This window comes from Haliotis rufescens, unplaced genomic scaffold, assembly GCF_023055435.1.
Source record: "Haliotis rufescens isolate VD_foot unplaced genomic scaffold, xgHalRufe1.0.p SCAF_32, whole genome shotgun sequence".
In the NCBI taxonomy this organism is placed as follows: domain Eukaryota; kingdom Metazoa; phylum Mollusca; class Gastropoda; order Lepetellida; family Haliotidae; genus Haliotis; species Haliotis rufescens.
The window spans coordinates 1,663,844-1,808,022 of NW_025964024.1; the positions used below are offsets into that span (position 1 = coordinate 1,663,844).

The 144,179-nt window shown below is 42.1% G+C and overlaps 4 protein-coding genes across 7 annotated transcripts; 3 read left to right on the forward strand and 1 right to left on the reverse strand.

The window, feature by feature from the left end:
- Window positions 1–414: 414 nt before the first annotated feature.
- LOC124149140 (con-Ins Im2-like) lies at window positions 415–25,914 on the forward strand. The gene is made up of 3 exons (XM_046520514.2): window positions 415–747; window positions 20,486–20,741; window positions 21,210–25,914. The coding sequence occupies exons 2-3, from the start codon at window positions 20,519–20,521 to the stop codon at window positions 21,413–21,415; spliced, it is 429 nt and encodes a 142-aa protein (XP_046376470.1). The 5' UTR covers window positions 415–747; window positions 20,486–20,518; the 3' UTR covers window positions 21,416–25,914.
- Window positions 25,915–52,738: 26,824 nt separating this feature from the next.
- On the forward strand, window positions 52,739–65,623 carry LOC124149141. Of its 2 annotated transcripts, none has more exons than XM_046520517.2 (2): window positions 52,739–53,179; window positions 62,799–65,623. In XM_046520517.2, exon 2 carries the CDS (start codon window positions 62,873–62,875, stop codon window positions 64,799–64,801), a length of 1,929 nt encoding a protein of 642 aa, XP_046376473.2. In that variant the 5' UTR covers window positions 52,739–53,179; window positions 62,799–62,872; the 3' UTR covers window positions 64,802–65,623. The 2 variants fall into 2 exon arrangements, with proteins under 2 accessions (XP_046376473.2, XP_046376471.2); XM_046520515.2 differs by lacking the exon at window positions 52,739–53,179 and adding an exon at window positions 58,514–58,984.
- Window positions 65,624–73,394: 7,771 nt separating this feature from the next.
- Window positions 73,395–92,135, forward strand: LOC124149142. 3 transcript variants are annotated; one of them, XM_046520519.2, is made up of 2 exons: window positions 73,395–73,662; window positions 89,775–92,135. In XM_046520519.2, exon 2 carries the CDS (start codon window positions 89,863–89,865, stop codon window positions 91,813–91,815), a length of 1,953 nt encoding a protein of 650 aa, XP_046376475.2. In that variant the 5' UTR covers window positions 73,395–73,662; window positions 89,775–89,862; the 3' UTR covers window positions 91,816–92,135. The 3 variants fall into 3 exon arrangements, with proteins under 3 accessions (XP_046376475.2, XP_046376477.2, XP_046376476.2); XM_046520521.2 differs by lacking the exon at window positions 73,395–73,662 and adding an exon at window positions 80,554–80,639; XM_046520520.2 differs by lacking the exon at window positions 73,395–73,662 and adding an exon at window positions 80,743–80,871.
- A 2,714-nt stretch (window positions 92,136–94,849) lies between these two features.
- Window positions 94,850–112,047, reverse strand: LOC124149143 (deoxyribose-phosphate aldolase-like). Its single transcript, XM_046520522.2, has 7 exons — window positions 111,943–112,047; window positions 109,309–109,406; window positions 105,221–105,467; window positions 104,334–104,468; window positions 103,461–103,589; window positions 101,762–101,874; window positions 94,850–98,396 (listed from the first exon to the last, which is right to left on the reverse strand). Exons 1-7 carry the CDS (start codon window positions 111,971–111,973, stop codon window positions 98,190–98,192), a joined length of 960 nt encoding a protein of 319 aa, XP_046376478.1. The 5' UTR covers window positions 111,974–112,047; the 3' UTR covers window positions 94,850–98,189.
- Between the last annotated feature and the right edge of the window lie 32,132 nt (window positions 112,048–144,179).

The following is a 144,179-nucleotide window of genomic DNA, read 5'->3' on the forward strand; positions in this document are numbered from 1 at the left end:
TCATAAATGAATACAATAACCAAAACATGTATTTTCGCAAAAAACAATATTAGTGCGGAAGCCTCCCCTGTAAAGATAGTTTTTATGCTTGGGTACATTTTTCTTTGTCTGGTTTGGTTTGTGTGCTGTTTGGGTTTATTAATAATTTGAAAAAATAAAAGTAAATACTATTGTAATCGGGGTTAAACGAAGAACAGCTTACATTTTACATTTAGCTATCATATTCTCTGGAGCTATGTAATGTGTTACGTTAACACGGGGACACCTGTGGGTACAGTCACGATGACGTCACGTCAGCCTCGTAGGTGCCACGGGGTCGCTGAGACGTGGACAGTCTGAAGGACGGTGTGACGGCCTTCTATTGATTACTTCCCGTACGGGTGAAAGAGGAGGTAAGAGGGAGCGTTCCCCAAGATCATCTCAAACGAGGCTGCGTGGGGCCGTTGTGTCCTTTATCCCGGTGAGAAGGTAGCGGTGCGCTGACACTAACTCACCCCCTCAAGCCACCCTCCACCCTCCACCTGTTGTCCTCCGTCCCACCCATCTCCAACTGCAAGTGGCTACCGCCCGTTAGCGCGTCTTTCCCCCTGCATAACCCTCCATCTCCGTGCTTCCAACAGTCCGCCTGCCTGCTCCCCGCTATCAGCTGAGCCTCCCTAGTGACGGTCCACGAGCCGATAAAAGTCGGGAGCGCCCTCGCTACTGTCTCTTGAAGCGCCGTCACACCACGGTACACACATAGCCAAGGTAGGTGCAGTTTTCTATTGATTACATTTCAGAGCCGACATAGATGCCAATGTTTTCTTGAGGATAACAGGGAGTAGCCGTTCATTATACCAAGTATTCTTGCCTCTTCTTGCCATTCCACCCTTACAAGTACCCGCTAGTCTTTACGAGCCAATACTGGGACCATCGACTGTTATCGGCACCCTGCATTTATTATGAACTACGATTGTCTTATACCTTAAAATATGTTTAAAATTCATGTCATTCCACCAAGGATGTGGACGTGACTTTAATCATATACATGTGTGTTATTTAAGATGTTCACCTGATACAGAAAAACTGAAAACAGCACACATATTGACATCATAACAAGGCAATAGTGCCTCTTTCGAATTTAGCATTGCTTGCAATCGGAATTTGAAACTGGTTCAGCATATTTTAACATGTATACACTGGATGCTTACACAACCTTACTATATGTACAAAGTACTTTTATTACCATAAGAAGTTCCGTCGTACATTTTCAACCGGATTGAATCATATACAAATGATATGCAAATGTTGTATACAGTCGACAATTCACAAAGTGTTAGATGTACCTGATGGCGCTGTTTAAAGCGAGGTGTGAACGCAGATGTGTTGTCAACCTTGTTATGACCACACATATGTGATCCCTATCACAGCAGGTGTAAACTGTGACACCTATGTATAACACTTCTCTATGTGTGTTCCGCGGTTGTTGGGAAGTAGGGCGAATGTGACAATCATCAAAGCCCCATGCTACAAACTGTAAACTTCATCGTGTAATGCATTTAGAATGTCTCGCAGAGATGCCAGTTTGTTGACGACGAAGCCAATGCTTTTTCACACCAACTTGTTTTTAATAGTCTGTGGGGAGAGAATTTAGCTGTTCTTGTCCCCCGGTTTGTCTCGTAGCCTGACAGGCTAGTGTGTTGCTGATGCTGGACAAGTAAATGTATAGTTACAGATGAAGGTGATAGTTTGTTCATTGCATTGAGTTTGAGGAACAACGGATTTTTAATTGTTTGATTATGTGACTTGTGTTATCAAATAGACGCCAACTGATATATTTCCACTAGAGCCTGCTGGTTCAGTCTGGGGAATTAGTTAACACGTCAATATTAACAGATTGGCCTCTGTGATAGTTCTTTGTACTCTACCTGGAGGGGAACCGGGCTTCTTCATTGACTATCTCGTGTTATTGTAGTAGCATCGGATGTGTTCGTGGTGTTAAACTTGTGTTGCTGTTTTTGTTTCAAGTTTAACTGTATCCAGCTTGTTATCATAACTGTTGATAGTACTCGTTCATAGTGCCTGACCTATTCACAGTACCTGACCTATTCATAGTGCCTGACCTATTCATAGTACTAGACCTATTCATAGAACCTGACCTATTCATAATACCTGGCCTATTCATAGCACTCGACCTATTCATAGTACTTGACCTATTCATAGAACCTGACCTATTCATAGTACCTGACCTATTCATAGTACTCGACCTATTCATAGTACCTGACCTATTCATAGTACCTGACCTATTCATAGAACCTGACCTATTCATAGAACCTGACCTATTCATAATACCTGGCCTATTCATAGTACTCGACCTATTCATAGTACCTGACCTATTCATAGTACCTGACCTATTCATAGTACTCGACCTATTCATAGTACTCGACCTTTTCATAGTACCTGACCTATTCATAGTACTCGACCTATTCATAGTACCTGACCTATTCGCAGTACCTGACCTGTTCATTGTACCTGACCTATTCAGAGTACCTGACCTATTCATAGTACTCGACCTATTCGTAGTACCTGACCTATTCATAGTACTATACCTGTTTATAGTACCTGACCTATTCATAGTACCTGACCTATTCATAGTACTCGACCTATTCATAGTACCTGACCTATCCATAGTACTAGACCTGTTCATAGTACTCGACCTATTCATAGTACTAGACCTATTCGTAGTACCTGACCTATTCATAGTACTAGACCTATTCATAGTACCTGACCTATTCATAGTACTAGACCTGTTCATGGTACTCGACCTATTCATAGTACTAGACCTATTCATAGTACCTGACCTATTCATAGTACTAGACCTGTTCATAGCACTAGACCTATTCATAGTACTAGACCTATTCGTAGTACCTGACCTATTCATAGTACTAGACCTGTTCATAGCACTAGACCTATTCATAGTACCTGACCTATTCGTAGTACCTGACCTATTCATAGTACCTGACCTTTTCATAGTTCCAGACATATTCATAGTTCCAGACCGTTCGCAGGAACTGACCTTTTCATAGTATCTGACCTATTCATAGCACCCGATTTGTTCCTGGCCTGTTCATCATACCTGACCTGTTCATAGTACCTCACTTGTTCATCATAACTCCCTTGTTCATCATAACTCCCTTGTTCATAGTACCTGATAATGACCTGTTCACAAAACCAGACATACATACATGAGATCGTAAGCGAATACAAGCTGTTTCCATTCCTTTGTCCTCCTGTTTTTCTGTTACCTGCAAATGGAATCTGCAACCCAGACCGAACTATTTTCTACATAATTGATAAATGTCATGAGGTAATTATGTCGTGCCGATTTTCTACAAAAAAAAGTCGCAAGTAGTTTCTTTTATTGTCACATTTTATTTATTTAACAGGCGTTCAAATCAACATACGTTTCCTCCCAAAGTGCAGTGATACTTACGTACTGCTATGTGTTGTAGACCGCCTCCGTGGTCTTGTGGTAGAGCGTCCGCCCGGAGAGCGGAAGGTCCGGGGTTCGATCCCCGGCCGCGTCATACAAAAAGACGTTAAAAGATTGTACTTGTTGTAACCCTGTCTGGCGCTCGGCATTAAGGGGCTAAAACAAGGACTGGTCGCCTCGGAGTCAGTATACTGTGTCTGAGTGGGGTATTTATGTTAAACTGCGGCATGGTATCTCAGTGAGCTAGCACTATAAATCGGCATCAGTCCTGACTAGTACAAGCAGCCAAACAAACACACACACGTACATGCACGTCGCTATATAAGTGCAATAATCTTGGACGCGACGTTAAACCCAATTTCACCTCACCTCACTATGTGTTGTAGGGAAAAGCCGTGAAGGACATTTCAATCAGACATATAGCCTTTCCTTTCTCTTAAAGTATCAAATCAGTTGTACACTGCGTGTGTGTCCAAGATGTCTCGCTTATCAAAAATTGCACATACAGTTGCACGGCACCGGTGCACAACCTATTGCTAGGTCTTGGAAACGTTCTAGTTTTAAGCGTGCCCTAAAAGTCTAGATGCGGATAGTTCTGCTGTTCTTGATGGTAGTCTATTATTGTGTGTATAATAAATCATTTTAGTAGTAGTAGTAGTAGTAGTAGTAGTAGTAGTAGTAGTATTTGAGTGTAGTTGCGGATAATTCTGCTCGATGTCTATAGTAGTAGAAGTAAATGCGACTATTGTTTGCTTAAGAGTAAAACATATTGACGGTTTCAACGCCGAAGGGATATCATACAGTGCATTTTCATACAGACGAGTACCGTCGGCGATATGACCATGTGTAGATGACGATCAGACCCCTAATCGTTTTATGACAGTTTAAATGCCTACCTCCTTACGGCGTTAAAAGCCCGAAGCGTCAGTGCGTATCTTGTTACGGTAATACCATCAGTTAAGGCGCTTATCGTTATACGCAACGCGATTACAGGATTTTAATGCTTGAAAACCGAGAACATCATATCACAAGCAATGATATTTAGAGACGTATTGAGTATTCAGTTCATACAGTTCTCGGGAGAGAATATTCGATAAACCACAAAAAAAATGAAAACACATTTTGTTTTAGATTTTGTTCTTACATTTGTTGTTGTTTGTCCATACAGTAAACACAGGAAGTGCGAAAACTCTCTGTTGAGAGTGCCACCTTTCAGATGAAGAATGTTGCATTTGTCGAGCCCAAAGGATATGCACATATCATTAGAAAAGGACTCGACAATGCGAATCTATTTTTTTGTCTGGTTTCTGCATTGGCATTGAGTTCAAGGTCATCCATGTAAAGGGGGTAAGTTAGAGCTGTTGGGTATCTGTACTGTGGAGGTCCAGAATGATAACCTTCCTCTTTGCTAAGCAAAAAGCTCAACGGATTTCGCGACATACAAAAAAGCAAACGACTGAAAGAATCGCCCTAAAACATTCCTTTTCTAATAGAAATGGGTTCCGAAATCACCACCTGCCCCTGCGAATACACCTCAAGATGCGTTGACCAACAGTTCATTAAAGACTTGAGTAAAACAAGTACTCGCTCGGGGAGGTCAAACATTCCAGTGACTTCAAAATCGATTCGTGAGGTAAAGAATCATAAGCTTTTCTGTAGTCTATCCAGCACATTGAGAGGTTACGGTGGTGAGTTTCAGCTTTTTCAAGGATAATTGTTTGAACTAGCACTTGATCCTTACAACCCTTTCTGTCTTCTTTCTGCTCCATGTAAATAATGCCATTGGAAGCAAGATGACACAGGATCTGTAAGACACCCTGTAAATATTTTGCACTGTGTATTCAGAAAAGTCATGGGGCGGAAGTTTTGAGGGTCAGTCAAATCACCTTTCTTTGGGAAAAGCATTGTTCGACCTTTGCCCAACCAAGGTGGAACATCCATCCCCTGTATCCACGAGAAAATTTAAACATGACGTAATGGTGTTTGGACACATGAGAATAGTTTCCAAAACCGGTTTCCAATACCATCAGGCCTGGGCGCCGTATTACGTTTGGACTTTTTAATTACCCTATTCAGGCAATCGGGTGTAATGAAACACAACAATTGTGACCTTATTTTGTCATGTATATTATTATTGTAATCCTCTACCCATGGTTCCTTAAGGTTGCAGTTGCCGGGTATAGACCACAACTGTTTCCAGAACCTTTCACTGGAATCAATGGTGGGTCTTTTCTCATCACTGCCACGGGTTGCCTGTAAAACTGTTTTTCTTTCGATTTGAACAGTTTATTTTGATTTGTGAAATTATTTTTCTCGTCCCACTTTCTTTTATAATTCTGTCCAAACCTTCATTTTTGCCTTCAGAGAATCAAGAATCTATATTTAGAATTTTCTCTCTTGTTGTTGTGTATTTTGTTTTAAATTAGTTCCAAATTGATTCTTGGCGTTTTGACATTGATTGCCCTGAGGAACGTAATTTCAAGCAAGGTTATATCCAGAATATCTTTCCTTGTTTCATTTAGTTGTATTTGAAACCGTTTTTTTCTCTTGGTGATTTCTTTTAATCCCCATTTGTGTTTGATTGTCCTTGGAAATTGTATGGCGTTTCTACTGAGTTCGAGCAGCAGCATACACGCAAAAGTTAATGTCATGCAAAGAACAGTCCGCAATAAGAGTGACTGAAATAATGTCATTTAATTGATCAAGTTGATTCTGTGGAAATGATTGATTAAGTTGTTTTATTGGTCTCCATTTCTCAATCGGTAAATTGATAGAAGGGGGAGAAAACTCAAAAGCTTCGAGGTCACCATCAGGAATTTCACTTTGTTAGCCAATGTGTGGGTCATCAGTGACAACTGCATCAGGTAATCAAGGGAGAGTAATGCGAACGTTCATTAGCAATTTCGGGTCTGCTACTGTAGGAATTGAGGGTTCATGTAAAGGCGCCTGACGAGGCCCTTAGTAGTAATAGTAGTAGTAGTAGTAGTAGTAGTAGTAGTAGTAGTAGTAGTAGTAGTAGTAGTAGTTTAAGTTATAATTCTATTCACAAATTATTTCCCTCAAACGTTTCCTGTCGAAACCTAAGCAACTATCTATTCTATGTAATAAGAAGTTTTAGAGATTTATTATTGACACTGACATACGCTCTCTCCCATCATTACACCTACGTATTGTCTGTGTCAGACATTTATGTCACGTAGCAGATTTCCCCGAATTATGCCGACTGTCACTGCCGTGAGAGAAAAGCTTAGTGATAATCTTTTACCCAACCGGCAAACATATGCCAAGCAGCGCAAGCTGAATTCAGACTAGCGTGGGCTATCATCTTCCATCAGATGATCGTGGTTGGCACCAATGCACCTGGAATGTTTTAAACTACAGATGGTTTACCTATAGCTATTAGCCCAACTTAAAATATCTATATTTTCTGATTTAAAGAGGTTCAAAATTGATACTGATTTGATGCATCATGTGGGAGTGAGATGACGTGAACGTAGACGTATTTCTGCCTGAAGGACAAATACATGGTTTCAAAATGTAATCAATCTGTTGACTGACATTGGGAGGGTATACTACACTTCTGACAATCTGGCTAATGCAGAAGGCTGCATTGTTTGGGAGTCTGCACGCACATTCTTCGAAAAATTGTGGGTGGGTTCGTCTAGGCAGCGCTTCCTGGGAGAAGTCCCATTCGCTGTCTGGGCTGCGTGTGTAGAGGGGGCCCTAACCAGCCTGACTGTGCCAGGATCACCCAAACCCTCTTTGCTGCATTTTTTTATATTTTAATCTGTTAGTAATAATAATAATTATAATACCTCTAACCTAAAGCTTGCTCAAGCCGCTAGATTATTACCCCTGGATCAGTGTGCACTCGATTTTCACTCTCACCTCCCTGGGGAATATCCCACCAAACACCATATAAAAAACTTGATACCACATGAACGGCATCAAGATACTTGGTTGTTTCCTGTGACGTCCGCGCCTTATCTAACAGGCCCTCCAGATCTATCAGTGTTCATGATCAAACAGTTAAATACTACATGCGGTTTTTACACTCGGGTCAGAAATGTGGGACCTCTTCCTGTCACACTCCCTATCCTGAATGAAGAACCCCAACCCCCTCCCTACCACTCAATGCCTGTGTCGCAGATAAACGCCCACGTTCTCGCATAGGTTGTTTTCCTGACATTTCTGACCTATTTTTCGACAACCAGGTTACATCAGTTATATATCCTGGTGCCATTACTTATAAATTCTATAAGTCGATTAGTTTCACTCTTATAGTCTGACGTCGCTGTCTGTTTGTTTTTTTCTTTCACCAGCCTTGTAAGTATGGGTTAGCATAATTGTGTTATTCTGACACTTATTTAACCTCGTGGCAACCTTCTCTTGAATGAAGTTTGGTCCATAATGAATGGCTGTATCCTGTGTACCGTTACCCGAGGCTGTGTACGTTTCTTGAGAACATCCAATAGATCGTGTTTATTATATTCCTGTTAATTATCTGCTGCATGATAATCGATGGGATTATTATAAGCACAAAGACCATTACACCGGATGTCTCGACAGGAGAATGACGGGTAAGGATGTGTTTGATATCGACAGACAAGACCCATACGTGATCTTGTTATGTCAGCAACGCACGTTCTGAATGATGACGTCTCTCAGATCCCACCTCTTCCCATCACCCCCTCTCATAAGGTGTGCAGACTGTCAACATGCACCATAGATACCATTGATCTCATTAATTGGTAGCCTCTGTACAATCTACAATCACAGGTCCTCTTGATGTTATCCGGAAGTATGTATCGACTGACTTCCGGTATCGATAAGCTCAAGAAATAGAATTCAACCATCGCAAGACGCGGACGTCGTTCACCAAAACGCCAACATTCTCATATTCGCTTCATCAATGCCGCTTTGAAATCAAAACAATTTATTTTCCGAGACAGATTTTGCATGTTCTAGCTTGATGTATGTTGTACTATATGTGAAGACCCTAATAGTTAAATTGGACACTGAAATAGCGTGGGTAGCTGTGATCCGTGTTAGTCTGCTTTAATGAACCGGATAAGAGAAATGCATTGACATCAACAGAAAATCGAATACCACTTGAAAGTTCTGATAAATAGCTCAGATTCGTAATTCAGCCTTTCGCTCCGTTTCTTCTCCGGAGCCTGCGGGCAAAGAAGTCGGCAAACATCGCCGTGTCATTCCAACTGCCTTCGCAAGGGGGACTTACTGACCTCCTCAGTCCTTGGTGCCGATCACAAACGTGTTCATCTTGACTTGTTAAGTATTCAGGTCGGAGTTTGTTCTTTGCCGAGACTCATCACTTCCCCTAATGGTTATCTCTCGCAACTGTTGCGCCAGACCAGTTTAACCTTAAAGTGGTTATCGCAAGTATCGATCTTCCACCATCACGGGCCCCGCTCTCTACCCTATGATTACCATTGTGTAGCCTTACAGCTCTAACAGGATCACAGTCGCTGCGGTAGCTCACTTACACGTTCAGTCCAGCGCACCCTCAACCAAATATAATGTCAATATAAGTCTTCACCACTATCTACTCCACCGCCCCCATCATGGAGTGGATTGAGCTTTTGTGCGGAGAGGAATGTGGGTGGTTCGACCCCTTGGCCGCGTCATAGCAAAATACGTTCAGTTATTGTTGTTACCTGGAGCTTGGCTTGAATGAGCTGAAACAAGGACTGGTCGGCGCGGAGTCTACTGTGTCTGAGTGAGGTATTCATGTTAATCTGCGGCTAGTACTATAAAATCCGGACAGGTACAACCTTACTTCACCTCACCGCTATTAATAACAATGCTGGTTTTGGTATTAGTTTATACGGTGTTCGGTGTCAGGCAAGAAACACTTCCATTTTAATTCAATTCGTGTGAGTGTAGGGCAGACATGCTTACTCTTTTACCGAACACCTGGGACCGCCTCCGTGGTCTAGTGGTAGAGCGTCCGCCTTGAGAGCGGAAGGTCCGGGGTTCGATCCCCGGCCGCGTCATACCAAAAGACGTTAACAGATGGTACTTGTTGTTACCCTGTCTGGCGTTCGGCATTAAGGGGCTAAAACAAGGACTGGTCGGCTCGGAGTCAGTATACTGTGTCTAAGTGGGGTATTCATGTTAAACTTTGGCATGGTTTCTCAGTGGGCTAGCACTATAAATCGGTATCAGTCCGGACTAGTACAAGCAGCCACACACACACACACACACGTGCATGCACGTCGCTATATAAGTGCAATAATCTTGGACGCGACGTTAAACCCAATTTCACCTCACCTCACCTCACCTCACCTCACCTCACCTCACCTCACCTCACCTCACCTCACCGAACCGAACACCTGGTGTCATCATAGATTTTCAGTTACCCCTTCATATAATTTTCACAACTATTTTACCTTTTACGCCAAATAGAATTTTCGTCGGAAAATCAAGACTGGTTATTCTTTGGACTTGACGTTTCATATACAGTAAACTACGGTTATAACGAACTCAAAGGGACTACTAATTTTAGTTCGTTATAACCGTAGTTCGTTATAAGCATATATACAGCATAACTACAGCAAATAGTCGGGACCAAAAAGGTAAGTTCGTTATATCCGAAAGTTCGTCATACGCGTGTTCGTTATAACCGTAGTTTTCTGTATATATACTACTGTTGTGTGTCGCCTATGACAACAATGTAAGTAAACGTTTTCATTACACCTGAATAGCTGTTGAACGGCGAAAGATCTTGTGTGGATAAAGAAGCTTTGACAAGCTCGAATATCGGGATCTTTTTGTATAACAGATACTATTCACCTGATGAAATCACTTGTTTTATATATATGTGACCTTCATTTGCAATCTGATGTCATCTCGTCCCCTATATTAGAAGATCAGCATCAGCTTTAGTTTACTAGACGCAAAAAAGGAAACAATGAAAAACATCGCCTCGGGTAACACCGTGTGCAGCCGAAACTGACAATGGCCGCGACATGACAAGTCAGTCCAAATATGGTCAGACACCCAGTTCGCCCAGTAAGGACGATCAGATCACGTTTATCTGTCCTTGATCACATCACATCATGATGGCCACTTGATCAGTCTACCAAGCATGTATTAGATTAGTGCGGAAGGCGCCTTCTCCGAATAAATCACAACCTGATTGTCATGATGCCCCGGAAACCTACATACTGGAAACGTGCTATCACTATTTATAGATCTCACCTGTGCTTTCATGCGCATGTGCGGTGTTTGATGTAACCAACGACCGGTGTGATTACTAATTACTCAGGTTTATCGGTGTAATTAACGCGACTACGTGATCTACGTCCTCCATGCCCCCGGCTATGCAGCCACTACTTCCCCGCACTGCGGTCGATACTGTAACAGTGGGACGTTTATGAAAATAGAAGCGGCTTACTTTACAGTGAAAACGGGTAATTAATACATGATCAACAAATAATAGAAAGTCCAAATTCGACCGGTCGATAATGGTTTATCAATATGTCACAAGTTTGGCCTACATTGCACAGTAACAATACCCGAGCACTCGACGCCGGTGTGATAATGCATTATGGATGACACATCTATTCCTGGCTCTCGTTGTATAACGGAACAGCGCAACATCAACATCTTGTCGTTCCAAACACGTACAATTAGGTACATTTCTACAGTGTCAGTGTGAGATCTGAGATTGACCACTGATCTGACAAAGTGTGTGAGTTAGTTGGTTAACTGCCGCTTTGAAGAGTACAGTAAACTACGGTTATAACGAACTCAAAGGGACTACTAATTTTAGTTTGTTATAACCGTAGTTCGTTATAAGCATATATACAGCATAACTACCGCATATAGTCGGGACCAAAAAGTTCGTTATATCCGTCAGTTTGTTATAAGCGTGTTCGTTATAACCATAGTTTACTGTGCACGGGGTAACAGAGCATGTCAGGTTGATGACGTGGGAGGAAATCCCGAAGTAACACAGGTCTTGGTCGTTCACCCTGTTTTCCACTTTCACAATTGCCAGAATAGGATTCGATTCTGTACCACTCAAAAGAAGTTAAAGAACACCCAATACTTTTATATTACTAGTGACGTAGATTAACTACTGTAACAGGAAAGAATCGGGTGTTCTTTAACTTCTTTTGTATATTTCATATAAACGTATATCTCAAATGGACACAACATGCATATAACTCCCCTGTATCCCATACATTATGTATCATATTCGATCCCTTGCATCATTACTGCTATCATTTGCTTCAGCGCACAAATGAGTCAGATTGATCACGTCAGATTGATCACGTCAGATTGATCAAGCTGTTCATGAAAAGGCATATAGCTTGGATTACCATATCTGCGCACGCTTGGATGATATGCATATATCTGTCTATTTTGTTGATAAAGCACATTGTGCTCTTTTATTAGTCGTTTTTTATCGGCCACCATATCGCATGTTCTTCTGATTTAATATGTCTTTTAATGTACTTTATTTTACTGCATTGAACTGACAGTATCCAGGGTTCTATACTCCTCAGGAGTGAGTAAATGAGTGAGTCGGGTTTAACGCTGATTTTAACAGTATTCCAGTTATATCACGGCACGTCAGCTTAATGTGGGAGGAAAGCCCGAAGTGATGCAGGTCTCGGACATTTACCGCTTCTTTGAAAAACCGAGCCTGTGCCGATTTGATATGACTTGTGAAGGTTAAAATCTGAAATCGAAGATCTGTCGTTTAGTAATAGTTTACCTTGGTTGAAATTAGTCACGACGTGTCAGTCAAAGCAAATGAGTTGTGAAGGCGTTCGTTGAAGGTTTCAGACTCAAATGATCTGCTTGGCTGGACCTATTGTAATTCTTCACAAAGCAGCCGGAAGTACCGTGACGTCATTTTGTGAAGGACACGAACTGACATTACCTACGGTTCGACACTTCATGGATTGTTGCGTCAATCACAACCATGCGTTACCTCAATAGGACAATCGATTGATATGTTTTCGCTTAGGATCGGAATTAAAATAAACGTTCGAACTTCTGACAAGGCATTATTAGTACGTGGAATGGACTTAGCTGGTATGCCTGCTAACTTTTTTCTGTTTACAATCCACTCATGTGTCTATTGGCATTATAACCAGCATAGTGAGACAGTGACCGGTATTTGTGTGAGGAAAAGGGCCGTGAATGAACCAGTATTGTTTTGCGTATCTGACGACAATGGCCCAGGAAATACAGAAAGGAAACTAAGGCCGGTAACCCAACAAACAAAGCCATCAATTTCGTATCAGTCTCTGATTTTCAGCTGCTCTGCTGAGAAGACCTTATTAAAGACATTGCCGGGTAGTGGGACAGTGTTATTTGAATGATACTTCCTTTCCGTCACGGTCTTGTTGGTTTTGAACGGCATTATTTGTCGGACATTGGGTAAATTTGGATTAGATATTGCGAACTTTTGCAAAAAAAACGTACCACTGTTTTTGACAGTACGTCGTCCAAGCACCGTCGTGCATTTTCAAGAGAAATCTTATCGAGAAATAATGGGTGATTCTTGTTATATATTCTTAATTGTATTTGAATGTGGGTCTACTTTCAACTCTGAGACAGGTGGGAGGTCACAACTACCACAGCTTCAGATAAGCTACGCATTTGCGTACAATCACAATTACCCAACTATTGCACACAAACGTGTCTTACAGATTATTTACTGATAGTGAGTTGGGTTCAACGTCGCTTTTAACAATTTTCCAGTTATGTCATTGCTTGTCAGCTTAATGTGGGAGGAAAGCCCGAAGTTATGCAGGTCTCAGACATTTACCACTTCGGTGAAACCCACGAGCACGGGTATGGTGCTGACAAACCTGGAAACATAATCGGGGCGACCTGGGATTCGAACCCACAATCACAGGTCTCTGGCGTGCCCAAGGGACGCAATTCTGCACAGCGAATCGCAGCGCCTTAGACGACTGGGCCTAACGGTGCCCCCATTTACTGATAGACTGCAGGCATAACACATGCATGAAGTCTAGTCTACTGCTGTAAATAACGTAACATGTTGCACACTTGCAAATATTCCAGCTATATGACTCCGGTCAGTAAAAAACCGAGCCTGGACCAGACAATCCACTGATTGATATCATGAGCATCGATCTACGTAGTTTGGATGCATCAACCAAGTCAACCAATCCCGTTAGTCGCCTCTTACGACAAGAATAGTCGCCTTTTACGGCAAGCATGGGTTGCTGAAGACCTAGTCTAACCCGGATCTTCACGGGTCGTTGCACACTTGAGGCAGGACTATAAATTAGAAGCCACCTGAAACAGCATTTTATGCAGGATTTAATAACTCATTGATAATAAATACCCAATAGACTGGACTGATCATACTCAGTTGCTCAACTAATTCTCTATGGCCCTCAACCACTCCCTATTGGTACACGCATGCCAGCTTCAACACAATGACGGGAATCAAACTCTGGTCTTCAACGTGACGTGTCATCGCTTTAACCACTAGGCTCAACGACGTGCATTTTGGTATGATCCTGTAATCTGTCCCATCCTCTCTAAATGATTTGGCGCTTCGTGATGGTACCCCTGTGTGTTTCAGCACGAATCATATGTCACTTAATTCATTGCATTGTCTCCTCAATACAGCTATTCAAGACAATAATATTTGCCAATATACTCAATTAAGCGACAGAGCATCTCTATGTTATCGAAACAGGGCTTTAAAGTGAGTGAGGGAGTGAGTTGGGTTTAACGCCACTTTTAACAGTATTCCAGTAATATCGCGGCGTGTCAGCTTAATGTGGGAGGAAAGCCCGAAGTGATGAAGGTCTCAGACGTTTACCACTTCGGTGAAACCCACGAGCACGGGTATGGTGTTGACAAACCTTGAAACATAATCGGGGGGAACCGAGATTCGAACCCACAACAGGGCTTTGAAGAACATGTGAAACTCGCTAACGCTTTTCATGTCCATTTCTAGACTGATATTGTCTGGCGTTGACGTTTTACGTTGTAATATGCGATGACGCCTAAATATGATTTCCTCAGAAAAACAGATATCATGTCACACATTGCATCCTTGGTTTTTCTGTTTGTCTGGTCTTTATCTGCAAGTGTTTGGTTTTTGTGATAAATGAAACAGTTTAGAGTGCCCGAGGTATCATAATCAGTTTTGCCTGAAAAGCAGGGAATGATATGAAAAGAAGGTGAGGTGAAATGGGGTTTAACGTCGCGTCCAAGATTATTGCACTTATATAGCGACGTGCATGTACGTGTGTGTTTGCTTGTACTAGTCCGGACTGATGCCGATTTATAGTGCTAGCTCACTGAGATACCATGCCAGTTTAACATGAATACCCCACTCAGACACAGTATACTGACTCCGAGCCGACCAGTCCTTGTTTTAGCCACATTAATGTCGAACGCCAGACAGGGTAACAACAAGTACCATATTTTAACGTCATTTGGTATGACGCGGTCGGGGATCGAACCCCGGACCTTTCGCTCTCTGGGCGGACGCTCTACCACTAGACCACGGAGGCGGTCGATATCAAGAGAAAAACCGGTGTGTAAAGCTATGGCGGTGTAATCAATTAGTCATCATAAGTAAGTAGTGATATGAAGAGGAAGACGCATGTGTATGTCTTTGATGGTATAATCAATTTGGCATTGGAAACAATGTTCACTGAAAGATCATATCCACCACGTCCCGTCCTTATCTTTCTGATCAGATAACGATTTGCCTCAAGTGCTAATTATTCAAACGTTTATCTAGTCTTCCAGGTGATCGATGCACGTAGTTCTAGCGTGTAGGCCATTCACCCAGCATCTGGTAAATGTCCCTAAATGTGTTGTATACTATATAAATAAAGTAGAATGTCTTTCTTAGATTACATGTTTCTGTCATCTGACCTGACAAAAACAGAGTTAAAAACGAGTTGAAACGTTTTAAGGTAACTTAATGTCTTTATTCAGGGCATAGTAATACAAGATTGGTCTCTTCATCAGAACATATTCATTTTCTAATTCAAAGAATGGATAGTGTGTCTAGTGTATTAATGCCTGTTTTATAATGCTAGCCATCTTTTTACGTCTTTAAACCTACCTGTACCGTCCTCAAACATCATCTTGTAAATCTACCTGTACCTTCCTCTAACATCATCTTGTAAATCTACCCGTACCTTACTCTAACATCACCTTGTAAACCTACCTGTACATTCCTCTAACATCATCTTGTATACCTACCTGTACCTTTCTCTAACATCATCTTGTAAACCTACCTGTACATTCCTCTAACATCATCTTGTAAACCTACCTGTACATTCCTCTAACATCATCTTGTAAACCTACCTGTACCTTCCTCTAACATCATCTTGTAAACCTACCTGTACCTTCCTCTAACATCATCTTGTAAACCTACCTGTACATTCCTCTAACATCATCTGGTAAACTTACCTGTACATTCCTCTAACATCATCTTGTAAACCTACCTGTACATTCCTCTAACATCATCTTGTAAACCTACCTGTACCTTCCTCTAACATCATCTTGTAAACCTACCTGTACATTCCTCTAACATCATCTGGTAAACTTACCTGTACATTCCTCTAACATCATCTTGTAAACCCACCTGTACATTCCTCTAACATCATCTTGTAAACCTACCTGTACATTCCTCTAACATCATCTTGTAAACCTACCTGTACCTTCCTCTAACATCATCTTGTAAACCTACCTGTACATTCCTCTAACATCATCTAGTCAACCTACCTGTACCTTGCTCTAACATCATCTAGTAAACCTACCTGTACCTTCCTCTACTCTAACATAATCTTGTAAACCTACCTGTACCTTACTCTAACATCATCTAGTAAACCTACCTGTACATTCCTCTAACATCATCTAGTAAACGTACCTGTACCATCCTCTAACATCATCTAGTAAACCTACCTGTACCTTCCTTTAACATTATCTTGTAAATCTACCTGTACCTTACTCTAACATCATCTAGTAAACCTACCTATACATTCCTCTAATACATCTTGTAAACCTACCTGTACCATCCTCTAACATCATCTAGTAAACCTACCTGTACATTCCTCTAACATCATCTAGTAAACCTACCTGTACCTTCCTCTAACATCATCTTGTAAACCTACCTGTACATTCCTCTAACATCATCTAGTAAACCTACCTGTACCATCCTCTAACATCATCTAGTAAACCTACCTGTACATTCCTCCAACATCATCTAGTAAACCTACCTGTACCTTCCTCCAACATCATCTTGTAAACCTACCTGTACATTCCTCTAACATTGTATATGTTCTCCAACATGCACTCTTATATCAGTCATCCCGAAACATTCTAATCAGTGTCAACCAATACATATATACCCCCTTAAGTAATTCTGTAACATACCGACAATACCAACACAAAAGATATCTTCGTTTGTCATTTTGCAACATACTGTACAGAACCTGTTTGAACCCATTTCTGTTTGCTTGAAAAGTATACATCTTGTATAGTCAGTATAGTCTTCCAGGTGATCGATGCACGTAGTTCTAGCGTGTAGGCCATTCACCCAGCATCTGGTAAATGTCCCTAAATGTGTTGTATACTATATAAATAAAGTAGAATGTCTTTCTTAGATTACATGTTTCTGTCATCTGACCTGACAAAAACAGAGTTAAAAACGAGTTGAAACGTTTTAAGGAAACTTAATGTCTTTATTCAGGGCATAGTAATACAAGATTGGTCTCTTCATCAGAACATATTCATTTTCTAATTCAAAGAATGGATAGTGTGTCTAGTGTATTAATGCCTGTTTTATAATGCTAGCCATCTTTTTACGTCTTTAAACCTACCTGTACCGTCCTCAAACATCATCTTGTAAATCTACCTGTACCTTCCTCTAACATCATCTTGTAAATCTACCCGTACCTTACTCTAACATCACCTTGTAAACCTACCTGTACATTCCTCTAACATCATCTTGTATACCTACCTGTACCTTTCTCTAACATCATCTTGTAAACCTACCTGTACATTCCTCTAACATCATCTTGTAAACCTACCTGTACATTCCTCTAACATCATCTTGTAAACCTACCTGTACCTTCCTCTAACATCATCTTGTAAACCTACCTGTACCTTCCTCTAACATCATCTTGTAAACCTACCTGTACATTCCTCTAACATCATCTGGTAAACTTACCTGTACATTCCTCTAACATCATCTTGTAAACCTACCTGTACATTCCTCTAACATCATCTTGTAAACCTACCTGTACCTTCCTCTAACATCATCTTGTAAACCTACCTGTACATTCCTCTAACATCATCTGGTAAACTTACCTGTACATTCCTCTAACATCATCTTGTAAACCCACCTGTACATTCCTCTAACATCATCTTGTAAACCTACCTGTACATTCCTCTAACATCATCTTGTAAACCTACCTGTACCTTCCTCTAACATCATCTTGTAAACCTACATGTACATTCCTCTAACATCATCTAGTAAACCTACCTGTACCTTCCTCTACTCTAACATAATCTTGTAAACCTACCTGTACCTTACTCTAACATCATCTAGTAAACCTACCTGTACATTCCTCTAACATCATCTAGTAAACGTACCTGTACCATCCTCTAACATCATCTAGTAAACCTACCTGTACCTTCCTTTAACATTATCTTGTAAATCTACCTGTACCTTACTCTAACATCATCTAGTAAACCTACCTATACATTCCTCTAATACATCTTGTAAACCTACCTGTACCATCCTCTAACATCATCTAGTAAACCTACCTGTACATTCCTCTAACATCATCTAGTAAACCTACCTGTACCTTCCTCTAACATCATCTTGTAAACCTACCTGTACATTCCTCTAACATCATCTAGTAAACCTACCTGTACCATCCTCTAACATCATCTAGTAAACCTACCTGTACATTCCTCCAACATCATCTAGTAAACCTACCTGTACCTTCCTCCAACATCATCTTGTAAACCTACCTGTACATTCCTCTAACATTGTATATGTTCTCCAACATGCACTCTTATATCAGTCATCCCGAAACATTCTAATCAGTGTCAACCAATACATATATACCCCCTTAAGTAATTCTGTAACATACCGACAATACCAACACAAAAGATATCTTCGTTTGTCATTTTGCAACATACTGTACAGAACCTGTTTGAACCCATTTCTGTTTGCTTGAAAAGTATACATCTTGTATAGTCAGTATAGTCTTCCAGGTGATCGATGCACGTAGTTCTAGCGTGTAGGCCATTCACCCAGCATCTGGTAAATGTCCCTAAATGTGTTGTATACTATATAAATAAAGTAGAATGTCTTTCTTAGATTACATGTTTCTGTCATCTGACCTGACAAAAACAGAGTTAAAAACGAGTTGAAACGTTTTAAGGAAACTTAATGTCTTTATTCAGGGCATAGTAATACAAGATTGGTCTCTTCATCAGAACATATTCATTTTCTAATTCAAAGAATGGATAGTGTGTCTAGTGTATTAATGCCTGTTTTATAATGCTAGCCATCTTTTTACGTCTTTAAACCTACCTGTACCGTCCTCAAACATCATCTTGTAAATCTACCTGTACCTTCCTCTAACATCATCTTGTAAATCTACCCGTACCTTACTCTAACATCACCTTGTAAACCTACCTGTACATTCCTCTAACATCATCTTGTATACCTACCTGTACCTTTCTCTAACATCATCTTGTAAACCTACCTGTACATTCCTCTAACATCATCTTGTAAACCTACCTGTACATTCCTCTAACATCATCTTGTAAACCTACCTGTACCTTCCTCTAACATCATCTTGTAAACCTACCTGTACCTTCCTCTAACATCATCTTGTAAACCTACCTGTACATTCCTCTAACATCATCTGGTAAACTTACCTGTACATTCCTCTAACATCATCTTGTAAACCTACCTGTACATTCCTCTAACATCATCTTGTAAACCTACCTGTACCTTCCTCTAACATCATCTTGTAAACCTACCTGTACATTCCTCTAACATCATCTGGTAAACTTACCTGTACATTCCTCTAACATCATCTTGTAAACCCACCTGTACATTCCTCTAACATCATCTTGTAAACCTACCTGTACATTCCTCTAACATCATCTTGTAAACCTACCTGTACCTTCCTCTAACATCATCTTGTAAACCTACATGTACATTCCTCTAACATCATCTAGTAAACCTACCTGTACCTTCCTCTACTCTAACATAATCTTGTAAACCTACCTGTACCTTACTCTAACATCATCTAGTAAACCTACCTGTACATTCCTCTAACATCATCTAGTAAACGTACCTGTACCATCCTCTAACATCATCTAGTAAACCTACCTGTACCTTCCTTTAACATTATCTTGTAAATCTACCTGTACCTTACTCTAACATCATCTAGTAAACCTACCTATACATTCCTCTAATACATCTTGTAAACCTACCTGTACCATCCTCTAACATCATCTAGTAAACCTACCTGTACATTCCTCTAACATCATCTAGTAAACCTACCTGTACCTTCCTCTAACATCATCTTGTAAACCTACCTGTACATTCCTCTAACATCATCTAGTAAACCTACCTGTACCATCCTCTAACATCATCTAGTAAACCTACCTGTACATTCCTCCAACATCATCTAGTAAACCTACCTGTACCTTCCTCCAACATCATCTTGTAAACCTACCTGTACATTCCTCTAACATTGTATATGTTCTCCAACATGCACTCTTATATCAGTCATCCCGAAACATTCTAATCAGTGTCAACCAATACATATATACCCCCTTAAGTAATTCTGTAACATACCGACAATACCAACACAAAAGATATCTTCGTTTGTCATTTTGCAACATACTGTACAGAACCTGTTTGAACCCATTTCTGTTTGCTTGAAAAGTATACGCAAATGATCAATAAAGTTAATAATAAATTAATTGTTTCAGGTGCCTTTGTCCGCTTGCTCAGTACAAGGCGGAATGGAAGGGCTGAAGACAGGAAGATGCCCCCTCGTGCTCCTAGGTGTTCTATTTCTGCACGTCGGTTGGGTACTAGGAGACTGGGAACGCTCGTGTTCACTAGAGACAAAGAGGGAGGGACCGCGAGGTTTCTGTGGGTCGCGCCTCCCGGATATACTACAGCTCGTGTGTCGGGTCTACGGTGGTTACACAGAGAAGTGGTTCCGGAAGCGGAGTGACGAAGGTAGGGAGAGCCGAAGTGTATCGGAGACGGGGACTTAAATGAAACTTGTTTGTTTTCTTGTAAGATATTGTTTTAATGTGTAATACAAAGGAGCCCGGAGACAATCATAAAGTTAAGAAAACTAGATTTCGAAAATACTGTAGACTGGGAAATGTTCGGATATATTTGTTTCTGAATGTGTGTGATCATGACATACAACCTAAGATGTTGTTTTCTACAATGTTTATTCTCCATACACTACAAGGATGTAAATTCAGATTTAAATCGAATTCGATTCCATGCTTAAAAGAGAAACAAGAACAGCACAATGACTGATATGATCAGAGACAATAATTATTTTGAATCCAATGACTTTTAAAAGTTTACAGACACACACAAAATTCATTGAAAACAATTTTGATAACGCATTCTATAAGAAGAAGTATACTGCCAATAACATTTTGTCAGTTGTGTTTCTTTCCATTTCAGATAGCAAAAACAGAATAAAAGATATTATCTTAGGAAAAAGGGATGCCCTCTCCTATCTTAGTAAACGAAGCACTAGCTCATTCGGCGAGCAAGGAATCACCTGCGAGTGTTGCTACCACAGGTGTACTTTAAGAGAGCTGCGGCAGTACTGCAAATCGTCACAGTTAACTAGCGGTCGACAACCACTACACCTGGGCCGCAAATAGCTGGACTCCCACCCATTCCTTTATTCCTGCCTCCCCTCCCTGCTCACTGTCTAGCCTCTTCCGGCTGCACCTTCTGCTAAGCTCCGCTGTTCACATCCAAGACACAAGTCTCTCTGGACTCATTGACAGTCGATCTGTGTTAGACGTGGGATAACACACCACATTATACATTTTGTATCCACATATTCAAGCAGATGATGATTAACCAGATGATGTTTGACAACCCAGTGCTTCTGATTATTTTGCTAAAGGTGCTTGAAATTCCTGTGAACGATGGTAGCACCTGCGACTCGGTGATGTGGCAAAACGCCATTGTGTTTGTGTGTGGCTAATACTTGACCCAACTTCTTGAAGGCAAAATGAAGGCAATTTGTTGCGTATTATTAAGTAATGGATGTGTGCGGAGGTTGCTCAAGCGCACCACAGAAGATAAGACTTGGATTTATGGTGACTTTACGATTGGTTTGGACAGAGGAATATAGTCAGTGGCATTATACATTGGTGACAGTGACAATTGGTGAAGCAATGCTGTACATGTCAAACGTACAAGATCAGAATCGCGGTTGATTTTAATTCTAATTTGAAACCCATCCTTAAATTTAGTAAGACATTTAGATCTTTGCTTCTTACGGTGATCAGCATGTGATGATCATGCAAAAGAGGCCAAACATCATCCCTAGTGCACTTCTGATCTTGCCTCTTTGCGAAACACTAATACGTTGTGATGAATATCATGTCACGTGGTACGGAGCGCACAGGGACAGGATCCCGAAGGAAACATTTGTTTCATTACATGAGTTTGTTAATACTATAAGGGTAACGCTATTTTTCAGGGCATTATCATTTGCAGAAGCCCGAGGTCTTCCATTAACGGCCCGACGAAGGAGGGCAGTTGAAAAGACCGAGGGCTTCTGCAAATAATAATGCCCGGAAAAAAAGTGTTACCGTTATTATAGCTAAACTGGATGGAATTTGTTATCAAATAAAAAAGAAACAACAATATCGGTTTTGAAACATTTACTGCAATCAACACGAATGCCACTGACCCACTTTTACAAATATGGAAACGTCATAGAACAAATCAGATGACGTCACTATTCAACGTGACGTCACCTATCCCAATCCTATGTCGTCACCTAAGAACGGGCGTGATAATGGCCCGTCGTCAAGCGATATGAGGGCATTATCAAGTTACAGTGGCCCGCTGATTTCTGATAACATGCGGGCGGTTTAATGATAATTCTATCCATTTTAGCTATAATAACGTGTATCCTGTTAGGTTGAAACCATTAAGTGCCATCCGTGTGCATCAAACATTCGTTGCCCGTTGTCCAACAGCCTTTATCATTGCTAGAGAGTTTATGCAAACTATACGCTGTTTTAAATTTCTTTAATACTATTCTTTCGCTCATCGTAATTATTTTTTTTCTAAAAGTCTACTTTATTGTACGTGTAATCAGGTGGCATTACGCCGGGCAGAGATAAAAGACATAAGATCAAAGCATTGCTATCCTTAGTTTAATGCAGATATTGATTTCAAGACAGAAACGTGAATTAATAACTCAGCAAATTCTTTTTTAAGAATTTACACGGGAATACATTGAGGTTGCTTATAATTTTTGCAGGTATTTTTATCTGAATATCTACGGTAATATAAAAAAAATTAAGTACTCACGAGAAGTAATGTTATTCACGGTAAAGTATCCAGAAATGGCTTAAATGACACTGAAGAGGCTTAAGACTCGCTTCAAAGCATATGAAGTATCCAGTCGTCATCGGGGAAACGTGTCTTACTTACTTCAAAGCCAGTGGGGCGTTTTTCTTCGCCAACAGCATAAAGAACGTTGTCAAGAACGAGAAACGTGTCCCTGTTTCTTGTCATGCAATATATATGTACACAAGTTTGAATAGGTTGTCACTAATGTGCTCTGATTGTACACGACATGTAGCATGAAACCTGATAGCTCTGAAAAGAAGTTCGTGAAGCAAAAATGTTTGGTGTATTTTGTCAGTCAGAAAATAACACATTGTTTACGTTTCGACCTTTCTGTAACATTTGTCATTGTTTTGGTTAACATTGCAACAACGTGTCCATTAAAGAGACATGAATAGATTTACACAATATGAATGACATGTTTTATGAGACCATAGGAAAGATATTAAATATTTAGAAGTCATAAGTCATCTCGTGATGTGAATATTGTTATTACGGTAACCTCAGAGATGGTAGATCGGTTATTTTAATCTTTTATTGTACGTTTGTACATTTGTACATTTGTTTTCAATTGTGAGCAGGCACGGTCGTTGGTTTGCCACCTTTCTTTTATTTAGTCATTGTATTCAACAATTCACTCAGACATACTATTCCATGTATTTTTATGTTTGTACGGACCGTGCTGTCTCAATGTGCTGCTCATGCGATGTTAAAATGACGTGGTATCGGAACAGGGATGCAGGATGTCACATGGCGAGCACGAGGTGACGGGGTGTTACATGGCGAGCACGAGGTGACGGGGTGTTATATAGCGACCACCAGGTGGCGGGTTGTTACATGGCGACCACAGGTGACGGGGTGTTACATGGCGACCACAGGTGACGGGGTGTTACATAGCGACCACCTGGTGGCGGGGTGTTACATGCGACCACAGGTGACGGGGTGTTACATAGCGACCACAGGTGACGGGGTGTTACATGGCGACCACAGGTGACGGGGTGTTACATGGCGAGCACGAGGTGACGGGGTGTTACATAGCGACCACCAGGTGGCGGGGTGTTACATGGCGACCACAGGTGACGGGGTGTTACATGGCGACCACAGGTGACGGGTTGTTACATGGCGACCACAGGTGACGGGGTGTTACATGGCGACCACAGGTGACGAGGTGTTACATGCGACCACAGGTGACGGGGTGATGATGCGACCACAGGTGACGGGGTGTTACATGGCGACCACCATGTGGCGGGGTGTTACATGGCGACCACAGGTGACGGGATGTTACATGGCGACCACCATGTGGCGGGGTGTTACATGGCGACCACAGGTGACGGGGTGTTACATAGCGACCACCATGTGGCGGGGTGTTACATGGCGACAGCCAAGTGGCGGGGTGTGACATGCGACCACAGGTGACGGGGTGTGACATGCGACCACAGGTGACGAGGTGTTACATTGCAACCACCAGGGGGCGGGGTGTTACATTGCGACCACCAGGGGGCGGGATGTTACAAGGTGACCACCATGGGGAAGGGTGTTACATGGCGACCACAAGGGGGCAGGAAGTTCCATGGCGACCACCAGAGGGCAGGGTGTTAAGTGGCGACCACCATGGCACAGTATATTACGTGGAAATGTTACTTAACTACTACAACTTAGCCGTGCATTACATAACGACAACCAGGTGTCGGGTTGTTACATAACGACCGCCAGGTGGTGAAATGTTACTTTGTGTTATTTTATTATGGCGACATCGAAATTTTTATGGAGACCACCAGGTGGCGGGGTGTTACATGACGACCACCAGGTGGCGGGTTGTTACCTAACGATCACCCAGTAGGGGAATGTTATTTTGTGTTATATGAGTGTCACATGGAGACATCCATGAGGCCTAGATTTTAGATGGCGACCACCAGGTAGCGGAACGTTAGGGGCCAACGTATGGGTAACGGACCGTAACATGACGACCTTTAGGAGGGAGCACCGTAACATGCCAACTGCTTGGTGGTGAAACGTTACACATCGTCTTCAGGGTGGCGAGCCTTAACATGACAGTTGGATGACAGACCGCAACATGCTGACTTCTCTGTAACGAACCGTGACATGCCGACTTATGACGTGGTGCACCGTAACATGCTGTCCCCGGGGTGGGGCACACCTTACATGCTGTCCGCGGGGTGGGGCACCGTGACATGCTGTCCGCTTGTTGGAACGCACTGTAACATGATGTCTGCTGGGTGGGGGACACTGTAACATACCGACTTCTTGGTGGAAGGCCGTGACTGCCGACTTGGAATACGTCTTGAAACAAGGCCTTATTTACATGTCCACATGCAGTTTTCATGTCCGTATAAATGTCATATTTTAATTAGTAGATGCATCATTTCAATTCCTCTCAAACATTAATACCAGGAAAAGTACTGGGGCAGAAATAATTAGGCATTTGGGTGTTCAAGTTATTGCCAATCTGGCTGCAGTTTGGGTTACAGCGGGGAAAACGGACACACCTTCCGGAGATAATAGGAGCATACACTACGAGACTGCTATACCCCATCTGTCCCATGCACGCTCTTGTACCCCTCCCCAGACACCTTCACTTTAAATATCTTCTCCGACCACCTTCACACCACCCCTTCTTTCTCCCTCCCCTCCCTTCTTTCTCCCTCCCCTCCCCTCCCCTCCCCTCCCCAACCACCGCACGCCATGTTTCGCCTGCGTCCACCTCTGTCTGCTTGAACGGGAGGAGTTGGTTTTGGGTCGTGGTGGGAATAAACAGTAAACATCATTACTCTCTTCTTATTGTCTGTCTATCATCCGGAGCGAGAAACGGAAACGGTGAACAGAAAGAAGTTACGCATTTGTCAAGCTGTCAAAGGGAATGCAAGAATGATCGTTTTATGCCATATTGCACAGAGCCTAAGTCATATGTGGGAGGGAAGCCTGCCCTCTACCAAATGAAACACAAGAGCATGAGCATGGTGCTAACAAAGCCAGAATTATTATCAGGAGGAATTTTTTATTTGCACTCACGATCATTTCATTCTTGCACGCCTCAGAGACACCCATCTACACAGCCAACTGCGGTGCCTGAGACTAAGCTACCCGTGCACCATAACTTCATGCACTTGCCATCACACGTCAGTTCATAGTCTTTCAACCGGCCCTCCAAAGCAGTAACGAATTATGCCCCACGTTCAATCTCTTACCACCAAGAGTTTCTTTTCAAATATGAACTCAATCAGCTGGGGGTCATTTTGGACAGATCTTGTGGATGGGGTGGACCCTCGAATCCACATACCCGTAAAGCAGGCCTTGCAACATGGCTGGTTTGAACTCGAGCATAGTCCTGATGAAGGAGAACATTACTTCGAAGTTTGCCACGACACAGCTCTTTAATGGACTCTGTTTCAATAAAGTACCATATCTGGTAATAACAAACAGGCTATTGAAGATATTTGACAAAAAGTCTTCATGAAGGAATGATTCTATTGACCCATTCGAGAAGCCTGTGGTCTCCCCCATGGCATGGAGAATATGGTGCCTATTGAGCACCAGGTTGTGCGTGGCATTAATGTCTTCCTTTTGATGCTGGGAGTTGGTCGTCCAGAGCTGGGAAACTCTTCCAAACCAATTCAAACAATTCCTTCACCCAACGTTTTATTGTCGTGGCATATAATCAGCCCAGCCTCTCCTTAACATCAGACACACGTTCATCTATCGTCTTTGTTGATGACTGCTCTATACTTAGTATTTTCCATTTCAATAGAGTAGGACTCCTCAGTCGAGGTCAGTTATCAGCAAGTCGCTGGACCGAAGCACGGTCCGAATTATGAAAGATGACTCAATAAACATAGGTCAGTACTGTCAAATGTGACATGTTAGCATGACAACAACCTAGATATCCTAGGCCCAACATTTTCTGATATACCCTCGTATGATGACATTCTTTGGCAGGTACAATTAACCTTATTGTTGATCAATACATCCTCGATAAGTCACGGTACATGCTATTTCAGACCGGAGGGCACGGGTGGCCCAGTCGTCTAAGGCGCCGCGATTCGCTGTGCAGAGTTGCGCCCCATGGGCACGCCAGAAACCTATGCTTGTGGGTTCGAATCCCGGTTCGCCCCGATTATGTTTCTAGGTTTGTCAGCACCATATCCGTGCTCGTGGGTTTCACCGAAGTGGTAAATGTCTCAGACCTGCATCACTTCGGGCTTAATTCCCACATTAAACTGAGAAGCAGCGATATAACTGGAATACTGTTAAAAGCGGCGTTAAACCCAACTCACTCACTCCCTATTTCAGACCGCGCTGATTGTTGTTTCTTCGACATAAAGATGGCACTGTGCAACTGTCAAGGCAGCTAGAGATGTAGGTTTAATAACAACAGTATCATCTCAAAGTCAGGTTGGACACCATCTGAGTGAGTGAGTTGGGTTTAACGTCGTATTTCTGTTTTATCACGGCGAATCAGCTTATTGTGAGGAGAAATCATGAAATATCACCGACAGAAGACGTAGCTCTGAAACAAACGAACACAGGTTTGGTGTTAACGAAACGAAGATCCCAATCAGGGTGAATTTGTGCGTTCGAACCCACGAGGACAAGGCTAACATCTGCACAACCCAGCAGATTCCAACGCTTTAGACTCAACAAAAGGCGTAAATAGAGAACTACTGTTAAACAAGATTTTCAGATCACCTGCTCAAAGAAATCAGCTTTAATATTGATCAGGAATTTCAGTTCGACAAGGGGGCGAGTTCGACACAAACAATTTGAAAAAGACTTGAACGTCAAATGTAAACGTCGTGAGTCCAGATGTGCAGTCTTCTCTGTCTGTTGGGCTCACATCCGATGTTGAGTCCTGGTTCAAGTTGTATTTGAAGGAACATCAAGGTCTTTATTAATACCATGCATTTAAACATTCCACTTTTCTGCCGAGTGTAGAAAACGTTAAAATCTCAATAAATTATTAAATATTTTGAATATATAATGATTCAGGAAAAGGTCAGGAGACACTGTAAGTACATCATACTGTAGATATCAGTCTGAGCAGTAGGTCGCGAGATAGTTGATATATTTTATACTGTATGTAACAAACAGAGCAGTAGGTCACGAGGCAGTTGATATATTTTATACTGTATGTTACAATCAGAGCAGTAGGTCACGAGACAGTTGATATACTTTATACTTATGTAACAGTCAGAGCAGTAGGTCACAAGACATTTGATATACTTTATACGTATGTAACAGTCAGACTAGTAGGTCACGAGACAGTTGATATACTTTATGCTGTATGTAACAATCAGAGCAGTAGGTCACGAGACAGTTGATATACTTTATACTGAATGTAACAGTCAGAGCAGTAGGTCACAAGACAGTTGATATACTTTATACTGTATGTAACAATCAGAGCAGTAGGTCACGAGACAGTTGATATACTTTATACTGAATGTAACAGTCAGAGCAGTAGGTCACAAGACAGTTCCTATACTTTATACTGTATGTTACAATCAGAGCAGTAGGTCACGAGACAGTTGATATACTTTATACTGAATGTAACAATCAGAGCAGTAGGTCACGAGACAGTTGATATACTTTATACTTATGTAACAGTCAGAGCAGTAGGTCACAAGACATTTGATATACTTTATACGTATGTAACAGTCAGACTAGTAGGTCACGAGACAGTTGATATACTTTATGCTGTATGTAACAATCAGAGCAGTAGGTCACGAGACAGTTGATATACTTTATACTGAATGTAACAGTCAGAGCAGTAGGTCACAAGACAGTTGATATACTTTATACTGTATGTAACAATCAGAGCAGTAGGTCACGAGACAGTTGATATACTTTATACTGAATGTAACAGTCAGAGCAGTAGGTCACAAGACAGTTCCTATACTTTATACTGTATGTTACAATCAGAGCAGTAGGTCACGAGACAGTTGATATACTTTATACTGAATGTAACAATCAGAGCAGTAGGTCACGAGACAGTTGATATACTTTATACTTATGTAACAGTCAGAACAGTAGGTCACGAGACAGTTGATATACTTTATACTGTATGTTACAATCAGAGCAGTAGGTCACGAGACAGTTGATATACTTTATACTGAATGTAACAGTCAGAGCAGTAGGTCACAAGACAGTTCCTATACTTTATACTGTATGTTACAATCAGAGCAGTAGGTCACGAGACAGTTGATATACTTTATACTTATGTAACAGTCAGAACAGTAGGTCACGAGACAGTTGATATACTTTATACTTATGTAACAGTCAGAGCAGTAGGTCACGAGACAGTTGATATACTTTATACTGTATGTTACAATCAGAGCAATAGGTCACATACACATGAGATACTGTTTTCCGCATGTAACAGTCAGAGCAGTAGGTCACAAGACAGTTGATATACTTTATACTTATGTAACACTCAGAGGAGTAGGTCACAAGACAATTGATATACTTTATACTTATGTAACACTCAGAGCAGTAGGTCACAAGACAGTTGATATTTGGAATATTGTACACACCAATCAGAGCAATAGGTCACAAGACACTTGAGATACTGTTTTCCGCATGTAACAGTCAGAGCAGTAGGTCACGAGACAGTTGATATTTTGTATATTGTACAAATCAATCAGAGCAGTAGGTCATAAGATAGTTGATATACTGTATACTGTATACATAGGTCAGAGCAATGATCGTACAAGTGAATGATGATACGTGTCGGCGTACGAGGGGAGGCTGATACTATGATGAGTAATTGTTGCTAATTATTCTTGAATATACTCCCCTCCGAGGTCCACATAATTCTGACTGTAATCACTATTTCCGTAACGTTTGGGAAGAGGTGGAAATTTGACGGTGCCAAATCTCGTGAATACGGAGGTCAGGAGGTAGTCCACCAAGAGGATTCCAAGAAAACCGAAGCCATCACCTTGTCACCTTGCGCCCTTTCCACCTTGCCACTTGCCACTTGAGTTTGACGTCTTTTTCAAAGGAGACGTTGGATGTTTCCACTGCTTTGACTGTTGTTTAGTCTCTGGTGGTAAAACCGTGTTTCATCCATGGTTACAATTCTCTCACTAAAATCAGCTTTCAGTGATGATAAACCTTAATCAGGAGTCAGGAGTCAGAACCAAACGTGCTGCAACCTTTGTCTTGGCCAATTCATTCCTCCGCATCACCTCCACTCTCTCTCATGAGAAATGCCTGCTGCATGTGACCTGTGGTGAATCGTCGATCATGCATAATCATAACACACAATTTATCAACAGTTTACTTGGTAATGATAGATGATGGTCTACCTGATCGTGGATCATCTTCGAGGCTCTCTTTCCCTCTTGAACGTACCCCCGTATTGATGTCTGTTGAGGCCGTTCATTTGGCGATACGTTTGTAATGTTTTAAGCAACCGATGGGCTGTGCACATTTGATAATGAACGATGAAAGACATAGTAGCGTTGACCATGATTGTTTCTGTAATTCCTCGCTCCATGACCTGTGGAATAACTCATAAAATACATATCGCACAGTGATATACTCATGTGCTAACATGTGAATACTACATCCCTCTTCTCCTTGGATGAAAAGCAAAATGACTAACATTAAATTGGATATAAAATATATATATTGAAAATGTAAAATGGTTAACTGAAATGCCTCAAGTACTCCTTTTATGCGTTTATCACTTTTTGGTAATAACGTTTGTAACTTTCGACTTATGAAAATATAAAAGTCTTTGAATAATATGCTGAAAACATAAGGATATGAGAATAAACACAAGTCATCTCATGCAAAAATCTCTTTTGCATAAAGTCTTTAAACCTTGAAGGTACTTGCGTTGTCTTGGTGGATATCTCAAAGTCGATGACGAAGTTGAATCATGTTCTTGGACTTGGTCATTGGACTCCTGATAGTCTAGTACAGGCTCATTGTAAATCTCGGCAGTTCGGTCGGTATCCTGAATTTGAAATTCAATAGTCTACTTAAAGAAACTGTTGTTTCTCGTGATCTTTCTGTCTCCACATTTAGCACTTATCATGGATCCATTTGTAGATCAGTGTAAGGAACTAGTTCGTAGAATGTCTCAGAACTTCTGATTGAAATATCTTTCCGCAAAACTACATCACCTTCTTTGAGTGAGTGAGTTGGGTTTAACGCCGCTTTTAACAGTGTTCCAGTTATATCACGGCGTGTCAGCTTTATGTGGAAAAAAACCTGAAGTGATGCAGGTCTCAGACGTTTACCACTTCGATGAAGCCCACGAGCACGGGTATGGTGCTGACAAACCTAGAAACATAATCGGGGCGAACCGGGATTCGAACCCACAATCATAGGTTTCTGGCGCGCCAAAAGAACGCAACTCTGCACAGCGCCTTAGGCGACTGGGCCACCCGTGCCCCCTCACCTTCTTTGAACACATTTGATTTCACATATTCCTTATTATCAGCATATTTCTTCATTTTGCTTTTAGCCTGAGCATCGTCGATTGATAATCAATGAGCAAACTTGTCAAGACACAGCAACCTGTTTCCAATGCTTCTTTGGAACAAAGCTGTTGCTGGAGGAACACCTTCGTTGAGTGCAGTGTTGCTCTGTACGACAGTAAAGATTTGGACATAACCCGTTTCCACATTGAAGAATGTCCTTGTGTCAAAGCACCCTTAATGGTATTTTTGATGGTACACATGAATTGTTTGATAGGCATTATTCAGAAGTTGACGGTTGACAAAGTTGACACAATTTATGGATAACAACTTCTTTATTTACTGTGAAGGCGACATTTCTGTATAGATCTTTATACCGTGGTCAAGCAAGGCAACTTAGGTACACATGAAGCGTTACGTTTCGGATTTGGTACTGTACCACAGACTTGGAATCTAGACTTGGAATCACTCTTTTTGAAGTGATACTTGAAAGAAATCTCTACCACTACATACCTGAATTACTTATCTGGTGCTACATATAGGTAGTCACCTGTTTCTATCTGGCACTGAGTTCACGGCAAGGACCATCTGGTAGTTTTGACATCTTTATCGGTTCTCGTGATGGGGTTTCTGTTGTTTGTTTGTGTGTTTGTTTGTTTGTTTGTTGTTAAACGCCGCACTTGGTAATTTTCCACCTATATGACGGCGGTCTGTGAATAATCGAGTCTGGATCAGACAATCCAGTGATTGACATCATGAGCATCGATCCACGTCATTTGGATCGATGACATGAATCAACCAAGCGAGCCTGACCACCCGATCCCGTTAGTCGCCTCTTACAACAAGCATAGTCGCCTGTTACGGCAAGCATGGGCTGCTGAAGACCTATTCTACTCCGGATCTTCACGGGACGGTTTCTGTTGTAATCTAGAATGTAAGACAATTCTTCACAAGGTTTTCAACTTGGCTATACATACCACAAAAACACACCTTCTCAAGAAGCATGGATAATGTCTTCACTATGCCTTGATGACCCGTATAAGTCAAGTCAACAGCCTGTTTGCATAAACACCAAGGTAACATAATTTTTGTGTCTTTCAATAGGATGCTATTGTTTATTGAAAGTGTCTGGATAAAATATCATACACTTTGTGGTTGATCTCATCCCCCTGATTGGTTCGTTGTTTCCAATTCCCTCTTTGCAATGAATGAATCACTGCTTGAAGCTTAGGATCATTGTTTGTAGTCTTCACAACATGATCAATGGTCTTTGACTTTGGAAATGACACAAAGTTGTGGCTTTCTTCGGGTCTACTTTCAACTTCATGAGAGCAACATCATGGGTGTTTGTCCATTGAGTTGACGCAGTTCACGTGCCAGTGTTGATTACTCTGCAACGTGTCGAGCACCACAAATGTTTATCATTCAAAGAAGATTTCTTCAGAGGCATTTTTGGTGATAGCATATCCATGATGGAAGACATGTTTGGTTCACTTGGTTTGATGCCCCTTAACACGTGTCCAAAAAACTGATGTTATTTTCTCTATTCAACGTCAGACGTCAGACGTCAGACGTCAGACCTTTTTTACGTAAACGTTTAGATTGACGTCATGTTCTTCTGTTGCATGAGAGTGCATCAGGATATCATCACGGATGTTGATGACACAGGGTAGCCCTTTCACAGCTTGACGAGTGGTTTCTTGGAAAACTTCAGCAGAACTGTTAATGCCAAAGTTCAAATGTTTGTATCGAAACAATCCAAGATGTGTCGCAAAGGTTGTTATGTAACGAGTTCAAGTTGGCTGTATCCTTGATCACGGTCAACTTTACTAAAAACTGTGATGTTCATCCAGTGTTGGAGAATTATGTCTCTCTCGTTTGATCGCAGTGTTTTGACACCTCATGTCAACGCAAACTCCCGCTTTTCCCAGATTACCTTCTTCAGGAACCACCACAACTGAAGATACCCATAGCGTTGGTACAACTGATTTTTTAAAAACGTCACGTTCAAGATCTTTCTTGATTTGTTCTTCTGTCTTTTCAACACGGTACTGTTGTGCAGCAGGGGCTACTTCTGTATCAATATGAAGCTTCATCTTAACATCTTTGAGCTTGCCTAGTCCTGTGAACAGGTCAGAATGTTCAGCAATCAAATTATCATTATGAGATTTCACAGTTCTCACAGATTCATGAACTTGAAGGATATTCAGTGCTTGTGACATTTGCTAACTGTGAAGACGCTCTTCAATCTTGTGGAATTATACTTGTAACTGATGCTGTTTTTGACTTGCTCGTTGCCTGTAATCATCCTAACACAGCAACAGAATCTTCCTTTCCATAAGGAATTATTTTTGTGCGACATTTCCCTATGGTGGGTTTTTGATTCAGCGAGATGTACACCTTTTCTGAAACAGTGTTTAAGGTTGCTCTTGGATCTGCTTATATGTTCACTCTTAAGCCATTTAGAAAACTTAAAGTAAGCATTAGGTCAAGAAGTTCCTTTGACTAAGAAAACACAATCTTCTTCTGAACCACTGATGCCCTCTTCAACCTTTCGTACCTTCTTTCTGTGAAAGCGTTTCTTTTCATTGTCAGTATTCTTACACACAGAGAAATGATTTATTTTGACACAGCTATCACACCTTTGACCTCTAGCTGGACAATGTTTTCGGATTGTGTTTTGTATGCCTTTTGTCTCTCACCAAGGTGCTTGATCACTATTCTCTTTGGCACTTGCTGCTTGTTCTTCAGCATGCTTATGCGTAAGCTCTAATGTCCTACCATGCATCAGCAAAGTAGCTAAAGTCATATTAGAAACAGAAAGACCCTTTTCTCTTACTTTATGTGATTTGCACCCTGCTATGAGCTGTGATTTAACTTCAAATCTCGAAATCATCAATAGTGTCAGTTTTCTGGCGTAACTGAGGAAAAGCATATCTTTTCCATATATACCCGAGGAATGAGTGAGTGAGAATGGTTTGACACCGCTTTTAGCAATATTTCAGCAATATCACTGCAGGGGACACCAGAAATGGGCTTCATACATTGTACCCATGTCGGGAATCAAAGCCGGGTCTTCGGGGTGACGAGCGAACGCTTTAACCACAAGGCTACTCGACAGCCCACCTCCCTCAGGTTTGAAATTACTAGTGATGGCTGTCACCGATTTTCCGAAATGTGTCTCACCTTGTGTCGGTTGAAAATTCGCTGCAGGAAACGAATCAACAATGTCATTGACGTCATCCCCACCAAAAGTGTTTTCTTCTGTCGATCAAGTCTGACGTTATGTCCAGTGAATAGAGTGTTTTCCGTGTTTTTAAGACGAGCTATCCATGTGTTCCAAAGAAACGAGTTGATCATCGAACACTGGATACTGTGGCGGATTAATTACTGTATGCGGCTCTTGTGGAACTTCCTCATAATATTGGTTGATAATTATGGAATCAAATATCATCGTCGCCAATGTAATGTTTTAAGCAGCCGATGGGCTGTGCACATTTGATAATATGCGATGGAAGACATAGTAGCGTGGACCATGTTCTTTCAGGCCTCGCGCCATGACCTAAGGGGCATAACTCTCATGCCTCGTTGCAAAAAGCATACCGCTAAAATACATGTCGCACTGTATAACATTAAATCCCGCATTCACTGAACACCAGTTGAACCCACGCCCAAAATAGCCACATACTACCAGGACATTCATGTAAAATTAACATTTCTTGTTCAGTCTATATATCGCCATTTACTTGAACAACGACTTCAAAACATTGAAATATCGTTCCCCTTACAATTATATACTACTGCAAGAACAAAACCAAATGCATGGAGGCCCCGTGACAGTGAATGCTCTAATATAGTTGCACGTCAGTCGGTATAAGTCATAAAGCTCGTATTCTCCAGGGATCAATACGAGACATGTATTCATGTCGTTCCTATAAGATGGGAATACTGGAATTGCGATTCAGATTTTCCTGGCCATTCTTGATTAAATATTTATTGGTAATTATACAGGTAAATTATAGGTGGGTATATGTTCAGCTGCCGCTGTAAGCGAGAGATTGAAGATAGGGGAGGGAGGCGTATGGCCTCCGTGTACACATGACGTCACAAGACAATCACTATCTGTAATAGATGCTAAACGTGGGCCCATCGTAATCCAATATTGGGGTTGGGACGATGTGGTAAAATGTTGCGTGTTTACTTGACACGAAGTCGAGTGTTCCAATACTTTCTAATACTGTGTCCTACATCCACTCCTACCATACGCTAACACAGTTGCACACACACACGCAAAACGACAACCAACCACCCACACAAGCACGCATGCATCCACACACACATACACACAACACACACACACATCCGCACCCCAACTAACATCCACACCCACCCATACCGCACACACACACATCCAAACACGCCAAACACATACATGCACCACACACTACATCACACACTCCATACACACACACCACACCACACCACACACAACCACATTCACACCACACACACTACACCACACACACAACCACATTCACACCACACACACAGACTCACATCCATGTTCACATCACACACAACACACACATTCACATCCTCACAACACCACACCACACCACAGCACACACAACTACCCACTCCACCCCAACACAGCCACCCCCACCACCCCACACCACACACAACCACCCACTCCACCCCCACATCACCCCCACCCCCACCAACATTTATATATCTATACGTACACACATACATAACGACATTCACACCACACATCCACACACACAGACACACCACACATACGCACCACACACCACACACACAACCACATTCACACCACACACACACACCATCAAGCATCTATATTACCCCACCTTTCCGACCAATAATGTTGCCATCAGCCTCTCGTGATGTTGCATGCTCACCACGTTGGTCAGGGGTGAGGTCGAGCATGCTGTCTTGTCAAGTCACACCACGTTACTTGACACGAGCGTTACATGACAAATCCTCTAAACTCAAAACATATTTCTGTTGATCATAGCTTGATGGATACCATCGATTTGTAAGTCGATTTGCAAAGTGGGATTACGACTTTTGTTGTCAAATGCTTTAGGGACATTCTCAGTACGATCTCCCACGATGAAAAAACATCTTTTCGCTGGAATTGTTCATCGTTGCCCGGAGACATGGTCACCGAGGCGACACATAAAACATACAGTGAGCATGTTCTGTTAGCATCAGAAGGCGAGAGGAAGAGACGGATTACGATGTACTGAGATGAGATCGCCTTAGCTGCCGAAAGTGCGTAAAGTGGTTTGTCGTGATCAGTGATACTCCATCTGCCAGACAGGCTTACCTGCAGCTGTGATGGTGTCTGTTGCAATAGGAGGGGGAAAAAGAGAGCAAAAAGGGGAGGGAGGGAGTGAGAGCGAGAGACAGTCAGAGTAAGAGACAGGAAGAGAGGGAGAGAGAGAGACAGAAAGAGAGAGAGGAAGGGAGAGAGAGTTACGGAGAGAGGGAGAGAGAAAGAAAGAGAGGGAAGGAGGGAGAAAGAGTGAGAGAGAGGAAGGGAGGGAGAGAGAGTGAGAAAGAGGAGGAAGGAAGGGTGAGAGAGAGTGAGAGAGAGATGGAGAAAGAGACAGAGAGAGGGGAAGAGAGAGGGATACAGCGTGAGGGAGAGAGACAGAGAGAGATGGGAGAGAAAGTTACAGAGAGAGGGGGAGAGAAAGAGAGAGAGGGGAAGGGAAGGAGAGAGATTGAGAGAGAGAGGAAGGGATGGAGAGAGAGAGAGTGGGAGTGGAGGTGCGATTGTTTTGGCTCTGAGCTGTATTTCGGCATATAACCACAATATTTCAAATACATATCACAACAGCCTGTCAATAATCGAGTATCTACAAACATGACTGAAGACCCACATCATCAGGCATGATACAGAGCCTGGACATACCATCAAGTTTAGACTTGGGTACCGGTATCTTTTTCAACTCCGTGTCTTCCTTCTTGTTTACGAAGCGGCGTTAAACCTCACAGTTATGGATACATTAAGTAGATTGCTAAAAGTGATGGGGGTCATATACTTTTTTAAACACTTCTTTGTAGAAATCCTACGTGCACGAACAGACTGTGGCAACTGAAGGGTAATGATTGAGGCGACCATGGATTTCGAACCCACAAGGGGCGGTCGGGTAGCCTAGTGGTTAAAGCGTTCGCTCGTCACGCCGAAGACCCGGGTTCGATTCCCGACATGGGTACAATGTGTGAAGCCCATTTCTGGTGTCCCCGGCCGTGATATTGCTGGAATATTGCTACAAGCGGCGTAAAACCATACTCACTCACTCACTCGAACCCACAAGCAGATTAGGGCTTTCAGATAAGACTCGTCACTCCTCATGGGTTTGGAACCTTTGATGACTCACAGGTATTCCTTGTAATCATCGCCATGACTGTGGTAATAGTAGTAGTGGTCGTGGTAGCGGTAGTGGTAGTAGTAGTAGTGGTAGTGGTAGTAGTAGTAGTAGTAGTAGTAGTTGTAGTAGTAGTAGTAGTAGTAGTAGTAGTAGTAGTTGTAGCAGTCGTAGGCGTAGTATAATTTTTAGAGTAGTAGTAGTAGTAGTAGAAGTAGTAGTAGTAGTGGTAGTAGTAGTTGAAGTGGTAGTAGCAGTCGTAGGCGTAGTATTATTAGTAGAGTAGTAGTAGTAGTAGTAGCAGTCGTAGGCGTAGTATAATTAGAAGAGTAGTAGTAGTAGTAGTAGTAGTAGTAGTAGTAGTAGAAGTAGAAGTAGTTGAAGTGGTAGTACTAGTAGCAGTGGTGGTGGCGATGGTTGTGGCGATGGCTGTAGTGTTTGTAGTGGTTGTAGTGGTTGTGGTGGCTGTGGGAATTGTGGCGGTTGTAGTAGTAGTTGTGTTGTTGTGGTGTTTGTGGTTGTTTTGGTGGTTATGGGGGTGGTTGTGGTGGTGGTGTTGGTAGTTGTGTTGGTGATTGTGGTTGTGGTTGTGGTAGAGGTTGTGGCGGCGGTGGTGGTGGTAGAGGTTGTGGCGGTGGTGATGGTGGTAGTAGTTGTGGTACTGGTGGTACTGGTGGTGGTTGTGGTGGTGGGGGGGGGGGGGGGGGGGGGGGAGTAGGGGGTTGGGGTGTTAGAGGTTGTGGGGTCGGTGATGGTAGTGGTGGCCGTGGTGGCTGTGGTGGTGGTTGTGGTTGTGGTGGTATTGGTGGTAGTGGTAGTGGTAGTGATGATTGTGGTGGTAGTGGTGGTGGCTGTGGTGGTTGTGGTGGTGGTTGTGTTAGAGATGGCGGTGGTGATAGTGGTTGTGGCTATGGTGGTTGTGGTGGTATTGGTAGTAGTGGTGGTGGTGGTTGTGGTTGTGGTGGTGGTGGTGGTTGTGTTAGAGGTTGGCAGTGGTGGTGGTGGTATTGGTAGTAGTGGTGGTGGTGGTTGTGGTGGTATTGGTAGTAGTGGTGGTGGTGGTTGTGGTTGTGGTGGTGGTTGTGGTAAAGGTGGCAGTGGTGGTGGTGGTGGTGGTTGTGGCTGTGGCTGTGGCTGTGGTGGTTGTGGTGGTATTGGTAGTAGTGCTGGTGGTGGTTGTGGTGGTATTGGTAGTAGTGGTGGTGGTGGTGGTGGTTGTGGTGGTGGTGGTGGTGGTGGTTGTGGTGGTGGTTGTGGTTGTGGTTGTGGTTGTGGTTGTGGTTGTGGTTGTGGTGGTGGTGGTGGTTGTGGTGGTGGTGGTGGTGGTGGTTGTGGTGGTGGTTGTGGTTGTGGTAGAGGTGGCAGTGGTGGTTGTGGTGGTGGTATTGGTAGTAGTGGTGGTGGTGGTTGTGGTTGTGGTGGTGGTGGTGGTTGTGTTAGAGGTGGCAGTGGTGGTTGTGGGTGTGGTTGTGGTAGAGGTGGCAGTGGTGGTTGTGGTTGTGGTTGTGGTTGTGGTAGAGGTGGCAGTGGTGGTTGTGGTGGTGGCAGTGGTGGTTGTGGTGGTGGTTGTGGTGGTGGTAGTGGTGGTTGTGGTGGTGGTTGTGGTGATGGTAGTGGTGGTGGTTGTAACGGTGGTTGTGGTGGTGGCTTTGGTGGTTGTGGTGGTTGTGGTAGATATGGCGGTGGTGGTAGTGATGGGGGTAGTGGTGGTGGTGGTTGTGGTAGTGGTGGTGGTTGTGGTGGTGGTTGTGGTGGTGGTTGTGGTGGTGGTTGTGGTGGTGGTTGTGGTGGTGGTTGTGGTGGTGGTTGTGGTGGTGGCTTTGGTGGTTGTGGTGGTTGTGGTAGATATGGCGGTGGTGGTAGTGATGGGGGTAGTGGTGGTGGTGGTTGTGGTAGTGGTGGTGGTTGTGGTGGTGGTTGTGGTGGTGGTTGTGGTGGTGGTTGTGGTGGAGGTGGCAGTGGTGGTTGTGGTGGTGGTTGTTTTGGTATTAGTAGTAGTGGTGGTGGTGGTTGTGGTTGTGGTAGTGGTGGTGGTTGTGGTGGTGGTTGTGGTGGTGGTTGTGGTGGTGGTTGTGGTGGTGGTTGTGGTGGAGGTGGCAGTGGTGGTTGTGGTGGTGGTTGTTTTGGTATTAGTAGTAGTGGTGGTGGTGGTTGTGATGATGGTGGTGGTTGTGGTAGAGGTGGCGGTTGTGGTGGTGGTGGTGGTGGTGGTTGTGGTGAATGATTGTGACAGTTAACGTCACAGTGTCAGCGTTAGTAAAGTTAAAAATAGATACACACGACAGGCGAGGCTCTACTTGATTGTACAGACAAAACCCTGAAAAGTGAAAAACGAATAATTCGATCAAATCTGCATTGCGTGCAAAAGAAATTAAATACAGTAGATTTTAAGTCGCAGACATTACAAGGTTGAGTGGGTGATCGAGGGTGAATCACAACAACCAGCGCTGGAAACAAACAACTGTCTGGCTATAATCTCATCATTTAACATTTAATTTACAGGTCAATGCGGCAAACAGAACAGTCTGGCAGAACTCAGACCAGTGTCTGATCGAATATTTCAAAGGTTTTCCACATTTTCTAGTCCTTTGTGAGTCACTTAAATTGATATTTTGTCTTCATACAAAATGTTATGACAACAGCTCAGATGTTATAACTTCGGGTTATTAAAGAAACGCATTGAAATAAATGTCTCGTACGTAAATATAAAATGATAAACAAAACAAAACATGATAATCGTTTTACTGTGTCGAGTAGCTGGGGAACAAAATAACTTCTAGTTTCAACATGACACCACTGAGGCATACTGACTCCGAGCCGACCAGTTCTTGTTTTAACCCCATAATGCCGAGCGCCAGGCAGGGTAACAACAAGTACCATATTTTAACGTCTGTTGGTATGACGCGGCGGGGGATCGATCCCACTGAGACATACTGACTCCGAGCCGACCAGTTCTTGTTTTAACACCTTAATGCCGAGCGCCAGACAGGGTAACAACAAGTACCATATTTTAACGTCTGTTGGTAAGACGCGGCCGGGGATCGATCCCACTGAGACATACTGACTCCGAGCCGACCAATTCTTGTTTTAACTCCTTAATGCCGAGCGCCAGACAGGGTAACAACAAGTACCATATTTTAACGTCTGTTGCTATGACGCGGCCGGGGATCGAACCCACTGAGACATACTGTCTCCGAGCCGACCATGTTCCTGTTTTAACTCCTTAATGCCGAGCGCCAGACAGGGTAACAACAAGTACCATATTTTAACGTCTGTTGGTATGACGCGACCGGGGATCGAACCCCGGACCTTCCGCTCTCCGGGCGGACGCTTTATCACTAGACCAGGAAGCAGTTCACAGCCCACCAAAGTAGAATTCAAGAAGTATTGATTCGTTAGGTATTCGATGACAATTATTAGAGTATGTGTGTGATTAAACATTTATTCAATATTTAATCTATATATGTATATGGCGTTGTCAATAGTTCTACCATATTGGCTGCTTTCATTATATGTTTATTATACCGATTTCCCCTTTCCAGAGCAACAAAAACAGTCAAGTTTTGAAAGACGTGATGTGATGCTAATTGTAGTAATGATTTGCAGACGTGGCGTTCATGCATACCTCCCTTTAGATTTATGAGTTTGTTTTCGTGAAACATTCCAGCAAGATTTAAAAAAAGAGTTTTTGCGTTACCATTCTAAATATACAGGAATGTAAGACCGCCTCACTGAAACACTTGTAAATAATTTGATAAATCGTTAAGAGCAGCTTATATTTCTTCAAGTATCGTAAAATATTCAAAACAACCATTTTAAATATATCCAGTTCCTTCACATTGGAATTATTCAGAACCCTTATAGGCTTTGTTGTAAAATATTTATTTCACCTCTGAATCCTACCGTATAGTGGTATTGCTTGTTATGCTATCACCACATTAAATGCTAGTAACGCGCAGGCTGTAATATCTGCTCATGATTCAGATAGGGCTCGTGGTCTTTAAAAACACGAAATCAATCAATTACACCTTAACCTTCCCTGGAAATGAGAGCTTTATTTTCTAACCATGGCAAAGAGCGTGGAATGGGCTAATACCAGAGAGCGCACGGGTGGCCCAGTCGTCTGAGGCGCTGCGATTCGCTGTGCAGAGTTGCCTCCCTTAGACCTGCCAGAACCCTATGATCGAAACCCAGTTCACCCTGATTATGTTTCCAGGTTTTCCGAAACTTGGTCTGCTCCTCGGTGTCAGTACTAAAGTAAAGTACTAAATGTTAATCATCAGCATCACCTGGGCTTTGCTCCTATCCGCCTTGCTGTAACTGAAATGCTGTATACCGCAGTCATCCAGGTACTGGTATCTGCTCAAATGCGGTTTTATTTGTTCCCCGAACAGTGGATCCGTTTGCATTCCAATTATCATTCTCAACTTCCTGGGGAGTATACAACCCAAGCAGCCTACGGTCGCTAAAGGGTTTTTACATCCACCTCAAATACCGGGTACCCATTCCCTGCTGGGTGAACAGAGGTACATTTGAACTGAATCAGGGTTTCCTGGGTGGTATAGTAGGGGCTCATACCTAGAACAACTGGTAATAATGGTATGAACGTAAATCCAGTGTTGATCCGAAATATTTGCAATAATAACTTTTTTCAGAGCTTTATCAGGTTTCAGGCATAATATTGTTCCTTAAATACGGTATTGTTTGGTTTTATTCGTCTATGTTCCAAATATGGAAGCTGGTACTTCGTATTCATTGTTTGTTGGTCATAGTGACAAAACTAAATAAAAGTTATTTAATAATAAAACACCCGCTGATAATTGTTTTGCAGTAATTCTACAGCCGTCAGCGTTTCCTGTCCGTGGAGAAAGGTCGAAAGTAACGCAGTCTGCCGAGGATGATAATCAGGCAGAATTTGGCATTCGAACACACAACCAGTGTATCCTGGCAGTGAAAAGGAAGGGACTGAACTCTACACCGTTTACTGCTAAACTAAAGATAACTGGGCATCCAATAAATTCCCCCAATAATTTACGAAAAGACTTTTTTTCATGCGTGCCACCGTGATGTTAATTTCAAACAAAAATAACGTCGGTTAGACGCATTGTGAGTATAAACTCCTGTGGCCATTGACCCCTATTGCCTTTCTTGCTGAATAAGCAATTTTGTAAAAGCAATTTACAAAAAGGGAGAACAGATTAATGAACGTCATCGGATTTGAATCAAAGAATACACACCATCTAATTCAATGCAGTACACCGTTACACGATGACGTCATGACCTATATTTATTGAAGATCAGTGTCAATAATATGGAGGTTATTTATCTGTTGTATTTAGGTAGGACTTACCGCCCACACATTGGCATCGATGGTGCGTTGTCAGTTCGGAACTGATGACCACTCTTGTTATTGACGTGTTTGGCCCTGTGTAAAGGAATCGGTCATCACCTGGTCAGTTCACACAGGAGTCGAGGACACGGACCAGGAGCGTTTGTCTTGTTTGTTTCTATTCTCGTACACTTAGAATATTACTAACGTGTCTGTTGTTTGAATAGTTTTATTGATACAAATAGGAATGATATCAACTGACAACTTCCTTTCACATCAGTATATATACAGCTGTTGGGTATCGATCCTTAAGAATAATATTTGATAACGAAATGTAAGGCCAACACCAAGTCTTCAGGTGGAGTTGTTAATTCCGGATGAGATGACAACCAACTTCCGCTTCTCCCAGTTCCACAACGTCAGCCTTTCAGAGGTGTGGTGAGGTGTGGTGAGGTGAGGTGAGGTGAGGAGGAGATAACGTCGTGTCCAAGATTAATGCACTTATATAACGACGTGTATGCACGTGTGTGTGTGTGGCTGCTTGTACTAGTCCGGACTGATGCCGATTTTTTGTGCTAGCCAACCGAGATACCATGGCGCAGTTTAACATGAATACCACACACAGTATACTGACTCCCAGCCGACCAGTCCTTGTTTTATACCCTAATGCCGAGCGATAGACAGGGTAACAACAAGTACCATCTGTTAACGTCTTTTGGTTTGACGCGGCCGGGGATCGAACCCTGGACCTTCCGCTCTCCCGGCGGACACTACCACTAGACCGCGGAGGTGGTCGCCTTTCAGAGACGCGATCTCTGTGTCACTTTACAATATATGTATAACATGGAATTCTTTGAGTGTTATATTGAAACACCTTGCACTATATCTGTGTTACATCGTGACACCTCTCTGTAACATTGCATCACCTTTATATTACATCGCACCAAATCTATATTACATCATATCGCCTTTATGTTACTTTGAACGTCCTCTCTGTAACATTGCATCACGTATATAATACATCGCACTACATATATATTACATGATATCGCCTTTATGTTATATTGTACATTGAACGTCATCTCTGTAACATTGCATCACATTTATATTACATCGCACCACATCTATATTACATGATATCGCCTTTATGTTACATTTACATTGAACGTCATCTCTGTAGCATTGCATCACGTATATAATACATCGCACTACATCTATATTACATCATATCGCCTTTATGTTACATTGTACATTGAACGTCATCTCTGTAACATTGCATCACGTATATAATACATCGCACTACATCTATATTACATCATATCGCCTTTATGTTACATTTACATTGAACGTCCTCTCTGTAGCATTGCATCACGTATATAATACATCGCACTACATCTATATTACATGATATCGCCTTTATGTTATATTGTACATTGAACGTCATCTCTGTAACATTGCATCACATTTATATTACATCGCACCACATCTATATTACATCATATCGCCTTTATGTTACATTTACATTGAACGTCCTCTCTGTAGCATTGCATCACGTATATAATACATCGCACTACATCTATATTACATGATATCGCCTTTATGTTATATTGTACATTGAACGTCATCTCTGTAGCATTGCATCACGTATATAATACATCGCACTACATCTATATTACATGATATCGCCTTTATGTTACATTTACATTGAACGTCATCTCTGTAGCATTGCATCACGTATATAATACATCGCACTACATCTATATTACATCATATCGCCTTTATGTTACATTTACATTGAACGTCCTCTCTGTAGCATTGCATCACGTATATAATACATCGCACTACATCTATATTACATCATATCGCCTTTATGTTACATTTACATTGAACGTCCTCTCTGTAGCATTGCATCACGTATATAATACATCGCACTACATCTATATTACATCATATCGCCTTTATGTTACATTTACATTGAACGTCCTCTCTGTAGCATTGCATCACGTATATAATACATCGCACTACATCTATATTACATCATATCGCCTTTATGTTATATTGTACATTGAACATCCTCTCTGTAGCATTGCATCACGTATATAATACATCGCACTACATCTATATTACATGATATCGCCTTTATGTTATATTGTACATTGAACGTCATCTCTGTAGCATTGCATCACGTATATAATACATCGCACTACATCTATATTACATCATATCGCCTTTATGTTATATTGTACATTGAACGTCATCTCTGTAGCATTGCATCACGTATATAATACATCGCACTACATCTATATTACATCATATCGCCTTTATGTTATATTGTACATTGAACGTCCTCTCTGTAGCATTGCATCACGTATATAATACATCGCACTACATCTATATTACATTATATCGCCTTTATGTTATATTGTACAGTGAACGTCATATCTGTAACATACACATATATATCACATCGCAACACATCTGTGTTACATCATACTGCCTCTGTGTTACATTGTGTCACTTATATATTACATTGTGCATCCTCTCAGTCTTATAGCATACGGGCTCGATGCTACATTGTATCACCTATATATTACATTGAGTGAGCTCCGTGTGTTACAGAAACCACTGTGTAACATTGCATCACAAATATATTACATCGCACAACATTAAATTTTGTGCTACGTCATACCGCCTCTATGTAAAAATTGTATCGCTGTTTTATTACATTGTGCGCTTTCTCTGTATTATATCATACTGCCTCTATGTTACATTGTACCGCATTTATATGTCATTGTGTGTCCTCTCTGTGTACCGTCTCTAAAATACATTGTTTCGCCTTTATATTACATTTTGCGTCCATTCTATGTCACATTGTGTCACCTATATATGACATTGATAGGGTCGTGAGGAAGCATGCATGTTACATTGGAGAACCCTCCTTACAAAATCATGCAAAAATTATGCAACCTCGTTGAAACATCACTCGTCCTCTCTGTTGCTACCGTATCGCCTCTTTATAACGTCATTCATTTTTACTTATTGCATCCCCTTTTTTTCATTTTACCACCCCTTTCTAACGTATGCCTTCTCTGTCGTGTTGTGTATTGCCTCTTTATAACATCATACTTCCTGACAGTCTTCCACACTTTATAAGACCATGCATCCTCCATGTGGCAGAGCAACACTTCTTTATAACTTTGTGCATCCTCTATCTTGCAGTGTACCTCCTCTTTAAAAGAGCTTGCTTTCTAACGACCTCTTTATAACACAATGACAACTCTATCCTGCGTTTCATACTAAGTCTGCATTTATACTGTATGCTGCATATTTTATCAAAATAATTTATAACCCAATGCTTCTCCATGCTGCATATTTCATCAACTCTAACAACATCATGCATCCTCCATGCTGCGTATTTCATCAACTCTTACAACATCATGCATTCTCTATATTGTATATTTCATCAACTCTTACAACATCATGCAACCTCATGTTGCATATTTCATCAACTCTGACAACATCATGCATTCTCCATGCTGCATATTTCATCAACTCCTACAACATCATGCATTCTCTATTTTGCATATTTCATCAACTCTTACAACATCATGCATCCTCATGTTGCATATTCCATCAACTCTTACAACATCATGCATCCTCATGCTGCATATTTCATCAACTCTTACAACATCATGCATCCTCATGTTGCATATTTCATCAACTCTTACAACATCATGCATTCTCTATTTTGCATATTTCAACAACTCTTACAACATCATGCATCCTCATGTTGCATATTTCATCAACTCTTACAACATCATGCATTCTCTATTTTGCATGTTTCATAAACTCTTACAACATCATGCATTCTCCATGCTGCATATTTCATCAACTCTTACAACATCATGCATCCTCATGTTGCATATTTCATCAACTCTTACAACATCATGCATCCTCATGTTGCATATTCATCAACTCTTACAACATCATGCATCTTCCATGCTGCATATTTCATCAACTCTTACAACATCATGCATACTTTATGTTGCATATTTTATCAACTCGTTTAACACCATGCATCCTCTATATTCCATATTATAATATGTCGTATAACATCACTCATTATCCATGCCGCATTGCACGTCATCTCTAAGACTCAGACAGATACGGAGACAACAAATCGATTGTTTTCTCACATCAAATCTGAAACACGTATAATTTTCTCAAACCGCCCAAGGCATAGGAAAACCTTTAATGCACTGACTTACGTCCCTGCCTTTCTGATGCTCTCGAGGACAGTCTTCAAACAGGAAGTGTTACTTCTGGTGTTCTGTGTCTCTGATCTCGGCTAGGTTAGACAGACACGTGAACACGTCCCTGTACAGCTAGGCCATCAAAGAATGGTATTATAATATCACAATATAGACTAAATCACGTAATTATGATCAAATAAACCGTATTCACTCAGCGGACACTGTTACTTAGCTTAGTGTTGTTTATTAGAGGTGGTGAGGTGAAATGGGGTTTAACGTCGCGTCCAAGATTATTGCACTTATATAGCGACGTGCATGTACGTGGGTGTGTTTGTGTGGCTGCTTGTACTAGTCCGGACTGATGCCGATTTATAGTGCTAGCTCACTGAGATACCATGCCGCAGTTTAATATGAATACCCCACTCAGACACGGTATACTTACTCCGAGCCGACCATTGTTTAAGCCCCCTAATGCCGAGCGCCAGACAGGGTAACAACAAGTACCATCTTTTAACGTCTTTTGGTATGACGCGGTCGGGGATCGAACCCCGGACCTTCCGCTCTCCGGGCGGACGCTCTATCACTAGACCACGGAGGCGGTTTGTTTATAAGAACATAGATACACTGTTGTTAAGCGATGCCCTGTTTTTATCTCGTTCTGTGTTTACCTGCAATCCCTGTGGACGTGGATAATCTAAATGTTTTAATATTGTGATAACGAGACGTGTTTTGGTACCACGGACACAAATTCAGGATGTGCATAAACTGTGCAAAGCTTATGTTCATAACGGCAAACATTGAACGCATTTAATGTGCGCATAAACATTTGAAGTAGTACACAGATCATCAATCAATATGATGTATTAATTCTGACAAGATTCAGGGGCATCGAGTGTGACGGTATTTTTAACAAAAGGTGATATATACAAACATGGGACAAAATAATATCACTCTGTGATGCCGACTGCTGATGCCACACATCTGATATACGCAATATTTTGCCCTGCACGATTTCCACAGTTCTGGGGGAGACACATGCTACAACAGAAACAGCGTCACCGACGTATACTTATTGAAGCGTTAGTAAAATATGTGACATGGCTCGCCATGCAATCGACCCTGGTAGGGTCTCGGTGGCACATATCACAGTAGTGAGTGAGTATCGTTTTACGCCGCTTTTGGCAATATTCCAGCAATATCACGGCGGGGGAAACCAGAAATAGGCTTCACACATTGTACCCATGTCGGGAATCGAACACGGGTCTTCGGCGTGACGAGCGAACACTTTAACCACTAGGCTACCCGACATATCACAATAGCAAAACTCGAAATAATAATAACAATATGGTTTGTTTCGTTGTTGTTTAACGCCGCACTCAGCAATATTTCCGCAATATGACAATCCAGTGATTGACATCATGAGCATCGATCCACGCAACTGGGACACGATGACATGCATTAACAAAGTCAGTGAGCCTGACCACCTGTACCCGTTGGTCGCCTCTTACGACAACAGGGGTGGATAAGACCAATTCCAAACCGGCTATTCACGGGTGTGCAACCGATATGAAATACTGTCGATATAAATACATGTTTCAGTAAACTGTTGATCGCATAAAGCCAAAGTTTTAATGATTGTTTGCTTCATTTATAAATATTCCGTCTTAAACGTGTTGAAAGAAATGATGAAGCTAGCTGTTAAATAGTAGCTTCCACACGATCGTCCTTAGTTTGCATGGCACGGCGTCAGTATTAGTGCCGTGCGGTGTAAAACGCCGACAAGAAGCCTGTAACCCTTTTTTCCGAGGACTGCTGGATCACGTTTAAACCTGAACCGACACATGAGCTATATTCTAGATAAGTAGGTCTTCAGCTATCCATTCTTGCCGTAAAGGCGACTATGCTTGTCGAAAGAGGCGACTAACGGGATCGGGTGGTCAGGCTCGCTGGCTTGGTTGAAGCATGTCATCGATCCCAATTGCGTGCATCGATGCTCATGATATCAATCTCTGGAATGTCTGGTCCAGACTTTTTATTTACAGACCGCCATCATATAGCTGGAATATTGCTGAGTGCGGCGTAAAACAACAAACCAACTAACCAAGCATCATGAAGCATAAATTGATTGATGCGTTAGTAAAATCTAATAAATGTAGCTGCACCGTCGGCCCTCTGGATAGCGTTATGAAGAGGTTCCACTTTCAAGTTTCCATTTGTCGGTCGTTGTAATTATGCCCTGTTTGAAAATTAGAGGTAATTAGAAGAATCTTTCCACGTTAGCTCAATATGCATCATACAGCTGGGGTTGGCAATCAACAAGTGGTATTTGAGCGTTTTGAAAAAGGTTTACCGTACTGCCAATTGACCCGTGTCTAGTACTTCTTGAAAGGAGTGTTGGAAGTCAAGATTCTTTACAATGTGTGTAATCCCCGACGCCGAGCTAAGCCCTTTACGATGAGGCAGTGTGTGTCACTGACATATTGATCGTATATGAAAGAGGACCTTGTATGTCTATATAATTATTTTGCCAGTGATTCCGTGGCCTTGGTGGTAAACCAACCAATTTTGTTTGGGTTTATTTTTCAATAAACCGAAAAACAAATGAGGCCAAGCCAACAAACGGACCAATGCTTCTTCACATGCGTACAATATGTGAAGCCCATTTATGATGTCCGCTGTCGTGATATTGCTGGAATATTGCTGAAAGAAGCGTAAGATCATGCAAAATCACTCACTCACTCACCCCATTTACTGTTCTTTTGAAAGCCAGCAGCATTAATGTATGCCCTGTTTGATATCAATAACCCTTAGTCTGCAGTTCAATGACGTCTTGAGTATTATATTCAGAGTAATGGGAAAATTAACAACCTTATATGTCTTGCATAATGGAACCACATGTGCCAACTTTAAACAAACATGGACCTTTGTAAAGCTAACTTAGCACTGATTCGGTACCGCTCGTCATGATAGTGTCAAGAAAACATCGCCACATGCGACATAGTCCCACACCTCAGATCCCTGTAAACACGAGTAAAGGGTAATGTAGACAATGCTTGAAGCAAATATAGCCACCCACCTCAGATCCCTGTAAACACGAGTAAAGGGTATGTAGACAATGCTTGAAGCAAATATAGCCACCCACCTCAGATCCCTGTAAACACGAGTAAAGGGTATGTAGACAATGCTTGAAGCAAATATAGCCACCCACCTCAGATCCCTGTAAACACGAGTAAAGGGTATGTAGACAATACTTGAAGCAAAAATAGTTCCACACCTCAGATCCCTATAAACACGAGTAAAGGGTATGCAGACGATGCTAGAAGCAAAAATAGTTCCACGCCTCAGATCCCTATAAACACGAGTAAAGGGTATGTAGACAATGCTTGAAGCAAAAATAGTTCCACGCCTCAGATCCCTATAAACACGAGTAAAGGGTATGTAGACAATACTTGAAGCAAAAATAGTTCCACGCCTCAGATCCCTATAAACACGAATACAGGGTATGCAGACGATGCTAGAAGATGTAATCACCCCACACCTCAGACTGCTGCTAAATAATGTGACTGGCATCAAATCCAGGAAAAGGTCATCGTTCAAACTCTACATTAACAATATATATATTGTGATTCGATACCTCAAACTGAACGATCAGAATCGAGTATTTCCCAAATGCATGGGAGAATGAGCGATTGTAACGCTGTTTTTGATCAGTATTTCAGATACAGCACAGGATGTCAGCTGTGGTGCATCCCCCGAACACGGACATTGGGCTTACAACCCAAGGATCATAATCAGGGTGAATCTTGAATTTGAACCCACGATCTTAGGATGACGGGACACAACTCTGCACAGCGAATTGGGCCATTTTGGCAGCTTGACCAACACTGATAATATATTGATTAAATGAAAGCTACATTAAGGCCACCAGGGTAGAAGAACGATTGACCCACATTGAGGTAACATAATTAACTCAACACGTGGTTATCAGCGGGAAGGAATGATGCTCGAACGAGGTTGTGACCAGTGTATATATGAATCTGTACACGTCACAATCCGGATATTGTTACGAGTAAGTGAGTGAGTGAGTGAGTGAGTCAGTCAGTGAGTCAGTGATTAGCCCCGCTGTCAACGGAAATTAGCTCCAATCATAGCACCCATGTGGGAAACGAACCCGAGCCGTTGGCATGACGAGCGAACGCTTTAACGACAAGGCTCCTTAATGATACATCATTATAACGATTGGTTAATCAGGTCTATAGAGTCATATACAAATATATCAGTATGTACAACATGTATTTTCGTATATTTTCATCACTTAATCAGACGCAAGTACAGATGTATCATGTATCCAACATATTCACCCCAGCTCTGATAATTTGTAAATATGTGTACATGCACACTGTTCCAAACATTCGTTGATATGCAATCACAAACATAGATAAACCACACCAAACATACCAAACAAATACACAATCACTAAAAAAAGGAAATTAATTTTACAATATTATCTAACAAACGCATGTAGGCTGAAGAAATATGCTGTTGAGGGGAGATATATATGAAATTGTAATCAGTCATTTTATCCAATAGGATAGATTATTGTTACGTTATACATGGAAACACACTTAAGATTGAACAAAACCTGTGCGTGATTGTTGTCTTTCAATGGGTGTTTGAAATGTATAAGAATGAATGACATTGATTAATTGTGTTTGAGGAGGAAACCCCTATCAATAACTCCGTTCAATCACAGTGACCCGGCTACGTGACCTGCACGTGCGGGAATACGCAACCATTATTCACCGATTACCGTGGCTCCCCACAGGGACCGCGCTGTGAGGAGCTGCAGAATAACGTCTTCGAGTGGTTCGGAGTCGTTAACTTCCTGGCCAAAGCTAGCGCCTTTCGATCATCTATCAACGCGGCTGATTTATCAGTCGGCTCTTTGTGTTCAAGTCAATGGTTATTGTGTGAAAAAATATACGTAAGCAGCGATTAGAATGTCGCTCTGGCAATCCCTTTCAACGTGTACAATAGGTTATAGAAAGTTCGCGTGACATGCGCTCACGTCGGAAGGAAAGTTGCCAAGGCGCTACCAATATCTCAGAAAACGTCCGTTAAAGGTTATTCATGATATGTTTAGCTAAGTGTTATTGGCAGGATAAAAATACAATGAGGTATATTAGCTATATAACACTGTTCGTGGACCGTGTCACTACGTGATTCTAGCTGTTTACGTGATATTGCCAGTGACGGAGGGTCCTGTGACGGAGAAGGAGTTAACGGCAATACTAGACGAACAGAGTACCTAAGTCATATGATACGCAAATGTCGACGTTTCCTTGATGTACTTGCATACATGCTGCACAATGGGAAGGTGTATTGAGACACGGTGCGCTTTAGGTAGTACTCAAAGGCTGGGTGACCGTCAGGCCTGGTAAACGTGTGAACATTGGGACTCTGGCTATTTCTCACGGATTACCCTCCCCAAGGAAAATAGGGGGCTAGCGAGGAAAGACCTGAAGCGACGCAAGAACAAGCTTTGATCACGGGTATTTCACAGCTGAACGGTCACCCAATTAATTCCAACATGATTGTTCGGCACGCATCCTCTGAAGCTCAGGTGAGTCAAATTACAGGTAGAAACGCTACAGGGGGTGAGGGGGTACAGGTGGTCGAGTTCTGGCAGAGTAGGGGGCAGGGGTGATTTATCGGAGAGACTTCTAGGTGTGGTTCCTATGTCACTGTTCCAACCCACGGGCCAGGCGATGAATGTACTGAGCGTCAGTTTGAGTGTTTGGAACATTCTCTGTGGAAGGAAGTTGAAGGTAAGGTAAGGCTATTGCGAGATTTGGATACACATTATATGGAAGATCTTATTGATTTACATTGCTACTGCGTTTTCCGCTCGACGTGGAGGACTATATACACCTATATATTAGAAGGCATCATGCAAGATGTGTGGATCAGATGCACGATAACGTCCATACCGTCGCCAGAATCCGAGGGTAAGGTAGGCCCTCACTGCATTATTTTTCACGGGAAGGGTAGTCCGCAGTACATTGTACATTCTATACATCATATCCCAATGCCTTCTTCTAGGGTAGGGTACACCCCAGTGCCTTTGTCAAATGAATGAGTAAGTGAGAAACGCCGCTTTTAACAGTATTAAAGTTATATCACGGCGTGTCAGCTTAATGTGGGAGGAAAGCCCTAATGATAACACTTCGGTGGAACCCACGAGCACGGGTATGGTGCTGACAAACCTACAAACATAATCGGGGCGAACCGGGATTCGAACCCACAATCATACGTTTCTGGCGTGTCCAAAGGACGCAACTCTGTACAGCGAATCGCGGCGCCTTAGACGACTGGGCCACCCGTACCCCCACCTTTGTCAAGGGTAGGGTCGATCCACAGTGCCGTCTTCTAAGGTAGGGTAGCTCTCCAGTGCCTTCTTCTAGGGAAGGGTAGATCTCCAGTGCTTTCGTCAAGGGCAGGGTATATCCCCAGTGCCTTATTCTAGGGTGGGGTACATCCCGAGTGCCTTCGTCAAGGGTAGGGTAGAAACCCAGTGCCTCCTTAGAGGTTGGGGTAGATTTCCAGTGCCTTCTTCTAGGGTGGGGTAGATCCCAAGTGCCTTCGTCAATGGAAAGGTATATCCCCATTGCTTCTTCTAGGGTGGGGTAAATCTCCAGTGCCTTCGTCAGGGGAAGGGTAGATCCCCAGGGCCTTTCTCTATGGTAGAGTCGATTCCCATTGCCATTGCGACCCCCATTGCGACCCCCATTGCGGTCTCACTGGTGTCTTTTATTTCTAGTTTAAGTGGGTACAGCAGTGGAAGCGAATTGGTTATTTGATGATCATTGAACGATATCAGATCATCGATATACCTGACGCTTATAAATTAAACTGGCCAAATTATCTTGTTTCGATTTTCTATTCCGACTAGAAATTCCGACTCATTTGCATTAAGAAACAGATCAACAAGAAGGGAAGCACAATTGGTGCCCATGGGGATGCCTACTTCTTGCCTAAATGTCTTTCCCCGACCTATGAACATGTTATCAATAAGGACACCAGCATTTAACATATTGTTTTCTCAGTAATCTTCAGATTTGCTTTCATTTTTTAATCAGATGATAGATAGGAACTGTATCCATGGTCACCACGTTTAAGGAGAAGGAAAGAGCCTCAGTGTCCTATTCTTGACAAAAACAAATGATTGCAGTGACGAACGACCTGGTCACAATCAGGGGTCACATTTATGTTACACTTTTGTTGAAATATCAAGAGTAATTAAAGTGCTTAGGTGGTGTAAGAAGATAGAAGGTCTATATTGGCACTTTTATGCCTGAAAAGTGTGTTTCTTAGTTACCTCTGGTTTTGTCTCAAACTCATCATAAACATCCCATGGGCTACGGACACAACAAAATGCTACAAAACATTAAGAAATCTAAAACGTCTCTTGAAATAGGCAGCTTATGCAACAACAAAACAGTGAGGGAAGGTATGTGTTCTATTTGACTGTCCACAATGTGGCCCCTTGCAAAGTTAACATCCTTGTCTGAGAAAGCAGACGAAACATGAATGAACATGACGTAAACAAATTGAAAGTAGCAGTTTTTCGTCAGCTGAAAGCAAACAATGTCCCATCAAGATAGTACAACTGCAAAATGAAAAAGTACATGTGACCTTTTTGTCCTGTAAGTAATCATATACGAGATCCCCATGACAAGCTTGTCTAAAACATATGACCCCTGAAAGGTAGTTGTGTAGCACAGTATATAAAGTGTTAGCCCGTCACGCCGAACACCGGGTTCGATTCCCCAATTGTGTGAAGTCGATTACTGGTGCACCCTATCGTGATAAGGCCAGAATAACGCTAAAAGCGGCGTAACAATCAACCCGCTCACTATATGTGAAGGGCGTGATACTTATTCAGAAGGAACAGCGGAAGTACCGCTAATCGAAAATATAATCATTACAATGTAAACAACGCGGGAGACACGTTTCCGTGTAATGCAGTGGGATATACGCATGCATAAGTCATACATGCGCATGCATAATTCATACATACTCCAACATTAATAGACAGCCCTCCGCACACTCAATAACCGTTGTTCACTTTGTAACGCGATCGCTTGATTGCAATCCTTCTATGTTTATATTTATCCACGAGTCAATACAGCGGAATGACGATCAGATAAGTTGCGTGCGAAAATGGAATATTTCTCAACAGATCCGTATAAATAACGGCGCACATCCAGTCTTCCTTTCAAACGTGTCCGTGCAATATGTTTTGTCTGACGTGTTCGTGCCGTGACTTCAACTATGTTTTTCAATATCTATCATTTTGCTGTCAATTTCTTTTATAGTTTAATTTCATTTTGATAAGAACATGGCAATCAATAACAAACTGATTACCATATAAACTCACTAACGTCTAGATCACCATGCAACGGTCCCATCAACAGTGATCGTAATCTTTCCTACAGACGCCAGAGCATATGATTAATAACAAACTTGTCCATTGTCATCTTCTTCTCAGCGTCAGCAGCCCGTTTCATCAACCTTTCAGTCTTGCTGAAATTAAGAGACTTTGAGAATTCCATTATACTCCAGAGTTCCTTTTTCGAATTGTTGTTATTTAATCCTAAAGTATATATTACTTATTTGAGAGACTATGTGTTGCTCGATGGTGGGCTCACAGAATGGCTGCGGGTTGAACTTGCGATTAGGTGAGGTGCGAGGGTCTTTGATCATGCCGCTATTCAATGTAATACACGTGATTTGTCATATAGGCTTTTCACCGAGTTGACGTCAAGGCAGAACACCAATATCCTAAACCCCCGGGTGAAAGAAAATATACACCCATGTTTGATGATGGCTTATAATGAAACAAACAAGAATGGCTGTTCAACGGTGAAGTATTTGATACCGTATACGAGTTGTGCTTTGGGTCTTAAGTGTCTGTGTTTCGGCGACTGTTTTCTGCCAAGTTGTTTTGGTTGGTTTGTTGTTTAACACCGCACTCAGCAATATTCCAGCTATATGACGGCGGTCTGTAAATAATCGAGTCTGGACCAGACAATCCAGAGAATGATATCATGAGCATCGATCCACGCAAATTGGATCGATGACATGCATCAACCAAGTCAGCGAGCCTGACCACCCGATCCCGTTAGTCGCCTTCTACGACAAGCATGGGTTGCTGAAGACCTATTCTACCCCGGTATCTTCACGGGTCTTTTCGGCCAAGTAATGTTTTGAGAACGTTCGAAGTGTTTGGGTCAAATCCAAATTTCAAATGTTGCTTTCTTTTGTCTGTTAGATTAGAGGACAGAAATTCGCGAGTGAGTGATTTTAGTTTAACGCCGCTTTGAATACTATTTTTGTTAATTCACACCGTGTCAGCTTCCTGTGGGAGGTAAGGAAGAGGTGATGCAGGTTTTAAACGTTTACCACTTTGGTGAAACCTTCGAGCACGGATATGGTGCTGACAAAACCAAGAAACATAATCACGGCGAACCGGGATTCGAACCCACGATTCTAGGTTTAGAATACAATAAAATGATACACCTGGGAAAGGGTCAAGGACAGCATACCGTATATTTCCCCATAAATTAGTGCTTTTTTACATCGTATCCTGTATCAATTTTCGGACGAAACGCATCTGTTTCTGTTTACAAAAGACATAAAACGTTCGAATACAGAAACCGAAATCGATTATCTACTTGAATATTCCGTAGCTGTTCCGACCGCCTCCGTGGTCTTATGGTAGAGCGTCCGCCCGGAGAGCGGAAGGTCCGGGGTTCGATCCCCGACCGCGTCATACTAAAAGACGTTAAAAATGGTACTTATTGTTACCCTGTCTGGCGTTCGGCATTAAGGGACTAAAACAAGGACAGGTCGGCTCGGAGTCAGTATACTGTGTCTGAGTGGGGTATTCATATTAAACTGGCATGGTATCTCAGTGAGCTAGCACTATAAATCGGCATCAGTCCGGACTAGTACAAGCAGCCACACACATACATACACGTGCATGCACGTCGCTATATAAGTGCAATAATCTTGGACGCGACGTGAAACCCCATTTCACCTCACCTCACCGTAGCTGTTCCATGACACTCAGGTATTTGACTAACCTGCAAATGTCTTACCTACTTCTTTGCATCAAACGATACGACGCAGCACCAGCAACCATCTGGAGTAGAATATAATGTTTTTGTACCAACATTTTCTACAGGTGAGGGCTATATCCTAGACAATTAGCACTATGAGACCAATATCATATGTGGATATTTCCAAAAGATGGAAGATCGCGATATATCACACAAAAAATTAGGCGGTCATTTGTTTTCAGAGCGCAGATTTTGTGACAACATGCGTGTTCCGGCGCGCCATTTCTACTCTCATTCTCTTCAACGAAAAAAAAAAGGTTGTTCAAGTACTTAGCGAGTGAGGGAATGTTGTTTAACGTCGCAGTCAGCGGTATACTAGCTATATCACGCCAACTGTAAATGTTCGAGTCTGGATCAGGCAAACCTCGACGTGGATCGTTGCTCATGTGAGGACCAGACTCGATTGTTTACAGGCTTATTATTGCTGACTGCGGCGTTAATCACCATTCACTCACCTATTCACTGTATTATCGAGTTAGCGACGTAAACCACGATACAACAATCTTCACTCACAAAGGATTGAGGCAGCCTTAATTTGGGAGGAGAGTCCAAAGCATCACAAATAGGAAAATGTCAAATGACAAAACAGACAAAATGTAACGGACAAACCCATGGATCGTAATACAAATCCACGATGAACGGATCCTGAAAAATAAGGGGACACTACTCTACACAGCAAGTTGTGTCATTGGCGTCACGCGATACAGGGTCCAGTACAGGTAAACTGTTATATAACACGACTGCGCATGTTAATCTCCCGAGAATGATTAACAGGTCCGTGAGCACGTTCCCCACATTCTCCTGTCCAAGTGTGCACAACACGCCTCGCTAATCGCAAACCAGTCGGACCAAATGGCATGTAAATGCGGGTCTGTTTACGCTTTAGAGATTCAGATTTAGGTAATTGGACTTCGTTCTGTCCCTGGTTCGACCCTTAGTACAGAGAGCTTCCCACACGAGATGATCAGTGCGAGTGGAGTCTCAGACACGAAATGATCAGTGTGAGTAGAGACTGTGACAAGAGGTGACCCGGAGGAGTGAGCGCCAGGGCGATATTGCCAGCAAGGTTGCAGGTCGATGGAACAGGTTTGGAAGCCTGTCTCACACATACCCTGACACCAGTCCCGTTACCTGTGAAACGAGAGGTTTTATAGGACAGGTGCGCTCGGACACTTACACGACTTGGACAGTGGCTTAAACTACATCACTACACCACCTTTCCATATAGTGGGATAACTACTCAGGTACGATATAAAAGCTGCTTCGTAGTTTGACTAAAAATCAATATTCCATTCAATCAATATCGCCCATGTTTTCTGATTATATATTCTGTCCTTACTGAGAAAAATCTACGAAGTGCGTTCTGTTGTTCGCCTCGTCAAATGACGTGGATGAGTAGCCTGTTGTTTGCGCAGCCTAGTAACCGCTGTAGGCGATAAATTCCGACATCTGATTTTCTGCATCTCGCAATTATGGATAACATCGTGATTTGGATGATTATCGCAATGCAGTAAACTACGGTTATAACGAACTCAAAGGAACTTCTAATGTTAGTTCGTTATAACCGTAGTTCGTTATAAGCATATATAAAGCATAACCACAGCAAATAGTCGGGACCAAAAAAGTAAGTTCGTTATATCCGTCAGTTCGTTATAAGCGTGTTCGTTATAACCGTAGTTTACTGTACATCAAATTCCTTCAGTGAGACTGTTTGTGTGACATGGTAAAGCGGTCATGACGGCCATAAGAACGCTATATAGCAGTGTTGTCTGGGAGCTTGTCCAGGGTGTAACCTAATGCCAGACAGCTGTCGCTAATGTCACGTTACACGCCTCCAGATTGGTCTTCGATTAACTGAATCAATTATTTGTCAATATCTTACCGTAATCTTCTATTTGTACTGGTCGATATCCAACAATGGACAGGAGGGTTGAGGGAGGGGAGAGGGGAGGGGAGTCATTCTATCATGCTGGACTCGATCTTGTTTTTTATCTGTGATCGGACGTTCTGAGTATATGTTTAATATCAAAGCATAAAGAACTGATCATGTTGATAGAGGCTTCGGGGGGTATATCAAATGTTCATTTATGTGACTATAAGGATTCATAACTCAGCCCCCCCCCCCCCCCCCCCCCAACCACACAACCCCCTCCCATAACTCTCTGTGTCATAAGATAGATAATGTGTGCCCATACGTGTCCCTGTGGCGCAAGTTAGATAACTCGTGGAAATATATAAGCTATTTTGCGACACTAAGTGGTTTATCAGGATTGTTGAAAGGCCAAGCTCACAGGTAATTATCTCATTTAATCAGCTTACAGAGAATAAGACTAAGACGAGTGAGATTTATTTGTATATTACTCAGCTTTTCACTGGGACAGTTTTATCAGAACATGATACATCTGAATAATAATGTTTTATTTCCTCTTGCACCAGGAATGCTTCAATGTCTCAGAGTCCCTTACAAAACTTGAGTGGTATGTAAATCAACATACTGCTTTTGTATTTGTCCAATCCTCAGATTGGTATATAGAGACCGGCGCATATATAAACGTCACACAATGTCAAACAGCAGCAATTACATAAATGTCACACAGCAGCGGACATATAAATTTCACACGGCGGCGTAAATATAAATGTCACACAGCGACGTACATTTAAATGTCACACAGCAGCGTATATATAAATGTCACACAGCAGTGTATACATAAAAGTCACACAGCAGAGCATATACAAATGTCACACAACAGCATATACATAAATGTCACACAGCAGCGTATACAAAAAAGTCACACAGCAGCGTATATAAAAATATTACACAGCAGCATAAACATAAATGTCACACAGCAGCATATACATAAATGTCACACAGCAGCATGTACATAAATGTCACACAGCAGCGTTCACATAAATATCACACAGCAGCAATTACATAAATGTCACACAGCAGCGTTTACACAAATGTCACCCAGCAGCATATACATAAATGTCACACACAGTGTATATGTAAATGTCACATAGCAACGTGTACATAAATGTCACACAGCAGTGTATATATAAATGTCACATTGCAGCGTATACATAAATGTCACTGAGCAGCGTATACACAAATGTCACACAGAAGCGTACACATAAATGTCACACAGCAGCGTATAATTAAAAGTCACACAGCAACGTGTACATAAATGTCAAACAGCAGTGTTTATGTAAATGTCACATAGCAGCGTATACATAAATGTCACACAGCAGCGTATACCTAAATGTCGCACAGCGGCGTATACGTAAATGTCACACAGCAGCGTATACATATATGTAACAGAGCAACGTATACGTAAATGTCACACAGCAACGTGTATATAAATGTCACACAGCAGCGTATACGTAAATGTCACACAGCAGCGTATACATATATGTCACAGAGCAACGTGTACATAAATGTCACACAGCAGTGTATATGTAAATGTCACTGAGCAGCGTATACCTAAATGTCGCACAGCGGCGTATACGTAAATGTCACACAGCAGCAGATACATTGGTGTCACACAGCGGTGGATGCATAAATGTCACACATCGTTGTATACCGTTCGTTTGTGTACATTCCTCACTCTATCTACGTCGTCGTCTCCCCACCCCCTTCCTATCTTTCTTCACCCCCCTCCTCTATATGTTTCATTTCAACTTTAACAGTTGAGTCTTATCTGAGTGTCAGACCACTATTTATGAAACAGTGAAAGCCCTGTCGCCAGGCTGAACCCTCCAACACACTGGCGACAACTCACACAAGAGTCCCCCTGACCCAGTGCGTGCCCTCCCAGTTATTCAATCAAAGGCTCTCTGCCCGCGGGGAAACACAAAGAACTTCATATCAATCGGTGCCGTATTTGTTCACTAAATTAATCTTTTGATATCACGACTGCGTCGTTTTACGTTAGCCGTGCCGCATAGAGCTATCTGTTTCGCTGGAATGTTGTCAAGTAATAAAACTCCAATAACTTCCCTGGCAAAATATTTCTAAAGTTGCGTGTGTGTGTGTATGTGTGTAGAGTCAGCGAGGTATCAATGCATGGATTGGTTACCCCTGGATACCGGCGTTGCTTTCTGCCTGTCTGTGTGGAACAGGACTGTCTGTCTGCCTGTCTGTGTTTGTATATTGTTTAACGCCGCACTCAGCAATATTCCAACAACATGACGGCGGTCTGTAAATAATCGAGTCTGGACCAGACAATCCAGTGATTGATAATAATTATCATTACCATCGATCCACGCAATTGGGATACGGTGACGACCATCAACCAAGTCAGCGAGCCCAACCACCCGATCCCGTCAGTCTCCTCTAACGACAAGCATAGGTTGCTAAAAACCTATTTTAACCCGTTTCTTCACGGGTCACCTGTCTGTGTAGAACAATAATGTCTGTCTGCCGGTCTGTGCAGACCAGGAATGTCCGTTTGCCTGTCCGCAGAGAGCAAGACTGTCAGTATAGGAAATGATTGTTTGTCTATGTAAAACACGACTTTCTGTGAGCGCGACTGTCTGTTTGCATGTCTGTGAATAACAGGGTTGTCTGTCTGTCTGTGTAGAACACACCTGTCTGTCTTTCTATACAGAACAGAATTGTCCGTTTGTCTGTCTCTGGACCCCACTGCGTCTTCTCTCTCATCTTCCCCACCAATATCCCTCTCTCATGGTCCCCTCACAACTTAAACCTCTCTTCTAACCACCTCCCACTTACTCCCACCGATCCTTTCACCCACCAAGGGGCTCTGATACACCCACCCTCTCTCTCCTACATCAAACTGTCCCCACAGCGCCAAGTCCACTGTTTGGGTTAATTCTCCTACAAACAGTCTGGAGATATGGCATTCACGCATTCATGGGCTAAATAGATCGATATGATGGTGGCTGTGTGTTGTGCGATTGCTTGGGTAAAACACTAGAAGCATTTCTTGTATTACGAATAATGCATTGGTTCTTTATTACTCTAAAAAAATTCAAATTACATTGTTTGATTACCTGTTTGCATTTAATTACTGGTTTCAATTTCCTTTTATTATTCAGACTGAGTTCGACCCTGCTGCTTCTCTGGGGGCCTTACTAAAGCATCAAGATGACGTACCAATTCTCTTCTAACCATGACGTCCGGCGTCCAGAAAAGCAACCAGCGTTCGGTGGAGAGGGGGGCTGTGCTGGTTCAGCGTCTCACGGGTTACCATGGTGATGGGAAGGACGTGACGAACCCACGAGAATTGTACACAATCCTGTCTCAGGCTGAGACAAAGCGGAACAAGGCGGGTACAAACATCCCCCTCCTGGTCACCGAGTCCACGCTGCAACAGAAGGTAAATCATGAAATGAACATACGTGTCAAGGGATATCGACCAGAGAAGAGACCAGAGTCGCCTCCCTTTCATCATCAGAGTTCTCTTGAGTTATTTGACTCTGCTGAGTTGCCTACCCTTACACTAGTGAGACAGTCATCAAGTCTTGAAGACCTCACTACATTAAAACGACGAGAAAAGATAAGGACTACTTACGCGTCGACGAATATCTCTGAAAACCTTCCCAGTTTAAAAAATGAATATCCAAAGGTAGCATTTGAGGAAGATGTGATTCAGTTTGAGAATAAAGGCGATAATTCCGGAATTGTCCTTCCTAAAATACCAAAGGTACTTGAAAAGACATTGCCCTTAGCTCAAGCCGCGGGGAGTCCGATTCCTCAAGAACTAGATATTGAGGCATCTGTGGATCATCGTCTCGCTGGTGTTCCTCCTGAACTTGTTGGCCGCGCTAGGCAGATACTTATGGAAGAGACATATAGGGAACAACTGCGAGCTCGTGGTCTTGGGCTAAGTAGGACCCGGAACTTGTTTCCAAAAGAATCCGGCAAGTCGAATGATCTGAAGGCTTATGACATGTATCCCGCACAATACTGGGAGCTGAGAGCTGAAACAGTGCAGCAGCCTCAGGACCTCGAGCTGGACATGATTGATAGAGATTATTACAGGATGAAGCAGAAGTCGGTGTTGAAGCTGAAGGTGATGGACCGTGAATCTCGAGCAAGGGGTGAGCGATCACCTTCCGACACATCCTCACCTCCAACCCAGCGAGAAACACATCGAACTCTTCCCCGACTGTTTCACCCAAAGCCCAGGCATAACCACATGGACTCATTTGAGGATGAAACAGTGGGCTTGAGCCCCTTTACCAACTTGATGCTGGGACCTGTTGTAGCAGAAGCTGCAGGAACGTGTCATCAAGATACAGACTCTCTGGCTGGGCCACCAAATTCCAGAAAGACCAATCGTCACATGTTTCCCTACCTAATGTCACAGGACCCAATGCCTGCCAGTGTTACACGTTTCCCAAAATACACACAGGTCGTGAGTACCCCCAGGCCCAAGTATATGCCTCCAACATCTGTAGTGAACCTGACCATAGACCAGCCTACTCCACGCCGCCGTCGACCAAGACACATTGAACAGAACCTGGAGAAACAGAAACACTGTGCCAGAATAGGTGAGAGCACTCCTTGCGGTAAAGGTAATGTATTGATAGGTAAGGATGAAGCCGTACCTGGTACTGATACTTCAAGAAGTGCCACTGTGGATGATGTCATTCAAGAAGCACCAGAACCAGTATCCCAAGAGGTTGAAGAACCTTTTGATGACCCAAAGAGCAAAATATCCCTGTTGACAGGCTTTAAAACGTTGGAGGTGTTCGGGGAGGCTAAAAACGAGCCCACTGAGAGGACCCAGAAAATCATCACAAAGGCGTCGGTCCCAAGTCGATACCGGCCGCAGTGTCACCCACCCCTGTATAAGCTGGACATGAAGAACTACCCACCCCAAGGAAACATGATCCAGGCGTTGTTTGCCTTGGAGGAACACCAAGCAGGCCCCGAGACGGACAACAACCCCATATCACTCCGCGTCATTGATGGCGACGCCATCTTGTCGAAAGTGCAGACCAACGGCGACCCACAGACATCACGAACGGTCAAGTCTGAAGGGACCGTTGAACAGACGTCGATGCGAGACACGCCGGTATTGTCAAGATCGTGACAATAGCGGGTCATTGTACATCATCTTCAAACATGTAGATGTGGAATAATGTTTCAGTGGTTAAATCGAGGCTGGTCTGTATTCACCAATAAGTGAATATCCACTATAACAAGTTGAACCGTGAACTTCATTTGAAAAGGGCAACATGCTTCATTTTCTTAATACAATATACATGTGTGGCAGGTAGTTCCATTATCATGCTATAACTATATTTACACGCACATAGCTGTGACATATGTGACATGTAAGCCTAATGCCTTACCTAGGCCTTACCTTCTACAGTATCAGTGACATTTTCTGTGCGAGGCCAGTACTTATTGCTATTATTACGTCCATATCGGAGAATTATATTTCAAATATACTGTGAAACATAATTTCCGGACAACTACTCTTGGTACCGAATGTAAACAAGTAGACATACACCATACCCATAATTTATTAATCCGGAAATTTGTCATTCCGGACAATTCCAATGGGACCGATATTTTCCGGGTTAACAAGGTTGCAATGCCTAAACAATGTGATTGTATATGGTATACCGTATATCCCCGAGAAGATGGTTTCATAAAGAGGCGTGTGTTGGATCTATCTCTAAATGTGTGTTATATGTGTAATTACGTGTGCTTAATGTGTGTATAGCTAGTTCAACATGGTCGAGCGACTGACGGGATTCAAGTGTGTTGTTTTGTCAAACCTTCCAAAACAGAGAGAGCTTGTTTATGGCTCCGTGTAAATCTCTTTCTTCGGGATATCTTTAATTGATTGTCAATATTTGATTTAACAATAAAATGTTTCAGAAACTAACACTATCCAATTTCACTACATTATGACATGGAATACTTGTCAAATATGTATGTTGATTCCCGTGGAATCTGCTCAGCGTCATTGAAGAAGGATTGCTTGTGTTATTGGCTCCTGGTACCACTTGTGATAAAGGACAATGTGAGTGAGTGAGTGAGTGAGTGAGTGAGTCAGTCAGTCAGTCAGTGAGTGAGTGAGTGAGTCAGTCAGTCAGTCAGTCAGTCAGTCAGTCAGTCAGTCAGTCAGTCAGTCAGTGAGTGAGTGAGTGAGTGAGTGAGTGAGTGAGTGAGTGGGTGAGTGTTTGGGTGAGTGACTGAGTGACTGAGTGAGTGACTGAGTGAGTGAGTGAGTGGGTGAGTGACTGAGTGACTGAGTGACTGAGTGAGTCAGTCAGTGAGTGAGTGAGTGAGTCAGTGAGTCAGTGAGTCAGTGAGTGAGTCAGTGAGTCAGTGAGTGAGTCAGTGAGTCAGTCAGTGAGTCAGTGAGTCAGTCAGTGAGTCAGTGAGTCAGTCAGTGAGTCAGTGAGTGAGTGAGTCAGTCAGTGAGTCAGTCAGTGAGTCAGTGAGTCAGTGAGTCAGTCAGTGAGTCAGTCAGTGAGTCAGTCAGTCAGTCAGTGAGTCAGTGAGTCAGTGAGTCAGTCAGTCAGGGAGTCAGGGAGTGAGGTTTTACGCCGCTTTTAACAATATTCCAGCAATATCACTGCGGAGGACACCAGAAATGGGCTTCACGCATTGTACCTATGTTGGGATTCGAACCCGGGTCTTCGGCGTGACGAGCGAACGCTTTGACCACTTGGCTACCCGACCGCCCCAAAGGACAATGTAATCACATTATACAGAACAAGCTCAGACAGTCAAACAGGCGAGAAAATACAGACACAAAACATTTTAAAGCACAACAAGCTTTGGGCGGTAATATTGTATTGCAGTTCACAAGAGTAACGAGATGTCTGATCTCTCTGAATGATCTCACTTCAGTGGCACATGTTGAAGGACAACAATAGATTACTTGTTAAATGTTACTGATAGTGCACAACAGCAAAGAAACTTATTGTTCAAACGTCAGCGATCGTACACAAAAGGTACTTTTTAACATTGATTTACTTGCGGGAACGATGTGAAAAAAGCTAATCTGAACTATTTTATCTCTGAGTAAACATTTATAAAGCGCTCTTGTGTTAGTGAAGTATGCACGCAGTTTAGCAGGATTTATAGTAAAGAAATTGCGTATCTAACATACAAACCTTAGCAAATGTGGATATGTGTATGAGAAATTGTTAACGTCGGTCTTTGAGTGAGCTCGAGTGAGTGAGTGAGCGAGTGAGTTTGGTTTAACGCAGCTTAGAACAGTATTCCAGTTTTATCACGGCGTGTCAGTTTGATGTGGGAGGAAAGCCCGAAGTGATGCATGTCTCAGACGTTTATCACTTCGGTGAAACCCACGAGCACGGGTATGGTGCTGACAAACCTAGAAACATAATCGGGGCGAACCGGATTCGAACCACGATCATAGGTTTCTGGCGTGCCCAGGAGACGACTGCCCCTCCCCCCCCCCCCCCCCCCGTGCCCCCCGTCGGTCTTTAAAGCCACGCGTTCTAAATAATGCAAAGAGGGTTTTGCACACACACACACACACACACACACACACACACACACACACACACACACACACACACGATCATGAACTTAAAAAAAACTACAGAACGTACTCAAGTCCGGAGCTTATTCGTCCTTAACGTAGCCTAGTGGTTAAGCGTTCGCTCGTCACGACGAAGACCCGGGTTCGATTCCCGACATGGGTACAATGTGTAAAGCCCATTTCTGGTGTCCCCCGCCGTGATATTGCTGGAATATTGCTAAAAGCGGCGTAAAATCATACTCACTCGTCCTGAAACCCGTCTCCCGAACAATTACTGCTCGTGATGGCGATTCGTTAATCAACAGTGTCGTCCGGATAAACGGGGTTCCAATGTACATAAAAAGCATGACAGCACAACATGGGCTGCATGTCCACAACGACACGACCACAGCTCAGAATGACAGGTGTCCCTAGAGGAAGAGGGCAGACGTTGTACGAACTGGTTTCCTGGCGTCAGATCACACGTCTCGAAATCAGAAGTCAAACTTAAAGAAGCGGCCGTAAAATCCTATTCAAGCGGTGCATTACGAAGCGGAGAAATCATGACCGAGACGATTGATTTCACTGACTTAAATCATGCCATGGTTGAATTATAATGTCTCTGTAATTTTGCATTATGATAATATTTGCGTTAGTTAGTCAGGATGGCCAGTGAATTCCTGGCTGAGAATCAACACCGCGTCGTACGTCATCATTATGCTTCAACTGACGGTTGTCACTGGTGGGGCAGGATACGCTCACCTATTCGCGAACATTAAGAATTACCACTATGGGATAACGTTTGATAACCACATATTAATTATTATAATATTATATTGTACATTTAAATACCGCCGGTATCCAGGTACTAGTATCTGCTCAAATGCGGTTTTAATTTGTTCCCCTACCAGTGGATCCGTTCGCATTCCTGTTATCATTCTCAACTCCCTGCGGAGTATACAACCTAGGACACCTCATATATCGGATACCCATTCCCTGTGGGTGAACAGAGGCACATTTGAACTAAATCACTTGTCCAGGGTGACACCACATGTTAATGACAAACATGTAGTCGGAATTGAATAAAGAACTCTGCTTTTAGTGGAGATTTCTTTGGATTATGTAAAGGGTTTGGTTTGGGTTTGTTTCTGGTGTGTCTCCATTGTAAACCTGCATTTCATCGTGACATTATCATGATTATGAACCACGCATGTACATTCACGACGCCTGATGCTGTTTGTGAAGCTTTGATGTTGGTAAATAATACCAACATATTCCAGCACTGTTGTAGAGATGGTGTTCAAGAAAAATCTCCAACCATAAAAATCTCCAACCATAAAAAACACCTCTCATCGCGACAGCACAAAATTTGTTTGTTTGTTGTTTAACGCCGCATTCAGCAATATTCCAGCCATATGAGTGAGTGAGTGAGTATGGTTTTACGCCGCTTTTAGCAATATTCCAGGTATATCACGGAGGGGGACACCAGAAATGGGCTTCACACATTGTACCCATGTCGGGAATCGAACCCGGGTCTTCGGCGTGACGAGCGCGAACGCTTTAACCACTAGGCTACCCGATCGCCCGTCACAGACCCCCGTCATATAGCTGGAGTATTGCTGAGTGCGCCGTTAAACAACAAACAAAGAAACACATCTGACGTCATCAGTTGGGAAGGAACATATCCTATACAGTAAGATATCAGTTCTAGCCTTGAATGGTCATTTACAACGATCGTCAATATCAAGTGATGAGTGCTGTTATGTAATTATACATTTAGGCTGTAGACATCGCCGCGAATAGCTGCAAAGTTTTGATGCTGCGTACATAAATACTCACTCAATCGATGATTGTCCTGTATGGGAAGTATAAGATATATTTTATACACATCAGCTACATTTTCTGAGTTAAACGCTCCCGCATACGCATACGCAAACGCACACGCGTCGCTCTGGCAACGCTCTGTTTTGTCTACATATCAGAAGGTTTGTACTCCTGGTTCCCGATACCGCCGACAATATACTGTTGTTACCTAAGCGCCGACAATGGATAGTTCCCGAAGCACCGACTATAAGTAGTTGTTCCCGAAAAAACATTTATCGTAAAAGCGTTGAACTATGTTGGCTAACCTGAGACATCTTTTCCTATCCTTCCCTTTGAGTGAGTGAGTGAGTGAGTTAGGCCTAACGCCACCGTGTTTCAGTTTCACTCACAGCGTGACAGCTAGACTAACATTTAGTCTATGAAATCTTATATTACACAATACCCATCGTATAATAAAATAATTTTCCCTAAGCTGATTTCATATGTGGAATAGAGCCAGCTAGAGCTGGCTTGACTTGCTTTTGTATAAATTTCTAGATTGTTGTTTTTTTCTCATAAAATATATATATTCCACAGTCATGGTGCAGGACAACGTGACAGCTTGGTGTGGAGGAAAGTCAGTAGTGATACATGTCTTAGTCTAGTTTGCTTGTCGTAAGACGCGACTAACGGGATCGGGTGGTCAGGCTCACTGTCTTGGTAGATGCATGTCATCCAAATTGCGGATCGATGCTCATGATGTCAATCACTGGGTTGTCTGGTCCATACTTGATTAATTACAGACCGCCGTCATATAGCTGGAATATTGCTGAGTGCGGCGTTAAACAACAAATAAAGAAACAAACAAAACAGGTCTTAGTCATCAACCACTTTGGTAAATCCCACGAGAAGAGGTGTGGTGATAAATAAGAAAATTGTAAATAGGTCGAACCGGAATTCGAAACAACCATCACAGGTTTGTGGCACAACTCTAGTGCGCAAATCCGCACAGCCCACGGCGGTCCCTTAGACGACTGGGCCACCAGTGCGCCCACCCTGACCCCACCCCTGACCCCACCTCTGACCCCACCCTGACCCCCACCCTGACCCCCACCCTGACCCCACCTCTGACCCCACCCTGAACCCCACCCTGACCCCACCTCTGACCCTAACCCTGAACCCACCCTGACCCCACCTCTGACCCCACCCTGACCCCACCTCTGACCCCGACTCTGACCCCACCATGACCCCACCATGACCCCACCTCTGACCCACCATGACCCCACCTCCGACCCCGACTCACACCTGACCACACCCTTCCCTTCTCTTTGATTCCGTCTTGCGTAACATTATTAAAAACACTCCGACATTATAATCAATCAATAGTCTCAGGTGAAGTCATATTCTGTGGCTAAAGAAAATCAACAACAAAAACACAACTTGAATACACGGTAACTGTAATCAAACATCTCATCCCAATAACATGTAAATATATCTCTGTCTTTATTGATTGTCTTCCAGCATTCAGTACACAGTCCAGCGTCACACTCTGAATGTCATTACATACAGTAAACTACCGTTATAACGAACACGCTTATAACGAACTGACGGATATAACGAACTTACGTTTTTGGTCCCTACTATTTGCTGTAGTCATGCTGTATATACTGCTTATAACGAACTACGGTTATAACGAACTAAAATTAGTAGTCCCTTTGAGTTCGTTATAACCGTACTTTACTGTATATACTTATGGAGGTATTTATCAAGATAAAAACAGTATTCTCTACATGTCGATGAGGTTCCACCCAAGCACTGGATCGATTCGAAATAGGCTGTATATATTATGTATAAACTTGCGTCATAGTTTGCATGTCCATGTCGATAGCGGATGGCCCAATCATGCTGGCGCACAGCCCTTTGTCAACATAACGTGAAATATAAATAACATTAATCTGAACATGGAGAACCTTTGAATCCTGGACTACCTCCCTTACGTGCTAAATATATATTCGCTGTCCAGCTCTTAGTCTAATTGGTATACATTGCTATTTTTACTGTTATTAGTATTATTATTGTGGCTGTTGTGTTGCATCTGGTAATAATAGTGTAGCTACTGCTGTAGCGCTGTAGCCGTGATTATTGCTGTCGTTGTTTCTCTATGTTGCATAGTTTTTGTTGCGGCGTGTTCCTGATCTTGAATCTTCTACTGTTGTTGCTGCTGTTGCTGCTGTTACCGTGTAGCTTCCCCCGATATGCTGATGATAGTGCAGCTGCTTCCTGCTGCTTCTCTTGTTGTCGTGTTGCTCAGAAAGTTACTGTATTGTACTGGTTCAGCTTCTGCTGTAGGTGCTTTTCTTCTACTGTTGGTGCATGTTCTGCTGTTGTTGCATGTTCTGCTGTTTGTGCATGTTCTTCTGCTGTTGGTGCATGTTCTGCTGTTTGTGTATGTTCTTCTGCTGTTGGTGCATGTTCTGCTGTTGTTGCATTTCTTCTGCTGTTGGTGCATGTTCTGCTGTTGGTGCATGTCCTGTTGTTGGTGCATGTCCTGCTGTTGGTGCATGTTCTGCTGTTGTTGCATGTTCTGCTGTTTGTGCATGTTCTTCTGCTGTTGGTGCATGTTCTGCTGTTTGTGTATGTTCTTCTGCTGTTGGTGCATGTTCTGCTGTTGTTGCATTTCTTCTGCTGTTGGTGCATGTTCTGCTGTTGTTGCATGTTCTGCTGTTGTTGTTGCATGTTCTGCTGTTGGTGCATGTTCTTCTACTGTTTTTGCATGTTCTGCTGTTTGCGCATGTTCTTCTGCTGTTGTGTATGTTCTTCTGATGTTGGTGCATGTTCTGCTGTTTGTGCATGTTCTTCTGCTGTTGGTACGTGTTATTCTGCTGCTGTGTATGTTCTTCTGCTGTTGGTGCATGTTCTGCTGTTTGTGCATGCTCTTCTGCTGTTGGTAAATGTTCTGCTGTTTGTGCATGTTCTTCTGCTGTTGGTACATGTTCTTCTGCTGTTGTGTATGTTCTTCTGCTGTTGTTGCATGTTCTGCTGTTGTTGCATGTTCTGCTGTTGTTGCATGTTCTGCTGTTGTTGGTGCATGTTCTTCTTCTGTTGGTGCATGTTCTTCTGCTGTTGGTGCATGTTCTTCTGCTGTTGGTGCACGTCCTTCTTCTGTTGGTGCAAATAGTTATATACACTGGAATTGTAACACGGGTTTCAGCAATGTGCTTTTAGAAAGGGGCAAGTGAAGTTTTGCGATGATCATTCTCATATTTATTAACTTTGTTCTAGGCAGGAAAGGCATGTTGTTGTTTCAAACAACAATATGATCCTGTTTTATCGTCACTCAAAACAGCAACATTGTATCTGTATATGGAAGGTGAAACAGCAAGGTGATGTTGCTTCATCGTCAAGGACGTCAGCAAGAGTGAGTGGGTGAGCATGGTTTTACGCCAATTTAGAAATATTCCAGCAATATCACGGCGGAGGCCACAAGACATTTGATGTGAGGAATCGAACCCGGGTCTTCGGCTTGACGAGCGAACGTTTCAACCACTAGGCTACCCTACCACCCCAATTCAGCAATACTTGTTCAGGCAGTGTCTTACCTTTTGACGTGTTATTGGTCACAATAGCAAAAATAAATGAAATAAATAAACGTGTATTGTTTTTTGTAGTTTAGAATGGTACCCGGGCCTCATTGGTCACTCAGCCGTCCCTAAATGCGTATAGGACAAACGACACTGCTCGTCCAAGAGGTCAGCTAGCGCACACGGTTCACGAATACGTCCACAAATACCTTCAAGATTTATACAAATATCGTCAATCTCAATTGCACAACGGCTTATTAGCGTGGCCTATCAAATTAAATGTCAAGGCCGTCAGCCATTAATCACCGCCAACGCCATCTGGCCGCTGTCAGGTCAAGTCAGCAGTCACTTCATAGGTAGTCATGTCCTTTTAAAACACCTGTCAAGTACGTCCTGGATATATACCCTGTTTACCAAAACAATATATGTAAGTAACACACCCTTATACTCCTTGCCGCAGTGTCAACGCCCATGTCTTCCCCGTCTAACGCCATTCCCATCTAACGACTCTCAAGCATTATAGCTGAAACATGTCAACTTGGCATTTACACAGCACAGTTATAGCTTTCGGCCATGTCAGGTAAGATTAACGCGCTCACTCAAAGCAAATTCACTAATTTCTTCTACCGTAAATAATTGCTCACTGGCAATAGAATCGGCACAGCCGGGTGTTTGTTTGGTTTTTAAGATACCGTGCGCAGAGTGGCTGCCATGAGACTTTCTCTCGAGTCAAGCCGGGAAGTCGTCTGCTCAAGTGGAATTAATCTCTGTGAGGAGCAGACGACAGGTTGAACACTCACTCCGGAGGTGTGAACGAGGCTTTGGCAGTGGGGACGCTCCGTCTGTTGGGATATATTATAGATCAATGTCTACAGTAGGCACGTGACCTATTGGCTTTCCCGCCACGTGATTAAAGAGCAGACGGCTGTGAAACCAGCATGACGTGATCGGATGAAGGGAGTCCATGTGTCATTATCTTACACCAAATTTACACTTGAAGTCCCCGGACACACACTTGATTATCGTCCGCTCAGGCCTTTCTACTGATCAAGTATATAAGTAAGTATTACCATTTCAAACGCTCTTCTATGATAAGCTGGATTTACATGTATACGTTTCTGCAGAGATCTACTTATAAATATTTGAATCTCTTTCTTATATTCCTACTTTTATTCAATATTTTATTAAAAAAATGTTTATGTAGTTAAGAGTATGTATGTACCTTTTATCCAAATTAGACTGTGTTAAACCTACCCAAACTCTGGCATGGAATTATGAGCACGCTATGTTGTGAAATTCTGCTTGTCGGCTATTTCTCTTGGGTATGTCGCTAGTTCACAGAACTATAAGAATGTATCAATGATCTTCATTCTTGAAATATATTAATCGTAACTGGCATTGTATCATCGTAAACAGGGATTCCCTACACTCTACAAAGATCCCCAATTTATCCCAGTAAACATGTGTGCCATACATTACCATCAATTGTTTAATACATTCATTAAGAACACAATATAATGTTCACCCATACGGTGGGTCGGTGGCATGTCAATTAAAAACCAAAAATTATGTTTCGAAGTTTAACATGATTTTCCAATATATTATCACCAAAATACGATTTGAATACATGCAAGGACTACAAAACAAACAATGATATTGCATTTTTTAATCTAAAGTCAGTTTTTAAAAATTGTTTGTTTTGTAACTTTAATTCCACGAAAGACATAATTCTCCGAGAATACCCATGACATGCTGCAAGTACGCAACACGTCGTATGAACAATTAACATTGATTACAGCCTTGTCAGTAAAAGGTCGTCCACTCGATAGACTGAAAGTAGTTTGTTATTTTGTATTGTGCTCTCACAATATGCTCTACAACATGCCATCGATCTCCCCGCAACCCCGCATGTCCCTGTACCGATCACCCCCGCTTGCTATTGACGGCGATGTCAACGGGGTATTGACGGGGCAGGGGTAGTCGTCAAGTACCCCGGTTAGACAATTCACAGAGTCGAGAGGGTGGAAGTGGCCGACCCTCTTGTAATACATTCCATTTGTCCCTGTGCGGCGCCACCACTAGACCTATAGTATACTTATCTTATACAAACACAGAATGTACATATATCAACGCTAGTGCTTCGTAGCGCAATGCATTCGTGGTCTCAGATTTAACCGATCTGGATTATAGCATTTGCCACCGGTGACCCGTGTCTTCGAAGTATGCATGTACATTGACTGGAATAGAGTGCATGTAGACAAGGCGAGCCTGGGCATTGTGGCTATCGTTGAGGACAAGCGCGACACGGAATAAGAATAAAGAATTCTGATATAGAGGCAAATGACACATATGCATTCTACAAATGACAATATGCACAAGAAAAAACACTAAAGAAATTTTGGAAAGATATGGAATGTGACTGTGATCGTTTGGAATGTGATCCAGACCATGAGCCATACGCACAAAGCGTTTTTACCTACATGACCACTGATAAACCAGGGGTGTAAACTTAAGGTTGCCAAAGAGTTTGAAGTGTCGTCATGTATGACATCACATATGACGTCAGAGGTGTTAGCTTGACTGTGACACTATAAGTTGTAGCAGGACCACGAGCAGGGACGCATACAACCCCATATACTGGGCCTATACCCCGATTTTGTTCTGCGCTAGGGCACATAGTACGCATATACCTGATCCCTGTACCATAACACATATACTAGACATAAACCTGATCGCTACTCTGTACAAAAAACCTATACATTAATATACCTGATCGCCACTCTGTACAAAAAAGCTATATATTCATAAATCTGATCGCAACCCTGTACAAAACACATATATTATCATATACCTGATCGCTACTCAGTACAAACTTCATATATTATCATATACCTGATCGCTACCCTGTACAAAACACATATACTATCATATACCTGATCGCTACCCTGTACAACAGACATATACTTTCATATACCTTATCGATGCCCTGTACAAAAAACATATGCTACCAGATACCTGGTCGCTACCCTGGACAAAACACATATGTTATCATATACCTGATCGCTAACCTGTACAAAACACATATACTTTAATATACCTGATCGATGCCCTGTACAAAACACATATACTATCATATAGCTGATCGCTGCCCTGTACAAAACACATATACATTCATATAGCTGATCGCTACCCTGTACAAAACACATATTATATCATATAGTTGATCACTACCCTGTAAAAAAACATATACATCCATATAGCTGATCGCTACCCTGTATAAAACACATATTCTATCATATACCTGATAGGTACCCTGTAAAAAACACATATACTATCATATACCTGATCGCTTCCCTGTACAACAGGCATATACTTTCATACAACTTATCGATGCCCTGTACAAAACACATATGCTACCATATACCTGGTCGCTACCCTGTACAAAACACATATGTTATCATATACCTGATCGCTACCCTGTACAAAACACATATACTTTAATATACCTGATCGCTACCCTGTACAAAACACATATACTATCATATAGCTGATCGCTACCCGGTACAAAACACATATACATTCATATAGCTGATCGCTACCCTGTACAAAACACGTATACATTCATATAGCTGATCGCTACCCTGTACAAAACACATATTCTATCATATAGTTGATCACTATCCTGTAAAATAACATATATATCCATATACCTGATCGCTACCCTGTACAAAACACATATTCTATCATATACCTGATAGGTACCCTGTAAAAAACATATACTATCATATACCTGATCGCTAACCTGTACAAAACACATATACTATCATATACCTGATCGCTACCCTGTACAACAGGCATATACTTTCATACACCTTATCGATGCCCTGTAGAAAACACATATACTATCATATACCTGATCGCTACCCTGTACAAAACACATATACATGCATAAAGCTGATCGCTACCCTGTACAAAACACATATTCTATCATATACCTGATCGCTACCCTGAAAAAACCATATACATTTATATAGCTGATCGCTATCCTGTACAAAACACATATTCCATCATATACCTGATCGGTACCCTGTAAAAAGCCATATACTATCATATACCTGATCGCTAACCTGTACAAAATACATATACTATCATATACCTGATCGCTACCCTGTGCAAAACACATATACATTCATATACCTGATCGCTACCCTGTACAAAACACATATATTGTCATATACCTGATCGCTAACCTGTACAAAACACATATACTTTCATATACCTGATCGCTACCCTGTACAACAGACATATACTTTCATATACCTTATCGATGCCCTGTACAAAACACATAAACTATCATATACCTGATCGCTACCCTGTAAAAAAAAGACATTCATATAGCTGATCGCAACCCTGTACAAAACACATATTCTATCATATACCTGATCGGTACCCTGTAAAAAACATATACTATCATATACCTGATCGCTACCCTGTACAAAACACATATATTATCTTATATCTGATCGCTACCCTGTATAAAACACATATACTTTCATATACCTGATCGCTAACCTGTACAAAAAACACATATACTATAAAAACCCGATCGCTACCCTGTAAAAAACACATATTCTATCATATAGTTGATCACTACCCTGTAAAAAACACATATACTATCATATACCTGATCGCTACCCTGTACAAAACACATATATTATCTTATATCTGATCGCTACCCTGTATAAAACACATATACTTTCATATATCTGATCGCTACCCTGTACAAAACACATATACTATCATATACCTGATCGCTACCCTGTACAAAACACATATACTATCATACACCTAATCGCTACCCTGTACAAAACACACATACAATCATACACCTAATCGCTACCCTGTACAAAACACATATAATAGGCATATACCTGATCGCTACCCTGTACAAAACACATATAATGGCATACCCCTAATCGCTACCCCGTACAAAACACATAATAGGCACACACCTAATCGCTACCCTGTACAAAACACATATACAATCATACACCTAATCGCTACCCCCTACTGTAGCAATGCACCTGACCTGGGTCTGCTTGCGGCTGTGTCTCTCACACAGTTATCAACTCGGCAATATTGAACGTATTTACACACCTCTCAAATCAAAACAAATTGGCCTCAATTATGACCGTGATTGTGTTACCTGGGCAGAGGTCGCCTCCAGACACAGTAAATCTCTTGAAGGTAACTCGAGCAACATACGTGCTGGTATCGAGCCTTCAAGCATTCCTCAACTAATTAGAGACCACTATCGCAATGGAAGCATCGCTTCTACTTATACCTACCTTTTTTCAGAACATCTTATACTCCGAACCATAAGATATCACTCATATGTTCAATGTATTTCTATTCATTACCAAACATATACATATAGTTTTATATGTATCATTGTTCTGGAAGTAACATAATAAGAATAACAAAAACAATAGTAATGTATTAGAAATATATTTCTTTAAGCAAAGCATTACAATCTTCATATGCCACAAACCTTAAATTTGTTTAACATCATACGAGAGGTAACTGACGGGCAGGACAGGAACCCTTTTGTTCCCATACCATCTGAATGATTTGAGAATTGAGCAAAACCTTTAGAAATTAATTCCAAAGTTATCAAAAATAGCGGTTTGAACATAAAGACTAAATGTTAGTCTTAGTTTCCACGTACACTGGTCATTTGCGCCCCTACCGCTTTAATTCCGGCACCAACTCTCGAAACAGTCAATATTGGCATATATTCACTCCTGGGAATTCTTCACGAATGGCTATTTATTTTCCCCTCCTGTGAAATAATAGTACAACGTATGGACTGATCGTGTCCAGACTATCAACCACTAGTTTGCAAAACATGTTAGATAACTTCAAGACAGTCATGACCTCACTTACTTATTCACTCACTCACTCACTCACTCAATCGCCCACCCTCCAACTCACTCACTCACTCGCCCACCCTCCAACTCACTCACTCACTCGCCCACCCTCCAACTCACTCACTCACTCGCCCACCCTCCAACTCACTCACTCACTCACCCACCCACATACTCACTCACTCCGTCGACCAACCACTTTGGCGTCTAAATCGAGTATAGATGTTGTTCAGCTCTACCCAGCTCTACCAACTTCTACCTAGCTTTACCCAGCTCTACCTAGCTTTACCCAGCTCTACCTAGCTTTACCCAGCTCTACCCACTTCTACCCAGCTCTATCCAGCTCTCCAGCATTCATTGATTACCAACGGAACATCAGCTCTCCGTGTTGCGTGACATGTTATCGTGATTGTCATTATTTATGCACTCGTCCACACAAATAACACAACAAATTGGGGAGCAATCTTCGATACTGTCACAATGACGGCTTGACATGCAACGGAGTGATCGAAGCAACGAGTGCGTTGATCTCGTTCTACAAGTATGGCGGCATATTCCTTGTCATATCTGGGATTAAAACTAAGGGGTTATCTGTAAGTCACGTAGTTGTGTCAGCTGTGCCTGCGCGTGCCAGCTAGATACAGTTCGGGCTGACCTTTCAGTCGTCGTGACCCACACAACGTACACGACGAGTGCAGTTATATGTTTGTTTGTTTGTTGTTTAACGCCGCACTCAGCATATTCCATCGATATGACGGCGGTCTGTAAATAATCGAGTCTGGGCCACACAATTCAGTGATTGACATCATGAGCATCGATCTACACAATTGGGATACGCTGACATGCATCAACCAAGTCAGCGAGGGTGACCAGCCGATGCCGTTAGTCGCCTCTTACAACAAGCATAGTCGCCATTTACGGCAAGCATGGGTTGCTGGAGACCTACTCCCCCTAGAGCTTCACGGGTGTATGTACTCGGGTTACAAGGACGACATTGTTTTCTGTTTGACAATCAATTTCGTTCAATTATTCTATTGATCAATCTCTGGCAATTATATACTCAGATACTGACAGTACAAAATTGTCTCTTTCATATTAATCAGTTTTGTGTTATTGTCCTGTGATTGTCTTGTAAGATTGTATGATAATGGCACACGTTATTGATTACAGTGAGTGAGTGAGTTGTGTTTAACGCCGCTTTTAACAGTATTCCAGTTATATCGCGGCGTGTTAGCTTAATGTGAGAGGAAAGCCCAAAGTGATGCAGGTCTCAGACGTTTACCACTTCGATGAAACCCACGAGTACGGTGCTGACAAACCTAGAAACATAATCGGTTGGAACCGGGATTCGAACCCACAATCATAGGTTTCTGGCCTGCCCAAGGGACGCAACTCTGCACAGCGAATCGCGGCAACTGGGCCACTCGTGCCCCCTTATTGATTCGAATCTGAATTATCAGGGTTTTTTATATTACAGTAATAGCTTTAATTAAATTAAATCGCAAAACTGCATTAATGCAATGTACATTTTAATTGTTGCTTATTAAAGACAGGGATCCTTGGTTGATGCATGTCATCGCATTCCAACTGTGCGGATCGATGCTCATGATGTTAATCAGTGTATTATCTGGTCGAGGCTCGATTACTTACAGACCGCCGCCATATAGCTGGAATATAGCTGAATGTGGAGTTACACAACAAACAAACAAACACATAATGGGCATAACCAGAGTGTTAAAGGCGAAAGCCGCCTTTTTCACGATCATGGGGCGTGAAAAGGAATACAGGTAAAGGCGTTATTCAGAGCTCGTAACAGCTCATTAAAGCAGCTTTGTGTGGGGTAGGTGACACCGAGTACTGACAATACAACAGCCAGGGCAGTGTGGCCTTGTGTGGACATTAGATACGAACACACTGTCTTGTATAGCCTGTATAACTAGGTGAATATACACCTATATCAACCATACATATTGACGATACATAGAAAAGATTGATAAAGGATTTAACATATCGGCTCCTTACACCAGCTTTTCTGGGCCTACACGGGGCCACTAATCCGTGGTATGTACACGCTTAAGTCTCATGAAACCCTCGATGCATCATATGTCGGTGAGTATTTGGAACTAGAATCAAGTAGTATCCGTATCACCGGAGATCTTCTTGTGTGAGTTTATGTATGTCTTAATTTAGTCGTCAGTGATCTTGGCGAAGTCTTTTGTAATCTGGGTATTGGATAAGAAGGTGTTGCGTCCCGTGTGGCAGTGGACAGGTGTTAATTAGTGTCGTGCATGACCTACTACTTGTGGCGCTTGTGAGACGGTGGAGAGAGAACAGCGGAAAGGTAAGTATTCTTTCAAAGTTGGGGATAGAAACCGTGATTGATTTTAACATAGGTTCAGTATTACAGAAATATTAGCTAATGCTGGTGCTTCAATAACAAAATGAAAACTAATGTAATGGCGTTAATATTAGGATTATACAATTGTGTATCACGCATGTCTTGCGCCGATTTGATGAATTGAATTGTTTCATGTGTACATGCGGGTCAATTTGCTTGACACGATGCCATTTTGTCTCTGCGCCCTATGTCCCTCCCCTCCCTACCCTCCGACAAAAGAAATGGTCGCTTTCTCCCAATGATCGTCAAAACATACCACTACCATTATTACGCACTAGTACCACATGACTGATTTAAACCCATGCTCCCATCACTACAGCCCAGTGACCCTGTACCACGTGATCGCTTTAACACCATGCCCCCAATAATATCAAACCCATGCCCTTGTACCACGTGATCGCTTTAACACCATGCCCCCAATAATATCAAACCCATGCCCTTGTACCACGTGATCGCTTTAACACCATGCCCCCAATAATATCAAACCCATGCCCTTGTACCACGTGATCGCTTTAACACCATGCTCCCAATAATATCAAACCATGCCCTTGTACCACGTGATCGCTTTAACACCATGCCCCCAATAATATCAAACCCATGCCCTTGTACCACGTGATCGCTTTAATACCATGCCCCAATAATATCAAACCCCTGCCCTGTCCCACGCGATCGCTTTAATACCATGCCCCAATAATATCAAACCCCTGCCCTTGTACCACGTGATCGCTTTAATACCATGCCACAATAATATCAAACCCCTGCCCTGTCCCACGCGATCGCATTAACCCTACCACTGCGAACCACGTGATCGCTTTAACACCATGCCCCCCACCATTGCCAAGCCCCTACTCACTACAATCTGGGGCGGTCGGGTAGCCTAGTGGTTAAAGCGTTAGCTCGTCACGCCGAGGACCCGGGTTCGATTCCCGACACGGGTACAATTTGTGAAGCCCATTTCTGGTGTCCCCAGCCGTGATATTGCTTGAATATTGGTAAAAGCGGCGTAAAACCATACTCACTCACTCCCTACCATCTGTTTGCACACGTCCTCCTTTCGTCAGTACTCTGTGGTCCGATTAAAACGCTACCCATCATCATTGAACCACGCCCCAACCTAAACCACTACACAACACAACGCAATGTAGTCTAATGGATCTTAAAGCTCGATTCACTGCGCGGTAACAATCCTGCCAGTAAGCTACATAGTATCGACTCTCGATACAAAGAAAAATCATTTTAGTCCGGCGGCTGTGAAATCGATTTAAAGGCGGGGTTTCTGGTTAGCAGAGTTCTGACAAAAACGAAAACAAATTATACTCGCTAATGTCGAACCTTCCTCATTGTGTCTTCATGTTCTATCTGTTGATTACGACGGCACTGAAACGTGTCGATATCAAATCTCAGCAACGTTGAAAGACAAACTGTATATAAAGTGGGTGAGTGAGTGAATATGTTTTTACGCTGCTTTGAACAGCATTTCAGTTATACCATGGCGTGTCAGCATGAAGTTGGAGAACGGAGCTAAGCGATGCCAGGTCTTCGACGAACATATAGCTTGTCTGAATACATCAGGCTTGTGCCGACGCCCGGGGGTCATAAAACTAATTAGTCCCATTAAAGGGTCAATTAGTTTCGCAGATACTCCGAAGTAGCTTCGTGGACTGTTTGCGTACCGACGCAGAATGTTTCAACAAATTCTGCGTAGTCCCCGCATAGCTACGCAAAAGTTTTACAAACATTGTGGGTAGTCCCCGCGTAGCTACGCAAAAGTTTTACGAACATTCTGCGTAGTCTCCGCATAGCTACGCAAAAGTTTTACAAACATTGTGGGTAGTCCCCGCGTAGCTACGCAAAAGTTTTACAAACATTCTGCGTAGTCTCCGCATAGCTACGCAAAAGTTTTAAAAACATTGTGGGTTGTCCCAACGTAGCTACGCAAAAGTTTTACAAACATTTGGGGTAGTCCCCGCGTAGCTACGCAAATGTTTTACAAACATTTTGGGTAGTCCCCGCGAGGCTACGCAAAAGATTTACAAACATTTTGCGGAAATTTTGCGAATTAAAGTAAAAGACTTTTGCGTCGTAGTGTATGTAATCAGGCGTTCGCTGGTGAAACCCACGAGCACGAACAGTTTAGATGACTTGGCCATCGTATAGTATACGTGATGTCTTATGATTATTAATAATATGAAGTTACAAAATAGATTTGGGGAAAAACTAACAGCTTTAGTTACCACGTTTTATATCGATGGGCGCAGTTGTACCGGAAATTGTAGATTGCATATCGTGATATGTACCGTTCAATCAACAAAATGCATGTACTGCGATACACTATGACTTCAGAGTACAATTCAACTAAGTTCACTCTAAATACTATTACCTTGTAGAAGAGATTGCAGGAATGATGCCATGACGTAATAATGGTTTTCTAGCTTCCCGAACATTAAATCTGGCGCATTATAAATGAACAGATTTATATATATAAACACAATGTACGTCATCATTACCCAAACAGCGATGAAAACTTATTTTACTGCATCGTTATTAACGTTACATATGTTTTAACCATGTTCTGTAATTTAATGGCGGAATATTGACGGAGGGCATATAACCCAACTCAAATTTATGAAATAAATAATCTGATCGGATCTGTGCAGAGTTGCGTCCCTTGGACATGCCAGAAACCTATGATTGTGGGTTCGAATCCCGGTTCGCCCCGATTATGTTTCTAGGTTTGTCAGCACCATACCTGTGCTCGTGGGTTTCACCGAAGTGGTAAACGTCTGAGACCTGCATCACTTCGGGCTTTCCTCCCACATTAAGCTGACACGCCGTGATATAACCGGAATATTGTTTAAAGTGGCGTTTAACCCAACTCACTCACTCACTCACCTGTTATACCCCTGGCGGTATAGTGACAAACAACTTGGTGGACAGGTGTGCACTGAGCGCTACAGGGAGGCGAGTTATGTTATTAACATGGCCCCTTTCGCAGCACCAGTTCAATGATAAAACTAACAAGGAAGGTATTCAGTACCAGACCACAATACCAGTAAACAGTACATTCAAAACAGTGGGAATAACTCATTCAAAATCCTTTCGTCATCTCACTACAAATTGGGCGGATTAACAATTACTGTATCTATTGAGTGGTAAATTAATCGTTTATGGACCATTACTGAGCATTTCTTTAAACAACTGGTGCTGTATAATGTGCAGAATTGACGTTGTATTATAAAGACACAGTCACGTTTCAGTTCATTTGGTGCTCCCAACATTTACCCTGGTGACGAAGCGCTCTCTAACTTCACGATAGTACTCGCAACAGAAATAATAATAGTACTTATAACCATTGATCGAACTAGAAGCCAGTCCCACAAAGCGATCCTAGTGCTACGACCGTCACGGGTCTATACTTTAAAGTATATGACTTACGACACACGTAGCACAAAGTTCGATTTGGCCAACAAGGCCAACATTCGCATGACGTCGATTAACCTACGTTTCATTTCCACATAAAGAGAACAATTGACACACTCGGTCCTCGCCGGTAGATTGCAGGCGCACATGTTTAAGATATATCAAAAACAATTAAAGCTATATATGGAATGTCGTGATATAAACAGAGGCGTGATGATACATTTATTCAGTTCACGTCGAGGGACTATTGGAGATCAATTTATATATTATTAGATTGTCACATCGTAAGCTGATTGCTGAAAATGTATGTCAGTTGACAAAAATTCAATATTGTGCTTTAATTTCGGCTTTGTGGACACACTAAAGACCTTGATCAGGTGAGTAATAACAGTTGTCTTATCGATGAGGATGCTCAACACTTACTGGCATAATGAACAAGATTTTAGTTCTCCAAGCCATTACGTGACGAAATCTGGTTGAGTCAGGTGTTAAGAGCAAGCACATGGTTGAAATGTGTGTTAAAGCATGAAACTTAAGCTTGGTTGAATGTGTGTCAAAAGCATGAAACTTGGTTGAATGTGTGTTAAAGGGCAAGTTCACACGGAAATTAACCTATTTTTCTTGTACTTTTTCCACATTAAAAGTGTTAACCTAGAAGTGTCATAGACAAAAATATCAAAATATCACAATTAATTAACATATTTTTCGCATTAAAACGATTTATATTTTTCACATTTACCAAGTGTTCTATTTCCACAACAAAAACACCATGGCTTATGCCCCTTGCAATATGACGTCATTGGTGCCAATTGATAAACATTATGACGTCATCATGCTTTGTTAGAGCCGCTTCACGTGGTGTAGGTCTAGGTGTGTGATTCTAGCGTCTCAGATGCCAGCCAGCATAGTGTTATGCTGAGTCACCACTGCGCCGGAGTGTGTCGTAGGCCATGTTGTTTTACCGCAAACTTGTACTTGATATCTTTTGCGTTGAGAATAGACAGGGACCAAGTTGAATTGGCACCAATTACGTCATAATCTAAGGGGGATAACTCAGGCCTGTTTAGCTCGAAAAACGAAGGCCTCATAACGGCATATCATTTTCACACTATTGTGAGCTTCCTACTTTCACTGTGAAAAAAATGAGTGTATATTTTGAAACACAGATACCAAATTATTCTAAAATTGCATTTTGTTTAGAAAAAGAAAGAAAGTGATTTTTGCGTGTACACTTCCCCTTTAAAAGCATGAAACTTGGTTGAATGTGTGTTAAAGCATGAAACTTGGTTGAATGTGTGTTAAAGCATGAAGCTTGGTTGAATGTGTGTAAAAAACATGACACTTGGTTGAAAGTGTGTCAAAAGCATGAAACTTGATTGAATGTGTGTTAAAGCATGAAACTTGGTTGAATGTGTGTTAAAGCATGAAGCTTGGTTGAATGTGTGTCAAAAACATGACACTTGGTTGAAAGTGTGTCAAAAGCATGAAACTTGATTGAATGTGTGTTAAAGCATGAAACTTGGTTGAATTTGTGTTAAAGCATGAAGCTTGGTTGAATATGTGTAAAAAACATGACACTTGGTTGAAAGTGTGTCAAAAGCATGAAACTTGATTGAATGTGTATTAAAGCATGAAACTTGGTTGAATGTGTGTCAAACGCATGAAACTAGGTGGAATTATGTGTTAAATCATGAAATGTTGCATTTTGTTATTCGTGTACTTTGTTATATGTGACTAGGCATATTTGGAAACTAAATCGGAAACCTAGTGCAATAAAATAAACGAAAAATTCCATTCCGTATTTTCGGAAAAAATCAGGATATCTTGCAATTAGGTACCTGCTTTCAGTGGCCAGGACGGCAACTCAAATCTTCTTGTGCCAAAACACTATTTAGTGTATCTTGTTTTCACACAGAGTAAACATTAGAGACAGGGCACTTCCAGGTATGTATTGGAAAGGTTCCTGAATGTTTCCGAATGTTTGGAGACACGACTTGTCATGTTGTGGGTACCCGGAACTGATGAGAGTACCAGGTCCATAATATGTTCTCAACAGATCCCGCTTTGGTTGTCGTTAAACCAATAGCTGATCGTTATCCCCGCATGTCGAGGCCCGTGATATGCGTGTTGTTGACGATGCTCATGATCATGATCACGTGCGTGTGCCAAGTCGTGTATATACGTCAGCTCCCGTGACGAACATAGTAAGGGTTGGTTCCCACGGCTCTGTAAAGTGTTATGCCTCAGCAAACAAGGACAATACCTTTCTACATAACTGAGTCACGTCTGGGATTCGAACCCACACTGCCACTGACTTTGTGTGTTGGCGATTAGGTGCCGCACTCTGGCAAGTGTGGGTTCGAATTCCGGACGGGACTCATCCAAAACAGTACGAGAATCTGTACTTTACTAAGAAAGTGTTATCCCAAATATAACATTTGTTACATGGAGCAGTTTGTGTGAGGCGAACGAAGGGCAGTGGGAACTTTGTGAAATGGCGAAAATGAACCATAATATAATGTATGGTAACAACAGTTGTTTTCCCATTACCAAAACAACCTTCTTATCTTTGAAACCCGGGGGCACGGGTGGCCCGGTCGTCTAAGGCGCCGCGATTCGCCGTGCAGAGTTGCGTCCCTTGGGCACGCCAGAAACCTATGATTGTGGGTTCGAATCCCGGTTCTCCCCGATTATGTTCCTAGGTTTGTCAGCACCATACCCGTGCTCGTGGGTTTCACCGAAGTGGTAAACGTCTGAGACCAGCATCACTTCGGGCTTTCCTCCCACATTAAGCTGACACGCCGCGATATAACTGGAATACTGTTAAAAGCTGCGTTAAACCCAACTCACTCACTCGCTCTTTTAAACCCGGGAAGATTCGGGTAGATAAAAGATCTTCAGCAACCCATGCTTGTCGTAAGAGGCGACTGACGGGATCTGGTGGTCAGGCACGGTGACTTGGTTGATGCATGTCATCGTATCCCAAATGCGTGGATCGATGTTCTTGATGTCAATCACTGGATTGTCTGGTCTAGACTCGATTATTTACAGACCGCCGTCATATATCTCGAATACTGCGGAGTGCGGCCTTCACAACAAATAAACAAACAAACATAACTTTTTGAACATAAAAACAATACAACGAATCACATATATGTGAAAGCCCTATAAACATAGTAAAGTGACATTTAGAAGTTGCAGTATCAGTGAAGATAGTATGTAACATATCTATTTCTTGAATGCAAGTCGCCGACCTATCCGTGCAGTTACTAGCATCTTTATGAAGCTACTTGTACAAGAAAAACGTGCAAGAGTACCAAAAGAATTTCCAGTCGACCCGTCCTAACTTCAGTCAAAATACCAAGTAGATTGTCGATTCCATTACCACATGACACAGTTGTATCCATGGACATTTATAACGTATAGTATCTGTACCACTGTTCTTGTAAATTGATGTGTGTAGCTTTAATTATATCATAAGCTGAAGTGTTCGAGTATGTTGCCCAGTTTACGACGAATCACGATATCTAATTAACTTTGCAAAAGTGATATAAAAATAATGAGGACTAAAATTGTTTATAAATCCATATATCTGAAATACTACTTGAAAGGCAACCCTCAAATGCTAATCTGTAGTTTATGAACAGTATGATGTGACGCTGATTGATGCAATACGTGGAACGATACGTGTATATACATGGCGAGGGGAATCGAGTTGAAAAGCTGTGGTATATCGCTGAATTGTTTGGGGTGTTCATTTACACACACACAAAAAAAAATTAAAAATTACCAATAGCACACGTGCGTGTATGAATGACTCAGCGGAGTGATCGCGCAGACTCCACCGACATCAGCAACATGTAAGTCGTGGCTTCATCCATATGCTCCCTTGGTGTTTGTTCAGATGCAAACACAAGGGGACATATGGCACAAATCAAATTAGGAATTGCTTCGGACTTATTGTCATCAGTAACCAATATAATCTGCTTGAACTTCGCTACTTGAAATAGTTTCATTGATTCTTGGGTTCAGAAAAGCATCCTTAGTCATGAAATACCGCCTTTTGAACAACTGAGGGAACACCTTACTCCGAGTTAACCATCAGTCAATTGTAGCCAATTTCGAGGTTAACAATCACTTTAATATAGACTATTTCGTCGTTACTAATCAACGAAAAAGACGATTTCGAATACACCTACCGCTACGTGATGACATATTACCTACTTTGTATTTTATTAATTTCAAGATATTATGTAGAGAAACTCCTTGTTCAAATTTGTTTTTCGATCCGTTCAGAAACGAGGCTACTGATTCAGCGACATCGCTTTTATCACTGGATTGCCATTCATGAGTGCAGCTACCCATTACCCTGTAGCCTGTAATAGCCACAAAATATGCCATACGGCAAAGTCACACATAAAGTCTGGCCTCAGTCAATACCGGTAATACCAAAGTTCACGTGTCTGCCAGAGCAGAGCACGTCTCGTGGTGACCCGACGTCTGACGTCACAGAGGACGTAGTTAATGCTTTCAGCTTCCCTGCAGTCGATATACCTTGATGGTAAATCCCTACCCTCCAGCTCATGATCGATACAGATTAGTCAGAAGCTTTACCTACACTTCACTGGGTCCGTCACTTTCATGCAGGCATTAACCTGTGAGCTACTTAACGTTCACATACATATTTACACTGGGATTGTCAGGCACTAAAGCGGACACACAATAGGTAAGTTAACCATCATCTCAGTCTCTGCAGTAGAAGATCTCAGCCGTTATTTACCGATACCTCGATGAGATACTATGAGTCTTTGACATTATGCCGATTTCATTTTTTCTCTACGTTTAATGTTTTATTGACGTTTTATTCATCTTCTTCTAATATCATCACCATCATCTTCATCTTCATCTTCATCATCATCATCATCATCATCATCATCATCACCACCACCACCACCACCACCACCACCACCACCACCACCATCATCATCATATTATTATTATTATTATTATTATTATTATTATTATTATTATTTATTAAATATAATTAGCAATATCCAAAACGTCGGTTTTGATATATTTCGCTATATTTGTTAATTGTTTCATTGATGTTTTTGATTAAATATCCCTTTGGGAATTCAGGATCAGAATAGTGCCCAGCTTCCCTTAACTGTCGCAATAGCCGTGTAGAAGGTATATCCCAGCTGACTGTGTGTCATCACTCCCCGACGGCGTGGAAGCTTTGCTCGTGTTATTAACCATTGGTTTGGCTAGAAGACTCACTTTTTTACTGTTCGTCGTGATATAATTGGAATGTTACTACTGCGCCGTTCACCCACTCATAATTGATTAATGTCACTAAAATATACTTCCACAGCCATTCTAAAGTAAGATGTTTGCAACGTTCATCGAAAACGTATATTTTGCAGATGACGTTAACGTCGCCGCAGTCTTGAGATGAAGATTTGGTCAGGACCTCGTCAACAACGACCCTAGGGGGAACAAGGTGCTGCAGCGATGTCGCGCACTCAACGCACTACCAGAGACGCAGCGGATGCTCCTGGCGTCCCTCTTAAGCTACCACTGTTACAGGACATCACAGGCTCGAACCAAGTGATGCCACCATCTGCAGCAGACAATGCGAATGATCAAACTACAGCCCGTGTCAACATAGCGCGTCTCTCCCAGAACGAGGCTCTGTCGCTCCTGCACCAGTACAATAGTATAGTACTTGATGATGCCGCGGGGCCGCAGACTCTGCCACACATCAAAATTGCTATGAGAACGGGAGGGCCGAGGGCAGTCCCCGTGAGAGAGAGGATAACAACAAAGAGTCTTGAAAGAGTTGACAGACCCGGAGCGATGTATTTCACCGAAGGTCTTAGCTCCATCAGTGAATTCAAGGAGCCTCCTCTGGCCATGCGCAGACGAGACATTTTAGGTGCCAATATGCCAGATACGGTACGAATAGCTCGGGAAAGGAGCCATGTTACAATAGGTGTGAACTGTTACCGGGCACGCAGGCAGAGACTTGGAGCCAGGGCTCCGCGGACCATGGGGGTCAAAAGCATGGTCCTTGAGCCGGGGTCAGTGACGGCTAGTCAGATCACGGCACCTCTTGCACTTCCCCAGAAAGTCGACATGGCTGACGCATGGGAGGAGAGGTCCGTGAGAAGTGAGAGCCGGATTGCCCGGATGTTAAAAAAGATTGAGGAGAGGTACGGTAAGGACGTGGTTGAGCACGCCCTTCCTTCTACCCCAAGTGTCCAGTCCGTGGACTTTTACACGTCGTCAACAGCTGTTACGACGCCGGTGAGAACGCCGAGACGAACGCCCGTGAAGGAAAAAAAACCCACCAAAACACGCCTCAGTGTTGTGTCCCTTGGACAGTCTCTCTCGGACCTTCCCCGTAAACCCCGACCCTCTGTCAACATCCCCAAACAAAGCAAGGACATCAACTATAATCAAATAGAGCGATACAAACAGCATGTGACGGAGAAGAAGCCGAGTCGGTTTGAAATGAGGTACAATGTGATTAAAGAACACAAGCCAGGCCTTCACTTCCCGTACGGGGCAGAAAAGAAGTCATTTTTCGGGCCGGTTAAACCGAAGGCAAATACCAGAAAGAAACGCCAGATTGTTGTGTCGCTTTCAGATATGACTGGGACCCCGGACCAAGACGAGGGCGGGTCTGATGAAGACGCAAACAAACCTGAACCAAAGAAATCACAAAATGGAACATTCCATGTGGAGGGGGTGAAGGGTGTTGGGACAGGGCAAAGATTGTGGTCTCCATCTAGTGTCAGTACATCAGCATCAGTAGCTAACCCTCCTCCCAGTGTTGAGGTTGGACTGTATGACCTCGAGTTCCCACACATCAAAGACCCAGCAGCCATGTTTACACTGGACGAGGAAGAGGTCGGCGAGAGTTCTAGACTACAGGCCCCCGCGGGAGAACATCTCTCTGACGGAAATGCGTCTACGGTGTCTAGCTCCCTTCTCAGCGTCCCGCCTTTGGGTGCGGGGAACGAGCCTCGCCCACAAGAGGAACTGATCTGGGGGGAACGTCCTCCAAGAAAAGATAACCCCGTGGTTGATGATGGTCCATCCACATCTAGGAAAGTTCAGCCGTCTCCGGAGGTCAAGGTCACAAACATTGAACTCTATCCGGGGTCAGAGGATCGACCTCGACCTACCATCAGTGTCAGTGTCAGTGACAGTGACGAGGTGGAGGCAGACATTCAGAGACAGAAAGAGTCGAATATTGAGCCGAGACTTCACAGTAAAGCGGTGGATCCAGGGACTCACGGTAAAGTGGGGACAAAGGAACACAAGTTAAGTGATGAGGATGATGAGGATACGAGAAGCGAATCCAGGGCTAAGGAGAAGACATCAGCTGTGTCTGTCCACAATCAAAGCATCACATTTATTTCTCCACTCGAGACACAGGCAAATGCCAAGAGGCAATAAAACTGATGTCGAGACGTACTCAAGCAGGGTCCCATTTCACGATGTTACGATCTTATATTGTAACCGTTATTACGGTGATAATGTTGCTTTATGGGACGGACTCGTTTCCAGAGCATTTCACTACTAGAGCAGTTCACAGGGCGTGTGCCCAGCATAAACAATCTGCTAGTAGAGCATTGCATTGCATGAGCAATGAGTGACTGAATTAACATTGTTTATACCACATCAACTATTAGCTGTGATAGGACAGTGTATAAAAGACACAAGGGTTATGTATTTAACAATTACATGTAAAACCAATAATACTGTATTATTTAAAATGTTGTGTTTGTCATTAGACAGTGTTCAATCTTTTAAAAAAGAAGGGGGCGGTCGGGTAGCCTAGTGGTTAAGCGTTGGCTCGTCAGGCCGAAGACCCGGGTTCGATTCCCGACATGGGTACAATGTGTGAAGCCCATTTCTGGTGTCCTCCGCCGTGATATTGCTGGAATATTGCTAAAATAATGCTCATGCACTAAACATTTCATGGAAGCCGGTAGTTCTGTAGACCAAAGCAGATATGCAAGCTACCCGGCCAATTTGCACGTTGCGCATGACAGTATTACGTTCCTACACCCCCGTGAGGAAGCGGAGTAGAATAGGTCTTCAGCAACCCAAGAGACGTCTAACGGGATTGGATGGTCAGGCTCGCCGTCATATAGTTTAGCTGAGTGCGGCGTTACACAACAAACACACCAGGGCAGTCGGAAGACTCTGATATAAGCGCGAGTTTAAAGTTAATTGGCTTTTCACCCCACTTCAAACACACATGCAAAGGTCAATTCCAGGATAGAATAGAGACGGACACTAGCCTTCGGAATGAAGCGAGTTCATATAAAAGATTACGCGGATGTCAATCGATAAAATTATCCTAAGTAAATTAATATACATTCATATTTTATTTCCACTGGTAATCGAGTAATACCTACCTATTTCAACTGCAAGTCTTTCAATACAGGCACTGGGGTTAGTCGGTGTTCAAATTCATTGCATGACTAACTTATGCTTTACACGTTTGCTGAAAATATGTCAATGAAACCAAGCTCGGACATGGACACCAATAGATCTTGGACCTGTCAAGTGAATGCCTGTGAACGCGAGATCTAAGCGTGTGTGTGTGTGTGTGTGTGTGTCTGTCTGTTTTTACAAGTCCGACTAATGCCGATTTATAGTGTTAGCCCACTGAGATACCATGATGCAGTTAAACATGGATACCCCACTCAGACACAGTATACTGACTCCGAGCATACCAGTCCTTGGTGCCGTTGTACAAAGCGATCTTAGTGTTAAGGTGATCGTAACTCCCATACCTCACCATAGACAGTCGTAGCGCTGAGGTTGTTTACAACGGTACCCTGGTGTTAAGCCCTTCATGCTGAGCGCCAGGCAGGGACACAAGTACCATCTTTTAACATCTATTGGTATGACATGGCTAGGGTTCGAACCACAAACCCTCCACTCTCTGGAAGGTGCGATGTCCACTAGACCACGGAGGCGGAGCGCCAGGCAGGGACACAAGTATCATCTTTTAACATCTATTGGTATGACATGGCTAGGGTTCGAACCACAAACCCTCCACTCTCTGGAAGGTGCGATGTCCACTAGACCACGGAGGCGGTCGACATTTAGAGAGGAACAAACAAATGGATGGCAACCATTTTAGGCTATGTGAATAAGCAATTCCATCTGTGAACTGAAAAACTAAGTGTTCCATATTCCTTAAACTGGTCCTGTTGGCAAATTGGTGATACACACATTGTCAGCACATTACAGTACACAACATGTGTCTGCCTCACACAAATTAAGCTGTATGTTCACGTGAGTTGGGATCACCACTTTCAATATTATTTCAGTCATGTGGCAGTGTGGCAGTTTAATGTGTTTGAGGGATAGACGCTTATTATCGCTTGATAAAACTCACGAGCCGGATACGGTTTTGATAGGCCAAGGATCATAATTGGGACAAATATGGGATTTGAACCCTGGAATCACAGATCATTACATGGTTAACTAGAATGAACACATATTGCAGTAATCCACTCTCTATTACCTTAACAGTTCTGGTATGGTAAAAAAAGGCAGACATTTTGGAGAAATTTCCAATGATCTGATGCTGTTTACCTTTAAAATGCTGGCTAGGGTTGTAACGATACACTTTGTTGCAATACATTTAAATAGTAAGGAACGAAGGAGAACAATATAACATACTTAGCACAGGGTTAACATATCTCCTTAAAATATACTTGTATCAGATTGTATCAATACATGACCTCACAATACAACACTGGTATCATGGCAATGTATTGCAATGCAGGGAACAATCAATGAATTGTCATGCCCTTTTGCTGATCTTAATTAATCATGTTAAGAGCTAAGGTTTAAGAGTCTGAGCAGAAAGGCCATGGTGGTCACCTCCTGTTTTAGCTGCTGAGAGTGAGGGTATGTGTGGGCAGGATTTTACACTTCCAGTAATGTTACAGCAAAATCATGACTAGTCTAACACATTGTACCATTTGTGACAAGAGAACAAACTAGCATACTTACAAACCATCCAGCCTTTGAAATTCATGCTAGTCTGCTAGCCTGAGACTACTAATTTGTATTAAGGACTAGTAAAAATCCGGTGGTAGTAGCATTTGAGGGCTATACTTCTGAACCAGTGAATCAATTTTTCAATAATTTTACAAATTGGAACGTATAAAACTGACAGAAAAATTAAACATAGCAATCATTATTATCTTGTTCAAGCAGATCTACCGTAGCTATCATTTCTGAGGACTAGTCTGGACTAGTCTTAACCTGAATTTCTAAGGCTGCAAGATCTTGGAAATTCGAAGTGATGGGGTACTTACTGAGTAATTACAAGGAATTCTGATGTGACCTTGCAGGCTAGTGAACGCTAACAGGTTTATTATGAAGGCCCATCAACCAGCTCATTTCACCAACCCAGTTTTGATTAAACACTGTGCAGAAAATAAAGACACATCAACACATATTATATAAGTAATGCTTTAATAACTGCCACACAATGGCAGAATAACATATAATATACACATCCACGTCAGCCTGACAAGGCAACATCCACACAGTGGTGTGATTGGCATTAGAAGGATAAGGAGGGGGAGGAAGTGGGGGTGGGGGTGGATGTCAGGGAGTAGATTGGCTCTGTTCCAATCACTCATCTTGGGTCCTGCTGAAGTCTGTGTTGAACACCTGTAGTGCTTTGATGGTTGTAGGTAAACAACAACTGCTTACAAAGGTCATCTCTCAAAACTCTGTTTGTACTACAAGAACACTTGACTGTATTAGTATAATGGACAATCAAAATCTATACTTGAACTTCCATACAGGTTTGCTGTAGGCTTAGCAATGAGATCAGTTCGAGAACTGAAAACAAAGTGATTCGGGTCTACGGCATCATGACTCTCATTTACTAGCATACACTTATGGCACAAAGATTGCTTAATGGGGGAACAGAGTACAGCATTTAGATAAAAGAACACTGATGCACTATTTTCAGCCACCTATCATCTTGTATCATCCACTATTTAGTTCTGGTATTGGAATAATTGTTACATGCAACTGCTGACAAAGTGACCAGAGGTGCTGGAAGGTAGCCAATCTGGTGATTGGTTCACATGGAAGAGAGCACCGCTGGGCGCCATTTCCACAAGGCAATGTTATCTCTAAGTCTATGATAATGTATGGGAGTTACAATCCTCCTAGACCAAAGATTGCTTCAAGGAAAGGGGCCCAAGTCAGTGTTAACATTCCAGGCTTGTACCCACACAAATACACTGTCATATAGGCTATATGCTCTTGTAATTTGGATATCAATTGTCTTTATTTCCTCAAAATACATATGAAAAGAAAAAGAATGAACAAAACAAATCAACATAATAACAAGGATGACAATTAATTTGTCAACTTATGGCAAGATCTAGAGTGATGAAGGCATGTTTCCTGTATATATATACCATTATATATCCTGACTCTACACTAAGCACAAGACTGAGGAATCACTCTGGACACAGCAAGTTTTCATATTTCGAGGGTGATTCATGCCTAGTCAAAATAGAAATATAGGTTTGCAATAAATGAATGCATATGCATATGATCTGATTTGAGACAAAAACAAAAGGCATTTTTTCCCAATAGTAAAGAGAATACACTCAACCAACATGTCAAAAGTCAGTGCCAGAGACTAAAATGCTATTACTTGTCAGCCTTAAATGCAGTTTACCTTCTTGATCGTGTTCACTGAAACTACTGAGGTCAGTATGTAGTATCTTAATGTCCTAATTCTGTCTTTTCTACACAATCACAAGTTACAAACTGAGAAAAATATTTATCCTACACACCCATTTCTGCATGCAAATTGAATAAAAAAGTATGGCTTCATTTTGAAAAAAGAAGTTATTTAAAAAAAAGTTATGTAACTGGTGTTCACTCAGCCAATATCTTTAACAAAACATGACTTCCAACTGGTACAGGGTTTCCTGGGCTGGATGAACACCTACACATAACACACACAACAGATGATAAGAATAAAACCAAAACAAAACCATAAACAAGTAATCTACATTCAATCCAAACAAAATAACAAATGGTTAAATAATAAAGATATTGCTGACTTCAGCTGTCAAGAAAAACAATATGAACACTCTTCTATCAAGACTGAGGGCAAATCTGTCAAAGAGAGGAAGTCCCTACCAGGCAGCCATAGTATTGTCAACACATATAGAGGCTCGCATCAACCTCAATGTCCAGGAGTGAGTGAGTGAGTTCGGGTTTTACTGTCAGCATAATTTCATCCTTATGGCTGGGGACACCATGAAAGGGCTCCTCATACCTACCCATGTGGGGAATCGAAACTGCATCTTCAGCACGACAAACCGTTTTATCATCAATTAACAAACAGTTCTTAGCAGCTAAGGGAGGCAACTCTGTACAGCAAGTGTTTCAGCCCACAAGTCCACCAGCCCATAAGTCCATCCTGCTCTCTCTACATCAGTAGATAACCTCTTATCTCGTGCATCCTGTTCCAAAATAAATCTCCACCTATCTGCCTACATTGTGTTGATTCCCTGTGTCCCTGCATAACAACTATGACATTACTCTGGATTCAAATATCCTCCATTTACTGACCATTTTCGAAACTGCATACATTTTCCTGAGAATTATGGAAATACTTTTTCCAAACTAAACAAGGGAGCCAGTGTTCGAAGCTCCTTCAAAACTGCAATAGGTCCTGAGATGAACATTTTCATATTGTCAAGGTCAGTTTCAGAAAATATGTTTGAAAATTTACAATTTTTAAATGCTGGGGGGGCTCTGTTTAAACATCGCTTCAACGGTTTCTGTACACTTCATTATGATCTTGGAGAAACATTATTTCACTCTTAATCTTCTTGTTTACTTGTTTATACTCAACCTTTAAAAGGAATAATCAGATATGTCATTCGATTAAAATATACACTTCCGTATTATGAGAATCAGTTCTGTGTAGCATCATGATCATCATAAGATAAAAATATCGCTATCAAAAGTGGATAAGTATATAAGCATTGTTCCTTTGTTGTTTTTGTTGTTGTTAAATGCAGCACTCAGCAATATTCCAGCTATATGACGGCGGTCTGTATAATAATCGAGTCTGGACCAGACAATCCAGTGATTGACATCATGAGCATCAATCCACGCAATTGGGATACGATGACAAGCGTTAACCAAGTCAGCGAGCCTGACCACCCGATCCTGTTAGTCCCTTTACAACAAGCATAGTTGCCTTTTACGGCAAGCATGGGTTGCTGAAGACCTATTCTAACCCGTATCTTCACATGCTTCCTATCAAGATACATTCGCAATGGTAAGCATGTTTTTCAAGACTGTGATCTTATGTTAAATCTTGAGTACATTAGCATACATAATGACGAAAAACATTTTTAAAAAAACAATCACAAAATAAAATGTGTTCTTTGCGATAACATGCATATATTAAGTGTTTCATCATGATATACAAAGCAAAAAGCTTTTTTGTTACTTTGAACACATATCAAAGCATCAGTTGTATGTATCATTTACATCATGTATATTGCCAGTCCTGCCTTATCTCGGGCACCAGGACAAGGAAATATGGTTTCCCAAGTCCTCTGAAGCAGTCTTAAGAAAAACAAATTTCTAAGGCTGACCAACCCTCAACAACTGAGCAAAACCAGTTTATATAAATGATTCTCGGAAATACCTGGTCCTTACGTCTGACTATCACACTGCGATCTCAGTGGCAATGACCAACACCATAATTATATGTGTGTATCTGTGATTCGTTGACATCAAACCTACGCCATTGACAGCTCATGAGCTGCAGCATAGTGTCCGGTGACGTAGTGGAATATCTGCCGTTCAATGTCCCCCAACAGACTGCTGGCGCCGATACGGAACAGATTTGGTTTGGTCCAATCATCTCCCAGTTCCTCCTTCATCATTGAGAGCCAGGTACACGAATCTTTGGCTGTCCGGATCCCCCCTGCAGGTTTGAACCCGACCTGTGATCATACAACATCCGGGGTTAATATAGTTGACATGTTGAGACCTGAGGTTTGTTTGTTTGTTTGTTGTTTCACGCCCCACTCAGCACTATTCGAGCTATATGATGGCGGTCTGTAAATAATCGAGTCTGGAGCAGACAATCCAGTGATTGATATCATGAGCATCAATCCAAGCAATTGGGATCGATGACATGAATCAACTAGTCAGCGAGCCTGACCACCCGATCCTGTTAGTCGCCTCTTACGACAAGCATAGTCGCCTTTTACGGCAAGCATGGGTTGCTGAAGACCTATTCTATCCCGGATCTTCACGGTTCAGACCTGAGGTGAGAAACAGCTAGGTGTTTGTGTGGCTGCTTGTACTAGTCTGGCTTAATGCCGATTTGTTGGTGCTAGTCCACAAAATACAATACCCGCAGTTTAACATGAATACCTCACTCAGACACAGTACACTGACTGTGAGCCGACCAGTCCTTGTTTTATGCCCTTAAAAATTCAAACACAAGTTTTGAACAACATTGTGCTGCTAAATACCAAAAACAATTGTTAAGACTGAAGCTATTCAGAAGATATAGAAGCTGCCAAAGTAGTAGTAACAGAATTACTTCCCTTGACCTGTTAACATTAACCTTGACCAAATGATATGTGGGCCTACAGCATGACTAGATGGCTTGTACAAGCTTCATTCCTGACATTACACTCTACAGAGTTGTGTCCCTTCATATCATTTGGTATAATTCAATATTTACTCCTATGAAAACTGCAGAAAATTAACCTGCTGTCTCATGGACTGTGACAATTAATGGCTGTAAACATGACAGAGTTGTGTCCCTTGATAAGATACATTTGGTATAATTCCATATTTACCCTTATGAAAACTGCAGAAAATTAACCTGCTGTCTCATGGAGTGTGACAATTACTGGATGTAAACATGACAGAGTTGTGTCCCTTAATAATACACATTTAGTATACATTTATTTACACTTTTGAAAATTGCAGAATATTAACCTGTTGCCTTATTGTCTGTGACAGTGTCAGGCCGTGAAAAAGCTTAAGCATTTGATTACTAGATTTTGCATATATCTCACCAGGTAAGTCTTACGCAAGGTAGTGGAAGGACAGTAGTATCAGGGTAGTGGTATTACCATTATCAATCTCATTAAAATCAGGTCTAAGTTCTCGCTGCCGCTAAACAAAGATCTGAGGACATCCCATTACGGATCACATCAGAACGACCTTTCGCGACTTTGACTGACCACTGAAAGGACTAACAAGAAGTCGACATCAGCCAATTAGAAAGCAGCATTCTTGAGCTTTATGGCACTTGTTTCGACCTGGCGACTTCCATTTCAGACCACGCTTGAAAGCTATGTTGACACAGTTCACGATTAAAATTTTGAACATTGATCAAACATTCCGGAATGTCTAATATATGGTTGAGATTGTAAGGCAGTGCTTCCCACGTACTGTGCATAGCCTCCTCCGTTCAAATGTTTATCCCACGGAAGTGAGAGATAGACGATTATTTTGATGTTATCAGTCGTAGGGGCTGTAATATCTCATGTTAACATTTTCGAGTTTGCATAATTAGAAAAGACATTCCGACTGTCACTTTCATGATCTGGTAAGCGACGCTTTGATTGGTCAGATGAAAGGTCGTGGCCCGTAATTGGATGTTCTCAGATCTTTGTTAAGCGATAGCGAGAACTAAGATCTGATTTTAAGGAGATTGACAGATTGTAGGTGTTTGTGATGCAAAGTCTGTTCCCCTTATACTTGTTCAGCACCATGACCGCCTCTGTGATCTAGTGGAAGGGCATCCATCCTGAGAGCGGAAGGTCTGGGGTTTGATCCCAGGCCATGTCATACCAATAGATGTTAAAAGATGGAACTTACCCTGTTTGGCGCTCGGCATTATGTGGCTAAAACAAGGACTGGTCGGCTGGGAGTCAATATACTGTGTCTGAGTGGGGTATTCATGTTAAACTGAGGCATGGTATCTCAGTGGGCTAGCACTATAACCTCGGCATTAGCCCGGACAAGTACAAGCAGCCACACACACACGTGCATGTTCATCGCTATATAAGTGATCTGCTGAGACCGCATAGAAATATTTCGGCATATAGAATACATCGTAAATAAATAGGAAATAATTGTTGCTGATAACTCACATGAAATTGAAAGGTTACTTGAAGGTCAATTGGTCAATTTTACGATGGTTCTAGAATGTTGTACAGTGTTGATGGTACCATGTTGTACAGTGTTGACAGGGTACCATGTTGTACAGTGTTGACAGGGTACCATGTTGTACAGTGTTGACAGGGCACCATGTTGTACAGTGTTGATGGCACCATATTGTACAGTGTTGATGGTACCATGTTGTACAGTGTTGACAGGGTACCATGTTGTACAGTGTTGATGGTACCATGTTGTACAGTGTTGATGGTACCATGTTGTACAGTGTTGACAGGGTACCATGTTGTACAGTGTTGACAGGGTACCATGTTGTACAGTGTTGACAGGGCACCATGTTGTACAGTGTTGATGGTACCATGTTGTACAGTGTTGATGGTACCATGTTGTACAGTGTTGACAGGGCACCATGTTGTACAGTGTTGACAGGGCACCATGTTGTACAGTGTTGATGGTACCATGTTGTACAGTGTTGACAGGGCACCATGTTGTACAGTGTTGATGGTACCACGTTGTTCAGTGTTGACAGGGCACCATGTTGTACAGTGTTGATGGTACCATGTTGTACAGTGTTGATGGTACCATGTTGTATTGTGTTGACAGGGTAATGTTGTACAGTGTTTACAGGGTACCATGTTGTACAGTGTTGACAGGGCACCATGTTGTACAGTGTTGATGGTACCATGTTGTACAGTGTTGATGGTACCATGTTGTACAGTGTTGACAGGGCACCATGTTGTACAGTGTTGATGGTACCATGTTGTACAGTGTTGATGGTACCATGTTGTATTGTGTTGACAGGGTAATGTTGTACAGTGTTTAAAGGGTACCATGTTGTACAGTGTTGATGGCACCATATTGTACAGTGTTGATGGTACCATGTTGTATTGTATTGACAGGGTAATGTTGTACAGTGTTGACAGGGTACCATATTGTAAAGTGTTGATGGTACCACGTTGTTCAGTGTTGACAGGGCACCATGTTGTACAGTGTTGATGGTACCATGTTGTACAGTGTTGATGGTACCATGTTGTACAGTGTTGATGGTACCATGTTGTATTGTATTGACAGGGTAATGTTGTACAGTGTTGACAGGGTACCATGTTGTACAGTGTTGATGGCACCATATTGTACAGTGTTGATGGTACCATGTTGTATTGTGTTGTACCTTAAAGCTGGTCCTCTGGTGGTACTCCCGTATGGCTCTCACCATCACCAGCGCAACGGGGAATGTTGCGTTCACTCCCTCCTTCCCAGTCGATGTCTTGATGAAGTCAGCACCTGCACAGACATCAACTTCTCACTATTCAACATAAACACTTCACCCAATATTTATGTGGATCTTGGTGATTTTGTTTGAGAGCCAGAAGTCGATTTCGTTATGTGATTTTGATTTTGGTCTATGCATAGACTTGTTACCATGGTTAGTCCAGTCAAAATATAACTCCATAATTGCAGCCTAGTTCAGCAAGGGTTGAAACTGGACATTTAAAATCAGGTAACTCCTTTGCATTGGGAAGATGCCCCCATCCCCCTCCACACCACCCCTTCACAAGCCTCCCCATCCCCCTCCACACCACCCCCTCACAAGCCTCCCCCTCAACACCACCCACTCACAAGCCTACCCCAGCCCCTCCACACCATTCACTCACAAACCTCTCCCCCTCCACACCACCCACTCACAAGCCTCCCCACCCCTCCACACCACCCACTCACAAGCCTCCCCACCCCTCCACACCACCCACTCACAAGCCTCCCCACCCCTCCACACCACCCACTCACAAGCCTCCCCTCCACACCACCCACTCACAAGCCTCCCCCAGCCCCATCCACACTACTGCCTCACAAACCTCGCCCAGCATCCTCCACACCACCCTCGCACAAGCCTTCCCCAGCCCCCTCCACACAACCCCTCGCAAGCCTCCCCCATCCCCCACCACACCAACCACTCACAAGCCTCCCCCATACCCCTCCACACTACCCACTCACAAGCCTCCCCCCTCCACACCATCCACTCACAAGCCTCCCCTCCACACCACCCACACACAAGCCTCCCCACCCCTCCACACCACCCATGCACAAGCCTCCCCTCCACACCACCCACTCACAAGCCTCCCCTCCACACCACCCACTCACAAGCCTCCCCCAGCCCCATCCACACCACTGCCTTACAAACCTCGCCCAGCATCCTCCACACCACCCTCTCACAAGCCTCCCCCATCCCCCTCCACACCACCCCTCGCATGCCTCCCCCATCCCTCACAAGCCTCCCCCATCCCCCTCAAAACCACCCCTCACAAGCCTCCCCCATCCCCCTCCACACCAACTACTCACAAGCCTCCCCTCCACACCACCCACTCACAAGCCTGTCCCAGTCCCTCCACACCACTCACTCACAAGCCTCTCCCTCCACCCACTCACAAGCCCCCCCCCTCCACCAACTCACAAGCCTCCCCCTCCACACCGACCACTCACAAGCCTCCCCTCCACCCACTCACAAGCCTCCCCCTCCACCCACTCACAAGCCTCCCCCTCCACCCACTCACAAGCCTCCCCCTCCACTTATTCACAAGCCTCCCCTTCACACCACCCCTCACAAGCCTCCCCTCCACACCACCCCTCACAAGCCTCCCCCTCCACCCACTCACAAGCCTCCCCCTCCACCCACTCACAAGCCTCCCCCTACACCCACTCACAAGCCTCCCCCTCCACCCATTCACAAGCCTCCCCTTCACACCATCCCTCACAAGCTTCCCCAGCCCCTACATGCCACCCACTCACAAGCCTCCCCCTCCACACCACCCACTCACAAGCCTCCCCACCCCTTCACACCACCCACTCACAAGCCTCCCCCTCCACACACTCACCTGCCATCATGCACACCATGCTGGCCTTGTACACATTCACCATCGACCCCAGCTCCCCGGTGGCCAAGATCGTCTTCATGTGAGCCTCCCCACAAGCCTCCCTCATCAGCTTCACCTCTTCGTAAATACCTGAGAAAAGAAATAATTGTTATTTTTACTAGTCGGCACAAAAAATCAGCTACAGAGTAGTGTTAATAATGGCAAAAGTGATAGTGTACAAGGAAATATAACTGGTCTTGGCAGACTTACACTGATTATATAATGTATGGTCTTAAGTGTGAATTAGACATTCAGTGTCAGTTAAATGCAGCCGTACAGCAAATAACCAAATATGTCATGTGGGGGGAATTCAAAGTGGCTCACGTTTCTCACTAGAAGGTTACTGTGACCTTTTGTTGTCAAAACATTGCCATCACCTGTCACACGTCGTATGTACAGTATTCAAATTAAAAAAACACTACAATAATATGGAAAGGCATAGTCAAAAAGCATATTTTACTAATCACCTTACCTGTAACTGCGACCTTGACCTCACCATTTCCAATAAGGCCCTGCCCAATGGGTGACATGTACCAAGTCTCATTGACCTACAGTAAGTGCTTCTCATTTTTGTATGACCTTGACCTATGCTTAGAACTTGCTGTCAAGGCCTTAGTTTGTTTGTTTGTTGTGTTTATGACAGTGTTACATAGCTAATCAAGTCTGGACCAGACAATCAAGTGATTGACATCATGAGCATCGATCTACACAATTGAAATATGATGGCATGCATCAACCAAGTCAGCGAGCCTGACTACCTGATTCAGTCAGCTTAACACTTCCACAGGGATGATTAATGTCTAGTCTCCAGACCTGTAAATCATAGTTACACACCTTTCCAGTTGCCTGTGAGTGCATAGTGCCTGTTGATGACGATGTCTATCTCGGAGGCTCCATCTGCTACAGCTATTCCGATCTCCTCCAGCCTCGTCTTCAGGGGCACCTGTCCCGTGGGGAACCCAGTGGCAACTAGACGGGGAGGAAAACAAAGAATCAGTTCAGACTGGACTAATTTAAATGATAATGTCAGCCTGGAGATGATAACACTGACACAACTGCCTGACATGACAAGTTGCACTAACCATGAGGAGGAGCTGGAGACATTCTTCACAAGGTCAGAGTGAGAGAGTTAAAGTTTAACGTCACATCGGCAATATTTCAGCCATATCGTGACGATTAACAAGTTCAGAGGTAGGAGAAATGGAGACATAACTTCCGGAATGAAGCTAGGGTTGCATATCATTATTATTAGTAGTAGTAGTAGTATTATAATTATTTTTATTATTATTATTATTATTATTATTAATGGGCACTTCATTTTCATTCTCATCTCCCGGGAAAGAAAACAACACAAGCAGCCTGTGAGGCCCTAGAAAGTTAACAGTCACATTACCATCTCATCCTACCGGGTACCCATTCACTGCTGGTAAACACAGGCATAATTCTTATTTTTGATTATGACCTGGATAATTTAGGACATTTTTTAGATAGACTGATGATTTCCTCAAAATGATATTTTTGATCTAAAGGCTTCCTCTGTTCGAGTCAGAAGTCATTTAAGTTAGGCCATCAAATATTTTCAGAGGGCCATCTTGCCCTTTTGATAAAGCACCCAGCAGTCTCTCAAAACCTTTTGTGTCAAATGACTTAGGAAGGCAAAAAACGTAAATAACATTATTTCTTAAACATTTTCAGCAAACTCGATGTCACCAGCTTCCTACCTGATGCAATAGGGATCTGTTTAGCATTGGACTTCTTGAGCACAGCCGCACAGTCGGACACTCTGTTGGCGTACACACAGACTGCCCCGACAGTGATGCCTTTGTCCAACATGTCCATTGCTTTCAGCAGGTCCTCTCGGATCGGTTGTCGGGCTTTGAAACATAACCGTGACACGTTGGCTGGCGTGTCATCCCCAGCCAATGTTGTCAGATCGATACAGGTGACTGCCCGCAACAGCCATGCAGCCTTGAAGAAAAATAGACATATCTGATTGATTTGTAGCAAATTCTAAGCAGGAAGCAAAACCATAATGAACTCTCTCAAAACTTCTTTTCACCTTGACTGAGTCCAGGGAGTCCAATAAATAATTATATAAGATAATAAATCGCAAAGAACAACATGAACAATGACGAACGAAGCATGGTTTATTTCACAATAAGACATTGTTCTATCATGGCGTCATTTCTGAAGATTCGAACACACGCTCTCAACTTCGTGACATCGTAAATTGGATGACATTATTTTAAAGAGGGACATGCCTATTGAGTTGCTCCCCATAGATCTAGCTGGACAGCCCAGATGAACACAATGGCCGAACGATCACATCCAAAAGTGGGAGGAATATGACAACCGGTATTGGGAGAAATGGTGCAGATAATTGATGAGAATGTTGTGAGAATACCAAATTTAACCCACCTGTACATAAAAAGAAGTAGTCCCACATTGCTGGGGTCAGATTGTATTCGGGGAGTCATCATTATTTAAAAACTGGTAAATGTTTTAAAGCTTATACAAGTTATTGACATTCTTAAAAAGGCTATACAAATGCTGAAAGCTCATATAAGAAATAATGACTCATGGTTGTTGTTTATCATAAAATAAAACACTGCAGGGAGAATAAACCACTCAGAGCTGCCCTCATGATTTATTCTCCCAATAGAGTTTTATTGTACGATAACAACGACCACTTGTCGTTTATTTCTTTATTAGGTGTCCTTGCAGGCAATATGAGAGTCCTGTAAAGTAATGAAATGGTGTAAAGTACTCAACATGTTGATAATTTCTTTAGAAAGAGGAATGAATCAAAGATCATGTGGACAGTGGTCATGATTGATGGATGAAATAACAGACACCCATAACTGCTCTTGATGCGCTGTAGGTACAACGAATATTATTGTGCGTCCCTAGAGACGCAGTGAATCTTTTTCTGTGTCCATTCTCTATATCTGTGCACACTGGACGCACAGCTGTGAGTCGCAGAAACCCTGATGTATTGCTTGTTGTTTAACGCCACACTCAGCAATAATCCAACTAGATGTCAGCAAACTTTTAGTAATGAAGTCAGGACCAGATGATCAAGTGATTACCGGTAATATTATGAGCAGCGATGAACGCTGTCGAGATCCGATGCCACCCAATAAACCAAGTCACAGAGTCTGACTTCCTGATCCTTTAGTCACCTCTTACAACCAACACTGCTGGGGAGAAATTCGTACCAGAATCCACACAGGGGCTCAAAACTAGTGACCACATTATTCTGACCACATTGTCTCGCATCTCTTTTCTATTTCAGAGTCAATGTCTTGAGCAATACATCACAGAATTTAAGTAAGTGAGTAAGGTTTTACACCACTTTTAGCAATAATCCAGCAATATCACAGCAAGGGGCACCAGAAATAAGCTTCACATGTTGTACAGGGATTGACTTAGACCGCAATTCTGCGATATTCTCGCATAGTTGTCATAGATATTGCATCAACATTCCATCAGCGCCATTGAAAATCATGTACATCTTTCAATATTTTTTGCAATTGCTCAATATTATCTTCCGTACCAATAAAAGTAAAAAAACATTTGAAATATTTCTAGTGGCCAAACGGTAAGACGGATTTAGAGTTTTTAAAATATGCTACGATAGGTTTGCTTCCAGATTTGTTTATGAAAACTGTGACTTTGTCATTCAAATGTAACTCAAAAACATTGTGAATGTCAACAGTCTTTTCAACTTTGGGTTACTTGTAAACATTTTCTGGCTGCTGCTCATGGCAAACACGCTGCCTTCTGTGGGAAAAAAAAGGGGTAATTGTTGCTAATTAAGCAAAAGAGTGAACTAGGAACAATAAACTATCACTTCTAATTAATTGAAAATTCAATAATTGTTCCTTCAATACATTACACACTACAGATGGAAATAGACATCAAAATTGGTGAAAGCATCGTGTTTCATTTCATTCTGGAATGTAAATAACATATTTTCGCCAACAAACTGTAACACCATTTACCATGTTTACAACAGTCGCTATTTCCGGTCATTACTTTTAATATATTAAATTACCAAAGACCTCGAAATGTGATAACTCCAGATTGTTGTCTCCTGCATGCCAATGACATGAACAGCTGATGGTGGTAAACACGCTTCCTAAACTATCCATAATTGTCCTAGTGAATAATTCCTCTGGAAGTCGACAATGAACAGAAACATAAATACAAATGTAATTTTCTTTTCATACTAATCAGTGCTAATGCTTATATTTTTAAATATTTGCAGTGGAATAATAATGTTCACAAATTGGATATCTGAGGATATATCTATTTAATCAGTATCTAGTAACATTAATTGCAACATAATTCTAGCCATAAATACCAAAAATCAACAACAGTTTTCACTGTGTGAAAATGAAATATCTCTGAAAATTAGAAAAATCTCATCACACGCCCCAAAATCTCATTGCTTTTGGACCAGGGGAGATTTTCTGTTCTGCGTTATTATTTACAGCAGACAGTACAACATACAGTCTCAATCATCTCTGCCCATTCAAACTCGCCCAATCATGCATCTTCCACAGCTTGTTTTCTTTGTTTACAGTCATACTCATTACTGTTTATGAGAAATTTTCCTTTTTTCAGCCTGTTTGTTAATAAAATCATGTTTTTTCTCATCAACCACACCACGCCCGATTTAAAACTTCCCTCACATATTCATTCATCAACTGTTCAGTATCGCTTTGACACTTGAGCGTCAGTAACGAGTCGCTTACTAGAAACATCATAAATATAGTTGTCTCCCTTTCAATGCCTGCTGCGCAAACGCACTTCCAGTTTATTTCTGTAATAGACTGTGGCCAAGTATGTCGCCAATTTATGATACGAGCAACTATGTATTTCTTGTTATTAAGCAGTATGTGTGAGAGATGAAAACAGAGAGATAATCACAGATGTAGGTTTGAAACTAGTAAATGACCATAAAACTTAACTATTCACAACACAATATAAAAGTGGGCTAAATATCACCAGCAACTAAAGGTAGGCCACCATACTGGGGACCATGGGGACTTACAGTACCTTTGCTACCTGCATGGACCCCAGCAGGATTGACACCATCCCTTTTGTCACTGGTGATTATTGAGAAGGTTAGCCAAAGATTAAAACAAACACATATTCTACGATTAAAACACTGGTATATATAAAATACTTACATACGTGGGCTTACATACCCTCTCAGGGAGACAATAATTTTATGCCACTTCAACCCCCATCTGGGTTCAGCCTCTAATAATTGCAGTTCATAATCATATACTACCAATTTATAATATATATAACTTTCTACATCAAAATTTATCAATTAATTCAATTTCTTTCAAAAATTCAAGAACTAAATGAGAGTTTATGCTGAAAAGATAAACTCTCATTTAATTTTAGGTTATCCTGCATATTTTATTGAAAACGATTAGAGATGAATTGAATATGATTAAAATATGTACTCGCTCGGTAGGACGAGCGTTTGTTCAAATTTTCTCGCCCTGCACATGCTGCCACTTGTCAATACGAACAGACGAGCAGATTTTTCAAGCCCTGTTGCACACATTTGCCACTTTGGTTAAACCAGTGGCTTTGGTAAAAACTATCAAGCATCATATTCCATACTAGTTGATCCGGGAAGATCATATAAGAGACACAAGTCTGCAAAGTTAGTTACTGCGTTTTAGATCACTGGAACGCCCAGTCCCAAATTCCCACTTGAAACAGGATACCACTACAGAGTCCATTTGTAGAAAGCAATGATTTATATTACTAACATATCACCAACCTGCCATTGTTTCTTCACTGTCCTCCGTGTGCCCAGAGTGTCTGCCCGACGCTTCACAGCTGCCAGGTTAATGTTGACATTCTGAAACCAGCTCTCATCTACGGAGAAGCAAACATTCATTACAATAGGTGAGGTGAAATAGGGTTTCAGTGAGTGAGTGAGTGAGTATGGGTTTACGCCGCTTTTAGCAATATTCCAGCAATATCACGGCGGGGGACACCAGAAATGGGCTTCACACATTGTACCCATGTCGGGAATCAAACCCGGGTCTTCGGCGTGCCGAGCGAACACTTTAACCACTAGGCTACCAGCCCGCCCGAAATGGGGTTTTAGGTCACATTCAAGATAATTGCACTTATATAGCAACATGTGTGCGTGCTGTGCGTGCGTCGCTCGTCCTTACTAATGCTGATTTTATAGCGCTAGTCCACTGAGATACCATGCCGCAGTTTAACATGAATACCCCACTCAGACAAAGTATACTGACTCCCAGCCGACCAGTCCTTGTTTTAGCCACATAATGCCGAGCGCCAGACAGGGTAACAACAAGTACCATCTTTTAACGTCTTTTGGTATGTTTATTGTTTATTGGTTTGTTGTTTTACGTGGCATTATTCCAGCCATTTGACGGCGGTCTGTAAATAATCGAGTCTGGACCAGACAATCCAGTGATTTACATCATGAACAACGATCCACGCTTTTTCAATCGATGACATGCATCAATCAAGTCAGCGAGCCTGACCACCCGATCCCATTAGTCGCCTTTTACAACAAGCATAGTCGCCTTTCACGGCAAGCATGGGTTGCTGAAGACCTATTCTACCCTGGATCTTCACGGGTCTCTTTTGGTATGATGCAGCGGGGATCTAATCCCAGACTTTCCGCTCTCCAGGCAGACACTCTACCACTAGGCTACAGAGGTGGTGCTCATTACAATAGAGTAAGTGAGTAGGCGAATGAGTGAGGTTATACATAACTTTCAGCAATATCCCAGCAATATATGAGCTGTGATCATCAGAAATCAAAACCAGGCCTTTAGCTTGACAAGGGAATGCTTTAACCACTAGCTTACCTCACCACCCACAGTAATAGTTTTCAGTCAGATTCTCTTCACATATTTTCACCCCCCTCCCTGTCCATGAGTCTTTGAAATGATGCACATGGCCTGAAAAGTTGTTGAGTTGCTTTATAGATTGCAAATAGACAGAATGGTCATCTGCATCTTGTGCTTTAGGGCAGGTCTGCCATTCTGATTCAATTTGACATGAGCGTGGTTAATCTTCAACCTGTGTCTCCTCATAAACGATGAGGCTGATATAAAGCTGATCATAAATTGCTGACATTCATAAAGAGGAAAAGTGGGTTTTAGTCAGAGTATGACGAAGATTCAGAATCAGACTTTGACTTTGACAATGCACCACACTTTGACCCTCACACCATTCATCACACACATAGCCACATGATCATCAATGCAGTTCTTCAAATGACTTGTAATGCAGCCAGGGCAGAGGGCAGATTAGATTGTTGGTGTAGTGATCATGTTACATCCAAATATGTGTATATTGCATCTGAGTTTTTTGTAAGTTTTTTGCATGTTAAAATTGTTTGGTCATTTTTCTCTTTGATTTATGATTCCAGAACATAGCTACAACAGTACTAGTATCTGTTAACAAAAAACACACCTTTAATATCAGCCTACATTTTTCATTGACACGTTACCTTGGTTCCAAGTATTATCTGACAAATTCTTGTGTGCGTTGCATAAAACATCATGTGACTATAATTTACTGTGTGTTGTGAATATAATAGAAACCCCTGTGCTCTAAACGATGATTTGATTTTTTCATGATAAATTCCGACTAATCCAAACATTGATTTATGGTCTGTATTTAATTTTTATTCAGCATAATAGGTAGCATTGTTGTCTATTCAAGGGCGGTTGGGCAGCCTAGTAGTTTTCTGAAAATTCTTTGTGTAATTTTTGTATTATTTTACAATCGAATCCCTGGATATTATGTGTTTAAAGAGTCGTCAAAACATGCATGATGCACTTATTCAAAAACCAATTCATGCCAACTTTACCATGCGTATTAATTTTGTGCCTCCGAGTCCCCCAAATGTTTTGTCCCCCCCCCCCCCCCCCCCCCTCTCTCTCTCTCTCTCACACACACACACATTTAATAACTGTCCCTGACACGTGTATAGATCTGTATTTTTTCATCTTCATGAATGATCTGCGTAAAAGGAAACAGTAAACAAACTGACAAGCATAAGGGTCAACACCTACACATCCAAATACTGATCCACGAGTACAAGTATGGGGTTTGACAAGTGAAACTCATACCGCGTTCCTCTGTTGCGGTGTTCCAAAGATACAAAACTATCAGATATAGGCCTGTGTGTCACAAGATTTGGTTGTGTAGATGTGCTTAACCCATATACCAGACCCCAGCTGTAGGGACTTGGTCTACTTAGGTCAGGGTCGTTCCCATATCTCGTGAATCCTTCATTTCTCTCTAATTTATGCAAAATACTTTTGCATTGTCAATGCCAGACAACAATTTGTTGAACTTTCACATAAAATGTACAACGAATCCCTAATTATTCAACGACACAGACAGATTGATTACTGACCGAATTCAACTCCGGGATTCCTGGCAGCCATCGTGGATCGAAATGGGAGGTAACTCTAAAACATTAAACGTCTTCGCATACCACACACATTTGCCCCTGGCGAACCAACACACGGAAATTCACAACTTCGCATATTTGGATATGACTGTCATTTATCAATATATAGGAGCTGCAGATCTAACATTTGAAGGATATACATATTTCACTATGCAAATAATAAGTAATTATTTAATGTAATTGTACGCATTTTTTATGGTGTTTTTTGTTTGTTTGTATTGTTTTAATGGGGCACTGATCTAAAGCAATTCCCCGGGACTGGTTGTTGCCTTGTTATTGTTTTTTTCCCGTGGGTACCCGGATGATAAGGCAGAAACCTAGACTAGTTCGCAACCTGTGCTGCGCAATTCGTAAGAGCATTTGTCACTTTTATTGATATAGTATAAGGGCGTATGGTCACATTAATCAACAAAATTAAATACAGTTTTGGAAATGATAAGGAAAATTAGGTATCTTGTGGGTAGCATCGGTAATGGTGACGAAGTTTTGATAAGACACTTGCTTGGTAAGTGTGCGATTTTCGTTTACACTTTTTTGACTTGCAACACAAAGTAAATATTTCTCCTGAAGCCTGAAGATTCAGTTAAAAATATGTCCATCTGTATTATCATGACAACGAATTCCAAACATTTTTTATGTTTAATATCATCACCAAGAGACTCAAAATGTTACCAAGAGACTGAAAAGTACATTTCTATATTGTTTGGCTTCTAATCCAACATAATAATCTGTTGTGATGTTTTTAGGCCCTATTGGTCGTCTTAATCAATTTTGGATAATCTGTTAAAGAAATGGACAGATTTTTCAGCCAAAATGACTGAAATATTTACACATTTTATAAATTGCCTGAGAGAATCACATTTTACAAATTGGCTGTAATATGCAAAGGAAAAGACTTGTGAAAACAACGTCTATCGTGCATCGAAGAATTTTCCAACCAATCTGTCCAGTGCTACTGCAAATGAAGGAAAACAAAATGCGAATATCTTAATTACAACCTACCAAATTTATGTGTATAGTTTTAGGCAGCTTCCTTGTTCGAGGAATGTATCCGTGAATATACACACAAAGGAACAACATCCCAAACGTCTGTAGCTGTAGCTGAAATGTATTCGATGTCACGTGTCTCTGTAAAAAAATTTTTTAAATATATATATCGTTTCGGGATATTATAACCCGTGTTCGTTTCTCAACTGATCACTTAGATTGTTTCGCGTGTTTCACATAGACGTAAAGTCTGAAAGGTCGGCTGAGAAAGCCCACGTGACAACTATTTTCATAACGTCCACGGTTCCTTAAAAATTCCATTGAGCAATGAATCAATATATTATCGGTTAAACCTTTGAACAAAATATGTTGTTTTTACATCGGCACTTCACGCCATGATATGAGTGTATTCCCTTTGTTTTAGTAAACCTAGACATGTAAACACTCACTTTTGGCATATCCACCGTGCAAAATAAAAGTGATTAATCAATCAATGTATTTTCTGTTAATCCTTTGATGACTACGAACGATCCGCTGATTTACAAAAAAATAAATCAACTGATCATTCATCTCTTGCTGGACTGGCCACGTGCGTATTACATAACACACATTTCACCTCACTTCAAACCTGGATTTAGATTGAATAATTACCCCCGACACAATAAATGCCACATGGGAAGTTTCCTCAGGTATTCGGATTGGTGCTACCACCAATTATACCTGTAATAAATTCATTAACTGAGCATCAAGTGAATGACGACAAATACACAAGTGTAGGGTTACACCAGAAAACAAGGGATGACAAGGGAGTTATTATCGTATTATCGACGCAATCCGAAATCCTAAAAAGGCTTTCACTGCATTGATACTTTTTTTTAACTATAACAATCAGGGGTATTTTCAAATGACGACAACCGATGAACTCCGCCGTTCTTTTTGTCTGTTTGTTTAGGCTGAAGAAATTAATTAACATGCGCCCAGGATCACGAAAACTGTTGTCAATAAAGCACAAGATACAAATTGATCAGAACTAATTTTAATCACACGACTACTCAACAACACTCAACAAAATTTACATGTTAACTTTTAACCAGACGACAAGGTAAGGTACGACCCTTATCTCCCCCTGGAAGATAAGGGCGGGTAAGGACATGTCACATGATCCAGGTTTGATGATACAGCCTGCATCTACTTGTGAGTCCAGCTGTGTTTCTCAAGAGCTCTGGCCAAAGTGAACCTCCTTCCGCACTTGTGACAGACATGTTGCCTCTCAGTGCTGTGGTACTCCTTCCAGTGGTCAGAACAGGTCTTAGTGCTGGTGAATGTTTTGTTACACTGGGTGCAGGTCAGGCGTTCAGTGACGCATTCCTTGGCCAAACACGTTATCCGGTGACGTAGTAACATCTGGATATTGGGGTAAGACATGCTGCATCGAATACACTTGTATTTCCCGGACGCCACACTGTCCGGCGTGGGTCTAGTCAAGTTGGGTGTGAGTACAGGATGTGCTGACTGGGTAGCGGCGTGGGGCGAGTAGTAAGCGGAGGGTACGGGTGTGGTTCTCTGGATGACGTCACGGTGTTGTTTTTCGATGAATGGCGCCTGTTGGTATTCTGTCGTCTGCCTATACTGTGCGGCTCGTGCACGCGCTGTTGTCTGCCAATACGGCGCAGCTTGTGGTTGTTCTGTCGTCTGCTGCTCACCTGTAAGTTGTATAGATGTCTGCTTGGTGAACACAGCTTGAGAAGGTACATCCTTAGCGGAGCCAAGGGTTGATTTAGAGGTATCCTGAGCCTTTCCTGGGGTCGATCGAGACCGCCATCTACTGTTGTCTTCTGTTCCAGAGAGATCGATGACAAGTGGAGGAGATTCATCAGTATCATCTCGTAGAAAAGGGGAATGATTTTTCTCCACAATTGATCCATCATCAAGGCCATCTTCGATGTACTCAGATCTTTCAAGTGTAGATGAGGTGGGGGGTCGAACCCGGGTCTTTGGCTTGGGATGTGGAGAGTCTTCAGTAGGCAGTTCATCTGGTAGGTCGATGACAAGGGGCGGTGTACCGTCTGACTCATCTCGCAATGGAATGTCCTGTTCCACGCACACGCGGATGGATTCACGTCGACTTTGGGCTTCTGCAATCTGCTCTCCGATATGCTTCAATTGTTCAAGACCAGAACGTACAGAGCCACGGGTTCCAGCTGTAGGTTTCATTTTCACAGCTGTGACCACGTCCGTCTGGAACTTGGCTCCCATCTGTACTCTTGGTACAACGTTGAAACTTCTGAGTGATCCGATAGAGTTGGATTTCTTAATTCGGGTTTTCTTTGGATTTGGTTCTCCTGGAGACATTTTGTCGTTACCGTCCCTGTAGTATTGCAACATGGTTGCCTTGTCATCGGAACATTTTTCTGGGCCGGGGACTTGGTCAGATACGGTCTTCTTGGTACCAAGGGATGGAACGGTGACATTCCGTCTAAATTTTGTCCTCTTCACTGAAGTTATTGGTCTGGGGAGATTGGCATGGCTGTTTGTTTCTAGTCTGGTCCACGTGTTGGTGAAGCTGGGCACTGCCGGGCGGGGGATGTGGATGTTCTGGTGGTCGACGGCCCTGTGGTGATGGAAGGATATATCGGCCAGATTATGTGCGGTCGACAATAACGCTCGGCTAGCATAGCTGTGATCCGCCTCGTGTGAGATGGGCTGCACGAAGGCATTCCAGGGTCCATAAGTGTAGTTATGGTTACGGATGAAAGCTGTGGACGTGTAAGGTGATGGCTGGCGTGGGTTCAGTAGACGGTCAGGACGTGGCCAGTCGGCAAGAGAGGGATATCCAGCAGCCTGCGGTTGGGACAAATCATGTCCCAAAATTGGACGGTATGACTCCTGTGGGTATTCCGGACAAGGGCGTGTTCTGCGCATGACTGGGAAATAAATCATATAACCGTTAGTGTCCCTTATTGTTAACATGTCTACTAAAGTACACGCAAGTACACGGACCACCTAGACGAACGCTTAGACTTTGAAAATATATAATGTCGATAGAAACAAGCTTAAGCAATTACAATTAGCCTCAGTGAGATGGAAGATTCTGAACGAGTGGAATATCTAGACTTGCTTCATTTTGGGCTATGACACCACAGTATGGGCTGAATGAAAGGGAAAATAATATTGTTCAGGGACTGTGGCAGACTATAGGGTATAGTACACTGTATAAATGATATGTGATATTTTCTTGTATTTAAATAACCAACCAGCTTTAATTGAATGAAAAATTAATTCTACACTTTAATACGTATTGTCACACCATTGTATAGAATGTTAAGAGTACATATGTGGATAGTATAGGCATATCGAGTTCAGCTGATTATGCCAACCGGTCCTGGATCTATAAGCACATCCTAGATAGAAATGGTCAGTTATGTATACCCACCAACACTCCTTCTGTGGCACGCAGGTTGAGTCACGCACTGTTCACGCCAAATATATACCCGGTTGAGTCCAACCTTTGGTGGTCGGCGTCTCTCATCTCTGTTGTTACAGTTAAACCCACTCTCTCCCCACTGCCCCCCCCCCCCCCCCCCCCCCCCCCTCACAGTCCCCTCCCTGGATCAATGTACCATGCCACCACTGACTGATCAGTACTGATTGGTAAAACAACAACTGACCAACCCCTTCTCAGATGAATAGAGCGCTAAGACAACAGTGTGAGGTTATGATGACAACACGATTACCTTAATGACATTGTATCAATTTTTTTATTAAAACAAAGTCACATGCTAATCCTTTTGATGTCCTCCACACTTAACTCGGTCTTACGATTTGGAGACGGGTTTGGGTTGTTTTTGGAGTTGTTGGTTTTTTTTGTATCATGACACCCCTCGGTCTTCAACCAGTTTTCCATTCGTGTGTTACACGACATAAACTGCCTAGAAAAGGAAGTATCTTGTCACTTTAAAGTAGATTTTACCAAACAATTGAAAACGTTACTGGACTGACAACAATCACCGAAACACTGCAAAGTGAAAGTACAAAACACAACTATGATACCCGTATCAAATGTTTTGTTTGTTCTATGTTGAGCCACCACCAAATGGGTGGACTTTCTTTTGAGTACAGATAAGCAGATGCTTTACTTGATTTATAATATACCTTCTTAACAATCCGGAAAGACAAACCTTATGATAAATTAATCTTGAACAGATTCAATTATTCTTAAGTTTATCTCATCTGTTAAATTATAATTTCCATTGAATAGTGTTTATATAATAAAAACCTAAAATAGAAATATCAATTTGATCTGATAACACAATAAATTGGACATTGTAACAAATAACGAAGACTATCGTTGTGGTGGTGGCTACATCCACGTGCGGAATTATTATGACTTAGCCATATTTATCACCATAAAGACAGCTGCATCCCGGCTTACAATGGGTATTTAGATTGAACATTGCATTACACAATTTATAGTTTTATGTATTTTTTTCTGATAAACTTGTTTAAAGGCAGACAGACATTCAGTGCAGCTTCGTTGGCATGTCAGGTTAGAATATGTCCCCAGCAACCTACGCTGGTCGAAAGAGGCGACTGTAAGAGGTGGCTAATTGTGAATATCAATCACTGACTCGATTATTTAGGGCTCAGTCGCACATTCAGGATTTTGACTGCCGTCCTTGATAGGACCATTCCCGATTAAAATTTGTCAAAAATCTGATCAAGATCCTGTGATTCGTGGCGGGAAATTCACAAATGATCAGATATTGTTCAGGAAGCGTCCAGATTCAGCCGTTCCCAGCCGAATTCGTCCCGATTCTTCCATTCTCAATCCGAATCTGATCCGATTTGTATCTTCCGCATGGTAAAAAACGACCGAATCTGTCCCGACAGCGTCCCGATTCACCCCAATGCGATCCGACAGTGAACCGACAAAGACGGTTCGCATTCTGCAAGGTCTGGACGCAATCTGGACTCTCGACAAGAAACGGCAAGGAACAATTCATGCTCCTTCATCACGACAGCGTCCCGATCCACAGGACACCGTCCAGGCAACACAGGACATTGTTACGATTTTGATCCGATACAGCAAAATCTGTCACGACATAGTCACGATTGTAATCGGTCTTTTCAACTGTTAATGGAAGACCTCGAGCTTCTGCAAATGATAATGCCCTGAAAAATAGCGTTACCCTTATAACAAAGTGTTGTCACGTAGATCAGTCGTCTGTGAGTGAGAACAGGAACACAGAAAGACTTGAATAACCACACAGCTTATTCACTAGTGAATAACAAGTGTTACAAGGTAATTTCCAAAATGAAATGCAACGGCGAACCCAGAAATACGCACACAACGTAGCAATAAGAAAATGACCACAAATGATCAATGAATAATAACAATTTTTATCATGGTTTTACAATTAAAAAGGTCATGATTACAATGGGTCAAATAAGGATAACAGGTAAAAAGAATTAATGTGAGTGCAATAACGAAAGTCCGGAATTTTGTCACTGTCGCCGACTGTCGTGAAACAATCAGGTGTCCAATCCACCCTTGTCAAGTAGATAAGTCGGATCGAGAAAGGGCCGTCGAATGGCCCTGATGTCGCTCTTACACAGGAACTGCCAGCCTTCTAGAAGCGGGTCTCTTCCTGCAAGGGGCGGTCGGGTAGCCTAGTGGTTAAAGCGTCCGCTCGTCACGCCGAAGACCCGGGTTTGATTCCCGACATGAGTACAATGTGTGAAGCCCATTTCTAGTGTCCCCCGCCGTGATATTGCTGGAATATCGCTAAAAGCGGCGTAAAACATATTCATTCACTCACACTCACCCTTCCCGAAACTTCCCCAATGATTAAGCCTGACATGTTCATATATGCAATGGCGAAAACTGAATCCAACTCGCTGTCACCGAAAGCACTAGATATTTTACTAACACTTCAATCATTTGCTGCAGCAGACAATAACGACAAATAGATTTACAACAATCTCCGCTGCCATATAACAAGCAGTCTGCATGGTTCCCAAGAATATTGTTCAACAATGTCGCGACGTTGCACATACTAGCAGATACTAGCGGTTTATAAACTTTAATATTTAACAGTTTAAAGACTTGCGAAATCGGGCTCGCCGGTCTGGAAATCGACAACATAACAATATATCTTGCTGCTTCTTAGACCTTTCACGTTTTATGACTTAGGTTGTTAGTTGGTTGATTGGTTGTTTAACGCCGCATTCAGCAACATTCCAGCTACATAACGGCGGTCTGTACATAATCGAGTCTGGACCAGAGAATCCAGTGATTAGTATCATGAGCATCGATCCACGCAATTGGGATCGATGACATGAATCAACCAAGTCAGCCAGCATAACCACCCGATTCCGTTAGTCGCCTCTTACGACAAGTATAGTCGCCTTTTACGACAAGCATGGGTTGCTGAAGACCTATTCCACCCAGGTACAGAGATACTCATATGTTATAAAAGTATTTATCCATATATCGGCTGGATTGTTTAACAAGCCACTCGTGTCTTTTGCAGTACACTTTCTGAGATTCAACAACTCATGATAGTCATGAAAGTGTGTACTGGAACGCAATCATGCAGCTAAAGCATGTTTTGAGTATATAAAACAAATGCATCATTGTGTGGTCAACCATATGGCATTGTGGGTATATGTTGATTCAGAAACTTGTTGATGGAGTGTCCCTTTATAGCAGTGCCACATGCATCTTTAGCGATGTGTGTTTCGACCGTATAGGACCTGGTGTGTAGCTTGCCAAGTCTGAGACGTGCATGTGTGTAGCTTATTGCAACTAAGTCTGAGACGTGCGAGTGTGTAGCTTAAATAACTGCAACCAAGTCTAAACCGTGCAGGTGTGTAGCTTACTGCCACCAAGTCTGAAACGTGCAGGTGTGTAGCTTACTGCAACCATGTCTGAAACGTGCAGGTGTGTAAACTTATTGCAACCAAGTCTGAGACGTGAAGGTGTGTAGTGTACTGAAACCAAATCTGAAATATGAAGGTGTGAAGCTTAAATAACTGCAACCAAGTCTAAAATGTGCAGGCGTGTAGTTTACTGCCACCAAGGCTATAACGTGCAGGTGGGTAAACTTATTGCAAACAAGTTTGAGACGGGCCGGTGTGTAGTGTACTGCAACCAAGTCTGAGACGTGAAGGTGTGTAGCTTACTGAAACCAAATCTGAAATATGAAGGTGTGAAGCCTAAATAACTGCAACCAAGCCTGATACGTGCAAGTGTGTAGTTTACTGCAAACAAGGCTGTAACGTGCAGGTGTGTAAACTTATTGCAAACAAGTTTGAGACGGGCCGGTGTGTAGTTTAAATTACTGCAACCAAGCCTGATACGTGCAAGTGTGAAGTTTACTGCAACCAAGGCTGTAACGTGCAGGTGTGTAAACTTATTGCAAACAAGTTTGAGACGGGCCGGTGTGTAGTTTAAATTACTGCAACCAAGCCTGATACGTGCAAGTGTGAAGTTTACTGCAACCAAGGCTGTAACGTGCAGGTGTGTAAACTTATTGCAAACAAGTTTGAGACGGGCCGGTGTGTAGTTTAAATTACTGCAACCAAGCCTGAAACGTGCAAGTGTGAAGTTTACTGCAACCAAGGCTGTAACGTGCAAGTGTGTAGTTTACTGCAAACAAGGCTGTAACGTGCAGGTGTGTAAACTTATTGCAAACAAGTTTGAGACGGGCAGGTGTGCAGTTTAAATTACTGCAACCAAGCCTGAAACGTGCAAGTGTGAAGTTTACTGCAACCAAGTCTGAAACGTGCAAGTGTGAAGTTTACTGCAACCAAGTCTTAAACGTGCAAGTGTGAAGTTTACTGCAACCAAGTCTGAAACGTGCAAGTGCTTCGTGAACCTTATAGTTCGAGTGTTTAGATAAACATAAACAGCGAGTTTGATTGTTTCCGTTACTTTTGTCTGAAAAGACCGGAATAAGTATCAGTTTGGCGTATGTTGTCAGTGTTCTGGTCAGCACCATACCCGTGCTCCTAGGTTTTACGAAAGTTATAAACGTCCACGACCTGCGCCGATCCCCAGAATTAGGTCGACAGTCCACGATAGAGTGAACTACCACTCAGCACGGCGTTAAACCAATGTCACCAACTCAGTGTGCGACAACACAGGTTACCGGCAAAGTGGACAGGAAAAGAGAGCCCGGTGATCAGTAAGTTTAGTACATCGGGCGAAATGTGTTACATATATGTTTCATCAGTGATTGCAACAAAAAGAAATATTTTGCTTCCTTCGAATATACCCATGAAAATTGCATGTTGAAATTTTTTAAATTAATACATTTGTCCGAGACTACCCACAACACGAAAGTTTCCGACCATATGCGTTTCCAGAATTAAAATTGGACGTGTTGATACAATTCTCATTGGCAGTTCTTTTTAAGGTTACATGCACTCGGCGTATTTTAGACAGCGTTCATAAACATTACAGAAAGACGATCAATCCTGTGACAAATATTTATAATGGGAAACGAATTAATCGAAGTTGGGGAGCTTGTGTAAGAGATCGGCGATTGCAATATTTAGATCTTTCTGTCATTAAGACAAATTTCACACAACTTCTAAACTGTTGACTGAAGTATTCCGCAAATATTTAAGCAAAATCACAAGAAGACACCCAGAATGCAACATTGGCATCGGCGAGTGATCATGTAGGAGGAGAATCAGAACCTGCGAAACTTTTAATTCGCAGGCTGCAAATTGAGACTGTAAATGGCATTATTGCATCACTTCCTCAATTAAATTTTTTTTGGTGAACAAAGCCTTACAAGGCAAATACTATATTTATGTAATAATGACCTAATATTGCATGTTTGTTGCAACGCCAATAATTCATCATATGGATCTGTCAAGGACATTTAAAGAGTTTCTAACCAAACTCCAAGAATACAGTCTACATATGTCACAATTCAGATCAACAGCGTTATTCAAAAGCTGCTCCGTGTTTAAACGAAACCATTATGATGGATATCAACCAGACCGTTACACATAATGATTTAATTACACGGACAGTCAATAATTACCATAACAACTTATGGTTGTCCCCATGAAGACTCTCAAGAGTTGGGTTTGAATTGGTCTTGATCGTAAGAGGCGACTAACGGGATCGGGTGGTCAGACTCTCTGATGTCATCGTATTCCAATTGCGTAGATCGATCCTCAAGGTGCCAATGACTGGATTGTCTGTCCAAGACTCGATTATTTAGAGACTGCCGTCATATAGTTGGAATATTGCTGAGGCGGCGTTAAACAACAAACAAACAAAACGTCCATATTGTACGCTTTTATTATCTGCGTGTAAGGTCGGCGTATGGTACGAGGGGCGTTCAATAAGTTTTGCAACTTCGGCATTTGTGTTTACACAAACAATGTCAAACGATGGCAGGTGTGACACTAGTCATAACATTAGGTTGACACGTGTCATAACAAGTTCCAGACACAACAATAAGTTAGATGGGATGGCTTCATTTACATAAGGGTGGTCACAATCATGGATTCTCTCAAACATGAATAAAGTTCCTTACCATGTAAGCAAATTAATGTAAAGCAAAAGAAATCCATGATCGCATGTGTAAAGTGATGGGTAAGGATGCTCATGACTATTCAACAGTTTGCCGTTGGTCTCTACAGTTTAAAAGGTATTGGGAGTCCATAGACGTTGCCCCACGGTCAGACATGCCTTCAGATGCCACCCAACCGGAAACCATTGCTGCTATAGAAAGAAGAATTTTGTCTGACCGACGAGTGAAAGTATCTGAACATTCTAGGGAATTCCAAATATTAGTTGGAACTGTTGTAACCATTATTCATGAGCATCTTGGTATGTCCAAGGTATCTTAAAGATGGGTACTTAGAAACTTCAGAGCTCAAGATCGCCACCATAGAACTGAAAGTTGTCGAGACCTCCTGGATCACTATACTGCTGATGAAGCCGGATTTCTTTCTCGTCTAGTGAAAGGTGATGAAACATGGATCCACCACTGGGACCCAGAAACTTAATGGGAATCCATGCAATGGAAGCACCCCAATTCTCCGCCTCCGAGGTAGTTTCGCATTCAACCATCGGCTGGCAAGGTAATGGTCACCATATTTTGGGATGCAAGAGGCATATTACTGATTGATTACATGCCACCAAAAACTACAATCAATGGACAGTATTATGCTAATGTAATGAAAGAATTGCGAAAATCTATTCGCCAGAAACGCCGTGGGATGTTAACACGTGGTATTCTACTTTTGCATGACAACGCCCCGGTTCACAAGTCGAGAATTGCACAGACAGCCATATTTGAATGTGGATTCGAACAGTTAAATCACCCACCCTACAGCCCAGACTTAGCCCCCAGTAACTATTTCCTGCCCTACGTGGAAGACGCATCCAGGATGACGAGGACATAAAGGCTTCCACAGAGGCGTGGTTAGGGGGCCAATCTGAGGATTTCAATAAAAATGGTATTAAAAGCTTGAAGGACAAATGGAATAAGTGTATTGAGGTGAATGGATATTCTAATGAAAAATAAAAGTGCAAAAGATATTCTGCGACTTGGTCTTATATTGAAGTTGCAAAACTTATTGAAGGCCTTATCGAAGATAGTCACATTGTGGGATGCCAATTGCGTGGATTGATGCTTATGATGTCATCATGATTGCCTGGTCCAGATTAGATTATTTACAGACCGTCATATAGCTGGAATATTGCTGAGTGCGGCGTTAAACAACAACGAAACAAACGTGGCGAGCGAAGGCTTTAACCACATTCAGTTTCCCGGTGTTCGCACCGTCATGTGGCTGTAGGTATTCAAATGAACACCGAGATCAGTGTGTGCTTCGAAAAAGAAATAATCAAACATATATCGGTTACAACATGCGACGTATATTTTAATTTCCCCCCCCCCCCCCCCCCGCGAATGTGTGGTGAACCTCTATTTGGCACTCATTTTTTAAAAAGGTTTTTAAATTAATGTAGTTCGGTCTGGGTTTTTTCATATTCTTTGACACGATGTCATTGCAACAATGTAACCGATGGACTCATCTTGTCGCCGACCCAGAGAATCTGTACAAGTGTCTTGTGAAGTATTACAACTATTTTTAGACATTAGTAATATGGAGGAACCACATTTCGATCTGAGATTAGGTATTGATTTTGTGAGACTGAACACGGCCGCCACAGACATGACCTTCCGTGTTATGTCAACTAGTGCAGCTATGGACAGTGCGTAGTGCTGCCTATGGCTACTCACTGTCACTCTCGTGGCCCGAGCCTCACCGCGCGGATTCCGGGAAAAAGAGGCGCCAGGACACAATGTTGGTCGCAGGAGCTGACTGATACCAAGGAAAGGGTGAATACAATGTATCGGGTTGATTGTGAGCCATCGTACCCAGAATGCTTTGGTCGTTGCTCATGATATCAACCACTAGTTGGCCTCCATACCTAACTCTGCATAACTTAACCCCCCATAGCTAACTCTCAATAACTAACCCTCCACAGCTTAACCCCCCACAGCTTACCATCAACAACTTAACCCTCCATAACTTAACTCCCAACAATATATATATATATATATATATATATATATATATATATATATATATATATATATATATATATATACACACACACACACACACACATAAGGCGAAAGTATACACTCTGTTCTGTATGATATTAATCATTCAGGAAAATGCATGCACTGTGTTGTTCTGTATAATAGACTAACGGGCAAAAGAAACGCCACCAAACAATTTATTTGGTCTAAAACAAAACAGACGCAAAATTTAGTAACAGTTGATATCACATTATAAAAGAAACAATTATTCAAAAGCGGTATTTGAAAATGGGCAACAGATCCGGTGATCTGGCTGTCCACTGTAATACGGTCACGTGGTTGGCGTTCAGAAAGTCGCTAGTGACTCGAGCTGTGTGAGGGGTGGCGTTGTCCTGCTGAAACAGCGTCCATGAGTGTCGTTGCAGGAAAGGCAGTACCGCAGGCCGCAAAACCTCATCAATGTAACGATGTGCAGTGAAATTGCCGTCGATGATGACCCGATCTGTCTTCTGGTCCCCGCAGATGCTGCCCATATCATGACACTACTACCTCCATAAGGCTCCACTTCTTGGACGCAACAACGTACTGTCCCTTCACCACGTCGTCGGTAGATTCAAGTCCATCAGACTTGAAGAGCTGGCACCTACTCTCGTCGCTGAAGAGCACTCTTCGCCAATTTCTCCTCTGCCACTGCTGTACAGCCCTGGCCCGTCTCATTCTGTGACGTCGGTGTAGAAACGTTAACGTCATGCCCTTGAAAGGTCGATAGGCACAAAGACCATATAGGCGGAGTCGTCACTCTAGCAACGGCCCTTCCACTGACGTCCAAGGCTGGGTGACATTAGGTGAAGCACCCGTAAATACCGGGCTACCTGTGGCGTCGTGACCTTGGGTCCTCCACTCCTCGGCCTGTCTGCAGTACTGTCAGTTTGCCTGTGATGTGTGACAAGTCTAGCGATGGTGCGCTTGAAGCAGCCAATGATCCTGGCAACGTGCTCCCACGTCGCTCCCATCTGCACCATACAATGGCTCTCTCCATCTGCTCTGCAGTTAGTAGAGGCATGTTTCGTTGTTTTAAAAGTTTTCATGTGATGTGAGAGTACAATCCTGCCCATGTTTTATACCAGAATTTCATACGGGTAACTTTGTGCATATTTTGCATTTTTTAGTGAATGAATTCACTTTTTCTCGCAAATCACGTGAAGCACGTGCACATGTTCACATGGAATGGGTAAGTTGCATTCCAGCTATGTGTTCCCAACTGTTTTCGTGCTGTTTGGCAAATTTGTTGAAAACTGACGACCATTATTGATTTGGTGGCATTTCTTTTGCCCGCTTGTTTATATATTAGTCGCAAGCTCCGATGTGAATACAGTTTGGCCCTAAGTTCATACTTTAATAAACTCACACAAAGTGTAAGTCAATTTTGAAATATTTAATTCAGGAAAATGTATACACCATGTTGTTCTGTACAATATATAATTCAGGAAAATATACAGGACAACATAATGTATATCATTCAGACCAATGAATACACTATGTTCTTTTCTGGCTAATATATATCATTCAGGCTAATGTTTACACTATATTGTCCAATATAATATATATCACTCAGGAGAAAGTATACTGTATGTTGTTCTGTATACTATATATCATTCAGACAAATGTGTACACTACATCCGTCCATCTGTCTCCACAACCCTTGATGGACAGCAGTGTATATATACACAGGACTACAAACCTTTTATGAAATTCACCCGACAGTGCGCATGAATCCTTTGTGGAAAATATCACACGTTCATCCAACACACAAACTGTACCTGTCATCCATGATATATCTGGCATCAGTAAAACCTGGTGATGTTACGTGTACACTATGCCACACCATAGTACCGGACTGTGGAATACATGTCATCATTGACTGTGAAGGACCCATACAACAGAGAAATCAGATGTGCGATCAACTTTCTTTACTGCTGCATATAAACTACAGTAAACTACGGTTATAACGAACTCAAAGGGACGACTAATTTTAGTTCGTTATAACCGTAGTTCTTTATAAACATATATACAGCAGAACTACAGCAAATAGTCGGGACCAAAAAACTAAGTTCGTTACATCCGTCAGTTCGTTATAATCATGTTCGTGATAACCGTAGTTTACTGTATTTTCTTAACTTTTGTGACCGGGATGACACTGCAATGTTGAACTGTTTGCTTGGAAGAGATCACAACACTTTATGTCGTGTTGATTTTAGCACTTGGATAAGATTTGTGTTGGTTGTCTCAAAATTGTTCATATTTGCAGGCTACACTTCAAACAAAACATCTTATAACCGTTACTGTTCACCTGCCTAGAAGGGCATTGTATGTATTTTTTGTTATCTGCGTTTGGTTAATTAGAGGTCAACTATGATTTGACCTAACTTACTTTCATATGTTCTCTTCAATTATTGGAGAAAATAAGGAATGTTTTTCAGTCTACTTTTTACTGATATTGTTCATTCACTAAAAGTAAACATGAAAAAACAGATCAAAGCAACACTTTGATGGAAATAGTATTTGGCTCAAGTCACCATCACATTTCATCACTGATCTACACATCACATTTTATCACTGGTCCACACCTATCATTTCATTTCTGCTCTACACATCACATTTCATCACTGGTCCACACCTATCATTTCATCTCTGATCTACACATCACATTTTATCACTGGTCTACACATCACATTTCATCACTGGTCTACACATCACATTTCATCTCTGATCTACACATCACATTTCATCACAGATCTACACATCACATTTAATCACTGATCTACACATCATATTTTATCACCGGTCTACACATCACATGGTCTACACATATTTCATCACTGGTCTACACATAACATTTCATCACTGGTCTACACATCACATTTCATCTCTGATCTACACATCACATTTCATCACAGATCTACACATCACATTTCATCACAGATCTACACATCACATTTAATCACTGATCTACACATCATATTTTATCACTGGTCTAAACATCACATGTTATCACTGGTCTACACATCACATTTCATCTCTGATCTACACATCACATTTCATCACTGATCTACACACCACATTTTATCTCTGATCTACACATCACATTTCATCACTGATCTACACATCACATTTTATCACTGGTCTACAAATCACATTTTATCATTGGTCTACACATCACATTTCATCTCTGATCTACACATCACATTTTATCACTAGTCTACAGATCACATTTCATCACTGGTCTACACATTACATTTCATCACTAGTCTACAGATCACATTTTATCACTGGTCTACACATCACATGTTATCATTGGTCTACACATCATATTTCATCACTGGTCCACATATCACATTTCATCACTGGTCTATACATCACATGTTATCACTGGTCTACATATCACATTTCATCACTGGTCTACACATATTTCATCACTGGTCCACACATAACATTTCATCACTGGTCTACACATCACATTTTATCACTGGTCCACAAATAACATTTCATCACTGGTCCACACATAACATTTCATCACTGCTCTACACATCACATTTTATCCCGAGCCTACACATCACATTTTATCCCGAGCCTACATATCACATTTCATCACTGGTCTACACATCACATTTTATCACTGGTCCACACACCACATTAAATCACTGGTCTACACATAATATTTTATCACTGGTCTACATATCATATTTTATCACTGGTCTACACATATTTCATCACTGGTCTACACATCACATTTTATCACTGGTCCACACATCACATGTTATCACTGGTCTACACATCACATTTCATCTCTGATCTACACATCACATTTCATCGCTAGTCTACAGATCACATTTTATCACTGGTCTACACATCACATTTCATCACTGGTCTACACATTACATTTCATCACTAGTCTACAGATCACATTTTATCACTGGTCTACACATCACATGTTATCATTGGTCTACACATCATATTTCATCACTGGTCCACATATCACATTTCATCACTGGTCTATACATCACATGTTATCACTGGTCTACATATCACATTTCATCACTGGTCTACACATATTTCATCACTGGTCCACACATAACATTTCATCACTGGTCTACACATAACATTTCATCACTGGTCTACACATCACATTTTATCACTGGTCCACAAATAACATTTCATCACTGGTCCACACATAACATTTCATCACTGCTCTACACATCACATTTTATCCCGAGCCTACACATCACATTTTATCCCGAGCCTACATATCACATTTCATCACTGGTCTACACATCACATTTTATCACTGGTCCACACATCACATTAAATCACTGGTCTACACATAATATTTTATCACTGGTCTACATATCATATTTTATCACTGGTCTACACATATTTCATCACTGGTCTACACATCACATTTTATCACTGGTCCACACATCACATGTTATCACTGGTCTACACATAATATTTTATCACTGGTCTACACATCACATGTTATCACTGGTCTACAGATAACATTACATCACTGCTCTACACATCACATTTCATCACTGGTCTACACTTAACATTTCATCACTGGTCTACACAAAATATTTCATCACTGGTCTACACATCACATTTCATTAGTGGTCTACACATCACATTTCATCTCTGATCTACACATCACATTTAATCACTGATCTACACATCATATTTCATCACTGGTCTACACATAATATTTCATCACTGGTCTACACATCACATTTTATCACTGGTCTACACATAATATGTTATCTGTGGTCTACATATCAAATGTTATCACTGGTCTACACATCACATTTTATCACTGGTCTACACATCACATTTCATCACTGGTCTACACATCACATTTTATCACTGGTCTACACATCACATTTTATCACTGGTCCACACATCACATTAAATCACTGGTCTACATATCACATTTTGAGACACATTTCTAAGGCATGGTTAAAAGTATACAGTCTAACATCAAGACGTGTGTGTCATACAGACCCTGAAACAAATATATCCAATACAACCCCATGCAAGTCTATAACTCTGGGCTCCTTTTTGTTATGTTTTATAACTATAATTTAACAACAGTACTGTTTTTTCTGTAACATATGTTCATTTCAGAGACTAGATGTTAGTCGATGGTGAGATCAGAAGCCACCTATCTTTGTTGTTTTGAAGTCTAATTCCGTCATATGTGACAAAGTGGGAAGCCATCTATATTAGTTACAGTCTAACTGCCTTATATGTGACAAAGTGGGAATCCGGCCATCTTTGCTGCTTTTATCAATCCTATAACTCACTCATCTAAATTATGTGATTATAGTATTGGAGTCCATTTCATTGTTGTTACATATGTACACTTTCTCATTATTTATTGTAATGCAGTTCAAATTTCAGTTAATATATATGTCTAAGATCTGAGGCAACATTCATATATCATATATAATAACTGGTTATACGTTTTAACTGTAAGATATACATATGCACATACATATACATACACATTACCCCGCTGTGTTAATCTCACAGACCCTGAAACAATTATCTTCAATACAACCCATGCAAGTCTATAACAGTTGCCAAGTCTTGATTACTGCAATCTGTAAAAGATAAAAGTCTCTGGGACTCATTCTATTCTTTTTTATTAAAATAATTTAACAGCTGTTTTATTTTCTTTAAAATATTTGACACTCTAGAGGTCAGTCGTCTGCTGTGTGTTCAGGAAACTGATCCCCCCCATCTTCAGAGGCATTTCAGGCTTGACGCGTAAAGGGAGACAACTGCACCTGAACCAGAAACAGCCTTCTCGTGTGTCTTGAGGGCTGAAGTCTCGGATATGCGTGTTTATAAAAGCGATATGAACAAAGCTTTGTCTTTGGTTTCCAAACACCAACAACCAATGGCGGTAGACAAGTATCATTATCTGGGTAAGCAAAGTCTTAAACTTGAAACATAACGTATACTTGAAGAGTAATTCGATTACAAGAGTGAGTGAGTGAGTTGGGTTTAACGCCGCTTTTAACAGTATTCAAGTTATATCGCCGCGTGTCAACTTAATGTCGCAGGAAAGCCCGAAGTGATGCAGGTCTCAGACGTTTACCACATCGGTGAAACCCACGAGCACGGGTATGGTGCTGACAAACTGGGGCGAACCGGGATTCGAACCCACAATCATAGGTTTCTGGCGTGCCCAAGGGACGCAACTCTGCACAGCGAATCGCATCCGTATGTACATATACTACTCAAAAGAAGTTAAGGAACACCCGATTCTTCCATATTAATATAGTTATTCGATCTGACAGCTTAACTATAGTAATATGAAAGAATCGGGCATGCTTTAACTTCTTTTGAGTACTATATGTAAACATGAGTAAAATTCCGTCAATGTTGGAATGATTCAATGAAAGTATTTTAAATAAATTCCTAATTGATCAAATAACGTATAAGCCATATGAAGGATGAGCCAACTTTGAGCTCCAAGTTGTAGCCTCTGACATGGGTTAGTGGATGACTATTAACGTACAGTCATCTTTGTGCTACACGCTGCCCCAGTTTGGGGAAATATAGACTAATTTGAGTACAAATAGAATATCTAAATGTATACACTAAATATTACGTTCAGTCATCGGTCCACAGCAATATATGTCTTAAGATAGTTTTACATACTTATTTTCATCCTTGAATTCTTTAGATGATATATCTAACGTCATTTAGTAATAAATATCCCGAGCATGGTAATATATTTACTGCATCCAGACCGTTTTCCTGTGTTTTATTTTGAACATATTCTGACGGAACATAGCAAAATGTACTCTGTAATACCATCGATTTCTCTGTTGCCATGGAAACGCGTGTACACAAGTCGGAAGTGTGATCCACGGAGAAATGGTGACTGCATCTGTGGCGCGTCTGGATCAATGCGACGACGTCGACGACAGAGGTTTCCTGGGAAGGGGGGAGGGGGGTGGACTCAGATAAAGTGACTCCATCGCTTGAACGTCGACCAGCAGACATCACCCCTCCCCCTCCCCTCCCCGCAGCCCCCTCCTCGCCTGGATAACGCGGATCAATGGGGCTAAAGGCATGGTTAGCGATCGAACACACGTTTGTTTCCATGGTAACCGATGTGGTCTTCCGGCGAAATATTTCAGACTGTGCACGCGGCGATCTGGCTTTGAGCGCGGTGTCTGAGCGGGCCCTGACTCTTCTACAAACACGTTGCTCATGAGTCAATCCTTCCCTGTTGGTCAAACTCCAAGAAAATAATTTGTTTCTATAGGATGTAAAAAAAAATAGAAAAAGACTGTGTTGGTAGCTGAGATTAATCTATAATCCTTCATGAGTCAGTCAGACATTTGTTGTGTCTATAACCATGTTGTGCCTTTAATAAACATGTTGTGGCAGGTTTTACAACGGCTTATTTTGGCCTGAGGGATGTTATAGATTTGATTGTTTGAATTCGTGATCGTGTAATATGATGGCACGGAAGTGGTACTGTCATAGGTTTAGCAACTTTGCATATCAGATTGTGCTTATATGGAATCCTTTTGTATCATGGGAAGAGAATCAAGAGACAACACAGTCTCAGTACCCAATACATTTTTTTAGTAATGTAAAACCAACAAATCTTATAGAAATATGTATATGTTTGTGTATAAAACCCTTCATATCAATAACACTACCATTCTACACAACTAGTGATTGTACAAGGGTTATGTTTGTTTGTTTGTTGTTTACGCACTCAGCAATATTCCAGCTATATGACGGCGATCTGTAATTAATCGAGTCTGGACCAGACACTCCAGTGACTGACATCATGAGCATCTACTCAATTGGGATGCAATGACATGCATCAAATAAGTTACCGAGTCTAACCACCCGATCCCGTTAGTCGCCTCTTGCGACAAGCATGGGCTTTCAAAGATCAATTCTAACCCGGATCTTCAGCGTCTAAAAGAGTTATGAAAACAGTCACGTTCGCTTAAGATGGCTTTCGGCGTTGTCGTCGAAACTATAAACTCGAGTTGTCGCCTTTTCTATTTCTCTTGAAATATTTTTAGTAATCCTTTTTTGAGTCGGATAGTAGGTTACAATTCAATACAATTGCACCATTTTTACCGTTTCTATTAAAAAAAAAAAGCTCTCAGGATGCCGGGCGACACATTCACGCGGGGAGACAGCTATTATATATCTTTCCATAAATCAAGCAACACGCTAGTATTTTTATATGAGTTTGTATCCAGGAGATGGGACTTGGTTCTGGAGGAAAGGAGATCGCCAGTTCTGGGAGTGGTAATAATCAATACGCGCTACCCAGGAGAATGCGGGGTTTCTAGGGGTCGCGATCGGGTCGTGTGGCTCCGAATTCGGAAATAGATCGATACATGGCGTCCTTGAGACCCGGTCACGTGACCGACTTGTCAAGACGCCTGGCAGAGTAAATAGGCTTGGCTAAGGCAGGGGAAGCTGATGCTGAATACGTGCTGAACGCAGAATATGGTAATATTGATAACCGTCATGATAATATAATTACAGTAATGCCGACTTTGACGCTTAAGGATTATTAAACAATAACCAGAATTAAAATACGCTAATGCCTAATGGTTTTACCAATTATGTATCTGGTGGCTCACACAACCTGTATAGTGTTTTACGCCGCATTGGGTGGAATGAGACGTAGATTTTAGACGGTATGGTACGGTTTGGTGCTGAAGCACAGGGGAACATAATCGGGGCAAATTCAGGAGTCGAACCCGCGATCATATATATGATCATGGCACGCCGAAGACGCAACCCTGCACAACGTTCTGCGGCGCCTCTGACGTATAATAAGGATGAAACGGTTGTGCAGGTGCTTTATTCCAGACTAAGAAGTGAGATGCGAAACTGAAAACGAAGAGTGAGTGAGTGAGTTTGGTTTAACGCGGTTTTGAACAGTAGCCCAGTTATATAACGGCGTCAGCTGAACGCAGGAAAGCCCGAAGTGATGCAGGTCTCGTTTACCAATTTGGTGAAACACACGAGCACGGGTATGGTGCTGACAAACCACGGCGAACCGGGATTCGAACCCACAATCATAGGTTTCTGGCGTGCCCAAGGGACGCAAAACTCTGCACAGCGAATCGCGGCGCCTTAGACGACTGGGACATCCGTCATAGAAACATAATCGGGGCGAACTGGGATAGGTTTCTGGCGTGGCCAAGGGATGAGAAGAAGAATATTGTACAGATTGTCACACATTGTACAGCATTGAAATATTAAATATATCGGGTGGATATATATGTGTACAAAGCCCGGCCAATATGACCTGTCAGACACTAAAGTCTGTCCACAATATTCGACTAATATGGTGCTATTGGCGGAGTTTATCCCCCTGACTTTCGAATTCATTCCTATGAGTGAGATGTGTCACGAACCGCGTGTACGGGACTTGACGAGTTAAGGGGCTTGTATACAACGAGACCGAATGTCCACACGTGACATGACTTAATTTCCTTGAAATATTTGTGAGTGACAATTCGATTTATTTCACACCTAGCACTTGTGGACGAGACACCCTTTTGATATAATTTATCTAACATACATTCCAGGTCCATGATTGGCTGGTCAATTGTGATGACTTAAGGTCACATTATGACGGACATCTTTCTTGATTATAATTCATTGATAACTTTCTAGTGCTTCATTCGAATTCACCTAGGTCTGTGTCGAAATTTTATGGTCTCAGAGTGATAACCAAATATTCTTTCATCTTATCTAGTTTGCATTGTGAATCCACAGATATGGCGCAAATGTTTTTTGAGGTTTTTTTTGTGGAGGGTCACACAAGGAGTAGTAAGCAGTAAACCGGATGACGTCCCTCTTGACCGTTGTGTTAAGTATCAGTTAATGCGCCACTCCCATCATGAAAATAGATAACATGTGCATAGATTCGATGCTAAAATGCAGCGATATAAGGGTATAGAAATAGATTACTGCACTCGTACCTGTCGCATACCTTTTATCTTACATCTCGTTATAAGATAAATGATATCTGACAGACACTCGTGTAGTAACCTTTATCATTCTAGAACGCTAAAAGATCAGAGGCGCCGACAGTACTTTCTCCTGCGATGAAGTACACCTTGTAAGCCACGTCATAATGGTCTGACGTCATGACACTGTTCAAATTACCTCCCCGTGATCAAACGAATCCATTGATCTATCAATCTTGTCAATCAAGATGGCGCATCTTTAAAGTTGAATTGAATATTACTCCCTGAAAGAAATATGGCAAGATGATGTCAACCATCTCGAGGTTTTCCCAAACAAACAAACCATATGGTGTCCGTGTCACAGCAGCCGCAAAGTTGCCCGAGGCGAGTGTTGTCGGCGTGTGAATTGAGTTTGTCACAGGTCACAGAAACGAACAATCTTTGACAGGTTACATAACCGCATGTACACCTGTTGCTCAGCGTACGGCATTTAGCAACATACTGCAGTCAATCAAAACGACTGCTGTTCCTCTTCCTCCGCCATGTTCGTCCCACGGCGACGCCATTTCTTGTCCCAAGCTGTCGACTCACGTCAGGTAGTGTATCATGCAGTGCAATCCGTTCAGTGAGCACTCTATTTCATGGCATGCACTTGCTGCAGTTTGCTGACATTAGTGGTTGAAACGTGAGTTGCAGCTTTTACAACAGACAACACATCAACTCACAATAAGAGACACAGAACTTAGGCACCTCGTACATGTTAGCTCGGCCCCACAATGCATTTGTGGACTGTTTCGTGTCACGTGATAAAACTGAACCAAATTAATATATCAACTTAAATTTAATTCCTACTTATTGCTGATCGGATAATATAATGTGACAAATTTAACCATTTTTGTGGTGTTTTATTTCCTTTAAAACGTATTTTGTTGCCAATAAAACACAAGGTAGTCTGTACAAGGTTAGTCTTGACTCTTAAATTCGGCACCTTGGAAAAGTCAGACAGTTTTCTGTACCTCCATCGTTACCATGACGTAACAATCAAATGACATCACTAATCACTCTGATACTGAAGCTGGTAGCTGCACTTTTTACTCTCAAACCACAGGTAATACGGTTAATACATTCAAAAAGTTGGACAGATAATTCTTGATGATCATAGAATCCCATCCTTCTGATATGAAATATTTCCTCAGTAATCCTCCTAGTTTTTAACGTTTGGAGACATGTGTAGATATATATTGAGGAGCTAGAGAAACTATACCTCTCAGTTGATTTTATCATGTTTGATTTTCAGTTAGAAATATCTTAAGTTTGCGGAATGAACCTACTGGCGCTCAGTCAACACTCAATGTCAAATTTACAACGTTTCAAACAAGGTAGGTGTCATGTGGTTGCAAATCCGTTTCTAACTCCAAGTTTCAATGAATTTATTTTTACACAAACTTACCTAGCCACGGATTAATTTTTAAAAAGTGTTGCAGGAATGTGTGATGGTTAAATAGTCATAATCAAATTGAAAAACTTTCACTTTCAATAACAGATAGATTGCTGGGGTAAAACTACTTTTGTCACTCACTTTATTTGATATAAAAAATAATCTCTCTAGCCTCTAAAGTTCGAACAGGGTCAATTGTGACCATATAGGCCGATATGCTTTTGATCATTACTCGTTAACATTTATTTATCAAGTTGCCGTCTAGTAAAACCCCATACAAATCAAGTGGTCGGCCCTCAGAGACTCCTACCCAGAGTTCCTTGTGTTGAACCTATACAACGCCTGACAGTCCATTCAACAATTGTCGACCCGTGAAAATCCGGGTTAGAATAGGTCTTCACCAGCCCATCGGGATCGGGTGGTCAGTCTCGCTGACTTGGTTGATGCATGTCATCGTATCCCAATTGCGTGGATTGATGCTCATGCTATCAATCACTGGATCTGCCTACCCAGAGTTCCTTGTGTTGAACCTATACAACGCCTGACAGTCCATTCAACAATTGTCGACCCGTGAAAATCCGGGTTAGAATAGGTCTTCACCAGCCCATCGGGATCCGGTGGTCAGTCTCGCTGACTTGGTTGATGCTTGTCATCGTATCCCAATTGCGGGGATTGATGATCATGATATCAATCACTGGATTGCCTGGCCCAGGCTCGATTATTTACAGACTGCCGTCATATTGGTGGATTATTGCAGAGTGCGGCGTTAAACAGCAAGCTAAACAAACAAAATCAACAAATTTCATGTTTTTCATGAGTTACATTTTCGAAACGTCTACACATTTAGATAAACATGTGTCATAGATGGTCAACTGTCTTTGAGATGATATAATAAAACGTGAAAAACTATTTTCATTTGCGCATTTATCCTTTCTTTACTTTGGTTGTACAGTTCCCGTGAGGTGTGTCATCGAAGCCATATGACGGGCTAGCTATATTCGTACTTTGATGTTTTGTTTGTGTTGTCTTTTTTTATTTTTTTTAACGCCGCACTTAGCAATATTCCAGCTATATGACGGCGCACTTTGATGTAAAAGATCTATTGTCCTAGTCCTCACTGTCGCAGTTGTAGTAGCACATATTTATATAAGCGTACAAAACAGTCTGTAAAGTGCACTGAAAAGCCTCCATAGGCCCGTCTCCTCTGATTTCAGAATAAACCCGTTTGTTCACAAACAAGAGAATAGTCCCGTCACTTGATATGTAAATTGTGGCAGTGGTGTTATGCTAATTATTTCCCATAGGTTAGAAATAACCGATTTCATAAAAATCGTGTGTGGATCAGTGCAAATATCACTTCACGCACACCATTTAAGAATTGACCTTCACTTTGTGTGAGTTCATTGGAGTATGAACCTGCATAGAGTGAGGGCCAAACTGTATGAACGTCGGAGCTTGCGACGACGTTCATACAATGTTTGGCCCTCACTCTATGCAGGTTCATACTCCAATGAACTCACACAAAGTGAAAGTCAATTCTTATAATTTTTTATCACAATTTCTTTCCTCAAAGGACGTAGGCCAAGATCTAAACACAATTTTATTTAGCACGTGTGACTTCATGTTTACACTGACAGCCAAACAACAACCAGCAATATCGCGGAATAAAATAGATCCCCGAAAAGAGAGGTGACATGAGTGTATGGATGCACAACTTGCTCTTCAGAAACATCTTACGCAACACATGTGTTCATATAATATCCCCATTAGATGAGAAAGGTCTGTAATGAACTACCTCAGTAAGTCAGTCACAATGACAGCGCGTCGTAATACATAAATTACATCAAGTACAAGACGTCAAAATGGCCGACACGATAAACGTGACGGGAGGATTTCCGAAGTTGTTAATGAACCTGTGGCGTTTACATGTGTTAGTCATAATTGATCAACTGACCGATTATTGAAAGGTGATTAAAGATGCGTCAAACAGGCACCAAGGTAAATTCGTAGATTGCTGGAGACGGTCACTGTCAGCCTAGACACAGATCGAGTCGATACTGACGATAGTTTGGATGTGCATTTTTTCGTTTGTTCATTAGGATGGGCCGTAGCGAGGAAAATCGTGAACAAGCATGCAGTCAAGCTCTCTTACGTTTCTCAATGTATACTGAAATGCTGAGACCAGGATAAAAGGTTCTAAATGATCAGATATAATGCTAATGTATCTTTTCGTGCTAGGGAATTCCCAGGGGTTTCCCCATGAATGTGGAAGTAGTCCGTCAGTGTTTACGTCATTTCAAGAACACGGTCTCGTGAAAAACGTATGAACGTCAAATTGTGTCGTTCATACACTTATGAACGTCAACTTCGCGGTCATGTGACTGACCTCTCGTCCAATGGAAAAGCCGTATATCGTGTAAACGTCAAATTAAAAAATTATTGTATTATTGACGCCTTTCGATTCTTATTGTGCCGATCGGAATGACGTCACACTACAAAAAACGTCATAGCGTAAGATTAATGACGTCATTTGACAATTGTGGGATACTGAGACGGCGATCGTGATCAGTGCATTTTTTCTGTAGGGGCGCTCAAAATAATTAAGAAATAATGGGTAATTAAGACATTATGTAGAGGGGAATGTCCAAGCACTCGCCAATTCATTAAAATACTGGAGCCGAGGCCCATTATTTTTAAGGTGTGGAGAGTTATCAGTTCTAAAACACATTCCTACTTTCAGTTTCACACTTTGACAAAACAATGGAACGCATTTGAAAAATAAATCCGACCTCTTTGTAGACTGTATTAATACTGTGTGAATCGCCCTTGCAATGATGCACGAGGAACACGTTCTCTGCCGCTGTTGCACGTGCACCAAGCTCCGTCGCGAGCTGATATTTACAATGCATGGTACACGGCTCTTCGTAATTTCATGGGGTCCTAAACTAGTATTTTATCATTCGCTTGCACTTTGTAAATACATGCTGACGGGTATAATAGGAACTATAGAGCCCCGAACAAGGATAAATACGTAACTTGATGTGTTTTTTCTCTCGTCAAATGTTCATCTAATTGCTTTAAATATGAACATTGTTATACGTAACCCGCTGTAACACAACATTATATACATATTATGTCTTTAGCTTTTAGGAATATGCAACTACTTAAAAATATTGAAAAGTTAATTTCACACGGTATTGTCATGTGCCGCCGTAGCTGAGGTCGGCAATTAGACGTCCTGAAATAAACAATACGGGTTCGAATCCCTTTGAAATTCCCTTTGCAAACATAAAAAAGTTCAGTCTATTCCAAGTGTAAATTAATTGAAATGTTGGTTCAGGATAATGTATAACTGACAACTATCCGTTCCTGAAAAATAATGGAGCGTTCAAACAATAGAATGACGTCACAGAAGTGTTTTAATACACTTGCATGTGTGTCATATCGATTTTTCGAACATCTGCATGACGCACATGCTCGTAAAATAATCTTTATTATATAATGGGCAGGATAAAGCCAACGTTTACAAATAATATCCGTTAGGGTCTTATGCTGATAGAGATGCAAATATCAAAGGTCAAGTACGGACTACTTTTAGTGTTTACAAACAAACATGGCGTCGCCCTTGTCATTCGGCGATCGAGTCAGAATTAACCATCGGGAATCTGGAGAAACTACTGGGATAATTGATATCATTATCACAAGAATAGTCTAATATACTGAAAATCAGTGTCTAACTGTGAAGTAGCTAAGGCATATTACAAGTTTGTAAGTGAGTGAGTATGGTTTTACGCCGCTTTTAGCAATATTCCAGCAATATCACGGCGGGGGACGCCAGAAATGGGCTTCACACATTGTACCCATGTCGGGAATCGAACCCGGGTCTTCGGCGTGACGAATGAACGCTTTAACCCGTAGGCTACCCGACCGCCCTACAAGTTTGGGCAACTTTGCAGATATAAATTGCGAAACAATTCAGTGAGGACACAAGCCTGGCGGAATCAGTTTCTATATCTGTACTGGTAGACCTCTGCGGCTTGGAGCTACCCCGAACTAAAACAGTTGGGTTTTACCGAAATATGTTCGAATTGTTACCTTGATTCGTTTTGTCGCTGTGTACATCTGGTGCGCTTCCAAACGTTATGACAGGACAGGCCGACTGTCAACAACGTCTGACAGTGGCCGTTACGTTTCATAGACTGGGGTTAGAGTAGCTTCCCTTGATAAAGGGCAGTTACTCTATCGGACAGACCGATGGATTGCCGCGAATGGCAAGTAAAATCAATTTGTGTAGGCAATATGTAGTTACGCCACTGTATAAGAAACAGGTTTCTGTTTGAACTATATTCGCTACTGTCACTGTCCGACTGACATATCACTTACCCTCTGGCGTGATATATATTAATGCGCACATTCCAGGAAAAAAATGCAATGTTTAGGTGATGTTTGTGAGAGATGGAAAGAGATTTTCGAGCACAGAATTGAAGAATGACATTATATTATAAAGAAGTCATCACGCTTGTGTGTTTGGGGATGGTAAATATCCTGTTTTAGAAATAAACACGATGTATTTACCTCTCCCAGGTTCGCTAATTACAATGTTTATTCCTAATACAGGATATTTACCATCCCAAACTACACTAGCGTGATAACCTCTATATATTTAGGCTCGCTAAATGATAATACCGTGAAAAATAGCGTTATCGTTATTATAGCAAAAATAGATAGAATTTGTTATCAAATAAAAAGAAACAACAGTATCGGTTTTGAAACATTTACTGCAATCAGCACGAATGTCACTGACCAACGTTTACAAATAACGTCATAGAACAAACCAGATGATGTCACTGTTGAACGTGACGTCACCTATCCCTACCCCTATCCCTATGACGTCACCTAACAATACGAGTGATAATGGCCCGTCATCAAGCAATATGAGGACATTATCAAGTTAAAGTGGTCCGCTCATTTCTGATAACAGGGCGGTTTGGTGATAATTCTATCTATTTAAACTATAATACAGGATATATACCATCCCAAAACACACTCGCGTAATAACCTCTATCTTGTCATCATTGCGCCGAAGTGTACGGCCTGTAGGTTTACCATGACGTCATAATATTTTGTGACGTGACTTGGTTGTCACTTCACAACTGGCCCTGTTCGCATTTCGATACATTATTCGCTATGTTCTCGGTCTGCCTCTTGTGGAGATTTTGGGTCAAAATCGGTCCTCGTAGCTTATGCTTACGTGAGAACAGATTGAAAAGGGCAGACAGGTTCGAGCCCCTGTTGCACGGGCAGTTGTTCATACTTTCGGTCACTGGTTTACCTCGTCTGACGTGATGTAGCTAAAACATGACTTACAGTGGCGTTGCTAAACTTTCACTCACGAACTCACGAACTCACAAACTCACTCACGAACTCACGAACTCACGAACTCACGAACGAACTCACGAACGAACTCACGAACTCACGAACGAACACATTCAAACTGCATTCCTTTGTGTTTAGAGAATCGCGGAGAGAGTTATCGTACTAGAGTAAAATCTGAGTTTAATGAGATTGTTTTTAGGATAACGCAGAGAATTATCGTGCATCACCGCCCAATACAGTGTGTCGTTTGTTTTAGTTTGTCCATAACCTGGCCTTTAATCGGATTACCGTCTGGGTCGCGGATTCTCGTTCGCAGCGACATTTTAATGATATTAAATACTGATTTGTTCCTAGATTTATTCCGTGATTTAATCCGTGATCCTTCGTTTAACGATATCGTCACACAATGGCAGGAATCAAATATTATATTTGAACTATGCTCTGGATATCAAGCAGGACCAAGATCAAAGGCAAACTTCTAAGCTTGAACCTTTAATCGTCCGAAAAGATGTAATTGATCTAACTCTCCCAGAAGACGTAATTGAAAGATTGCCTAATTGTACATTAGCCCTGTCCTCATTATCAAGTCCTACCATCTTCTCACGGCCTCGAGCTCGATGCAAAGCACGTCGTGGTGATGTTACTGTCGGCGCCCTCTCAATACTTACTATGAGAGTCAAAGCTGTATCTTCACAGCGTGTCAGATGCCCCTGGTATCGAAAAATAGTTTCTGAATAGGTGACATGAACGTTCATGAGCACATCCTCCAAACGGGTTATCAGTCGAACTGATGCACCTCATGTCGTGGTTGTTGAAGCTGTATGTCGTTGTTGGGTTGTCACTTCTTTAAGTGTCGATCATGATAGCTGGCGATGATGTAGTCGAGGCCGTCGTCGTCGTCTCTGTAGAGGTGGTCTAAATATACTTGTGGCATTTGTTGTGGTTGATACTAATGTATGCTGTGATGGTTGCCGTCGCCGTAGTCAAGGTAGGCTAGTCGGGGTATATTCATGGTGTTGTCGTCATTTCGTAAATTCTTGGTAGTCCTACACGTTACTCCATCAGGTCGTGTCTTTATCGTAATCGTCTTTCTTTGTAGTTGTATAACGTCGTAGTTTCTTTATGACGTTGCGGAATGTCGTCTATATCATCGCCCAATTGTCAGCATATGACGTCTCAGGTCATCATCACTGAGTCGGTATCGTCACTACAGCGCCATTCGGGTAGAAGTAAGACTATCGTCACTGTCAATGTTGTCACCACAGTGCCATTCGATAGAAGTAAGACTATCGTCACTGTGTCAATGTTGTCACCACAGTGCCATTCGATAGAAGTAAGACTATCGTCACTGTGTCAATGTTGTCACCACAGTGCCATTCAGGTAGAAGTAGGATTTTCGTCACTGTGTCGGTGTCGTCACTATAGCGCCCTTCGGATATATGTAAGATTATCGTCACAGTGTCCATGTCGTCACTGTAGCGCCCTTCGGGTAGGAGTAAGATTATCGTCACTGTGTCGATGTCGTCACTACAGTGCCATTCGTGTAGAAGTGAGTGAGTGAGTGAGTTGATGCTTTACGTCACATCGGCAATATTTCAGCCATATCGTGACGATCGTGTAGAAGTAAGATTGTAGTCGCCGCGTCGGTTTCGTCACTCCAGCGCCCTTCGAGTAGAAGTAAGATAATCGTCACTGTGTCGATGTCGTCACTACAGTGCCATTCGTGTAGAAGTGAGATTGTAGTCACCGCGTCGGTTTCGTCACTACAGCGCCCGTCGAGTAGAAGTAAGATTATCGTCATTGTGTCGATGTCGTCACTACAGTGCCATTCGTGTTCAAGTAAGATTATTGTCACTGTGTCGATGTCGTCACTATAGCGCCCTTTGGGTAGAAGTAAGATTATCGTCACTGTGTCGATGTCGTCACTACAGTGCCATTCGTGTAGAAGTGAGTGAGTGAGTGAGTTAATGCTTTACGTCACATCGGCAATATTTCAGCCATATCGTGACGATCGTGTAGAAGTAAGATTGTAGTCACCGCGTCGGTTTCGTCACTCCAGCGCCCTTCGAGTAGAAGTAAGATTATCGTCACTGTGTCGATGTCGTCACTACAGTGCCATTCGTGTAGAAGTGAGATTGTAGTCACCGCGTCGGTTTCGTCACTACAGCGCCCGTCGAGTAGAAGTAAGATTATCGTCATTGTGTCGATGTCGTCACTACAGTGCCATTCGTGTTCAAGTAAGATTATTGTCACTGTGTCGATGTCGTCACTATAGCGCCCTTTGGGTAGAAGTAAGATTATCGTCACTGTGTCGATGTCGTCACTACAGTGCCATTCGTGGAGAAGTGAGATTGTAGTCACCGCGTCGGTTTCGTCACTACAGCGCCCGTCGAGTAGAAGTAAGATTATCGTCATTGTGTCGATGTCGTCACTACAGTGCCATTCGTGTTCAAGTAAGATTATTGTCACTGTGTCGATGTCGTCACTAAAGTGCCCTTCGGACAGAAGTATGACTATCGTCACTGTGTCGGTGTCGTCACTTTAGCGCCCTTTGGGTAGAAGTAAGATTATCGTCACTGTGTCGATGTCGTCACTACAGTGCCATTTGTGTAGAAGTAAGATTGTAGTCACCGCGTCGGTTTCGTCACTACAGCGCCATTCATGTAGAAGTAAGATCATCGTCACTGTGTCGGTTTCGTCACTACAGTGCCGTTCGTGTTCAAGCAAGATTATCGTCACTGTGTCGGTGTCGTCACTACAGCGCCA

What these genes read in the sequence shown, in the direction of transcription:
- LOC124149140 (XM_046520514.2), top strand. Translation starts at nt 20,519, where the DNA reads ATGGAAGGGCTGAAGACAGGAAGATGCCCCCTCGTGCTCCTAGGTGTT. An exon ending in CCGGAAGCGGAGTGACGAAG is followed by an intron (nt 20,742 to 21,209) that starts GTAGGGAGAGCC and finishes TTTCCATTTCAG; the next exon opens with ATAGCAAAAACAGAATAAAA.
- LOC124149141 (XM_046520517.2), top strand. Translation starts at nt 62,873, where the DNA reads ATGACGTCCGGCGTCCAGAAAAGCAACCAGCGTTCGGTGGAGAGGGGG.
- LOC124149142 (XM_046520519.2), top strand. Translation starts at nt 89,863, where the DNA reads ATGTCGCGCACTCAACGCACTACCAGAGACGCAGCGGATGCTCCTGGC.
- LOC124149143 (XM_046520522.2), bottom strand. Translation starts at nt 111,973, where the DNA reads ATGGCTGCCAGGAATCCCGGAGTTGAATTCG. An exon ending in CAGTGAAGAAACAATGGCAG is followed by an intron (nt 105,468 to 109,308) that starts GTTGGTGATATG and finishes TTTTTCTTCAAG; the next exon opens with GCTGCATGGCTGTTGCGGGC. An exon ending in ACAGATCCCTATTGCATCAG is followed by an intron (nt 104,469 to 105,220) that starts GTAGGAAGCTGG and finishes CTCCCCGTCTAG; the next exon opens with TTGCCACTGGGTTCCCCACG.